Raw genomic sequence first — 126,755 nt, 5'->3', positions numbered from 1 at the left:
CACGTGTGCGTGCGTGTATGTGGGAGTTGCTGTGTAAACGTATGCATGTGGGTACGAACATGTGTGGCTGTGTACATGTGGGCAGGGTGTGTGTGTGTGTGTGTGTGTGTGTGTGTAGGGCAGGCCAGCAATACCCAGTAAGCAGGTTGGAGTCAGCATGGGCTGAGTGGTCGGACCGAGGTCCCTTGGAGAGGGGTTTATGGCAGGTCACCGGGAACTATCCATGCTCAGGAGTCACCTCCCCTCACATTCCCAGATGTGAATTTGTAACAGCCCCCGAGACCTAGACACACACTGAGCCTCCCAGACCGCAGCCCATTGGGGCATCCACACAGCACAGACCCAGGACAGCATCAGTTGGACCAAATGGCCCCTCCCCCAGCTGGAGCCGCCTCAGGTCTGGATCGCCAGCCTCGACCACCTCGGAGGCACAGAGTCCTCCCTCACCAGGTCCAGAGGAATAGTCACCCCCATCCCCCCAGCACCCTCTAAGGGGAGGTGGGACTGGCTAGCACCCTGAGGCTGCATGATCTGCCTGAGTGGGCATTTATTGTTCAGAGAGAAAAAAGCCTGGAAGGAAACACACCAAAATGTTTATGTGATTGTCCCTGAAAAGTGCAAAAATTGGTAAAAATTTTTTTTTTCTTCCCACTTTTTGTTATTTTACAAACAAAATGTCATATAGTAGACATATAATAGATGTATAATCAAAGTTAAAATTTTGTTAATTAAGGTTCAAAATTAAATTGTGTGTACTTGGCCCTCCATCTAACATTTTTTTGGACAACTATTTACTCAGCATCAGTCCATCCCATGTCATTGCATGCCAGGCACTGAGCAAGCACAGAGGAATGGTGACCTGCAAAATGGACCAGCTCCCCAGGGCTGGGGAGAGTTGGGGTGTATGGGGCATAACCACTGATGGGTATGGGCTTATTTTGAGGGGATGAAAAGTCAATCCTCGTTATTTGCAGATTCTGTGTTTCCAAATTCACACACATGATAAAACTTATTTGTAACCCCAAAATCAACACCTACTTTCCTGGTCATTCTCAGACACGCAAACAACGGTGAAAAAAATTTGAGTTGCCAGACGTGCCCATCCCCAGCTGAGGCTTAACTAGGTGAGGCTTGGCCCCAGAGACTCCGAGAACATGGAAACAGTAGGGGGCAGTGCAGAGTAAAGCAAGAAAGCCAATGGGAATTAACATCATTCTGGAATTAGATTATGGTGATGGTTACACAATTCTGTGAATGTAATAAAAAAACTAGTGAATTATACACTTCAAAACTGTACATTTTTTGATGTGTGAGTGATGTCTCAATAAAGATGTTATTTTAAAAGTGGCCAAGATGAAATTAAAAATTGAAATAGCCCTATATTTATTACATAATTTGAATTGAACAAAAAATTCCCATAAAGAAATCTCCAGGATCAGATGGTTTCATTGGTGAATTCTATCAAACATGTAGGGAAGGAATAACATCAATCTTACACACAGTCTTCCAGAAAATAGATGAGGACATTTCCCAATTCGTTTTATGAGGCCAGCATTACTCTGGTACCAAAGTCAGACAAACACATTACCAAAAAAACTGACCAGCTGAATCTAAACTTTACATGGAAATGCTAAACACATAGAATATAAAAAGCAACCTTGAAAAAGAACAAAGTTGAAGGACTTACACAGCCTGACTTCAAGACCTACTATGAAGTGCCAAAAAATTAATCTGTAGGGACTTCCCTAGTGTGCAGTGGTTAAGAACCCGCCTGCCAGTGCAGGGGACACGGATTCGAGCCCTGGTCCAGGGAAATCCCACGTGCCACGGAGCAACCAAGCCCGTGCACCGAAACTACTGAGCCTGCGCTCTAGAGCCCAAGAGCCACAACTACTGAGCCCTTGTGCCACAACTACTGAAGCCCGCACGCCTAGAGCCCCTGCTCCACAGCAAGAGAAGCCAGTGCAAGGAGAAGCCCGCACATCACAGCAAAGAGTAGTCCCCGCTCGCCACAACTAGAGAAAGCCCGTGTGCAGCAACGAAGACCCAAGGCAGCCAAAAATATTTTTAAATATTAAAAAATATATATATATTAATCTGTCGATCTAAGAAAGAAATGGAAATTTTTATTTGAGCCAAATTTGAGGATTATAACCCAGGAAGAGCATCTCAGAAAGCTCTGAGAACTGTTCCACCCATTAGAAGTCAAGGCACAGTTATGTAAGTTTTTTGAGACAGAAGGCTGCACATCAAATGACATATTATAGACAATTTACATGATCCAAATCTAAGTGTCATCCTGGTGGGTCACGTGACCCCATACAAGATGAGGAAGAAATGCTATCCCTGGGCTTCCCTGGTGGCACAGTGGTTAAGAATCCGCCTGCCAATGCAGGGGACACAGGTTCGAGCCCTGGTCCGGGAAGATCCCAGATGCCACGGAGCAACTAAGCCTGTGAGCCACAACTACTGAGCCTGCACTCTAGAGCTCATAAACCACAACTACTGAAGCCCACGCACCTAGAGCCCATGCTCCGCGACAAGAGAAGCCACTGCAATGAGAAGCCTGCACATTGCAACGAATAGTAACCCCCACTCGCCACAACTAGAGAAAGCCCGCGTGCAGTAACGAAGACCCAACACAGCCAAAAATAAATAAATTAAATTAAATTAATTTTAAAAAACATTAAAAAAAAAAAAAGAAATACTATCCCTTAAGGAGTTGTCTTGTTGATGCTGGGAGAATGTTAGTCTTTACAGTTGAGCAGGTATTCCTGCTGATGGGGGAGGTTTGGTTGATGCCTAATGCAGATACACGATGCACAGTGAGGGGAGAAGGGAGGTCGAAGAGCAGAGAAGATTTTTTGTTTGAATACCTCTTGTCTTGCCATAAAAATATGACTTTCATTTCACAAAACTACAGTATGGAGACTGTGACGCTGGCACTGGGACCAACAGATGGATCCGTGGGACACACAGCAGAGCCCAGCCACAGATACGCGCTTCTACTATCATAGAGTTCCCAACAGAGTCACCAGAGCAATTCAAGGGGGGAAAGTCTTTTCAACAAATGATGCCAGAATTAGTTTACTAATTAATTTTTTATACTTAAAAAAAAAAATGAAGCCAACCTAGAGAATGTATGTCAGGATGCGCCAGGCTGTGCTGCAGAAACCACTAAGCCCTGGAAGTGTATTTGTTCACATCACACTGTTGACATGCATGGGTGGTGAGTCAGGAACTCAGGCTGCTTATATCCTTGGGGCCCAGCATCCTTGGATCGTCTAGGTGAAATGGAGGAGAAAGCGGGATGAAGGCATACTAGATACACACCATCTGAGCCCAGTAGGGATGTTAATTTCCCATATGTCACTGGCTTGAAGAAGTCACATGGCCACCATAACAGCCAGGGAAGCTGGAACCGGTAAAGAGTGCTGTGGCATTGATGTTACTGAAAGCAAATTCATGTGCCCGATGAGTGAGGCCAAACATGCCGAAACATCGGAGTTTGGAGCAGAGAAAGGTTGATTGCAGGGTCAAGCAAGGAGAACAAGAAAGGGTTACTCATGCTCAAAAAACCTGAACTCCCGGATGGTTTTCCAGGAGAAGATTTTAATAGGTGAAATTTGGGGTGAAGGCTGCAGGGTGTGACTTTCTTCTGATTGGTTGGTGGTGAGGTAGCAGGGCAGTATTCCAGGAATCTTGGCTCAGCCTGAGGTTACAATCCTCTACCTCGGTGGGGGCCTTAGTTCCTGCAGAAGAGCTCAAAGATATTGTTACGTATATTCCTTGAGGAGGAACCAGGACCCTGCCCCAAGGCTGCACTATTGTTTCTTGACTGCTCCTCCTTTGTTTCTGCATTGCCTCCCTTCCCTGATTAGCAACTCTTTGAATCTGCCCTTTGGAACTCAGGGAAGGCCAAGGAAGCTGAACGAAACCTATTTCCTACAAACAAGAAACAGGGGACAGGGAAAGGATTTGTACTCGGGAGGGCCCTCAGGGTCCTGGCTCCGTCTCACCGAGTGGACAGAGGGAAAGATCCTGGGTCTCTGATGTTGCTGGTGCCACGTTCTCATCATGCATTTGTTATTATGAGAGAAACATTTCAGCCAGTGTTAATCACCTTGTTTGCAGCTAGAAGCACTCCTAACTCATATGGAATGTGAAGCAAGGTCCATAAGTACAAATCGTTTTTGGAAGGAGTAGTAAGGGGAAGAAAAATGAAATAAAAGAGGTGTTGGGCTGCACCCCACAGGCCTACAAGGCCTGTGCTTGCCCAGCTTCAAGATCAAAGAAAGAGCCCGGAGTCAGCAACAGAGACATCAGTGGTTTAATGGGTGGGGGAACTTACGTGTCCAAGACAACGTCCTAGAACGACACCGCACCATGTGCAGCGGGGCGGCAAGCAGGACATGGCAGCAGCCTTCGCTCCCAGGCCGGGGTGTGTGTGTGTGGGGTGGTGATGGGACAGGGCGGGGAGATTGCCAGTTATAGGGGGAATTGACATCAGGTGGGCTCATTAGTTACCAGGGAAACCAGTAGAGGGGCACGCCCCTCACCACCCCTTTGGTAAGAATGATCTCTAGCTGGGGCCTAGCGCAAGTATGTAAGAAGGTCAGTCATGTGAGTAGGGTGTAAGTGAAGCAGGCACTGGTCCTGCGGGGGATGTACAGAGAGCAAGAGGACAGCCATCTTGAGTGTCCTGACCACACAGGAGGAATATAAAAAATAGAGGAGATATGGAAGGAAGGCCCCTCATGTTGAGAGGGCGGCTCTGTTACCAAGTCCAAGCTCGAACTGCTCACTGCACGAAAGGCCAATAAATTGAGAGACGAGGTGTTGGGGCAAAGGAACAGCAACTATTCAGAAAGCCAGCAGATCAAGAAGATGGTGGACTAGTGTCCCAAAGAACCATCTTCCCCGAGTTAGAATTCAGGCTTCTTATACTAAAAGGGGAGGGGGGAAAGTTCTGGTTCTGCCAGACTCTGGAAGGGATGTGTTAATTTCTTCCTTCCTTCAGCCATTCACAGGTGGGCCTGGTTGGGATATTTCATGTCAGCTAAACAAAGGTATTTTAGCTTCACGCTCTTTACCTGGGAGGCAGGGTTCCCAGTGATGGGCCATTATGTGTAATTTAAGCTAATAGGCAACATCCCTTTAGTAATTACCTTGTCAGAATACAAGGCTCTTCCCTATTACAGCTCCTGGGTGCTGCACACAGTTATAAGGGAAAGTCATCATTCTTTTTTTATAAATTTATTTATTATTTTTGGCTGTGCTGGGTCTTCGTTGCTGTGCGGGTTCTCTCTAGTTGCGGCGAGCGGGGGCTACTCTTCCTTGCGGTGCACGGATTTCTCATTGCGGTGGCTTCTCTTTGTTGCCGAGCACAGGCTCTAGGCACACGGGCTTCAGTAGTTGTGGCATGCAGGCTCAGTAGTTGTGGCACACGGGCTTAGTTGCTCCACGGCATGTGGGATCTTCCCGGACCAGGGATCGAACCCGTGTCCCCTGCACTGGCAGGCGGATTCTTAACCACTGCACCATCAGAGAAGTCCCAATTCCACACACTTAATCCCCAAAGACAACTTGGTCACACTTGCCACAATGGTAGCAGATTCAAAGCAGGAATCAAAATGTGTACCCTCAGAGATCTGACTCCACCTGGCAGTGGAGGACAAGAGAATATGGGCAGTGTAAGGAGATAAGCAGTAGTTATGGCCATGTGACCATGTGACCAGTTGCAGAAAAGAGAACTATAATAATTTCATCCTCATTTTTACACAAGTATATTTGTGTACATATTAACCGATTTTTCTTCTCTTCTCTTGTCCCTCTCATTCACCATCTATCATAATATGTGTTAATAGTGGTTATCTTTCTACATCAGCATATAAGTTGCAGGATATATAAGGGGGGTGCGACTCAGTTGGAAGAGGAATGAACATCACCCAGAGATGGATAAAGGGACTTTACGTCACCTTCTGGGGAGAGGGTAGCATGTATTTGGTTGTGTGTTGTTGGTTGAATTATGTCAGGCCGACTTTGCTATTGGCTTTACTTGGAAGTGAAGTTAGACGGACTGGGGTGGATTTGTATTGGTCAATGTAAATTGTGCAAGGCTGAACCTAGGGTTCCAGACTCCTTTCCCCGCACAGTTCCGAGTTGGTGTGGAACACAGGGGACATTTCGTCCAGGATTTGCAGCCGTGTTCTTTTTGCACCTGGAAGGGCGATGCAGTGATTGAAGTGGTGTCCTAGTGATGTCCGCTTCCATCCCATGATCAGAGTTAACATCACCAGTGATGGGACCGATCAAAATGGTGCCAGCTGATGGGATGCTGTGAGGACGTAGTGTCACTTCCATGGTGCTCAAGACAGAGATGCACAGCCTGCATCTAATTACAAGGAAACACTGGGAAAGCCGAATTGAGGGACTTTCTACAAAATAACTGATCTATATTCTTCAAAAGTATCAAGGTCATAAGGGTCAAGGAAAGACTAAGGAGTGTTCCAGAGTGAGGGAGACAGAGAGACGGGACCTCCAAAGACAACATGTGACCCTGGACTGGACCCTTTGGCCATAAAGAACAGGAGTGGAAGTCTCAGCTATGCCAGACAAGCAGGTTGTAGAGACCTGTAGTTCACAGTTGGTACTGAGCACTGGGATTCTGTGAGAGGTGCCCTCACCACAAACACAAAACCAATGGGTATGAGGAAACTTGGGGGTGATGGATATGCTCATGACCTTGACTATGGTGATGGTTTCACAGGTGTTTGCATATGTCTAAACTCATCAAACTGTATACATTAAATATGCATAGTCATATATATCAATTAAACCTTGATATAGCTTTTTCTTTTTTTTTTTTTTAAAGAACATCATTGCGACAACTTATGAAAGTTGAATGGGAGCTAAGGATCACGTGGTAGGGACGCATGGTGTTACTCTTCTGACTCTGACAGTTGTGCTGTGTTGTGATGGTGTGTGTTATGTTGTGGTTGTGTTGCATGTATTGTGTGTTTTTGTGGTTGCGTAGGACAATGTCTTTATTCCAAGGAAATGGACACTAAGCTATTTAGGGGTGATGGAGTGTTAGTTTTGCAAATTACTCTCAAATCGCTCAGGGGAAAAGAATTCTTACTATCCTTGCAACTGTGAAACTTTTATTTCAAAATAAAAATTATCTTTGGCATTTGAAAATGTGTCTGGAGTGTAGTGATGGCCTTGGCTGAGTGAAGCAAGTGCTGCTGGGTTTTGATCTGGGTGAGGGTTGATGGAGGTAGGGAGATTTTTTAAGCTGTGGGTGTTTGGGAGAACACTCCCCAGAGGGACCTCTGTGCGGCCTCGGCCATCACCCAGGGGCATCAGGCCCAGGGCTTGCAGGGACCAGTTCCAGGGCACCTGTCCCCAGCCAGCCAGGAAGGGGCATGTTCCCCACCCCAGGGTTTATTTTTAGTTTCTTTTCCAAAACCCAGGATGGCGCTTCTGGCTGGCACCTTTGGGTTGTGGGTGAGGACGGTGGCCCCTTCTAAGGAGACAGGTTTCTGCGAACAAGGAAGCAGAAGCTGCACTGATGCCTGGCCCCGCCTAGTGCCCCCAGTCTTCCCTCCTCCAGCCAGCCCCCCACACCCCCATCACACACAAACCTGCCTGGCCACCCAGCCTGCCCCAGCCTGGGCTTATAAACCCCCCACGCCCTCGCCTCCTGTTGTACAGAGGCTGGGAGTTGGCACCATGCTGCTGAATTTCAGTGGCCTTCGGGCCCTGCTGACGGGGAAGGGAAAGATGGGTGTGAGCGAGGCAGGTGGGGGTGTGTGAGGGGCCGAGGTTAGAGAGCAAGGTGGCCAGACCCAGAGCCTCACAGGCCCATGCTGGGGCCTGCAAGTCCCTTTGTGCCTGAGCCAGCTGATCTGGGCCTGGACTGCTCCCTACCACCCAGCAGGCCCCATTGGGACATGATGCTAGCCTCTCCCTGGTCAATGCAAGAGCCCTCCTGCGAGGGAGGCCCTCAGAATCACTCTGGGCAGATGGGGGGATCCAGCCAAGGCCTCTTCCCTCGGCCCAGCAGGAAGGGGCTGCCCTCTGGGCCTCCTTTGGCCGGATCCTGGCTGGCCGGACCCCTGACCCCCGGGCCACCACCCTCTGGCCAGCACTGTCTCACCGCTCTTTCCTGAGCAGCAAATCTGCTGCCCCCACCCGCAGCCTTGGCCCAGACATATTGCACCATCTGGCTGCCCCGTGCACCCCTGCAGGGATCGGGTGGGACACCGTGAAGGCCCTGCACGCCTCAGGAGCCCGAGTGGTGGCTGTGAGCAGTACCATGCCGACCTGGTCAGCCTCTCCAAGGAGGTGAGGTGTGCAGCCCCATCATGGCCCAGGCCTGTGACCCTCTGGGATGCCTCACCAGCCTGCCAGGACGCTCCCTTTGGTCACTGGCCAATGCCTTCCCACAGGGCCCCGGGGTAGAGCCCGTGTGCGTGGACCTGGGTGACTGGGAGGTCATGGAGCGGGCACTGGGCAGCATGGGCCCTGTGGACGTGCTGGTGAACAATGCCGCCGTGGCGCTGCTGCAGCCCTTCCTGCAGACCACCAAGGAGGCCTTCGACAGGTGAGGAGTAGGAGAGGAGGTGGACTGGGGAGAGGGCTGCTGAGGAAGTGGACGGGCGTGGCCATGGTCTGTCTGACTGTCCCCTCTCCCCCCAGGTCCTTCATTGTGAAACTGCGCTGTTCCAGGTGTCTCAGGTGAGCCAGTGGGAGGATGTGGCCCAGTGCAGACATGGCCCAAGAGGGGGTGCGGTGGGGTCAGGCTGCCCCCTCTCTTGGCTTCCAGATTGTGGCCCGGGGCATGATCAGCCACGCCACGGAGTGCCTGGCTCCAGCGAGAACATCTCCAGCATGGCGGCCCATGTCACCCTTCCCAACCTAGCTGCCTACAGTGAGTCCCTCTGCCCAACCTTGAGCCCCCATTCCGTGCAGGAGCAGCTGGGCCTCATGCAAAGTGGGCTGAATCCTTAAGGGTCCTCGGTGCTGCCCTCTTCCCACAGGCTCCACCAAGGGTGAAATGACCATCCTGACCAAAGCCATGGCCATGGAGCTGGGGCCGCACAAGGTAGGCATGGGGGAGCTGTGGGTGCCAGGGGCCCCGGCCTGGGAAGGCACGAGGTAGGCGCAGCGTGGGGGTGAGGTGGGGGCTGGGGATGAAAACGGGGGTAGGGGGCGCCAGGGGGTGAGTAAGCAAGCTCAGTGGGGTCTGTGAGGGCTGGGTTCGTGCGCCGCCTGAGACCGCCCCTCCGGCCCCTCGGCCCCAGATCCGGGTGAACTCGGTAAACCCCACGGTGGTGCTGACCGCCATGGGCCAGCAAGCCTTGTCTGACCCCGAGTTCGCCCGGAAGCTGAAGGAGCGCCACCCGCTGAGGCAGTTTGCAGGTCAGCTGGGCTTCGTGGAGTGGTGGGCGCAGCTGGGGCAGCCGGGCCCAGACAGCCGGGCCGAGCCGTGCTGACCCCGCCCGCCACCCGCCGCAGAGGTGGAAGACGTGGTCAACAGCATCCTCTTCCTGCTCAGCGACCGCAGCGCCCCCACCAGCGGCTCGGGAATCTTTGTGGATGCCGGGTACCTGGCCTCCTAAGAGGGCGGTGCTCTGGGCGGCCAGAGGGATGTTGCTCGGCCCCGCCCGGCCCCGCTTCCGCGCCCCACCGCCCCGCCCCCAGACCGCCAAGGCCACCAGCCCACCACACCCCTGGCCCCATCCACGCCCACGCCCTGACCCTCCCCGCATCTCCCACTGCCCGGCCTGCTGCCCCCGCCCCGCGGCTTGGCCCCACCTCCACGACACACCGCGGCTCCGCCCCACCAGCCCATCCCGCATCCACACCCACGTGCCAGGAGACCCGCCCCTGTCGTCCCCACCCACTGTGTCCTCAGCTGTGCTGGAGTGGATTTGCCTAATTAAATGGAGGCCATTTTCTTGCAGCTAGCCGTGCCAGGGCTCTGGCTGGGCACGCCGCGAGGCTGGGGAGGGGAGGATCAGGGACTGGGGGGCACCGGTTAACCTTCGAAGAAGTAAAGAGAGGGCAGATCCGAAGCCCTCCGGATTCCACCGCTGACCCTGCCCTTGAGCTGAAGGGCCGAGATTCCTCCTTGCAAGAAGATTCCTCGCAAGAAGATTCCTCGTGTCCACGCCCTAACCGCAGCACCCAACCTTCTCCGGGCCGAGGGCAGAAGGCAGCCTGCAGCCACCTTTCCTCCCCTGAGGCTCTGGCTCCGCCCTTCAGCGCAGCATGCCCCCCCCCACCCGCCCCCACTACCGCCGGCCGGAGAGGGTAGAGGGTCTGAGGAGCTGCGGGGAGATGCTCTGGACCATAGGCTATCCCTAGGGAAGATGGGGCTGAGCGCTCAGCCCCCAGCCCCCGGCATGAGGGGTGGGGTGCTGGACCATTATGGCTTATCCAACCCTGAGCAATCAGCTCCGCCTTGGGGCACACCTTCCCCCACAAGACCACCCATGAGAGGGCAGCCCCAGCTGGGGAAGGGTCCACAGCTGCTGCTCTACCTACTGTCCCTGGCCTGACTCCAGACACAACAGCCTTGCAGCTGAGGCAGATAGAGGGTTTTGCAGACCCTGCTGGGATTCAGCTGTGCTTGCCTCCTGGGTCAGGTTCCACATGACCCTTGCCTTCTGAGTGTGGGTGTGATGAGGCCTGAGGTGGTCAGTCAGCTGGACTGGTGCAGTGTCCAACTCTGGGCAAGGGGGCAAGGGATGAGGGGCTGGGGTGGGGCCCTCCAGGCAATGGTACCACTGGGCTGAGAGAGCGAAGGGCACGTTGCAGGAATGGGGAGTGCTGAGGGCACTTCTAGCCAGCCTCAGGGCCTCCCAGAGTAAGGTTTGTGCCAAAGCTGGCTTGGCTCAGTCCAGCTGGTCCACCGAGGATCACAGGGCAAGTGAAAGGATTTGGACACCATTCTGGGGGCCAGGTAAAGCCAGTGAAGGGACCTAAGCAGATGTGCCTTTCAGGAAGGACAGGCTGGGGGCTGTTCCCCCCCTCCCCTTGGCTTCTGGCAGGCAGAGGGCAGGGTCCAAGGTTAGGAGCAGAAGGCAGGGTTTGCCCAGTGCCTAGAGGGTGTCGGCTGCACCACAGGGGCAGGTCTGGTAGGGAGGACTCACTTGGCTATCCTCCAGGGGCTTCTCAAACCTGTGCCTCCGGCTGTCCCTGGCCACCCTCTCCTCCAGACTGTCCACCTCTCTGGGCCTAAAGCCACAGTGACCCAGAGGCCCTGCAATCACCACTTCCTTACTCCTGTCCACAGAAGGTCCTCAAGGGCAGTGTTTCTAGACTTTCCCACCATGACCCACAGAACAAAGTAGCTTTTACAGGAGGAGCCAATGCACACGTGGACACATGAGCACACATATATCTCTGACCCTAAAGCTGCAGGAAGCAATGTTTGCCCTTGCTGGCCACTGGGTACCCCATGACACCAAGCCTATCCCTTCCCATCCTATCCAAGTTTTTAAAGTCCTGGTGGCCTTCTGTGGGTTGGTCGGGTGAGTCAGCGTTTCAACTCCCTTTGAGGCTAAAGCGCACCTTTGTTAGTCTTGGCCTCTTCTTCAGGCTTATTGGGTTGTCCAAACCCTTTCCCTCTAAGCACAAGTGAGCCTGCGTGAGCTACTCCCAGGTCTGGGTGAGGGGAGCATGTGATCCTTTTTGCCAAACTTTTCTTCTCAGAAACAAAAGAAAAAAATGTTAGCCCTGAGATGTCTTTCACGTACAGCTACGTATAATTACGTATTAATTACCACGTAATAATTTCACGTATTAATTACCACATCTGTTTTTTTGTAATAATCATCTTGGCAGGGGAAATATGCTAGCGGGGCCCGCTAAACCTATTTCACGCCGGGTCTAAGGGTCACCACAGGGCAGTTTGAAAAACCCCGCCCAAGAGTCCTGCGGGGACCCCCGCCTGCCCCGCCCCGGCCGCGCCCACTCCTTTCGGCCAATCGCCCCCGTGGGGAAGCCTCTATTTGAATATTCCCTCCCTCCCCAGGACACCGCCCTGCGATTGGCCCGCCGCGTCCCGCCCCGCCCCGCGCCCTCCCGGACGGTCGCGCGCTGCTGAACCCAGACACGCAGTTGGGCCTCAGCAGTGCGCAGGGCTGGTCTGAATCTCATGGAGTTGAGCTTCGCGGGGCGTCGGGCGCTCGTCACTGGGGCGGGCAAAGGTGGGCCCGGGGCGGCGGCCAAAGGTGGGCCTGGGAGGGGGCGGCCGGGGAGGGGCGCCCGCACTAAGCCGCGCTCCTCGCAGGCATCGGGCGCAGCACTGTCCAGGCGCTGCACGCGGCGGGTGCACAAGTGGTGGCTGTGAGCCGGACCCAGGCCGACCTGGACAGCCTGGTCCGCGAGGTAGGCGTCGCCCTGTCCCAGCCCAGCGGGCGGCGGGCGAGGCTGAGGGCGGGCCGGGACACGCGGGCGCCGGGCGCTAGGGTTCGCCAAGGACTCTTGCACACCCTCCCCCACGCCGGGCGCACGGCCTCTGTTGGGGACCGACGGGTCGGGAGAACGACGACTCCCCCTGGGCTTAGGAGGAGGCAGAAATGGCTGCCTTGCAGGCCCGGGGCCAGAGGCGTTCGGGCGCTGGGAGGAAGTAGACTGGCCGGAGGCGGGGCCAGACTCCCGTTCCCGAAGCCCCGAGTTGCCCAGTGGCCCAGAGGCCGAGTTAACTACCCTCCCCCTGCAGCAGCCTGGGATTCTGAGCCCCAGGAAGGTGACTGGCTCCTGTGGAACCCCTAACCCCTCCCCCTGTCGAACTGAAAGGCCATGCAAACCCAGCCCTTCTCCCTCGCGCGGCAGAGGCCCAGCTGTACCCATTCTTGGGCATGAATCCTCTGGTAGATGTGCCCCCTTACCACCTAATACACACAGTGCCCTGGGGTAGAGCCCGTGTGTGTGGACCTGGGTGACTGGGAGGCCACGGAGCGAGCGCTGGGCGGCGTGGGCCCTGTGGATCTGCTGGTGAACAATGCTGCCGTGGCGCTGCTGCAGCCCTTCCTGGAGGTCACCAAGGAGGCGTGTGACACGTGAGCCAGGGTGGGGTGGAGGAACTCCCAGGGGGAAGGGCTGTCTCCTGCTGCAGCAGTCCCAGTCCCTGACCAGGGTCTATACATCTGCTTCCAGGTCTTTCGACGTGAACCTTCGGGCTGTCATCCAGGTGTCCCAGGTGAGCTGCCTTCAGGGCAGGAGTGGGAACTGGGGGGTGACACCAGTTCTGCCTCATGCTTCCTCTGCAATTACAGATCGTGGCCCGAGGCTTAATAGCTCGGGGAGCCCCGGGGTCCATCGTGAATGTCTCTAGCCAGGCCTCCCAGCGCGCAGTGACTAACCACAGCGTCTACTGTGAGCAAGCCCCGGCTGTGCCCTGCCCCCCCACCCCCCCAGCCTGAGCAGCCAGCTCAGGCTCCACACAGGCTGTCTCTCCTCACAGGCTCCACCAAGGGTGCCTTGGACATGCTGACCAAGGTGATGGCTCTGGAGCTTGGGCCACACCAGGTGAGCCCTACTGGGATGCCTCCCATCACCCAGCCCACGTGCCCAGAGAGCCTCAGCCCACCCAGCTGACCCCCTGCCTGTCCCAGTGCAGATCCGTGTGAATGCACTCAACCCCACAGTGGTGATGACACCCATGGGCCAGGCCAACTGGAGCGACCCCCAGAAGGCCAAGACCATGCTGGATCGCATCCCGCTTGGCAGGTTTGCCGGTGAGTCGGGTGGGAGCCCAGCTGGGAGTTGAATCAGTGGCTTGCTCAGGTGAGGGGTGGGAGGGAAGGATGAAGGGCAGCTCCTTTCAACCACGTCCTGAACCCCACCCCGCCCACAGAGGTGGAGAACGTGGTAGACACCATCCTCTTCCTGCTGAGTGACCGCAGCAGCATGACCACGGGCTCCACTGTGCCGGTGGATGGAGGCTTCCTGGCTACCTGAGCCCCTCCACCCACACACACCCGTGTTCCATGCTGAGCCCACTTTTACCCCCACCCCCCTTCCCCATCCCTCCAATAAACATGATTCTTCTGCCCAGCCTGCACACTCATTCCTAGGCTGCAGTCAAGTGGCCGGAAGATGTAGCGCTCAGGGCTGGGTGTGGGGATGAGTCCCAGGTAGAGACAACCATTCAACTCACATCCTGGGCCAGTGGCAGCCTGTCCCTCCTGCGAGAGATTTTCAGGCCTGGCTAAGTCCCTGACAGGACTGGGAGGTAGGACCTTCCAGAAGCCCAGCTCCTAATGAGGGTGGTGAATTTGACCGAGGATGGCCTTTGGCTCTGTCCAGAGGTCTCTGGTGTGGAAGCAGTGGTGTTTTTAACATGAATGTTGGCTGGCATTCCTGAAGTCCATGCATAAGACAAAAGTGAACTGAGGATGCTGTGTGTTGGGACTTCATTACTTTGTTGATGACTTGAGTGACTTCTTTGCTGAATCAGATGATGGTTTTCAATTTTCATTCCCTCAACTTTGTGAGTTATTCACCACGTACTGAGCACAAGCTCCAGCTGTAGAATTTGCCAACTTCCATGGTAAAATACTCCCGCCTGTTTACTGTCCTTGAGGTGGAGCTGGGGAGAGATGTGTGTCCCTCACCTTTGTGTGGTGTCCCCACCACACAGATACAAAAGCCTTACACCCGATAGCACAGATAATAGTAATATGTACAAAAATATTTAGGAAGTGATGTGTTTTGTGTATTTGTTAATTTCATTTTTTTAAATACAACTAATATAAATTTATATAATTATTAACAATAGCTGTTTAAAAACTGACTAGCAAAGTTCCTGAAATTCAGCAGTCCACCCTCTGCACACCATTGCGGGGCAGCAGTGTGGCTTCTCATCACGCCAGAGTAGTGCCTTGTGGCCTCAGGGGTGAAGTCCTAGCTCCAGGCCAGGCCCGCCCCTCACCTCCCGCCGTTGTCTGCCCAGCGATGCCAGGCTGTTGGCCCACCTGCAGCCCCTCCTGTCCTCTCCACACCACGTTTGTTCTACCTCCATGGCTGCAGGGTCCCTCTGCCTGGACGTCCTTCCTCTTGACGGCCTGTCTTCCTGAACACTCAGCTGAGTGTCCCCTGGCCTTGCCCTGGGCTCCACAGGGCCCCATGGGGCCTGACTTGCAGACCATCCTGCCCCTCGCTCCCCTGGTTGTGCCCTCCCAGAGGCCTGAAGTCAGCATGAGAAGGGCTTTCTTCATCCAGAAGGGGCCAAATGCACTTGCCCCCACTTTGATCTGGGTCCCTCCTTTGGAGACTGAGAGGGCTCAGCAAGCTTTTCCTCCTCTCCTCTGGCCTGTGTGTGTGTGTGTGTCTGAAGCTCACCCGCTCTGGCTCTGTACCCGTGGATGGTGGGGGTTAGGGGCCTGGCACCCTGAGGGTGCAGGAGCAGGGCAGGTAGCAAGACAGCAGGAGATGATGAAGAACGTTTATTGTATAAAATAAAAAGGGGCTGCCCCATCCTGGGGCACAAGGACAGAACCCACCCCACAAACTCCCCCATCAGGGAAGCCCATCCTGGGGCTGCCCTGGACCTGCCCCTGCAGCCTGAGGGAGACCCTGCTCCCTTCCGGACTCCCTGGGGGCCAGGGAAGGCTGGAGCTGTACCCCCAGGTAGAGGAGGCAGAGTGGACAGGACCCCATGGCCCCAGCACCACCCCGGGAGCAGCAGCCTCGTCCCCATGATTCTTCCCCCTCCCCACCCACACGACTTCCCCACAGCAGACTCAGGGACACCAGACATCTCAACACAACAGATACAGGTGCGGGGGGCTGGGGGCTGCTCCTCCAGAAGTGAGGGCTCTAGAAGACCGTGCACTTCTTCCCTGGCTTCTTCACAGGAGGCGGGCAGAGCACAGCCCGGATGGCCTCATCAAACACAGTCTTCAGGCCCCGCTGGGTCAGGGCTGAGCACTCCAGGTACTTGACAGAGCCTGAGGGCAGCAAAGAAAGGGAACAGTGAAGGTGGGGGGCAGCAGGGGGCAGCACTGTGCCCCCCAGAGCGAACCTCTCCTCCCTGCACCGGCAGGCCTGTCCGTGCCCACTCACCGATCTCCCGGGCCATGGCCAGGCCCTGGGGGTAAGTGATGGGCGCTAGCTTCTTATCCCGTAGCCGCTCAATGGTGTCCTTATCGTCACGAAGGTCCAGCTTGGTGCCCACCAGGAGGATGGGCGTGTGGGGGCAGTGGTGCCGAACCTCTGGGTACCACTGTGGGGATGGGAGGCTCTGATCTCTACCCCTTGGGAGCTTTACCCTCAGCCTGGCCCAGAGCAGGCCATGGCTCCCAAGGGCCCCTTCCTTGTGCTAAGACACACACTTAGCCCTTCTTGTTTCATGGGGTGACCACTGGGTCTGGTAGGGAAATGACCAAGAACAAAAATACCTAGCCAAGACGCTTCCAGGCCCGTCAGGTCCTCTCAGTCAGGGCCCTTCCTTCTCTGAGAGCCTCACTCACCACCCCTGCCCAAGCCCTGGCCCCTCATCACCCCCTGGGCCACCTTAAGACCTCACACCCGGCAATCTCCAAAGGACAATTTGTCTCTGTAAGGCCCTCAAGCAAGAGACCCCTGCCCTCTAAGGGCAAATCCTCTGGGCAGCTTCCTCCCCTCCCAGGAAGACAACTCCGCTTCTGGCCCTGTCCTACCTTGGCTCGAACATTCTCAAAGGAGGCTGGGCTCACCAGGGAGAAGCAGATCAGAAAAACGTCCTTGGGAGAAAGGGAGGGAAGAAGGGAAGGTACCATGTAGGAATAGTCAAAGAGGCTCCAAATGGCCTCTGCTCACTCCCCCAACACACACACACATGCACGCACGCGCGCACACCAGGCCCTCTGGGCCTCCACCCGAGCCACCCAGCCCCTGCAGGCTGCCCTGTGGTCCCCTACAGTTTGGGGGTAGGAGAGTGGCCGAAGCCGGTCGTAGTCCTCCTGCCCAGCGGTGTCCCACAGCCCCAGGTTGACAGGCTTCCCGTCCACCATCACATTCGCAGAATAGTTGTCAAAACTAGAAAACAGAGTGAGAGAGATCCCCCCAGTGTCTGGGTTCTCAGGCCTGCACAAACCTGGAGCTCTGTCAGCACCTTGCCCCACCCCGGAGCCCAGACCAGGGCCACTTGGGCCCGACCTCGAAGCCCAGGGGAGCCCCGCGCACAGGCGCCCATACCCTCCCCTTGCCAGCTCTGGACCCGCCCGCCTGCTCACACGGTGGGGATGTACTCTCCAGGGAAGGCGTTGGTCGTGTAACTGATCAGCAAGCAGGTCTTCCCCACGGCGCTGCAGAGAGAGGGCAAGCCCACGCTGCTCCCAGGCCCACCTCAGCCCTCTGCCCAGCAAGGGCAGCCCCCTCCCACGGTGCCCAGTGTGGGAACAGGGGTGCCTGCCCAGCAGATCCGCAGCGATAGAGGACCAGGGCAGGAGGGCCTCCGCGGGGGCAGAGTGGTGGGTGAGGGCTGGGGTGAGCTGCCTCAGAGCCCCAGGCAGGTACCGCGAAGGTGGCACCGGCTGAGGGTTCAGCCCAGGTGAGAGGCCTGGCCCCACCCACCGGGAGGCCAGGCGGGGCCGCTGGCTGCCGGCAGCATCAGGTGGGCCTGGGCTGGAGGCCTGTGCCCCGCGACCAGCCGGGACCCCGCCCCACCGCGTCCTTCCGCCCCTGCCGGGTTCCCCGACGCCCACGGGCAGATCGGGGCCGCCCCGCCTGGACCCCAAGCCGGGATCCCCGGACCGAGCGCCGCCCCCTCCGTCCCGGCCGCGCCCCGGAGCCCCGCGCCCTGCCCAGCAAGGTCCCCGGGGCCAACCCCTCCCGGCGCGCCTGGCGCGCCAGGCCGAGCGGCCTCCGCCTCGCGCACTCACCCGTCGCCGACCACCACGCACTTGATGGCCTGCATGGGCGCGGGCCGGGCGGGCGCGGCCGCGAGCCGAGCTGCGGAGAAATGCCCGGCGCCGCAGCGGCCGCGGACCCGAGCCGAACGCCGAGCCGAGCGGCCGGAGACAGCCGAGCGCCGCCGAGCGCCGGGCGCGGAGACAGCCGAACGCGGCCGGCATGGAGGGCGGGGGGCGCGGACCCGCCCCGAACGCGGGCTGACGCGCCTTCCAGAGAAATCTGGTGGGGGGCGGGGTCACAGGGCAACCCGTAACCCGTGTCGAGCTTGGGTAGACCCTCCCCAGAGCCCCCGTGACCCACGCCAAGGGGCGAGGTAAGCGCAGACAGGCTGCTCCCACCCACCTGAACAGGTTGTGGTCGGTGCACACAGGTTTCTTCTAGGGAGAGGATTCCCAGGGCCCACCGAGGGAGGGGCTGAGGCCCACCCACCCTCTAACCACGAGATAGTTGGTGAAAACACAGGTGTTCGCAGTCACTAGAGATCCCCGAGGCAGGCAGGCCCCTGGTAGCAGTTAGAAGGGGTGACCCAGCCACACCTGGAGGGCCTTTCCTGAAGGGCCCTACCTGGTAGCAGTTAGAAGGGGTGACCCAGCAACACCTGGAGGGCCTTTCCTGAAGGGCCCAAGCTTGGAGAAAAGACTGATACTGGAGAAAGGCACTGGGGCCAAAATATATCACAAATTGCAAAAGTCTGTATTTCAGAATACCCTGGAGTGAGCGCTGGGGCCTGCGGAGCTCATGGTGGTGAAAGGTGACTGAACTGTGGTGGGTGGGGCCAGGAGAGCTCAGGCCTGCTCCCCCAGATCTCCTTCCAACATGGGTCTGTGTTTTCAGGTGCATCATTCCCTGTGATTGGGATGAAGGAGTGGGGATGGGGCTGGGGCCCTCTCCAGCCCTCTTGGCCAGCCAGGTTCTAGACCCCCCGCAGGCAGGCACTCTGGTCGTAAGCTGCAGCCGTCCTGCTCTCACATCCATTCCAGCACTGATTTTCCAAGTCACCAGCTGTAGACCCTGCCTAAAGAGCCCGGACCTACCGATGGCCTGTCCCTTGTAAGGAAGGGAGGAGCAGGCATGAGACAAAGATGTCCAACAGATGCCACCTTCCTGCCACTTTCAGACTTTCCCTGCCTCCCCTCACTTTTGGGGGCTCAAGGTCCTCAGGGGGGACCCCTGCACATAAGCCAGAACAGCATTTTGCAGGAAGCTGGCCCTTTGGGCCTCCTCATCCCGGATCCGGGCAATCTCGGCCTGCTTAAGGCGAAGCTTTTCACGGAGAGAGGCATTCTCGCTCTCCCTGTCCAGCAGTGCCTCCCGGTGGTCACTTGCCATCACTGCAAGGGAGGAAGCTCAGTGAGGAAGGGGCTCTGGGGACTGCCTGGGCTCCCGCCAATCCAGAGGTCCGCAGGGGGCCGGCAGGGTGGGGTTTGCTCGGGGTCCCCTGGGTGCACACATACCCAGCCTCCCCTACCAGCACCTCCTGGAGCTGAGACCTAGGCCAAGCTCAGCTCTCCAGGCCAGCCTCCTCCTTCTCCTGTGGGATGACCCAGTAAGAAAGGCCCTGCAGAGAAGCCACAGGGGGGCGGGGGTGGGGCTCAGCTCGCCTTTCAGCTGGCGTTCCAGGGCCGCTGCCTTCTCCTTAAGCGCTTCCTGGGCTGTCAGCTCTGCTTGCAGGCGGCCGTTCTGCTCCTGCAGCTCCAGCCGCACCCTTGTCACCTCAGCCGCCTTTTCTTGGTCCTTGTTGCTCAGCTCCTGCCAGGCAAGGGGGTGGGGGGGTGAGGTGGCAGCTGGGGGCACCACGGGCACCCCTGGGAGCCCTCGACGTCCCGGCTACCTGCTGCAGCTCCTCCAGGCGCCGCCTCAGACCCTCCACCTGCCGGTCAAGCTGGCTGGCCCGCGCCTGGGCATCAGCTACTGCCTGCTTCTGCTGCAGGCAGGCGCTTTGAGCCTCGTCCCGAGCCTGCGCCAGCAGCCGCAGCTTCTCCTCCAGGTGAGCCAGGCGCTGTTGCTGCGGGCCCGGGAGAGGGGCTGGTGAGCTGCTTTCTGGCCTGTGGACCTGAGCTCACGGGAGGAGTGAACCCCCCAGCCCCACCTTCAGACAGAGAGGAGCGTATATTTGCAATGTGGAAACGGCCTTGTCACTACAGTTATTGCATATGTTGCTCTGAATGGGCTCAACTTGAATGAGGAGCCTCCCCCATGTCCCAGGCTGACACCATCCTGCCCTCTGGCCTCTGGTCCCCTACTTCCACCATGTGGTCACAGGCTGCACATTTGGGCCAAACCCCTTCCCCACCTTGGGGCTGGAGGACATTGGCTCTTTGCGTGGGCAGGGGGGGCTGGATGTGGTGCTGATGGGATGAGTGTCCTCGTCTAAGTTTTCTGCACCCCTGGACCTCCTGTTCCCTTGTCCCTCCCTACAGAGCCAGAAGACAGCCTTGGTCTGGCCCACTTAAGCCCAAAGGGTTGTGCAACCCAGGCAGCTCATGCCAACCCCTCAGACCTCTCTCCCCAGTGGGCGCTGCAAGCAGCAGACCGTGGCCCTGGGCTCACCTCCTCCAGACGGACTTGGTTCTTGGCCTTGATGAGCTCCTCCTCAGCTTGGCTGCGCTCACTGAGTGCCGCAGCCTTCGCCCGGCTCAGCTCCTACACCGCAGACAGTGACCGCTGGGCCTGTCCTCTGCCCCTTCCCAGGGACCCCTTCTGGCCACAGCCAGCCTCCCTAGGGGAGGGCAGAGCCTGGCGCCCAGCTCACCTCCTCCAGGGACAGCCGCGCAGCCTCCAGCCTCTGCACCCTCTCCTGCATGGCCCTCTCGCTCTCCTCCAGGTGGCGAGTCATGTGCTCCACCTGCCCAGGTGTGGGGTGGGGACAGGGCTGGCACGCTGGCTCCCCAGCCTTCCCCTCATGGGATCCCCACCCTGGGGGGCAGGTGAATCTTGGGGACCCTGTTACTTCCGAGTGAGGGCTGCCCCAAGTGGCCTCACAGGAGGTGAGGATGGAGGGCACGTCCCAGTGCTGCACCCCAGGTGGCACAGAGCACATGGCAGTCTGTGCTGTGGCCCCAGCAGTCAGGGTCCCTTCTAGAAACTGGTGGGGAGGTTCTGGGTCTGACATCTGCCAGGGCTGTCGGAGAAATGCCACCAGCACCCCAAGGTTGTCGAGGGAAGCCCGGCCAGGAGTGCGCCTTGGGGACACCATGCCACAACGAGGTGTCTGCAGGCCCCGATGAAGCGGGGAGAGCAAAGGCCAGACGATACAACTAATGAGGCACCTCCTTGAAGCGCAGGTGTTCCGCGTCCTCCAAGCTCTTCCGGGACCTCTTCTTCTCCAGTTCCAGGCGTTCTGGAAGCACAGGGGAAGAGCGTGGGTAGGACTCCTCTGGGGGCCCTTGGTTCTCAGCACCCAGTGGCAGGCCTGTTGTGCCCACCTTCAGCCTGGACAGCCCGCATCTTCAGCTCAGCTGCCGTGTTGGTCAGCTCCTGCCTGGTCAGGAATAGCTGATCTTGCTGAGATTTCACCTTCCGCTCCAACTCGTCCACCTGGAAAACCAGCACCGAGGGAGGGAAGCTTTGGCCCCTTCCCTGAAGCCCTGCCCCAGGCCTTCCAGGGACCTGCCCCCACACCCTGCCCCCATACCTGATTTTGCAAAAGCAAGTTCTTTTCATTGGCAGCAGACAAGTCTCTGAGGAGCTTAGACTCCCGCTCTGCAGCTTCCTGGGGGTCAGATGGGGAAAGGGCGCCACTGGACACCTGCCACCATGCACCGCCTGCCCACCCCACGCCCAACCACCTGCCCATCCAGCCCTCCCTGCCCACCTGCTGCTCCAGCCTGTGCTCCTTTGCCTGCCTCTGGGCCAGGCTCCGCTGTTCCTGCTCTGCGGTTGCCAGGAGCTCCCCCAAGTCCTGGGCCTTCTGCTCTGACAGAGCGAGGGCGGCCTCAGCCATCTGCAGCCTGCAAGGAGGGAAGGGCCAGCCCCACCCCATCCCACCTCTAGCCTCTGCTAAGGCCTTGCTGTTCTCACTCTTGCCAGACTATTACCCCGGCTAGCGCCCACCTCCTCCAAGAAGCGTTCCCAGGTTACCACCCCAGCGGTCCCTCCACCTTCTTTGTACCCTGGGGACTCGAGTCCTTGTCTGGACCGTCCTCCTCTGCCCCGTGGGCAGGTCTCTAAAGTGTTTTGAAGCCTCCTCACAACCCCGTCCTACCCTCTGCTCCTCCTTACTTGGCCTTGAGAGCATTGATGATGGAGTGCCTCTCGTTCAGGGCTTCCTGAAGCTGCCCCACGCGTGCTGCCGATGCCCTGTGGGCAGAGAGGAGGGTTCAAGAAACCCAAACCCTGGAGCCCTCTGGGCCCCTCCCTGCAGCAGCTGCTGCTCCTCAGGCTCACGCCACCTCCAGGTGTGGGCTGAGGAAGTCTCGGTGCAGCCACTAACCCTCCAGCCAACCCCCTCGGTAAACACACCCCACAACCTTGTCCGTGGGCAGGCGATGAGGCTCACGTTAGGTCACTCCAAGGCCAGAGCGAGGACCCGAACCCCGGGTACCCCCACCGCACCACCGCCCTGCCCCCTGGCCCTGGGGCCACACTCACTTGCTGCTTCTGACCATCTCTTCTCTCTGTCTGTCGATCGTCTCCATCAAGTCCAGAAACTGGGGACAGAGGCAGCCAGAGCCCTGTCAGGGCCCAGAGCCTGCCCACTCCCCACAGTCAGCAGAAAGGAGGGCAGACATCCACTGAGGTGACAGGACACGAAAGGGCTCGGCCTCATCCAAAGGGAGAGTGGCTCCCACGCAGGGAGGCCCAGAGGGAAAGCCCACCTACCCGCCCACCCAGCCAGAGGGCATCAGAACAAGAGGTTGCCTCCCAGGCCTGGGTACTGGCTGCTTGGAGAGGCTCCAGGGCCCAGAAGGAAGGAACAAGGCCATGGCACGGGGGCTGAGGGGGGCCCTTTGTCCAGACAGTCAGGGCGGGGCTGGGGATGGGGCGAGGTCCTGCAGTCAGAGGCAGCACTGTCCTCACCTGTTTGGACTTCTCTTCCCGGAGGTGCCGCACCTCCTTGCTGAGCACGTGGGCGCGGGCCTGGCTTTCCCGGAAGGCGGTCTGCCGGTCCTGGTTGTGATCCATGGCTTGCTCTGTTGGGAAAAGCCAAGTTGTCTACCGGGAGGCCGAGCCCCAGGAGTGGCCAATGGCCAGCCCAGCCCCATGCCCAGAAGACACTGCGCAAGGTGGTATCTCACCCCACAAATCAGACCCCTCAATGCATTAGCAGGTGAGGGGCTCAGAGGGGGTGGGGGTAGGGACAACAGTGAAGCCAGGAGCCTGGGAGGGGGAACAGGCACACGGGGAGAGGTGGGGAGGCTGCTCAACCGCCAAAAAAGGTGGGCATTTGGGCTCCGCCCCAAAGGCCAAAGGCCAGTGTGTGACTTTTAAGAGGTGAATGGTGTGCTCAGCTCCCATGCTCTGGAAAGATCCAGGCAGCATTTGGAGAGAGGCCAGCCAGAAGCGGCCATGGTGCCAACTGGGGTGACTCGGAGGCAGGTCCAAGAACCAAGAAGTGGGAGAGGACACGCGTTGGGCAGACCCAGCAGGTGGTGACGCCACACTAGATTCCAACCCAGGCTCGGGCCCTCAGGTGGCTGGCGCTGCCGGTGGGACGACGAGCCATGGGGAGTGGCAGCGTGCTCAGTGGGCTTGGGGCTGAGGAGTCAGGGTCATGACAGGCGGAGACCGTGGTGTGAGGAGGGTGAGGAGCAGTACGGGCAGTCAGCGCTCTGCAGGCTCCTGCCGCTGCCGTTTCTTCCCTGGCGCCTGCTCTCACTTCCTCTGTTCTTAACATGCTACCGTCGTGATGCCGTGTTTACTTGTTCTGGCCCAAGCCACCCCCCCCTCAGTGGCTGAGTCTCTGTCACAGGGAATCAGCTCTATGCCCTGCTCCAAACAGTGCAAGCCACCAGCGGCCCCACGTGCCCGTACCCACGGCTCTGAGGATGTCGCCGGGGATGCTGTTCCCAGCCAGCTCCAGCTTCCACAGGGTTCTGTTGCTGGGGAGACAGTTTACCAGGGCGCGGCCGCCCAGGAGGCCGATGTGATTCCAGCGCAGGTCTGGAAGGAAAGCTGGTGTTGCCAGATGGAAAGCATGGGGCGGGGGTGGGAGGGCTGGCCCAGCCTGGAACACTGGTACTCCCTGTGATCGGCCACAGATCAGGAGCCCAGCTCAGCGTGCCCCTCCTCTCCCACCCCCACCCTTCTGGGAGAGGACAAAGGGAGCAGTGGGAGGGCTGAGGAAGCGATGAGATGCAACCCCTCCCCCCTCCCCCCAGACCAACACCTCCTGGCCTGGTCTGAGGACGAGGAGGGCCAGTGCTGGTGGCCTCACCAAGCTGCTGGAGGCTGGTGTTGCTCTTCAGGGCCAGAGCCAGCTCCTCGGCACCCTTGTGGCTGATCTGGTTGTTGCGGAGGTCCAGCTGCCGCAGGGTGCCATTGGCCGCCAGGGCCCCGCAGAAGGCAGCGAAGGCTTCTTCCCACGTGCCCAGGCTGTTCCACTCCAGGGTGAGGCTGCAGGAAGGGTGGACATGACGTGCGTGGCCCCAAAGGGCATCCTGCTCCCATGGGGTCCAGCGGTCTTGAGGAGGGGCACAGGCTTGGGGGTCTCTGGCAGAAAGGCTGGAGGCGCGTGAGTAACTCATACCCGCCTACTCCCCACCATGGAAGACCGACATGAAGGCGTGAACTCTCATGTTGCAGAACCGTGTCCTCTGGAGCCAACCCAGAACCACGCAGAGAGAGAGCGGGGGCTCAGGGGAGAGCAGGGGCTGGGACTGCCACCCTACCTCTGAATGGACTTGTTCTGTCGGAGGAGTTTTGCCAGTGCCTCGGCCCCTGCGGCTCGAAGGTTATTGCCCTAGGACAGGAAGAGGCCAGCCAGTCACTCCCCAGCATCCTGAGCTGGGCTCTGAATACCCTGGTCAGGTGGTGGGCGAGGCCATGGCGAACAGAAGGTGTGGCTCCTTTCAGATTCTGCTTTCCCTGCCCGCAGTGGCCTTCTAATGCAGGCTATTTCAGTTTGCTTGTCAGAACGTTCTGGAACTCACGTTCCTGCCCTCAGAACACCGACACGCGTGCGTGAGACCATGAGCAAATGGGGCGGAGCCTGTGTGCCAAGAGCGCTTACAGACACGGTCTTCGGCCACCATGCAGACCCCTGGTCGCCAGGACACCTGCATCTTCTCTACTCCTGCTCTCAGGTGGCACGCCCCTGAGTGCAGATCCACCCACCTTGAGATCCAGAAACCGCACGATGGTGTTGACACACAGCCCCTGCAGCAGCAGCACGGCCCCTGTAAGAGAGCAGGGCAGTCACTCTCCACCCCTGGTGGCTCCATCTTGGGTCAGCTCCCCACACATAGGGGAGGGACGGCTGTCCCAGTGACCCCCACCAGCCAAGGTTCATGACAAAAAAGAGTCACCCCACTCCTGTGTCAGGTTTGAAAAATCTGCCAGGTGTGGAGTCAGGCGGCTCACCAGCACAGCGGGACTCTCCTAAGCCAGGGGACACTAAGGCTTTCCCATTACAAAGAGAAATTGCCTCCTGCTCCTGGGTTTCCAGAGAGGATGCTGCTGCTTGCTTTATGACAGTAAAAGGGAGTAACCTCACAAAGAAGAAATCAGGTGGGACAGAGTTCTCTGCTAGAGATGTCAAGCACCAAGGACTGCGGCATGTGCAGCTAATGAGCAGCAGAGCAAAAGAAACCAGGGGAGCCCGGCCCCAACTCTGAAGTTGCAAGGGCTGCCCTGGGCCGCCGGCCCTTGGTGCCCACCTTCCTCACTCAGCATGCAGTCGCTCAGGACGAGCTCCGTCAGCAGTGCCTCCTTCTGTAGCAGCTTGCTCAGAGCCCTGCAGGTATCCACTGTCAGGCTCTGTGTGGCCAGGTCCAGCCGGCCCTGCGGCAGCTGGTGCATTTGCTGCAGAACAGTCTCCTGGGGCTCGGCCCCACTCTCCTTGCACAGCCGGCTGTAGGTGCGCCGGAACTCCTCCATGTCCCTGGGGTGCAGGAAGGGCTTCCCGGAAAGCGCCTAGACAGGCCTCACCAGGAGCCAGACCGGGAAGCCGGGGAAGGGCAGTACAGCAGGGCCTCTCCTCTGGGGGCCTTCAGAGAGCCCCCGGCAGCTCAGTGGGGACACAAAGACTCTTAAGTCTTCAGCAGCCAAGGAACGAGGCGCAAACTGAGTTGGTCCAACAGGCGGGAGGCCCCAGGATGGCAGGGGCGGGTGATTCTCAGCGGACCGCTGAAGCCTGGGACCGAGGAGGTGGGCGTCCTCGGGGGCGGGGCCTCCAGCAGCGGGGCCGGTCCGTCCGGACGTCGCCCGTACCCCTGGGCTCCGGGCCCGATGCCCCAGTCCTCGCGCCGCTGACCCCGGCTCGATTGTCGCGGCCGCCGCGCGCCTCAGTATCCAGGAAGAGCAGGGAGCGCCGGGAAGACCTGGCGGAAACTACGACTCCCAGGAGGCTTTGCGGAGGAGGGGCGCTCACCGCGGGCCAGTGAAGGCGAAGGAGCGGGCGCGCGCGGAGGGTCCATTGGCTGGAGGCGCGGGGCGGGGCTCCAGAAGGCGCGCTCTTTGTCGATTGGCTGGAGTCGAGAGGGAGGGTCTCCGGAGGGCGCGCTCAGGGTTCATTGGCTGGGGACGCGGGGGCGGGGCTCCGGAGGGCGCGCACCTTGGTGGCGGTCATGGAGGAAATCGGCGCCGGCTTCCGGAAAGTGAGAGAGGGCCTGCTGGCGGGGCGGGCTGGGGGCGCGGGGCGAGGCCGCCGGGGCGGGGGGCGCGCGCGGGGCCGGCGGGGACGCTGCGGCCCGGTACCCTGAGTGACCCACGTGCGGATCCTGAGCCAGCCCCCGCGCTGCCGTCGGGTGGCTTATAGGGTGAGCGCATTCCCAGAATCCGGCAATGACCCTCGTCCCGCACACCTTTCGTTCTCCATGGATGGAATCCCGCGGCCGGGTAGCGGAAGGTTGGGTAGGCAGCCTGGTCTGCGGCAAGAGGGAGAGGGTCTGCAGAAATCGGGCAGGGGTAAGTGCCAGCACAAATGAAGGGAGGCTCAGAGAGGAGCCTGGGCTCCCGCCCCGCGGCTCCGGGATCTGCAGGACTCACCCTAAGGAGTTTAGCGTAGAGCACAGTGCGGCCCAGCTCGCGGGTAGTCTCGGCGCCTGCGTATTCTAAAGCTTCCTTTTGGCCTGTTCCCTATCAAGCCAGCCCTGTGCTTTGCGTCTCACTTGATCCAGGCTGGCTCCGTTGCCTGGTGTGTACGTGGCTCTACAAGTGCTTTTCTTAGCAGCACACCCAGAAGTCAGGCACTGTTACATGCACTTGAAATGGATTAGCCCGTGTAATGCTCAACACCATAGGAGATGGGTACTGGTACTACCCCCACTTGCCAGTGGGAAACAGGCAGAACTAGGGTCAAACCCAGGCCATCCGCCTCCAGAGTCAGCCCCTTTGCTCTGCACCTGGCGAATGGGGCTCTGGGTGGGTGGGTGGGTAGTGAGGTCTGCTGCCTCCCACACCCCGCAGGCTGTAAGTGGTCTGAGTCTCGCATTGTTGCTCTGCCTTAGGGTTAGGTGACATTGAGCCCTTGATATCAGGCCTTTGTGGGCAGGAGGGAGAGTCTCAGCCCCTCATGAGTACTTGTCCAGCCAGTCCCCAGTGGGTGTTCTCTCTCTTTATCACCCAGAATCGTCACTCTGCCCTGGCCTACAAGGGGTAAATGGTGTCAAAGGGAAAACAACCGAGGCAGGGGGTTGTAATAGCTGTAATAGCTGCAGAGGGGAGCACTGTAATAGCTGCAGAGGGGAGCACTGGGCTGGGCCTCCTTCATGCGGTCCTGGGCAGCTCTGGAGTCCTCGCCCTCAGAGGGCTCTGGCCAGAGCTGGGGTTATGGTCATTACCCATGAGCAGGGCTGCCCCCGGGGAGGGAGAGAGGGAGGGGTCGTGGTCGTGGTGCCTCCACACAGTGGGGCAAAGGCTGACCACATCCCAGGTCCCATCCTACCCTCTGCAAGTTTAGGGAACCTCCGCTCCCAGCTGGTGCTGACTAGTTATCACGGCAACCCCATGCAGCTGCCCCCCAGCAGCAGCCTGGCTGATTTAGCTCTTCCCCAGGGTCTGGGAGCTGGCAGAGCAGTAGAGCCTTCTGTGCCTTTCCTGGTACCTTTCAGGTACACAGCAAGAAGGGCCAGCAGGTGGCGCCAAGCTCACGTGGTCACTGCTGGGAGGATGAGGCTGCTTCTTTGGTGCTGCCCCAAGTGACTGGTGGCGAGCTCTTACCCTCTTGAGCCAGGGCTCCGGCAGGGTCCGCTTCCTCCACTCTGCTCTTCAGCTTTGCTGAGCTGCACTGGGCGAGGCAGTGCCATCTCCGTGGCTAAGGCTGGAGGCCTGGTGGGTCCCCAGCTCACCTTCCCTGCACGACACCCAGTTTCTGGGCTCCTGGGCACCCACTGCTGCTGTCCTCCTGCCTCCCCTGGCGCTCTGCTGGCTCCTCATTTGCAGCCTCTTCCGGCTGGTCCCTGCCCTCAGCAACCTCCCTTGGTCCACCCACGTGCTACCACCTCCCAGATCATCGCCAGCTTCAACCGTCTCTGAGTTCCAGCCACCCACTGGCTGCTCTGCTTGGGCACCTCATGCGTGTCCCTCATGCAACATGTTCCAAGCTGAGCTCCTGACTTGCTGATCCCCAGAATCTATCTCCGCTTAGTGGTGCCATACTTTGGGGCTCAAGCCTCTCCCTTGAGGAGTCTTGGCCTGGACCCGCCCTTGTCCCATCCTCATTGGTCAGGAAGTCCTGCAGATAGTCTGGGCTCTGTCCCCTACCTTGACTGCCCATTGACCGAGGAGCCTGGCCCCTGCCCAGCTCTGCGGTTCCCACAATGCCCTTCCCCATTACAGGAAGATCCCTTTCCACGTGTCGTGTCGTAGGCTCCAGGGAGGGACCTGGAATGGAGCTGACCCAGTGCCCAGAGCAGGGTCTGGCAAAGCCGGGCAGTGTTGGTGGTGTGGACAGGCCTGTAAAGGGGCCCAGTGTGGGGAGGGCACCTCGTCCCTGGGGGCAGGAGCACAGGACTGCTCTGCGTTCCATGAGGACGGGAGCCCCAGAGCGCGGCAGGCAGGCACCTGGGCTGCTCCCACCAGTCTGCCACTTGCGTCTAATTTCTGGCCCTCTGGAGGCACTCACAGGGAGGTTTCTCCCCACTGCCTAATCCCCCACCCTGGGAGAGCCCCACAGACAGCATTTCCAGCCAGCAATTACAACCGCATCACATCCAGAACTAAATGCCTAAGGGGTCTGCAGCAGAGGGGCAGGGGCGGTGACTCACTGACGCCCCCTTCGTCCCTCAGGAGCTGGTGAGCAAGCTGCTGCACTTGCATTTTAAAGACGACAAGACCAAAGGTGTGTGAACGGGGGGGGGGGGGGGGGGGGGCGGGGGGTGGTGGCCGGGGCCTGCTGGGCACCTGGGACCCTGCACTGCACCTCTGCAGGGGCCAGGGCCTCAGGGAGGACTGGGCCAGACGGAGGGCTGAGGTCACCGGCGCGAGTGTGAGTGAGGTCAGAAGCAGTGAGGGCAGAGTGGGGCGGCAGGGAGAGGGTGTGTGTCTGTAACCTTCTCCCTTCACCTTGCAGTCAGCGGGGATGCGCTGCAGCTCACGGCCGAGCTGCTCAAGATCTTCGTTGTGGGTGAGCAGAGGGACCCAGCGGTGTTCTCTAGTATCCCACCCAGGCCCGTCCAGACCATTCACGATCCCTTTGCATTTTATTTTTCAGTGGGGTAACCAAGACACATTTTTCCTGTTTTTCCACAAGCACCTAAGCTCTCTGTCCCTGAAAAGCTCCATGTTTCAGAGGCCGCAACCTCAGCCTTCTGAGCTGTCGGCTGACACAAGGGTGGGCCAGCAGCCAGGGCTGAGGCCCCCCAAGCCTTCTCTGCCTCACTTCCCTCCTGCATCACGGCAGAAGCGGCCATCCGCAGCGTCCGGCAGGCCCAGGCAGAGGACCTGGCCCAAGTGGACGTGGAGCAGCTGGAGAAGGTGCTGCCTCAGCTGGTAGGTGGGCCTCCAGGAACAGGGCCTGGCCCAGGAGACGGGGGTGGGGGGCGGGGGGGGCTACACCCACGAGGCTCTGAGCGCTCCTCTCCCCCACAGCTTCTGGACTTCTAGCGGTTTCCACCCTCACTGTGGCCACTGGTCCAAGTCACGGCCTCTGGCTTCAGACAGGACAGGAGCTGCTGATCCCCAAGGTTCTCCTCCAGCTCCCAGGACTGGCCAGGTGCCAGCAAACCACCGCTCTCTTGCCCCTGTCGTCCCCTCTGCCTGCTGCTAATGGCCAGGATGCAGCAGATAGAGGGGTCGCTGACAGGATGAGGGTCCTGGCACCCGGGTTGGTGCCCTCCCCTCATGCCCCCCGCCCTCAGGACAGCCGAGCACCCACCGGTGTGGGAGAAGCACTTGGTCATTGGGAAGCAGGTGCAGGAGACCCGCCCGCCTGAGCAGGTAGCCCGTGTGTCCTCCACAAACAAGCAGAACGGTGTGGTTCTGCCACCGACATCAAAGCTTGTGTGTCACCTTCTAGCCATCTGATATTCTCCTCAAAAGATGCTTGCCTGAGCTATATATTTGTTCTCACAAAGCAATGTCAGTAAATCAGAGCCACCTCCCCAGGCACAGCCTCCTGTTGCCATTAATCACCCAAAGTCAAGTTGCTTCAAAGCTGGGAGAGGACAGAATAACAAACAGCATGTGTGAGTGCCCTGCTGTGGGCCAGGCTCAAGAGGCTGTGAAATCGGAGCCCTCGCACGTGTGGCTGCTCGCCTGGGACGGTGCCTCTGCCACAGGGCTGCCGTGAGTGTGGTGTGCCACCGGCCAGCAGGGGTGCTGGTGGGGCGGGGGGAGTCACGCCAGTGGGAAGGACCACCGGTCCCAGGGCCAGGGCCAGGGCGCTCAGAGCTGCTTGGGAACCGCGAGAAGCCCAGGTGGGAAGTCTGGCTGCCCTCTGGGGCCCAGCCACCCTCCCCCGCAACACAGCACCCACCTCCCATCAGTTCTGAAAGCTGCTGGGACTCATCAGCCCAGGACAGAAACACCCAGAGGGCCCTGGGCCCAGTGACCATGGGGTCAGGACTCTCACAGTGCTGGAGGACCTAGTCCGCTGGGGAGGGACGTCTGCCCCTGCTGCCACGGGCACCCAGGAACCCCGCCCCCACGCCCAAGGATGGCATGGGTGGGGGGCCAGCCCTCCCTCCCCAGTTTAGCCCCGCTGGCCCCTTCTTGCACCCGTTCCCCGCCTCTGCCCCCCACTTCCCTCTCCCCCCTCCTGCAGGGAGTCTCAGGGCTTCAAAGCTCTGGGCGCATGTGGAAGTCATTAGACCTGAGGGGAGAGGCTGGCGACAAGTGCCAGAGCCCGTGCCCCACAGCCACTTTGAAGTGCGCTCAGATGGTGGGGCGGGCGGGGCACCGGGAAACCCCAGGCCAGCCCTGCCCGGTCCCACCGCAGGGTGGGGGCTGCGTCCGCCCCTCTCCTGCCAAGGGCTGGGGGCCCAGCCTGAGATGCAGCCAGGCAAGCGATGCCTGGAGGTCCTTCTCCCCGAACTCGTGTCCTCCCTAGAGAAGGAGTCATTAACAACGTCAGTGAAGTAAAAACCAAGGGGCAGGCGGTTCAGGGAAGACACCTGTGCCCTCGTTAACGAGAACAAGCCCCAGCAAGCAGCCTCCCAGGCCCACATCACCGGCCAGCCAGGCTGGAGGCCCGTTGCTGGGAGCTTGGTGCAGGGGCGGCAGCGGGTCAGAGGACCGAGGGCCCCTGCCCTGGAAAGGACGACAGGAGGGTCTCAAGAGAGGTTCACGTGTTTATTCCCGCTCAGGGTGGGCAGGGGTCCTGTGGTGGCAGAGTGGCACCTCTGGGCTGGCGGCTCTCACCTCTTGCTGGCTGCAGCGCAAACACACGGGATGACCTCTGGGCCCTGGGCTCCTGCCCAGCAGCCCCTCCCCGCCCGGCCACCCCCCACAGTACCTGGCAGCTTCAGCCACTTGGGCACCTTGCCCAGACCCCTCCTCACCGGCTGGGCCGTCCCAGGGCTGGGCTCAGGGGGGCCCACTGCCCCTTCCTCAGCAGTTGGCTCCAACTCAACGAGCGCAGGGTCAGGGGCTGGCGGCGGGGGTGGGGTTCCAGCGGCCCTGGACATGGACCTGAGAACGAAGGCCGAGGTGCCAGATGGTGGGCACTGCGGCAGCGGGCTCTCCCCACCCTCTGTGGAAACTCACCTGGCCACCAGCACGTCAGCTGCAGACGGGGAAACGGTGTGTTCCAGCAGCGTGGGCTCCAGGTAGATGCCTGCAGGAGGCCCAGCCTACCCTCAGGCCACAGAGAAGGGGGTGCCCCTGCCTACTGCTTCTCTGCTCTGGGAGGGGGCGTGGCCCAGCCTGAAGCCCCTAGGAGAAGGGTATGGGGGTATCGGGGCCACAGGTCTCCCTCCCAGACCTGAAGTCCCCTGCTCTGGGGCATCTGATGAGCTGGGATGCGGGGCCCAGGGCTGGTCAGCAGTGGGCAGAGGGGGGCCCCACCCACCTGTTGGCTCCTCAGGTCCGAAGTGCACAAGGGCAGCAGGGAAGAGGTTTGCCTGCAGGGAGGGCAGAGGAGAGCTCAGGGACCAAGTGGGCACCATGGAGGATGGCAGAGAGGAGGGCTGCACTGCACTTCCGTGCTGGCCTCATGGGTGCTGCACCCATCAGGCCCAGGGCTCCGCTGAGGAGGGCTACGGCCCTACCAAGCCCCTCCCACCGCACAGTCCGCTGCCCAGCTTTACCTAGTCCTCCTCTGGCACCAACCCCAGTGCAAGCCAGCCCAGGGCATCAGACCATAGAATCCTAGGGCCAGCCCCAAGCACCAGCTAAACAGGAAGTTCTCGGGGTGTGTGTGCTCTGGCATTTTTAACTACCTCCCCTTCCTGCCCAGTTCCCAGGGTGAACAGTTGACATTCTGAAGGTGGGAACTAAGCTTGGAAGTCCCCGCCCTCAGCAGAGACTGCAGGAGGTCAAGAGATCAGAGGAGATGCAGACGCACACAGAACTGCACCACACAGAACTACACGGGTGGGGGCACGGGGCACAGCCCACCATGCCCCCCACTCCCCTCCCTCACCTGTGCTGCCCAGAGTGCGGGAGTGGGGGGCACTCCATAGGGACTGACATATGAGCCCAGATCCACTGGGAGCAGCTGGATGGGAGACATGAGCGCCATGGGAGGGACCCTCAGTGGGCCCCGGCACATGGGGAAGGGGGGGGGTCTCGGAGCCAAGTTGCCTTGGGAGTCCCAGGCTGAGAGGTGCCTCCAGGCCTACTGCCTTGACCGAAAAGCCCACAGGTGGGTTCCCTGACTCGCTTGATAAGGAAAAGCCAGTGCCAGCCAGCGTCAAGCCTGTCCTGCAGGGTGGGTGTTGCACTGGGGTCCCCACACCCCTCCTGGAGGCCTGTCCTGGAGGCCACCTGTCCTGGAGGTGGTGGTGCAAGATTTCTGCTCAGGACCGGCTCCACCTGCACAGGTGTGGGACAAGGACACATCACGTGGCCCCCGAAACGCCCCCGGAGGCCTCCCAGGCAGGGGGCTGGACTGTGGTGCAGAGTTAGGGTTGTTGCAGAGGATACCGAAGCCCTCCAGTGTCATAACCTGCCTCTATACCCGCCTCTGCACCCGAGGAGAACCATGGCTGTAAGCCCCAAAGCTGGCCTAAGGCAGCAGGGAGGCCACCGCCCAAGGCTCTGTGTCCTTAGCCCTGGCGGAAGGGCCGCTGCTGCCAGCTGAGCGCATACTCTCTGCCCAGCTCTGAGCTCTTGGGGTCTGGGTGGGGGGTATTAATAAGAGGAAGCTTCAAAGGCGAGGCCTAGGAACGCTGAGATTGCAGTTGAAGCCGAGGGACAGAGAAGGGCCGTGAACGCTCTGAAACCCCACTGTGATGCCTGGGATCATAGCCTGGTGCGGAGAGATGGGCTGCAGCAGGGTGCACGAGGGCAGCCCCAGTGCCCTGGAGGCACCGGAAGCTGGGGGGGTGGGGGGAGAAACACAGGTAGGACAGTGCCTCAACCTTTCTAGGGTAGCCCAGTGAAGCCAGACCCTGACCCGGCCAACCCGCCAGGCACTGGGGCCACCCACCCAGCTGGGCCGTCTGGGGTCTGCAGAGCTTGAAGCCTTGAAGGACCCATTTGGGCCCCTCGAGACAGCTCCTCTTGAACCTGGCCTCCCTGCCTTTCCTCAGCACCTGCTGGAAGCCCCCTACCTGCCAGCTTGTGTCTCAGGGAATCCCACTGGAAAAGGGGTGAGTGGACAGCACAGAAGACCACCATGACCGCCACGAGGGAGGGTGTACCCCTCTGCTCAGGCTGACGAGGTCTACGTGGATTGTGGTGGTCTTCAGGGCCCACTAAGGGCATCCCTAAGGGGGATGGAGGGGTTCTGGGTGAGGCAGTGGTGGGGGCTTGGCTGAGATGGGAGCCAAGTGAGGTCCCTGAGGCTTGGGGCAGCACCAGCACTAAGGGGGCTCAGTCCCAGGAAGCAGGTATGACGTGGGGTGTTGGGGACCTTTGTGTCCACGGACTGGGTCCTCTGCCTCCTCCCATCCTTGGCCTCTCCCAACAAATAGTCACTCTCCTGATCCAGTGGCCAAAAAGGGCACTGGGCTGCCATCCCCCACACCCACCCTGAGCTGTCACTTTCTGGGGCGCAGGACCGGCCCCTGGGCAGCCTCCAGGGCAGCCGGCAGCCAGAACGCGGCCCTGCCAGGGACATGAAAGCCAGCAGCTTCCGCACCCGCGCCTGCTCACCCGCAGGAGGGAGGAAGGCTTCCTTCCCTGAGCCCTGCCAGCTCTCTGATCGCGGGCGGGCAGGGACGCCACTCCGAGCAGAGGCCCCACGGCTCCAGGGCGAGCTGACGGATGAAAGGAGACGGCTGCTGGTAGCGGGGGCAGAGTGTCACCAGGAATCAGGCCACGTGGGCGGGACAGGCAGCACCCCAGGGTTCCTAATTGGAGGGGGGTGCCTGGACGCTGGCCCCTCTCCATCCCAAAGCATCTTCCAAATTCAATGTTTATCAACAGGCTGGCCAGCGAGGGAGAGTGGGGAGGGGGGGAGGGAGGGAGGGAGGGAGGGCGGGTGGGGATAGAGGAAGGAGGCCCAGTGCGCCTCTGGGGCTCCCGGGGGGCTGCAGAAGGGGGCTGAGAAGGGGGAGGGGGGGCGGGGGACGCACCCTGCTCCCACCAACCTTGACTCCTTTCCTTGGTGGGCTTCCAGCCTCTCTGTTGGTCTGGCCCCATCCCCCCATGACGGTGGCAGCCCTGAGCAGCAAGCAGACCCCCTTGCCCCAACTCAGACCTCTGCAGGGCCTGCTGGCCACTTAACAAAGGCCAGCCTCTGTTACTAATTAAAATATCTGAAGACACTTTAAGAGGAAACCATTAGGCTAGAGGGCTGGGGAGGCCTCAGGCTGCTCTCCTGGGGTGAAGGGACAGGACATTCCTTCTTGCTCTGGACTGAGGCCCAGCAGGGCACCGGATCAACGCTCCTCACCCTGGGAGCTCTAGGGGCCTCCAGCTAGCAGGGAGGGCCCACCACGGCATTCCCAGAGGAGGCCACAGGGTCCAGGGGAAAGGCAGGGTTAAGGCAGCAGGCCTGGCAGCAGCCCCTCCAGTCTGGGCAGCCAGCCACCTGCAGCCGAGGCCTCTGACCCTTGGCCCTTAAGGGGTTCCCCTAAGCAGCCCCACCTGCCAGTCCCTTCTCACCCAGACCCAGGGGCAGTCCTGGCTCAGGACGGTGGCAGCCAGCCGGGCAGGCCCATCCCCACTGGGGCAGGAGGCAGAGGAGGCTGCAAAGCCCCAAAACTGACTCCAGAGGCACTCTGCTCCCTCCGAGTCCACCCCTCTAAAAGGCCTTATCATACTCCCGACTATGGCCTCACGCTCCCTCCTGGGCAGGTGCCCCTCCCGGGCCAGCCCTAGCAGCACCCACCAGCCAGGCAGGCAGGCAGGCAGGCAGGCAGGCAGGCAGGCAGTACCTGAAAGAGGGTCAGCGTGTGGTCGTCCAGGATGGTTTTTGGAGGAGCGATGACTGCGGAAAGATGGTTGTCTGCACCAGGAAACGCCTCGCCCCCCCCATCACCCCCCCATCCCTTGCCCATGCACCCCCCACCCCAGGACAGGCCTGAGAGTGACCAGCAGGCCTGGGCCATAGGCCTCAGCTGAGGGATTTCTGAAGTACCCCTCAGCTCACATCCCCCTGTCCATCACTCTACTGCTGCAAAAACCCAGCAAGAAGCTGGGGAGAGGGCCTCGGGCAGACTCACCTGCAAGGGGACACCTGCCCTGCACAGTTCCCTGTGCAGCCCTGCGGCCTGACCCTTCACTACCCAGACGCCCTCCAAAAGAGGCCAGCAGCTCACCCCTGTGCCCCCAGCCCCTACAGCTCCTGGCCAGGTGGGAAGCAAAGGGCACAGGGATGCTGAGCAGGGTCAACCTCCCTCCCCAACTTGCCCAGTCCCGGACTCATGCTCGGACACCAGCACAGGACCCGCCTGCCCCATGATGCTGTTTCTGTGGGAAAAGTTGCTTCAAGCCCCAACTGGGAGGTGCCAGGGCTGCTGAGCAGGAGGTCCCAGAAAAGCACTTACACAGGTAGAACGGCAGCTTGGGGTTGCCCAGGTGGCTCCTCACGAAGTCCCGCAAATCCCCCACTGCAGGAGGAAGGGTGGGGTGAGCAGGGATCCCACACTCAGACCCACTCCAGGGCCGGGCCCCCTCTGCAATGGGACGAGCCAGGTCCAACCTGTGTGCAGACCCGCTCCCCAAGGTCACCAAGAACCCCACTCAGAACTGGTGGCATTGCTGCCTTCCTTCCAGGTGAGCTGCAGCCCCAGGCCAAAGACCCCACTACTGGGTGTGGGGGAGCCCTGGGTCTACCTTTCTCTGGGTGCCCCTCTGTCCCACCCACGCCCAGAACAGATGGGTGCATGGGGCCAGCCAGTCCCACGGGTACTGCCCAGCTGGTCTGCGAGCCTCCAATGTGAGCTGGCCCCCAGCCCTGCACCTGCTGCCTGCCCCACGGCCCAGAGGGAAGGAGCCTGGAGGAGCTCATAGGGCCCCCCGCCCTCCCAGACGGGGCTGCTCACCGGTCTCGCTGGGGCGGAAGAAGCCCTGCAGGATGTAGCGGTCAGGAAACAGGACCCTCAAGACCACCTAGGCCAGGACAAGCCAGCTTGTCAACAGGACAGCTAGAGTCCAATCCAGGCGTCCGCACCCCTGGGCCCACAATGGCTAGGTCCCCCGGCCACGCCGGGCCAGCACCCCCTCACCTTGGCTGCCCCCTGACGCTCCTGGCTCCATGGGCTGGACACAAGGACCAGTCAAGTACCCACGTGCACTTGTGAAAACACACTGATGTTTTTCATCTTAGAACGGGGCTGCCTGGCTCATTAACGAACCGCGGCCGTGTAGGCCCGGGCTGAAGTACACGAGACCACGGCCAGTGGCTTGTGGGAGGCCCCAGTGCAGAGCCATGTGCAGACCACCTCCCGCCCCAGGGTACCTTAGGGTAGCGCTGCAGCTTCTCCTTCATCTGAGCATCTCTGAAGGCCTTGGTCACCAAGGGGGCTTCTTCCAGGCGCTTCCTGGGGCAGGGGGGGTGGGGTGGGGGGTGGCAGTGGTGAAGGTCCCAGGTCTCCCCAACCAGAGCGAGGCCCCACACCAGCTGGACTCTGGGTTTCTCCCTCGTCCCCTTGGACTTCGTGAGCTGCTCCCCAACAGAGGGCCAGACAGGACTAGGAGCCCCCCGCCTGGGCCCCCTCACCCTCCGAGGTGCTGCCGAGGGCACGGGTGTCTCTGAAGGGGCCAGGTGCACACCCACCGTTCACTCTTGAGCTGGGCCAAGCGTCTTCTGACGTCATCCACGGTCACTTCGAAGAACTCGTCAGGCAGCTCCGCGGGCCAGGCCTGGAGCAGCACCTCCAGGTCAGGGTGGCACACCACGGGGTCTCGGTCCACTGGCTGGGCAGGCAGAGGGCTCGGCTGATGCGGGTCCCAGGAAGGGCCCAGGCTCCCGACCCCAGGGGGCTGGGGTGGCCGTGCAGACCCCGGCTGAGCCACGTGCTGCCGGCCCCGCCTGTCAGCCCATGGCCAGGGCCGGGGCTCCAGGATGGGGCATGGGACAGCTGAGCCTGTCCAGGACTGGAGGCCCCTCCCTCCATGCCTGCCTGCTTAGCAACACTGACGCTGAGACCCTCACTCACCAACAGGGCACATGGCCCTGGGGTCTTGGCTCAGCCGGGTCAGCTGGCACCCTGACTGCTGGGTGGGGGGGGGGGGCGGTACTTGGGCAGTGGGTGAGCAGCAGCATCTCTGTTCACTTCCTGTCTCCGTGGGGGCTCCCCACGAGCCCCAGGGAGCTACGTGTTATCAGGGTCTCCCAAGTGGGGAACAAACTTGGGGAGCAGTGCCCTGGTCACGGCCATGTCAGCGGTTCCACGGGAGGGGCAGGAGAAGCGACAGCCCCCAAATTAGCGATTTGGCAAAAACCTGCCAGCTGCTGGCTCCATGGCCAGGCTGACCCCTCCTCCCCTCTCTGGGGGAGCAGCCAGCCCCACCCTCTGCCCACCATGGGGACACAGGAAGGGACAGCATCTCTCCTAATTGGCAGCAATGGAGACGGAAATTACAAGGCAGGGCCTGCTCTGCTCGCAGTGCCTCCGGGTGAGTAATTGTAGCGAGTGTAGCCCAAGTGACTATGTGGGGAGACACCTTCGCGGCGCTGAGGCCACCCATGGAGCCGGGCCTGACAGAGGTGTCCAGCTGGGCCGGCAGGGCCCATGCCAGGTCCTGCCCTCCCTCGCACAGAATATCCACAAGCCGTCTGGGGTGAGGTCACTTCTCTGCCTTCTGCTCCCGCCTGCCCCCTCCTCCCCGCCCCAGCCTGGCACCGAAATCCCACCTCCTGCCTTCAACACTCAGAGCCGGGCTCAGCAGGCTTCTCCGATCAACCCTTCCTGCGCTCCGGCCTGACCACAGCCCCACCCACTCTAGAGGTCAGACTCACCAACCTGGGGCTGGTCGAGGGCTGAAGCTGCCCAGTGCACCTGCCAGGTGTCCCAGGGCTGCTCCCCCAGCCACACCCGAGGCCTTGACTGCCCAGGCCAGCAGGTCTCTGCCACTCCTGAGTGCACAGCTGCGTCACTCCTTGTAATGAAGGGAGGTGGGTTCTCGCCAGGAAGCCCCACTGATCTCAAGGCACTGTGGCAGGGTGGACAGGAGGGGCTGGCTGAGGCCCGGGCAGTGGGGTCCGTAGGTGGCTGACCGAGGCCCCTGGGGGCTGCCCCCTCAAAGCCACAACCCTCCTGCAGCCCACAGGCAGTCCACGCCAGAGCTTTTTATAACAAGATGCCGGCGCCAGGCTGCCCCCCATAGCCACGGCGCCTGCATTCCAGAAGGGCCGAGCACTCGCCTGGGCTCCTGGGGGAGGGCGAGGGCAGATGTGGATGTGCCTGAGCTGGGCACTGCTGTGTCCATGAGTGCCAGGCCCCCTGGCGCTCGAGCACAAAGCCCACAAGCCAACGAGCAAGCTCTGGGACCTCCCTGTCCCGGTCCCGCCCTCCGAGGACCCAGATCTGGGCACACGAGTCACCCCGAGAATCCAGCAATTGGGTGACTTGTGATCCATGACCTGGAGCTGAGCCTATCAGACAGGCCCCCTGATCCCCGGGGGGCACGGCTGGGGAAGCCCGACCCTGAGTGCACGGGGCCACTCCGGCCTCCTTGTCCTCCTGGGTACTTCCAGTGCACAGCCCAGGGGTAACCTGGAGGACTGCAGACTGCTAGCACTTCCCACAACCCTCCCACAACTTCCAGAACAGGGACGCAGGTGACACCAGCTGCTGGCTTCATGCTGCTCAGGGGCCACTGACTTTCAGTCAGAAAGTGAGCAGACAAAAATTTCTCTCCGCGTTGGATCTACCCTCGATTCACACCCCTCCTCCTATGCCTCAGCTCTGCTCCAGAAGCCCGTTTGTCCAAGAGCAGCCAGGAGCCGGGGTCCCACACGGGAACCAGAGCACTGGGAGAGAGCCACCTCGAGATCACACTCTCTCATTCTCCTGCACCGCCCTGCGTCTTGGGGGCCTCCCTGCTCCTGGGCAGAGGAGCCAGGGTTCCGAGCAGCCTCTGCTGCCCATCAGAGCCCAGGGGCCAGACCACCCAAGTCCCAGAGCTGCCGCCACGACCGGACCCCAGGCGGTCCCTGTCCCATGAGAACAGTGGATGTCCATGGCTGGGCTGGTAGGACGGACCACCCTGTCCTACCAAATGACCGAGGGAGAAGCCAGGGGGCTTCAAACACCTCCACGTAGCCTGCCCAGCAGGTATTTCCACCACAAAGAGGAGAGAGACCAGGAAAGGAGGAGTGGGTCTGACCGCTCCACGTGGGAGGAAGCAGGGCAGACACGGCGCCAGCGGAGGCCAAGCCCTGGCCCTGCTCACTTCCAATGCTTTGCCGGCAATCTGGCCCTCATTTGCTGTTCCTTTACCCGCCGCTCCTTGGTCATGGGCAGTTATTATGCACAGCTCCCATCCTAGGTGGATTTATGAAGATGTTTTTGGATGGAGAATAGAGATCTAGGATGAGACACCATTAAGAAAAAAAAAAAAAACAACGCATACAGTGGCCACTGTCAGAGGGCCTCAGCGCCCTCACCATGGGGACTGGGTTCCTGTGTGCTGGCCGAGGGACACAGCCCCAGGGTCCAGGATGGGCCTCCAAGATGAACCTCCCAGTTGGTGCCCGAGGATGCTGGTGGGGTGGCAGGCCTAGAACCTTCTCAGCGCACCTGACAGCTGGCCCTCACAGCCCAAATCTCCAGGTCTGCTCCTCCAGATCCTACCAGGGAGCCACTTGGAGGACACGCCTCCACTAAGAACTCAATGTCACCAGGCTTGGGTCATCCTGCCAAAGTCGCAGGTTTTCCATCATCAGCTCAAGGTCCAGCTCCTGAACGCTGTCAGTCTCCAGAGCACAGCCCCGGCCCCGTCTCCCCCCGCCCCCACCCCTTAACCCCAGGAAAGCCAGAGGAGCCGGTCCCTCCCCCGGTGGCCCCGACGCTGTAGGCATCTCACTGTCGGCTAGAAGATGGGCAGAACGATGAGGAGGCAGCCAGAGCCTGGGGTCTGAGCCCATGGGGTGGGGGGGGTCTACATGACAGCGCATGACAGATGAGGAAACAGGCACGGGCATAATCCTGAGGGGAGGAACGGCAGGTGTCTGCAGGCTCCAAGGGCGTGGCCACAAGAGACCCGATCCTTCTGGTGGAACGCCCAGCAGGGGTTTCTCATTTCCTGCAAGCACACGACCCTAGCAAAGACTCCCCTGTCCCAGCCTCCACCGAGGGTATTAAGACAAGAGAACACCCAGAAGACCAGAAAGGAGGGAGGTGGACGGAGAGAGCAGACAAGTCAGGCTGTCTGCGAACTGGAGGATACTGGCGAGGGGCCCAGAGGGCACTTGGGAGGGAAAGGAGCCTCCAGAGGGGGGGGAACAGGAGCACCCTCTGCGGGTGATGTTCAGAGGAGGCCCTGGGTGACGGCCTGAGGCTGCAAAGACACTGGACTGACACCTGGGCCACTCAGCCATGGGGACTTGGGGACCAGCCACCAGCTGTGGATGGCCACCAGTGCCTTCAGAAAGAGGCTCTGTCACACCGGGATGGACCCTTCGACGGAGACCCGAGGGGAGGAAGGTGTGAGGGCACTGCCTACCCTCAGCCCCATGCCACAGGCAGTCAGAGGCCAGGCCTGGAGGGGACAAGGGGACGCGGCTCTGGGCTGAGACGTGGGCCCACAGCTTCCCCCAACAGCCAGTGGACATGCTCCAGTGGCTGCCACACCAGTGGCTGAGAACCCACTTGGGCACACAGGGGTCTCCCCATGTCAAAAGCAGCCGCACTGCCTGCTGAGGTTTCATTTTCTTGACAGTAATTTTCCAGGACATGATGACACAGGGAGAAAAAATGTAAAAACTATTTGGAGGTGACCTCAACCCCAGATTTTCCAGCTTCCCTGTGAGGGCTCTTGTTTTCCTCCCGCCCTCCCGCCTCCCTCTTACCCAGACTGTCCTCTGACAATGGTTTTTGGTAACAGGGAATGTGAAGCGTTTCCCTTTGAGGCTTGGAGCTGAAATGAAACACTACGCGGGAGGAACACGGGCCAAGCCTCCGTCACTCTCAGAGCCGGCCGCCCTCTGGAGGGAGCAACGTGCCAGCACGAGGCCGGGCCTGACCGGCAAGGCTGCACTGAACTCCAGCCCCTCATCCGCTGGGCCTGCCAGCGGCACAGGCGGAGGCCGCGCCTGCCCCAGCCCTGGGCCAACGTCCACACCTGGGCCTGCCCGCCTTCCAAGCAGGAAAAACGAGAGCATCTTTAAGAAGAGAAATGCTGGGCTGCGACAGTGACGCAGGCACACTTTGAAACCCGGTGGCTCCAGTGCCCTGGCGTGGCCCCACCTGTCTGTGCACGCAGTGCATGAACCCCCAAAGGACTGAAATAAGCAAATGTAAGGTGTGGGGTGGCTCTCCTCATGCACGGGGGAAGACGCCTGCTCCAGGCCAGCAAACCCAGGGGCGGATGCACACAGCAGACCAAAGGGCCAGGAGAAACCCCGCAGAGGGAGCCCCTTGAGCCCGATCAGGATGGGGGCCTGCAAATGAGGCTGCCTGGCCCTGCGGGCAGCTCTGGAGTTCCAGGGGGTACTCTGGCAGCCGGGGCACCTTGCCCACCGGTTCTCCATGGGCCCACACACGGGGGGACAGCGGGCTGTGCTCTTGGGGGCATGTCATGGACAGGCACCCCAGGCCAAGAGGAGGAGGGTGGCAGGGCAGCAAGGGGCACTGCTCTCGGTCCACCCCAGGCCCCAGGTCCTGGCCAGGCTCCCCCCAGCCCTGAGTGTTCTAAACCTTCCCGTAAACTGGGGACAGCCAGAGGCGAAGCTGACGCCTGCTCTGAGACATGAGTGCAAGGTGCGTAGTAAGCCCCCGGGGCCACGTCTTCAGGAGATGAGACCATCCCCTGGAGGGTGAGGGGCAGGCAGGGGAGACTGCAGTCAGCCCGCCCTTCCCAGGGGGTTGGGGCCTTTGATCACGAACCCCTGTGCCAGCTGCGTGGGGGGACGCCGGCTGGGAGCACGGCCCAGCAGCACAAAGAGCTGCAGGGCAGCCTCCTGGGCCAGCGGAAGGACTTCAAAGGACAGGCCAGGGGCCGCCGGGCAGCCCCAGCCTCTCTCCACACTCGGTTCTGACGGCCAGTAAAACTACCTTCTAATAATTAATGTTCTGACATCAAAGGCAGGAGCCGCCCGGGTCTGTAAACCATCCTGGGCCTCAGCCGAGGACCTGCCTGTATTTCATCCTGTCTCTTCTGACTCTTCATTCAAATCCAAAACCACACACAAGCAAAACATTAATGGGAAACTTGGAAACTCTTTTTGATTACTAAAGTGTACCTTTGAAGTTCCCCCAAAAGTTCTGATTTGTTCCCTTCTCCCCTCCCCCAGGACTCGAGGGGACACAAAGCAGACAGCATGTGGCCAGCCAGGCCTCCGGGTGCACGGCTGTCAGTGTGACAGGAGGCTCGAGGCAGGCGGGCGGGGGACGCTCCACAATCAACCAGCTGCTGGGGCTCCCAGATCAAAGACACGCACTGCTGGCGGCCAGGCGGACCCTCCCCGGGACTCCTCCTTCCTGGGGCCCCTGGGGTCAGCGCTCGGGGATGCACTGGGATCCTGCGCCTGACAGCAACCACCTATCAGGCTGGCACCAGACCAGGCCACTCCCCACACAGCCCTGGGGAGTCAGCAGGTTCCCAAGAGATGCAGAGAGCCACAGCCTTTAGGGTGGGAGAAGGAGACAGCCAGCCCCGGTACTAGTTTTCTGGTCCCCAAACCTAGGGGTCCCCAGAAAGAGCAGGCCCGAAGGGAGTCGGGCCCCCGGCCCTGGCTCACCCCAACCACAAGGCTCTGCTTTCGAAAGCTGATTCTGGGCCCAGGTGACGAGCCTGTGAGACTGGGGGCTTCGTACTAGTGTCTAATGCAGCCCAGACATCAGCGTAGAAGCCAGTGGGGTCCCTGAACAGCCAGGGCACCACCACCACCTCCCCAGGATGGACATTCACGGGGCTTGGGACTGGCTCAGTTCCCCTCCCCTCCCCTCCCCCATCCATTCAGCAAGGACACACAAAGCGTGGTTCAGGAAGCAGGAGGAAGCCCCTGCCGCCTGCCCCTCTGCAGGAACTTGGGCTCTGTCCCACCGCTGAGCCTCCCCACGGCCCGCCCCACGCAGGCACAGGTGCCCCTGCCCCTCCACCCTCCCCTTCAGGTGTATGACCTGAAAGCAAGAGTGAGGAGGGTGCTCTAGAAGAGACAAGATGCAGGCTCCAGCACTAAAATATTAGTTAACTGCAACTCAGAGTGTAGCTAAACACATCACTGAAACTGGACTGACCCCTGGAATGCAAGGATAGCTTCATGGGGGAAATCTACCCAAAACCTCAGCATGCAAACGAACTAAACGAGAGCGAAGGCATGGAATCACCTCAATGCGGCAAAAGCAGTTCATAAAGCACCACTCTTACTTTTGATAAAGAAAAATTCTCAGAGAATTAGGAATAGAAACTCTTGATTTGATAAAGACTTTTCACAGCCCGCAGCATCTTTCACAGATAAACTAAGATTACTCCGTGTGAGATCAAGGTCAAGACAAGGATGCCCGCTAAATTTGCTGCTATTCAACAGATACCAGAGACCCAATCACTGCAATACGACAAGAAAAAAAAATGAGAGAAGTAAGGACATCAAGGAAAAAGATAAACTGACATTATTTGCAGACTCCAACTGAAAATGAGAAACTGCTGGAACCAGTAAAGCAAGTGAGCAAGGCTGCTGGGTATAAAAACCAGCAGCATCCACTGCCCGGGTGGAGCCTCACCATCCTCACTCCACAAGCTCCTGCTCCAGGCAGGGAATCCTGCAATGGCTCTCCATCGTCTGGAAAGGTGATTTGTAAAAACGAATTCATTTCAGCAGTGTCATCCTTCTCACCACATAAAACCTCAAGTGGACCCTGAGTGTTGGCACATGGAGCCGCTCTGGCTGGAAGGAAGGGCAGAAGAGAGCGGAGAACTTGGAGCCCTCACTGAGAAGGCGCAGCGGCGTCTCGAATAACGCCCACATGCACCTGTGCAGCCTCAAGGGCTCCACAGGTGACAATGTGCAGCCCAGGCTGGAAACCCAGGCTGGCCCCACCGTAAGGTCTCTTTATTAGGAAAGACCCTCTCCAGTCACCAGCCAGAGACCTAAGCTGGACGCCTGAGCCTCCCCAGGGGCCAACCCCAGGAGGCAGGGGGCCTGGCACAGCCCAGGAGCCCAAGATGTTGGGAAATCTACAACACGCCTTTCCTGAAAACAGTCTGTGAGCGCTGCTGAGGGAGCAGTCACACAGAGGGACACAAAGAAGCCTATGGAAGCTCTGCCGTACGACTCATGAAAGCCCTTCAGGAGAAAGTCTTGTCCTGGCGCCGAGCTTGAGCACCAACCCGACAGGGGCCACGCCTGTCCTCCCTCTTAGGAGCTCCAACACGGCTGCAACTGCCCAGGGCGAGGCTGGCCTGACCCACAGAAGACCAGAGATGGCCTCCATCAGACAGCGGGGAGGCAGACACTGGCCACATGCCTGACTTCTGCAGAGGTGCCGCCCAGCTGGGGGTCCCCTTGTTCAGCGTGATCCAAGATGCAAGGTCCCTTCCACTCCTCATGTCTGTGTGTGGTCAGAGCAGGGGACGGGGGCGGGCATCACTGTGGGGGAGGATGTGAGACTAGGGCACAGCTCAAAGGTGCCCAAAGACAGATTCAACATCGAGAAGACAAAAAGCCCAACACTGCCCTGATGGTAGGTGTCTATATAGTAAGTCGTACCTCGATAGAGCTGATCAGATAAGAAGACAGCGTCACAGAGGCAACCCAAGGCCTGGGCCGTTTCATCACAGCTCCGTGAGGGCTGCATGCCCTCCTCCCAGCCGTGGCTCAGATGGCCGCCAGGAACTTCCAAGAAGTCCCCACCAGAGATGCCCGAGGCCCCACCCACAAGGTTGTGAAGAGTGAGCAAACTCACCCTCTTCTACCTGCTTGGTGCGTGCCCCACACGCCCACTGGCCAGCGGTGGGATGTAGCGGGTGAGCTGCGGCAGCCTGGCTCAGGAGTCAATGTGGCGTGGGACAATCAAGGCCAAACCATCTTCACGTCAAAAGCCAGTCAAACCCACCAGCCCAGGAGAAGATGGGGGCGCTGGGTCCAAGGCTCTGGGAAGGATGGCTCTCTTGGCTGTGACATGGCCAGCCAGGACACACAGGTTTGTCAAAACCCATCAACTGTACATCTAAAATGGTGCCTCAAGAAAGCTGATTTCAGGCAAAGCAAAACCAAAAAATCGCTTCCCTGGGAAGATGAAACCGCACCCAGCGACCCTGCTGCACCCTGGGCTGACCAGCCACGATGTCAGGTGCAGTCAAGAGAAAGGACCCCAGCGCCCAGCTCGCCCCTTACCAGCTCCGGCTCCGGCTGGGGCTCCTGGCCAGGCCTCGACTTCTTTGGCTGGGAGGGGCCTGCAGGGCTGGAGAAGGACTTTGGCAGTTTGGCTGAAGATGACATCAGAGGCCTCACGGACCCGGAGGGGCCCCCCAGTCGCTGTCCCCCACCCGAGAAAGGAACAAAGGGGGCTGGTGTGGGCTCCTTCGAGATCTGCTTCGCCTGAGCATCCACCGGCTTCGGGCCCAGGCCATCCACGCGACCGGCCCCCGGGCGCGCTGCCTCATCCTGATGGCTCACATCACCCTGGCTGAGCCCCGCTGAATTCAGTGGAAACAGAGGGCTGCTGGCTGCCTGGTCGGCCAACAAGGAAGGGGTCGGGCTTCCTGGGCTTTTGCTCCAGGAGACCCCAGGCTCCTGCTTGCCAGTGGAATCGTGTGGCTTCATGGAAAACCTGAGTGGGTAGGCCCGGAAAGCAAATGAAATTCCATACACGGAGCCCCGGGTCTCACAGTGCCAGCATCGTATCTTCTGGTGACTACCAAACCAAATCCAATCCCCTGAAAGCACCCCACAGCCCTTCCCGACCCACCTCACCTCACGGGGGAAGGAGCGTGCATGGGGCCGCCACGCCCGCCCGGCTGAGGGCAGATCCCCCACCTGACGCTGCGCCCCATGGTGCCCAGCCCCCCCAGACTGCAGACGGGAGAAGCGACTGGCAAGGGTCTGGGCTTCCCCGCGTTTCCTGTTTCCTTTCCCTTGAGACCACAGTTTTCTTCACTAAACCAGACTCAGAGACCCCCCACCTGATGATGGCACTGCCCCCGGTGAGGCCCAGTGACTGCAGCGTCGTGCTCTGCAAGGCGGCTCTGCCGGTCACCTGTAAGGAGGGAACAGGACATCCTGCTGACCCCTCGCTGCCTCCCCCAGCCTGGGCGCTGTGTCACCAGCACCGTGGGGTCCCCCAGCCAGCCACAGCTCCCAAAAGGCCTGGGTCCAGCCCCCTGCACCCCAATCTACACCCGAGCATTTGTTCTCTGGTCCATGTCTGTCTCCCCAACCCCACCCCATCCGAGGTCTGGGTGGGCATGGCTCAGGCCTGGGTTAGGCACATCTGGCCAGCTGACCAGCCCTCTGAGGGCTGGAGCTGATCCAGGCCCAGGTGCCTGAGGCCCCGTGGTCTGTCTCCTCCAGGGGAGGACCCATCCCCCCAGGTCCCTCCCGCTCACAGCCCTGGAACCCCTGCCCCGCTGAGCCCTGGGTCAGGAACCTCAAACTGGGATAAATAGGTGGGTGTGCCCCGTCTACACCAGGGGCCCCTCGGGGACAGTGGCCACCCCAGGCCAGGAAAGGGCGCTTGGCCAGGGTTGAAACAAAAAGCCCCTGTGAGCCAGGGGACTAAGCGCCAAGAGGGTCCCCCGTCACGGGCAGGCGGGCGGGGACAGGCAGGGCCTCAGTGCCAGGCCAAGCCTGCACCACGCCACACTCAGTTTTGAAAAAGATCAAAACTTTGAGCAAAGCAAATATTTATTAAAATGAAACCACTTTTGTGACTCTTGGGCTTTGAGAGAAGCTGAGAAAACAAACAGGGCTCTGAGGGAGGTTTGGGAGCAGCCCGGGCGGCCCGCAGTTGGTTCCAGCGGAGCCGGCGTCCTGCCTTTTTTCCATGAAACACATCATGCTTTCAGGGCCCAAGTTTGCCCATCGCTGCTTTGAAAGGTCTAAAGGAGTGAATTTTCCAGATTGGAAAGTGGGGCTGGGCCCGTGTGGCGGCTGGGAGTGGGCGGCAGGGCGCGGGCCAGGCGGGTGGGCCCACAGCTCACCTACCTCATCTCTCATGTACACGCAGACGGGGCTGGCCTCACGCGGCCGGTCCAGACACTCCCTGAGAGGGGAGGGAAGAAAGCATCACAGGTAGCCACTGCCTGGGGGCACTGCTGCCCTGGGGATGGCACCCTGGCCAGCCACTGTGGGGGACCCACCCACCCTGGCCACCCCACGGCTGGCCATCAGCCCATGGCCTGGGGGTGTCTCCCACCTGCCCACGGCCTCCCGGCTCAGAGCAAAGGGAGGACACAGAACACGGGGACGGGCAGCACCAGCCACCTCCTGGACGTGCCTTGGGTTGCTGTCAACTGTGCCCAGGGTCGGCGATGAGAAAGTCCTGGGAGGGCATGATCTGGGCTTTTATCTGAAGCTGTCCCCTGAGAAGGCTGCTGCCCACAGAAGCACCAGGAGCACTTGGCACGGATCTATCTCACAGACTCCGAGGAGAGAGTGGGGCAATGCCAGGACAAACAGGGAGGTGGGCAGCAGGCCCAGCCACCAACGCCCCTCCCCTATAAACCAGACCCTGAGATGGGAGGGAAGGGCCCCCAGGAAGCACAGCTGGGCAGGCTGGAGGATGGCGGGCATGCAGGCGCACAATCGCGCACACACCCTCAGGACGGCCGACACCACTCACACAGGCCTGTACCTCGACAGCTGTACCACACAGGCCTGTGACAACCAAGCGAAGTTCATTTCTGCATTTCCTGACACATACCCATAGAACTAGCCCCCAAATAAACGCGTGTCCCAGACCTATCGGCAGTGCCCCAGGCCTGACCCTCTCCTCTGGGAAGGGTGACAGGGAAGGGTGACACAAGGCGTTGCGCCTGCCAGAGTAGGAGACCTGGAGCGCCCTCAGGCCGTGCAGTGCTGCCCTGCCGAGCCCAGGGCTCAGACAAGGAGGTGGCTGGGATGGGAGACACAGAGGCTGAGCTGGGGACTGTACACAGACACTCGGACACTCGGCTGCCTGGGGCCGTCCCCGAGACCCGTGACACTGTCCTCTGCTCAGGTTCAGCATGTTTTCTCCCATCTCTCTTGTTTGCTTTCAGTTTATGCTTTTGCATATTCCCCAGGGCTGAGACACTCAAGCTAATCCAGAGCTTGCCGTGGGGGCCCCTGGAAGAGGTCCCTGACCACCTCCCACAGGCTGCCGGTCCCCATGGAGCTCACCCCGGGCTCTCCCCAAGGCTGTGCTCACAAAGAAACTGCTCCCCAGGGAAGGCTTCCAGCCCTCGACCAGAGCCACATGGGGGCCGGCCATGGCGGGTGTGACCCCGCACACACAGCGTGGCCAGGCCTCAGGAAAACACAAGACCCCAAAGTGCCAGAGAGACAACCCTGACCAGGCCTACACGCTCTTCATCCTGAAGCCAAAACAGAGAAAGAGTGAGGGAAGATACTCCAGCAAACAAGATCCCAGGGCAAGAGAGGAGGAAGGCGGTGGGGAGACACAGGGGTCCTGCTCCTTTCAATGGCAACAGAGACAGCAGCTGCCTGGGCTCAGAAAGCAAGCTGACTGCCCACCACGAGACAGGCAGAGTCCCCTCTGCTCTCAGGGGCTCTAGCCAGGCGTCCTCCCTCGAAATCCTTGCCCAGGGCACCCGATGCCAGTGTGGGGACCACAAATCACAAACAGGGACGAGAGCACAGCAGCACCCGGGAAGGCCTGCCTGCCTGCTGCCCTCGGAGGCCCCTGGACATCAAACAGCAGCTCAGCTTTGATGTCGGCTCCTCCAGAGGGATCGGATTCCCGCGTGTGGGATCTGAGGAGAGGCCTGTAAACACGCCGAGGGGAGGGGCAGCCGAGATCACTTCCAGACTTTCCTGGCCAATTAACAGCGCTCTCCCATCCGGCCGAGGACAGTGGACCAGGAGGTTCCAGCTCAACGGAGAGCCGAAGCCACCACTCCCTGCAACAGACACTGCTAAGGTTCCACATGTCTCAGAGGGAGCCTAGAGGGGACCTCCTGGGGACCCTTGTGCCCCTGGACCTGCTCCCACCCCCCAGCCCAGGCAGAGCCACCGGACGCCACTTGGCCCAAAGGGATGGTGCTGGGGAGGAGTGGCAGGACCTCACTCTGTCTAAGGCTGGCACACCTGCCCTCGGGGCCAGGCCTGGGGCCAGCAGGGTCAGCCAGGCAGGGCAAAGGCGCTGCTGCTGCTGTGTTCTTCAACCACCATGGAGAGTGTCACCCCACAGACATGGGCCATCCACCCACCCAGATGGCTCCTGGCAGGGCTCGCGGGGAGGTGATGCTGTGAACTGGGGGCAAGGCAGGCATCTGGAGCCCCTTCTGTTTTTGTCACTTGCTTGGGCCTGACCAAGTTGGGCTGGTACAAACTCAGGCGCCACCGACACAAGCCTGACACCACAGCGCTCCCACACAAGAACAACCAAAACTGACAAAAACCAACTGAAACTAACAGAGTTGTGACTTCAGGCTCAGAGGGGTCCCTGCTGCCACAAGGAAGCCCAGAGTGGGTGAGGCCACATCCCAAGGGGCCAGGTGACTCACATCCACCACCACCCAGCAGCCCAGCCCACAAAGAGATGAGGTTGTGGCCGGAGGGAGCAAGGAGGCCGAGGCTTGGCCAAATCACAGAGACTCCTCCTCCAGAGCAGACGGAGTGGGGAGTTGCAGGGGGAAGGCAGCCTCTGGCCTTCCCAAACAAGACGGGGGGTGGGGAGGTGCTGCGCGAGAGCCCTGAACGGATACCCGGCATCTAGGCCTCCAGCTGCCCACCCACAAGGCTCTGGGTCTGGGCACAGCGTGATCACAGGCCAACCCCCACCCTCACGGGCAGCCCCTCCCTGCAGCCCGCTGTGCCCTGGGGGCCCTACAACCCTGAGAGAACAGGCAGACACCTGCCTTTCCCAGGGACGCTCGAATCCCTGCTTTTACTATCCACGGGATGAACACCGCTGAGATGGACCAGCGGGCTCGGCTGTGAAATCAGGCCAGGTGTAGAGGGGCAACGGGCTTCAGGGAAGAATCCAGCCTGGCATGGCATGCCTGGAACCCTCCCTGCAGCAGATGCCCGAGAAGCAGAGAGGAGGCCCACATGGAGCCAGTGCCATCCGTGGCGGCTACCCGTCCACACGGGTGCTGAGCACGCGCAGGGCAGCTGGCCCAGAAGGAGGCCAGCTCCAAGTGTGAGACACACCGGATTTCAAAGACCTCCTACCAAAAAAGAATGTAAAATATCTCCTTTTTCCTGTTGATTACATGTTCAGAAAATATTTTGGATATATTGAGTCAAGTTAATTATATTCCTAAAATTAATTACACCTGTTTTTACTTTCCTTTGATGTGGCTACCAGAAAATTCTGAATTACCTCCGTGTCCCGCACATGTGGCCCACATGGCATGTCCAGTGGACAGTTCGTTGCTCTAGATGCTAGGGTCAGGGCCGGGCCACCATCCACCCTGATCCCCACACAAAGGACCTGCTACCTGACCAACAGTGGACCCAGGGTGCTGTGCTCATCTCCCACAGCTCCTGGCCATGCACGGCACCAGTTGCTCTGGGACGCTTACCACTCCCCAAAGCATCAAGTGAGAAAAACCAGCTTCCTACTTGTCCCACTCTGTGGGGACTTGGACACTTGGAATTCCCAGAGCTTCCCGCCACCGGCCAGCAAGGGAGCTGCTGTGAGCCAGCCGGAGCTCCCTTGCTTCATCGGACCTGTCAGGCGGCTGCCCCCCACGTTGGCAGGGCCCTGCAGTGGTGGGCAGCTGACTGCAGCCCCTGCACAGCCCCAGCATGGCTTCGCCAGCTCACTGGGCATCTGGCTACGACTTTGGGGCTGAAGACGCTGCCCTCCCTCCCTCATCTGAACCTTGCTTCACGGTTAGGAAGTGCCAGCTTCCAAGGAAAGGCCCGGATTTGCACTTCTGGAGATGAAGCCTAGGCAAGCCCCCATTTGCTGGGAGAGCAATTCTTCCTCCAGAGTAAACTCTCAGGGTGGAGTGGGGCACAGACCTCCAGCTGTCCACAGGATGGGCTGGGCACGCATGCGGACGCGCGCACACACACACAGGACAGGACTGCACAGCCATGGAAACGGTGTTGAGGGCATTTCCAAGAAAACACGAAATAGTCACAGCAAGAAAGAGAGGGTGCGTGCCATGCCGTGCTCAACGCTGCATGAGAGTCAAGAACTCGTCCCTGCGTGATGACCCCTCCCAGGGCCCACCTCCTCCTGATGTCACCTCGTTTCTTATGCCGCTGTCCCCACTGCCCCCACATTCTGTTTCTTGTATCTTAAACCCAGGTTACCGAGTCAGTCAGTCCTGAGAGGCTCGTGTGAACCAGTGTTCCCAGCACCTCGGCCCCTCCACAGAGGCGGCCCCCAGACCGCCCAGCCAACAACTCGAGGGCCAGACGGGAGCATCAGGCTTCATCATGACAGGGCAACCCTGGCTCCCCAGGCCAGCAGCTGAGGAACCACCCAGTCTTCCCGGGGGGATGGACCCCGTACCATGGAGCCCCGTCTCCTCCCTCTGGGTTACTCCTCCTTTTGGTGGTCACAGCCTAAGCGGGGGGCCTGGCAACATGGGCTCCCACCGCGCCTGTGTCTGGGGCCCACTGCCACTCAGCAGGCTCTCGTCAGCTCCCCACGCCCCTCGTCTGCCTGCTCCTGGGTGGACTTGCCTGCCTGCCCTTTGGTGGAGCAGTTAGCAGCTTGCTCACAGGGTGTGTGCGGTAAATGGGTGACCTTTGTGTCTAAAAATGGCTTTGTTTCATCCTCACCCCTCAACAATCTAGCAAACTAGAGAATTCTAGAACAAATGAATTTCCTACAGTATTCTGAAGGCACTGCTTGGTCACCTTCCTGGTGGTGCCACGGGGAGCCTGAGGCCTTTGTGCAGGCCTGCTGTCCCTCTCTGAGCGTGGGAAACCATCCCATCATCTCCAGCTCCTGACGAGTTACAGCGATGCCACCAGATGAGGCCCCACTGGTACAGGCATAGCAGGCCTGTCACTCTGGAAACACATGCCCTTCAGTTCCAGGACGGTTTCCCACCATCTTCACCAGCTTCCTCCTGTGCTTCTGTTTTCTTTCTAGAGATGCAGTATCAGGAGCCAGCGGCCTGGCCTGTCCCGAGTCCTCTTCCTCTGGCCTCCATCCTTGTGCTTGGCCGCCTGGCTCTGTGGCTCCTCCCAGGAGGAGGGATGGCAGGGACCCTGCGCCCCAGATCCAAGCATCGGCTCCCAAGCCTCGAGTGGCCGACCCCATGTGCCCTCAGGCATTTGCCACCTCGGAAAGAATGTGCTCAGTCAGGCCGAAGACCAGCCAGTCACACCGGCTAACCCTCAGGTGCATGAGTAGAACGGCATATCCTCAGGCCACCGGCCACTCCCAGACACACAGCACCTTGTCTTGTGTGACAGGGATTGTGCCGTTTGATCCATAGCTGTGGCTGACCCCTGCACCTTCAACTGCAGCTTTCTGATCCGCTTCCAAGGGCTCTTCCTTATCTTTGTATGTTCCTTTTTAATAGCAACCAGCTCCAGTTCCAACAGCCTCTCCATCCTCGGAGAACAGGAACAAATGCTGTCACCCGTCCTGACAGCTGCCATCTCTTCCTGTCTGTCTGCATTGGCCTCTCACGTCAGCCTTGCTCAAATGTCTGGGCACCCTTGGCTGTGGGCTCCTGTTTACGCCCAGGGCTCTGGCCGCAGTGCAGCTGGCTATCACTATCCAGGTGGTGATCTGGGGAGCCACCCATGCCCCCAACATTGGGAGCTTCCACCATTTTGGGAGCCACATGGGGGGCTCACGCTCACCTACCCCGGTTCTTGGGACAGCAAGGGCATCCCCAGTCCAGAGAGCCCCACCCTACCCAGGGAACCACCTCCAGCACCAGCACCATGGAGTGCGAGGGGATATAGGACCCCACATCATCCAGCGCCTGCCCTGGCCAACCCCCCCGCCACCCCCCGGCCCCTTGTCACCCTCCCCACCCACGTCCAGGTGCTGTCACTGCCTCAGCTCCTGCTCTCTCCATCCTCCAGGCTGTATCTCTGTAAAGTCCTTTAATGGCGTTTTAGTTGCCTTTTGGGAGGGAGAAGAATCACACGCTGTGTTCCATGTGTTTCTCCTCTCCTTATTTCTGCCCCAGGGCCTTTGCACTTGCTGCCCCTTTGGCCCAGATGGCTCCTTCTCAGATCCTAGTGCAGCTGGCTCCTCCACGACCTTCCCCACCACCTCCCAAGGCATCTTCCCTTCTTCTTTGTGATAGCTTCTGATAGTTTCTTCTGGTAGCTCTGTATACCTGCCTATTAGCTCTGGGAGACCAGGACCAACTTCCTACTAGAGCCCCAGCCCAGCCTGTGCTGAATAAATGAAAGAACGAAGTAGAAACAGAGGCAGAGGCCCCATCTTTTCAGCATCTGAGAAGGCAGGTGCTGGCATCCCAGGTCCTGGGCTTTGAGGAGCCCCCTCCTCCCCTGGGTCTCTGTTTCTTCTTCTGAAAACAAGGGTAACAGCAGCCTGACCCCCCCCAGCTGACAGAGGAACCAGTCAGACAACAGGTGCCAAGAGCAGTAGAGTGAGGTGGCAGCCTGTGTACTCATCTTAGAAGCGCTAATACTGTCAGAGGCCACCTGAGTGGGGGCACAGAGTTCTCTCAGGAGAGCATCCAGGTAGGAAATAGAAGCTGGCTGCAGGGGCTGCATCCCCGGCTGCCCAGGACCAGGCTCGTAGGAGGGGGAGGGGCCAGCCGGTCTTGGCACAGTAGCCCACCGTGGCCTCGTCATAGAAAGAACTGGCAACAGGGGGACACCAGCACATCAGATACGGGGAGAGGAGTTCCATGGGAGCGGCTGAGGTGGGGGAGCAGGAATCTGGATGCTGGGACAGCAGGGGCAGCGGGTGCCACATCAGATCAGAGCAGGCTTTCCTAGAGCGAGGCCCTGTCACCGTGATGGCCCTACCCAGAGTCCCCTCTTCTGCACAGACAAACCGTGGGCCAGGTCCTGTTCTCAGCACTTGAGACACATTAACTCATCTCATCCTCACATCACCCCTGGGAGGCCCAGAGAGGGCAAGCAACTTGCCCACGGCCACACAGCAACCAGTACACCCTGCCACGGTCCCTTCCATTCTGTTGGTTGAGACCTTTAAAAGTGGACAAAGTCTTCCATCCCACAATGAAAAACCAAAACTTAGAAGACTACCATTTTGACACACTCAGAAATAAAGTTTAAACCATTAATCACCAGATAGAAACTGACACATGTCAACTGTCATCAAGATATTTTCTTTAAATACAGCCCATTCTCATGACAAGGAAGTTTTACACCTGCAGTATTTGTCAGCTGAGAAGCCCGGCATCCCACTTCTCCCCTCACTGCTCACCACACAGGTGGGGACCTCTTGGGTTCCCCACAAGCTCTTCCAGGAGGGCATGGCCTGGCTGTCATACCAGGACATCGAGTAAAAAAGATGAGCTACTGGTGACCAGCACCTGCTGGTATGAGGCCAAAGCAAAGCTCAGGCTTGTGGCTCTGGACCAGCCCCAGTGACCATGGCAGCATCCCCAGGGCAGAGGGAGGCAGAGCCCCAAACCTGCTCACTGACACTTACCTGATCTGAGCAAAATGGCAGAGAAGCTCCCAGAGTGTCTGGCCTGAGCAGAAAGTGTCTTGCAACCTGGAGCCATCATCCAGCTGCAGAGCGATGCGTACCTGAGGGGCGAGATACAGGAACCAAGTCAGGAAGAGGAGCAGCTATCCCAGCTGGAGCCCAGACCAGGTCTGATCCTTAGGGCACAGGCGGAGGGCACTGTGTTTGCTGAATTTTAGTAAGTGAGCACACTGCTTTACAGGATAATTTTAACAATTATCTCTCTAAACAGTGACAAAAGTCTATAACCCACAAGGGGGGAAATTCTCCTCTGGTCCCTCTGTTGAACAACAGACACACTAAAGCACGAGTGCAGAGACCCTAGGTAAGGACCTTACACAGCCCCACCTGTCACAGCCCAGCGCGTGACTCTCTAGGTCATTGCTACTCCTGCCCTTCTGGCCAAGGGACTCCTCAAGGGCACGTTTATTTACATGAAATCCCAATAACAAACAAAGGAGGAACTGTTCTGTGGGAAACTGCGAGGGGGTCTCCAGCACACCCAAGGAACCCACAAGGGAAGTCAGGGTGTTTCCATGTGAAAGGCTGAGAACCACAACTGTAATGGAAAAAGAGGTGTATTAATAAGCTCAGCCCCAGGCGCCTGACTCCTGGTGGGCTCTGGACAGAGAACTAACACCCCAGGGCCTGAGCCTCCTTGCCTCTCGACACGGATGAAAACCACTTCCCTGCAGTGCTGGGAGAATTTGCAGTTTCGTATGTAAAGGACCCGCTTGTGCACAAGAGAGCAGCTATCACCGTGATTCTTGTCTCTGTCCACAGTAACCCTAGTGTCATTCGCTAAATCCCTAGGACATAAAAGTTACTGATTTGGTAGAAAGCAGTGGGCTGCAGTCAGAAGACTCAGGCTGTGGTCTAGCCGAGACTGGTCAGAGGAAAGCCTGCGCCCCTGAGCTGGGTGCCCTTGTCCCAGAAGTGAGGCTGCACTGGACACCACACAGAGTCCTGCGGGCTCTAAGACTCTTGGTGATTTTCTGACCAGAAACATCGTCGTATGGCGGATGCTGCCAGCACGCTGATACGGACACAGCACAATTAACCGCCTCTCCACCCCCCACTCCCAAAAAACATTCAGCACAAAGAATGAAAAGTCTCATTTCCAATCATCAGCTTTTGGAGTAGAAAAGTGGCTCTGGCCTAACCTAGAGAAGGCAGTCTCACCTGAGGACGAAAACAAGTGCCTCGCCTGCACAGCCCTCTGAAACAGCCCACGCTCCCCACCCCGTCTGCTTGGCCTGCTGATACATCCTGCAGCCCAAATGGTCTGAATGGAAGAGCCGGGAGGAGCAGTGCCGCCGGTCCCCCCTTGAGAGCCACCTACCATGTTCTCAGGCCCCTCGCGGCTCCGGGAGATGGGCACCATCTCCAGCTTGGCGTTATTGGGCAGATTGGCGAATCTCCACTGGAGAGAGAGGTCAAGCACATTCCTCTGAAACCTGCAAAACAGACCAAAGCCACAGGCTGCCGGCTGACCCGAACACAGCCCAGCCCTGCCGGGAGCACGGTACAAGCAGAGTGACGCCCACGTCTGGCTAGCAATTCCGCAGCCCATGGCGCCAAGGCTGCAGGAACAGAGTGACGGCCGGCAAGCCTGCAGACAGGGTGACTCCAGCAGTGGGTCTTCCAAAGGAAAGAGAGAGTGAGCATTGATACAGTTCGGGCAAGAACAGAGAGAACACAGACAGATCACCCCTGGGGCAAACCGAGGGCCTGCTCTTTCAGACTGTGAAGCAGCAACCAGCCCAAGTACAAACTCAGAAGATAAAAGCACACGTGGGCATAACTAAGGGCTGTGCACCATGCTCTGCGCAGAAAAGTTCTAACAGAACGATGCCCTGTCGCCACTGCTCGGAGCTGCAGCCGTCTGGCCACTGCGGCCACTCTCCCTGTGCTGCTGGCCATCAGCCAAAATGACCCGCTCCTGCTATCCTTGGAAGCAGGGCCACAACCCCAAAGACCAGTGACAGAGGCAAAAGTTCCAGAGAACCACAAATGGAATGACCGGGCCTAAAGTCTCCATGGAGAGCCAGGCCCTCACGGTGGCTGAGATTCACAGATGAAGGGCTGAGACCGCCACTCCTAGCTCACAAAGCCAGGTCCTCCAACCCTGGAGCAGCCCTTCAGTCTCTCTGCCTGTGTCCTGCATGTTTTAGCCACTGCACAGGGACCTGGCAGCTTAGAGCTTCCAACAGATGAGGAAGAGGCCCACATGGGCCTGCAGCCTCCTCTGACCCTCATGCATAGAGCTCCTGGATCCAAGGAGGGATGGCTGTTGGAAGGAACTGAGGGGAGCAAAGTGAACTGGTGAGTCAGGGCGGAAATATCCACAGCCAGGAGAGGAGGGCAGGTGGAGAATCCAGGGACCTCCGAGACGCCTGCTGCTCTCTATTGACAGCCTGCCCTCCCAGGAAGCACAGTCAGGGTCGTGGTCAGCTTACTTCACAAACAGGAAACTCAGATGAGAAGTGCCAGTAGGTAGCCCAGGCCACCCAAAGGCAGTGCTGGAACCACAATCTGCAGCTCCTGACATCCAGCTCAGATCATACCTCTTTGGTGGACTGACAGGGAGTCAGATACCCACTCCTGAGAGGAGGAGAGAGAGGAAGGGGCGTGGGCCTTGGAGGCCTGGACACTGCCTCACCCGTGGGCAGGGAGGGTGGCGGCCAGGTGGCCCTGGAGCCTGAGTGACCCTGGGCCCTCTCCTCCTGACCCCCTTAGCTCCCAGGAACCCTACAGGAAGGGGAACCACCACTGTTAACCCTATAGATCACTTGGGTCTCAGAAAAGCTCCTGCCCACAGCAGAAAATAGTTCTGCCGTGTGGCCTTGATTTTACAAGAGACAGACAGCGGCCAGAATAAATCACCAGGAGAGTGAAAAAGAGAACTTATTTATGCCTCTCAGAAATCAGACTGTGAGCTCTATTTTCAATGAAAGTTTAGGGGGAAAACTACAGCACTAGTGAGAGAACGTGAGCTTTGAATACACACAAAGTGGTCACCCGATGGCATGAATGCCAAGATGCCTTTGGAAACAATGGTTTCCTGAACATGAACGGGGCGTTTAGAAGACTTGGGAAAGAAACAACTTTGATACCCATCTTCAACACTGGCTGGAAATTACCTTATAACAACCTCAACGTCAACTGCAAGACAGGACAGAAGACCTAAGGAAAACCCGGTAAGTGAGGGGAAGGGGTCTCACACACGTGCACACACATGCGTGTGCAAAACACTGCCTTCGGTGGCAGTGGCAGCAGTTTTTAAAAACAAATTACACAGTCGGTGGATACAAAGGAGACAAGAGAAAAATCAATACATGTTGTAAAAGTCCAACCAGGCACCACGTGGAGGTCTCAGGCAGGTTCAGGGAGAGCAAAGAAAGGGCACACAGCTCTGTGACAAGATGCCAGGGGACAGCCCAGCACTGGCCCTGGGATTCTCGGTGGCAAGAGGCAGAGATCTGGGATGACGTGAGGGCATCTCCGCTCACACCTCCTCTGCAGAGCCCTACATGAGAGGCAGCACGGGCCAGGTCTAGCAGAGCAGGCTCCCATCCCTTGGGCTCCTCTCTACCCCTGAATGTGAGGACAGCCAAACCGTGAAGGACACGCCGCTGCTAAGATGGGAAGCTCCCCATCCGGGATAGAAATCCATACCCACCGGTGCAGGGTTTTGACCCTTTCATTGCCTTAGACCCCACAAGAATCTGGTAAAAGCCCTCTCTTTGGAAAAATGCCTGCACACAAAGACCCATGCACGCAACTCCAGGGGCTGTGAGGCCACCAGAACCCACCTACAGTTTGCAGGTTTCTTCCCATTTCTCCATGACCACCTCCCCTTGCTCTCAGAGCTCCACCAGGAACTTACACAACCAAATGCACAAAAGCCCTCTGCAGTGGGTAGAATGGTGGCCCCTAAAGAGATATATCCACATCCTAACACCCAGAACTCATGAATGTGCCTTATTTGGAAACAAGGCCTTTGCAGATGTAATTAAGGATCTTGAGATGAGGTCATCCTGGATTATACGGTAGGTCCTAAATTCAAAGACAAGTAGCCTTATAAGAGACAAAAGAGGAGAGACACAAACACACAGGAAGCAGGGAGGCAGAGACTGGAGGGAGGCGGCCACAAGCCCAGGGACGCCTGGAGCCCCCAAAAGCTGGAAGAGGCAAGACAGGTTCCTCCCCTAGACCTCTGGAGGGAGTGCGACCCCACCAACACCATCACTAGGGGCTTCTAGCCTCCAGAGGGTGAGAGAATAAACCTTGTGGGTTTAAGCCTCAGCAGGGCCCTGCGGGAAGGGTGGATGGATTTGGAGACCAAGGCCCGGCCAAAGCAAACTCACTTCAGGTCGTACTCGTTGGGGTTGAAGTCCTGCCGACGGCACGTGTCCTCCAGGACCTAGGGGTGAGATGAGGGCATGAGCCACTGTATCTGGCCTGGTGGGCCCCGGCGGGGGTAGGCAAGTGCCACTGAGGCAGCCAAGGGCACAGAGTGCACCTCCTGGAGAGCCGGTTGGCTCTGTAGGACTAAGCCTAATACAAGCCAGGTGATGGACCGTCTACTCAACAGCTCCACACGCCTCACCTGCAAATCCTGCTCACTCTCCTCCTCACTGGGTCTGCTTTGTCAACCCAGCTCTGTGGGACCCAAAAAACCAGGTCCCCAACAAACCCGTCACCACAGACATCTTCCTACACTCGGGGACCCCCCCACACACACACAGAGAATAAAGTTCAAACTCCACAGAGAGCCAGCTCGAGTGGGTCCTAGGTGCCCCCCCTGGGCAGGAGCCCCAGTCCCTACCCTGCACACACTGAGTTACCATTCATCGTCTCAACCCCCTGCACCACCGTGTGTGCACCGTCCCCTACACATCAGGGCCCAACAAGCATTTCCAACGTAATGCAATCGACGTCCGCCAGCTGCCCGGTAAAGTGCTGCGAGTGACTCAGCACACCCGGCCACAGCACACCGAGCCGAAGGGCGACCCCGGGGTGGGGACAAGGTTCGGGGGCCCTCGGAGGCGGGCTTGGAGCACCGCGGGCTCGGGTGGGGGTGGCAGAGGCCGCGACCCCCGCCAGCCCCTGAGTGCGGCGCCCCCGCCCCCATGGACCCGGGGCCCGACGCGGAAGTGGGCGGGCCCGCCGCGCCAGGAGGTCGCTCATTGGCCGTCGCAGACCCCGCCCGGCCCCGCCCCGCCCCCACGGCCCTCGCCGCAACCTCAGGAGCGGCCGGCGCCGAGTCGCCGCCGCCGCGTCCCAGCTTGCCGCCCGCCGCCCGCCCGCGGTCGCACCTGCAGTAGCACTGTGCTCGGCGTCACCTTCACCGTGTGGCGCCGCCCGTTCGGGGCCAGCACCGACACCGCAGAGCCCCCGCTGCCCGCCGGGGCCGCCATCTTCCGCTCACGTGACCCGCCACCGCCCGCCCAGCGTCAAACTTTATCCGCAACAGCCGGACGCACAGCCTCGCGGCCTCGGGGGCGGGACCTGGGGAGGGGCGGGGCCAGCGCGCCTCCGGGCCCGCCCCTGCCTGGCCACGCCCCCGGTGCTTTCGCTGGGCCCGCGAGCGCGCGCCCGACGTTAGATAGGCGCTGTCACTCCAGCGCGGCCACGTGGCCCGGGTTCTCGGCCGGCGGTGCGGGCAGCGAGTGCGCCGAGGCCTCGGCTCCCTGTCCCCGCCGGCCAGTCCTGGGTCCCACTGCCCCCCTACCTGCCCCCTCTGGTCCCGAGGGGTAGGGTCAGGCCCGGTACCCCTGCGGAGTGAATGCCTGCCGGCCGTGGGGTGGTGTCAAGGTCAGGGAGCAGCTGCCAGGAAAGGCCGGCCAGAAACTCCAAACCAGAGAGCAGATCCAATGAAAGTCTGCGACGAGCATTCTGCCTGTCCGTGCTCTCACTCTGTCAGCAGCTAAACCCTGTGACAGAACTTGTCCCCCAATTCCACCCGCCCAAGTCAGTGGAAGGGCCGGGAGGAGGGGCGTGTGGGATCCTGCCACCCCTCTGGTGTGGGTGCTGTCACGCCTTGGTGTAGCTGACACATCTGTCTCACAAGCAGCTTCATACTGACAAACAGACGACTGCATGCTTATGCGAGAAAACGGGAAAGCCTCAGGGTAGCCACAGCTCCACGGCCACCCCTCACAGTTTGCCTCACAGTCCAGAGGGCCTGTCTAGCACTCTATGCAACCTCAGTGCCTCACCGAGCCCCACACACTGCCTGGTCACCATCGGCCAGTCCCCTCTCCTGAGGCCGGGGAACACCACAGGACACAGGACAGAGAAGTTTTCTGGCTCAGAGACAGCTTCTGCTGACCTGCCCCATCCCCTCCTACCTGCTCACATGGGTCTCATCATCCATGTGTAGCCGAGTACACGAGGCCTTGGAGCAGACACCTGTGGGGCATTTGTGACTACTGCCTGCAAGCTCTCAAACCCACCCTTCAGCCCAGCAGGGCCCCACATGCAGTTCTGCGGCAGCCAGGCCCCAAGTTGCCCCCAACCTGGCCTCTTCAGCACTGTGGGGTTTCCTCAGAGCCTCATCTGCACTGGGACAGGCCTTTCGTGCCTGCTCACTTGTTTACTGGCTGTCACAGGGCAGCCCCATCTGTCTGGCCCTCCGCCGGCAGGCACGCAGAGCAGAGCCTGGCACGGGGTGGGTGCTCTGCAAACATCTGTGAGAGGAATGACTATCGATGGGGGGACAAACGAATGCACAGTCCCCCCACGTGTGCCTTCTGCTGCCACTCACCTGGCAGGGGCAGGGTGCCCCAGGCTCAATGGGGTCTGTGTCCTGGCACTGGCACTAGGAGGTGGGAGGGGCAGAGCAGACCCGCCTCCCTTAGTGGCCTGGCTGGGCCAGACCTGGTGAAGACCAAGCAGGACAGACCAGACCCCATGAAGCTCCCATGAAGCAAGCCCCGGAGCCAACCCCTGGATGCTGGACCTCAGCTTGAGAAGCCTCCAGAGGCTGGAAATGCCCAGCAGAGGCTCCCCTGGTACAGGGGATTATTTCAGGCTGGAGGCAAAAATTCCAGGTTAACACACCAGCTCCACACCACAGCAGGAAGGACCCTCACCTGCCCCATGGCAAGTTTGCCATAGATTAGGACCCACACGCCTGGCCCTCCATTTGCTCTGTGGGGAGGCTGCCTCCTTGTGCTTACCTTCCTCAGTTCCTCACTGCAACTTGGCACCTTCCCTCAAGGCCCCATCACCTCCTGCGGATGGTCCAGGCACAGCCTTAAGGACGTGATCACAGCAGAGGTCACAGAGATGACTGTAGGGTCAAAGATCATCTTTGGGGGACTTCCCTGGTGGCCCAGTGGTAAAGAATCCGCCTTACAGTGCAGGGGATGCGGGTTCGATCCCTGGTCAGGGAACTAAGATCCCACATGCTGCGGGGCAACTAAGTCTGCGCGCCACAACGACTGAGCTCGTGAGCCTCAACTAGAGCCCACGCGCCCTGGAGCCCTCACACCACAACTAGAGAAGAGAAAACCTGAACACCACAACTAGAGAGAAGCCCGTGTGCTGCAATGAAAGATCCCACATGCTGCAACTAAGACCCGATGCAGCCAATAAATAAATAAATAAATAAATAATAAATCTTTAGGGAAAAAAAATCATCTCTGGGAGGCATTCAAGGCCCCAAAGGGGAGCCTCTTCTTCGTGCTCATAGTTCAGCCTCTCTCTGCAGCTCATATTTTTCTTTCCAAATTTGCCATTTTAAAAAATGACAGACCTGTACATTAACTTTCACAGCAGCTTTATCTAATAGTCAAAAGCTGGAATGAACCCGGATGGCCTTCAACAGGTTGAGCAGTTAAACAATGTGGCACATCCACACATGGAACACTGCTCAGCAATCAAGAGAATGAACTACTGACACCGCAGCCTGGGTGAGTCTCCAGGGAAACACGCTGAGTGAAAAGAGCTGGTCCCCAAAGACTGCATACTGTACCATTCCATTTATATAGCATTATGGAAATGACAGCATTTGCCTTTTCTCTCTGCATTAATATATGCATATGTATTTATATTTGAAAGTAAGTTGATGACATCCAGGCACTTTCCCCCCAAATAATGTGGCAGCTCCTCCTAAGAGCCAGGACCTTCTCCTTTTTAATCATAACCCATCACCACACCCAACAACCGTGGATATAATGATATTATCTAATACACAGCCCACTTTAGACTTTCCCTTGTTGTCTCCAAATGGTCCTTTATAGCTGGTTGTCACATTGCATTTGGTTGTTGGGTCTGTTTACACTCCTTTAATCTACCACAGTCCTGGGAATTCCCTGGCGGTCCAGTAGTTAGGACTCTGCACTTCCACTGCTGAGGGCATGGGCTCGATTCCTGGTCAGGGAACGAAGATCCTGCAAGCTGTGTGGTGAGGCCAGAAAAAAAAAAAAAAAAAAAAAAAAACCCTACCACAGTCCCTCTATTTTTTGTTTCGTTTTAATTTTTCATGACATTTGCATTTTTTAGAGCCCAAGCCTGGATCTGCCTGATCTTTTCCTGGAGTTAAACATTCAGCGCAGTGAGGCAGCATAGATGACAGCCCCTCAGGAGGTCCAGGATATCAGTTTGTCCCATTAGTGGGGACATGCAGACTGGACCTCCATGTTCCAGGTCCCGTGTAGACTGAATAAGCTATGTGTGGGGTAATTCTTTGAGAGCACAAATATGATGTTTTTCTAAGAACCATTTATCCAGTGGTTTTAACATCAGTTGATGGTCCTTGCCTGAATCCATCATTACATTTACGGTGCAAAATCACAACCTTCCAACTTTATCATTCCCTCTACATTTAATAGGCATTTTTTGGTCAAGGATTTTTTTAAATTCCTAAATATTAATATGAACTCATGGATTCTTCTTCTTCATTCAGTTATTCTTTTTGATGCTCAAATTTGATCCAAATTTGGCCAGTGACACACACACCCCTCCCCTTTAAGCTGGCTCCTGTGCTCCCTTGGGTGGGGGGACAGTGACTTTTTATTTTCATATTATTTCAAATGTAGAAGTTGCAAGAACAGTAAAAGGAACTCCTGCATACCTCTAAGACAGACTCTCCAGTTGTTTACATGTCACCCATTTGCTTCATCATCATTATCTCTCTCTCTCTCTCCATATATATATATATATATATATATATATATATATATATATATATATGTTCTGAACCATCTGAAAGTAAGTGGAGACATTGTACACCTCTGCCACTAAATACTTCAGTGTGTATTTCTCAAGAGCAAGGCCACTCTCTTACTTCACCACCAAACTGTGATACAACATTGGGAGATCTGTCATTGATACCACACTCCGAGCTACTCTACAGTCACCTGTAGCACTCACATCTTTCCTGCATCTTTTCGATGTTTGTGTTGTTCTCCGAGCACTTCATCACTTCAGCCACAAGAAAGTGTCTTAGGCTCACCCAGGATGTCCCTGCCCCAGCCCTGAATGCCATTTCTCAAGGAAGCCCTAGTCCCTTTTTGAGGGGAATGAGATTTAGAAACCGAGGTCTGGAGCTGAGCATGTTCATTGCTACTGGTGTGCCTCTGCTTTGTAGGTCCTCTCAGGACAGAGCTAGCATCCTGAATTCACCACCCCTCAGTCTTCTTTTTCTTCCCTCCTTCCATATTTATATTTGGTTGAATTGTGTGAAATTGCCAATATTCAACCATTTTCAATCTACAAAAAAAGGCACAACCAAATATCCCTTTATCCACAGTGAGAACCCTTGTTTTCAGCAGCATCAATATATTTATTAATTTGCTCTGTTCCAAAATACCCTTCAGGGGCTTCCCTGGTGGTCCAGTGGTTAAGACTCCGCACTCCCAATAGAGGGGGCCCGGGTCTGATCCCTGGTCAGGGAACTAGCTCCCGCATGCATGCTGCTAAAAGATCCCACATGCTGCAACGAAGATTCCCGCATGCTGCAACTAAGACCCGGCGCAGCCAAATAAATAAATAAATATTAAAAAAACAACAACCCTCCAAATAGCTTTGGAATTACTACAACAATCCTGCTAGTAACCAGACCTACTAAGGAAATCTCAAGATTTCTTTGTAGTTATTTTTGTCCTCAGAATATATCGCACTAAAGAAATACAGAGTATTGTGTTCAAAATTATTTGAATTAACTCTTTTTTTTTCTGTGTGGTTATGTTAATTGGATACACATGTTCATTTATCACTGAATTTTAGGGTCTTTTTCACTCTTTTTTGATTTAATGTTATATTTTGATTATGCAAAAATATTTATTTATTATTTGATTTGAATTTTTTTTTTTAATTTTATTTTTTTTGGCTGTGTTGGGTCTTCGTTTCTATGCGAGGGCTTTCTCTAGTTGTGGCAAGCAGGGGCCACTCTTCATCGCGGTGCGCGGGCCTTTCACTGTCGCGGCCTCTCTTATCGCGGGGCACAGGCTCCAGACGCGCAGGCTCAGTAGTTGTGGCTCACGGGCCTAGTTGCTCCGCGGCATGTGGGATCCTCCCAGACCAGGGCTCGAACCCGTGTCCCCTGCATTGGCAGGCAGATTCTCAACCACTGCGCCACCAGGGAAGCCCCTGAATATTATTCGATTCAAAAGTTATAAGTATAAAATGACACATAGCCAGAAAAGGGTCCTCCTTCTTCATCCACTCCCACTCACCCCCATAAGAACTAATCTTCTTCCGGTTCTGAGGTAGCTTTCTTGCCTTTTGCAAAGATGAGCACACGTGAGTATCAGAGGCTAAGTGGACACAGATGCAGATTCTTCCTCTCCTTCCTTCTTACACAGCAGGTGACGCAGAACATACCCTCATTTGTTCTTTTCTCTGCAGCCTACATGACCCACTCTGGGACCACGTCTAACTCCACTCCCCTCCACAGTGCAGTACATCCAGAGCACAAAGTCCTGGACATCATATAGGCTGTCACAGCATCCAGGCAGCCTAGGGAGTGGTCAGGGCATGGGGTCCAGGCTCCCCTACCTGCACCAAGCAGAGCTTTGACACCTCCTGGCTGCCTGGGCCTCCGTTCTTCATCTGTAAAGCTCGACCCAGGGAGGTGGAGGCCAGCGCAGGTGAGCCAGACAGAACATCGCAGGCAGCAGTTCCCCCCAGTAGCTGTGGGAAGCCCTGAGCCCAGTCAGAAGGTGAGGCTGGGGTCCTCACCCCAGGCTGCACAGAATCCTTTCAAGGTTGGCCTGGGTCCCACCTGAATGCTGGGGTGGGGTGCCCCTGGTGGGACCAAGGCTGTATTTTCCAAAGAAACAATGTCCCAAACTGTGGTTCTAGGACTTCAGGTCATAGGTTAAGGTTAAAAAGCCCCTGGCTGGGCTGACCTGGGAACCGAAGCGCCTCGAACCTGTCTCTTTGGGAAAGTTGTGGCTCATTCTCAGAGCAAGTGGCTTCTGAGGCTCTTCTGAGCTGGGCCCACGGAGGCACAGCTCTGCCCCACACTGTGCTTACAGTCCAGCCGAATGCATTTAAAAAGATGTATGTAAAGATATATATAATTGTGGTAAAATTGCAGTTTAAATTTAATCAGCTTAAAATCTATTTTTAAAAATAAATTTATTTATTTTATTTACTTTTGGCTGTGTTGGGTCTTCATTGCTGTGTGCGGGCTTTCTTTAGTTGCTGCGAGCAGGGGCTACTCTTCGTTGTGGTGCGCGGGCTTCTCATTGCAGTGGCTTCTCTTGTTGTGCAGCGCGGGCTCTAGGCGCGCTGGCTTCAGTAGTTGTGCTCGCGGGCTCTAGAGCACAGGCTCAGTAGTTGTGGCACACGGGCTTAGTTGCTCCGCGGCATGTGGGATGTTCCCGGACCAGGCTTGAACCTGTGTCCCCTGCATTGGCAGGCAGATTCTTAACCACTGTGCCAGCAGGGAAGTCCCTTAAAAATCTACTTTCCAGCATAGATCCTTTGGGCGTTTATCTGTATTATCAATAAGGCAGTGGCTTTCCACCGCCAAAGAAAAAAATGTAACTTCCTGGTAGCTGCCTGCTGTTCACTCTCACCACTCTCCACCTCACAGCCTCACTCAGCCCATTCCCCAAGCCTTTCCTCAGCTCCCTCACGTCATGAGGGCTATGCCCACATGTCACCTTCTGGGGAGGGCTTCCCTGACCGCATCCCACCTGCCACCCTCTGCCTGGTTTTCTCGTTTTCTCTCCCCTCCTGACATCACATTGTGGAGCCCCTTGGGCAGCTGTTTTCCATCATCTGCCCCCTCACCCCCAGCAGGCAAGCCTGGGCCAGGGCTCCGGTGAGTGACTGTGAGATTGTCAGGGACCCTTCCCCCGTGCATGGAGCTGCCCTACATCTGGTCTCAGTCGGTGGCCTCCAGGCAGGGCAGACACCTGGACAGGTAAGAACCTCGGCTCGTTCTCACACATGCAAGAGAGATCACACTATCGATTTCATGAAATGAGCTGCGTTTCTACGTTGCCACCCTACCCGCTGGCAGAATAATCAATGCCCTTGACTCAGGAGCTTTCTGGGCCCTCAGCGTTCTCCTCTGAGAAATGGATCCTGACTCCTAGGTGGAGGGTGGTGGTGCTTCTGCAAGATGGTACAAGGAGAGCACTCAGCATAGTCCCCACAGCCCTCTAACCAGGTCTGTAAGCAAACACACTGGGGTCTGGAGAGGACAGGGAAGGCCACCTTCCTGCTCCTCCTCACCTCGTCGTCCTCCCTCCCAGGCAGCGGCTTGACAGCTGTTCCCAAGCTCTGCTTTGAATTAAAAAGTGGTGTGGCCCTTTAAGAGAAGCATCCGCCACCCCCGCTGCCCTGCTGCCCCCTTTGAAGTCCCTGGCGCTGAAAGGTTCCCAGTGGCAGATCTGAGGGTTTGTTTCTGCCTCCCCAGAGGCCACGTGCGGATCACAGGGTGGGAGGGAGGGAGGGCCGAAGGTCACAAGGCCTGGCCAGGCCTCCCTGGCCTGCAGCCGCTATTGCAGCAGGCACTGAGGACCAGCAGGCTGCATGGATGGGGACCAGGCGGCTGGAGCTCATTAGCGCTCAGCAGAGCCAGCAGCTGGGAGAGCTAAGGAGGAGCTGTCTCCCGCCCTCCCCATGGGCCTGGGGCAGCCTGACTTCCCCAACGCCCTCTCACCTATACAGTGCGGAGCATGCGCTGGCACTTTGGAGACGCTCTGGTGACACCCCAAGAAGCCCCATCTCCACAGATGTGTAGGAAGCCCCTGCCATCCCCACAACCTTCCTCCCCTCAGCTTTGGAATAGGGCTGGTTCCAGGTGGACCCAGGTGGACCCTGACACTCCACAGTTAGCTGAGGTCAGCTGTGGGTTGGCATCCAGGAGGGTTCTTCAGCCAGGACTGCCCACAAGCCAGGTGTGGCTGTGTGAGGTGGGTGGGCTGGGGCAGGGGCTCTCAGAAGCTGGCTCTCAGGGGTCAAGCCTGGGGCCAGAAAACGCTACTTGTCCTCTGTTCACCAGGCACCAGAGGGTGGGGTTTGCAGCAGAGTGACAGGAGCATCTGGGACTCAGCTTCCTCCCGCTCTCACCCGTGATCAAAGGGGGCTCTGACTCCCACATGCTCCCAGTCCTAGGGTGAGGGCTGTGTGGGTCTCTTCTGCAGGTGACCCCAAGGCTGCTGAGGCCAGGCCTGCAAATGGCCACCGATTCCCAGGAGAGGGCTTCTTCTGGCATCATGCCTGGGAGCTGTCTATTAAAGCCTGTAACTGACCAGGTGGTCCCAGCCCCACCTTCCCCTGCCCCTGCACCAGATGGCTCCAATGGACTTTTCTCATCAAGGCCCCAGGATGTGCGGCAAGGGGGGTTCCTGCTGATGGATGGGGGGGCTCGGGGAAACCAAAAGGGTTCAAGCTCTGTAATTGCATGGCCTAAGCTTTAGGCCCCTCCCCCAGCTCAGAGCCGGCGGTGGGCTCTTGCCTGGCTATGGAGCGGGGTCTCCATTCAGGGCAAGCCACTGGGGGGAGTGCAGTGGTCTGCCCCACTTCCCTGCCCTCTTGGGCCTCAGAGGCCAGCAGCTGGGATGCAGAGCTGCCCAGGTGGTTGTGTGAGGCGGGGCGGCTGAGGCCCGCAGGCAACAGCTGGGCCCCAGACGGCGGGCAGCAGCTGCAGCACAGAACAGCCTTGTGCTCTTGGAGCCCTGGGCTCAGGGCCCTCGGGGATCCCCAGGAGGGAGCTGGCTGTGTGATATGGGGCCGTCCCAAGTCCAGGCAAGGGCACTGGGTCTGGAGCTCCTGGACATCCTGAGGACCTGAAGGCCCAGTCCCAGGTGGGATCCCCTGCACCACTGACTGTCCCCACCATACCTTCCTCCCCAGGGCCTGCCTGCCAGCCTGGGCCCCAAGCCTGCCTCAACTCGGGCCCTAGCTCCTGTTTCCTGAAATGTGCCATCTCTGACGCACCTTTCCCAGGAATTGGGCACATATCCATGTATGGACCACAAGTCTCATTGGCCCCCTCTGTGCTCCCTCCCTTATATCTTCCTCCCCAAGGGACCAGCCCCTGAACCCCCATCCTATACCTGGGGATGCCGCTCCGAAATAGGCAGAGGCCCCCCTCTGGGCTCGCATTTTCCCAGGCCTCCTTGCACCTGGGCATGCATGAGATCTAAGCTTGACCAGAAGCACCTGTAGCCCACCTGAATGGGAGCCAGGAAGCCAAGAGGCAGGAACGATACAGAACCCACCCTGGACATGGCAATGGGGGGGGCTGGTAAGCAGAAGGGTGGGTCCCATGTCCAGCATATGTGGTGTCCATGGCCCATGGGACCACTGCAACAAGGCAGTTTGGGACGTTGTTCCTGCTTCTCCTCCTCAAGCTTGAGTGTTGGGCCTGCAGACATTCCATGAGCCCCCTGTGCCCAGGACCTCAGTCTACCTTGGTCCCTGAAGGATGGCCAGCGTCCACCAGGGAGCAATAACTATCAAACAAGTCCTGCCTCATTTCATGCTCTCATGACCCTGGAAGGCAGGTACTATTCTCGTCTCCCCCTTACACATAACAAGCCTGAGGTTCAGAGAGCCAGCTGCAGGCCCAACAGCAGCAGAGCCAGGCCCTGAATGCAGAGATAGGCTCTCAGCCCCACAGCTACATCCCTCAGTGTGTGGGCCCCATAGACATCTGTCTAATGAGTGAATGGGGGCATGCACATCCCATGTCCCAGCAGGATCTCCAGGGTGGGACCAGCCCACCACGTTCATTCACCTGCCCCGCATCCCTGCCAGTCACCTGGTGCCTCAGGCCCAGCCTGCTGACCATCATTGGTTAGACACATTGGTGTTTGGGGTTTTTTAGGTAAAATTCATAACATAAAACCACTTTAAGGTGTACAATTCCATGGCATTTAGTACATTCACAATGTTATGCAACCATCAACATGGTCAATTCTAGAACATTTTCGTCACCCCAAAAAGAAACCCTGTACCCATTAGCAGTCACTCCCTGTTCCTCCCTGTCCCCTGGCAACCAAAATCTGCTTTTCTATCTCTATAGATTTGCCTATTCTGCATATTTCATGTAAATGGAATCGTAAGATATGTGGCCTTTTGTTTCTGGCTTATTTCACTTACCTTAATGTTTTTAAGGTTCGTCTGTGTCATAGCATGTGTCAGTACTTTGTTCCTTTTTATGGCTGAATAATAGTCCATTGTACGAATGGACCACATTTTATTTACCCATTTTATTCATTATGGACGTTTGGGTTGTTTCCCCCTTTTGGCTATAGTGAGTACTGCTGCTGTGAACATTGATGGTCAAGTTTTTGTTTGAACACCTGCTTTCATCTCTTTTGGGATTATACCTAGGAGTGGAATTGCTGAGTCATGTGATAATTATACACGTAATTTATTGAGCAGCCACCAAACTGTTTCCATAGTGGCTGTACCATTTTATGTTCCCACCAGCAATGCACAGGCTCCAGTTTCTCCACATCCTCACCAATGCTTGCTGTTTTCCATTTGTTTTTGTTTTTGTTTTTGGCCACACCACATGGCTTGCAGGATCTTAGTTCCCTGACCAGGGATTGAACCCGGGCCCTCGGCAGTGAAAGCGCCGAGTCCTAACCACTGGACCGCCAGGGAATTCCCTGTTTTCCATGTTTTTGATCACAGCCATCCTAGTGGATGTGAGGTGTTATCTGAACTGCTGCTGTGTCAAGGCCACAGTGGCCTCTGGGTTGAGTGCAGGCAGCCTGGAAGCAGAGGCCTGGAGCTGAGCTGAGTGTCTCCCAAAACCTGCTGTCCTAGGAACCCCCTCCCAGATTTTGGGAGCTGAAAACTCTGAGTTGGGGGAGTCTGAGATGCAGAAGGTAAAGCTGGCCCTTGAGGGGAGGGAGCCCAAGGACAGAGCCAGTCTGTCTGAGTCGAGAGGAGGATGCAGTATGAACAGCCAGGGAAGGCTCTCTCAGGGGCTGTCACCACCAAGAGTCTGAGTTGGGGGTCTAAAGCTTAAAGGAGAGGGTGTGGGGAAGGCAGAGACACAGAAGGACAGGGAAGTTCTGGGGAAGACTCTTCACTTCTGCTAGTAGTGTTGAATAAATCAAACGAATTCATTTCGGTCAAAGTGCAGGCTAAATCTCATTACAGCAATACTAGCGAGTCCAGCATGCATGCTCCCGCCTCGCGCCGGAATTTCATTGGCAATTGTAACTGCCATTCCCACAGCACCGAGCACTTTCATGCATGGGCTCCCGTAATCCCACAACAGCCCTCTGATGGAGGTACGGTCATTGCCCCGCTTTAAAGAAGAGGAAACAGAGGCACACAGAGAGGTCACGGGCCTTGCCCAGGATCTCCTGCCAGGAAATGGCTCAGAGCCAGGTCCGTGTGAAGTACAACCCTACGCGGTCTTGCCATCCGGCTGGAAGCAGCATTTCCCTGCCTGGGACTTGGAATAACAGGCTCCTAGACGTAGAGGGTTCCTGGGGCATGTTCTCCCCCATGCCTAGGAACACCTTCATGTGGGGGACCTGTGTTTGAAATGCCTGCCTCTGGCCAGTCCCACGCAGGGCCTATATACTGACCTGAAGACAGGAGGGTGGCAAGTGTGGATTTCCAAATGAACAGAGCTCACTCTCAGCTCTTCTGCTAGCATGTCTGAGTCTCAGTTCCCCTCATCAGGAAAATGGGTGCCCAGCTGCACCACAGGTGCGTGTGGGGAGGACCTCTTTTTGTCACAGCCTGCCCTCTCCTTCACTGAGTGACCCCAGCCAAGGCCGACGTCTGGGGCACCTCAGCCTGCTGTTAGGCTTCGAGGTTTAAGTTACGCTTAAACTTCACACAGCAGCTCTCAAGGACCCTGTCTGGTCTCCCACTTTGTCTTCTGAGAGCCTGGCCCGGGCAGCCTGCTGTGTGTGTGCACGGGGTGGGTGTTGTAACTTTTTAACCCTCAGCTCATTACTCAGCCCAGGGACTGGTGAGGAGGACAGCTCAGGAGGCAAAGGCAGGGGCAGGGTCTCCGGTGCTGCCAGAGGCTCTGGCAACCTCTATTCTCCTGCCCCAGAGGGGCTGCAGGTGCCTGCCAGGGGACACAGCTTCCCCACTGCCCCGAATTAGGAGGGAGCTCAGGAAGCTCTGCCCCAGCTCTAGACCCAAAAGGCAAGGTCTGTTTCCTGTCTTTACAATGGCATAATGACATCCACGGAGCTGTGGCTGGGAGGGGAATGAGAGGTCTACCAAAGCTGTCTATGGCACTTTGTGTGTGTGTGTGGAGGGCAAATAAATGCCCTTTTCTTTCTTTTGTCTGCCCACCTAGCCGGAAGGAAGCCTCCTAAGTAAACAGCTGACCCCTCACCCCATTTTGATTTCTGAGGAGGAATCTCCTTCTGTCCCCAGTGAGATGCGCTGGGAAGGTGAGGTGATGGGGCAGATGCACTACGTTGCTTGGAGGTCACTGAACAGAAACCAAGCCGGCAGTTCTTCCATCCTCGACCACCCCAGGGGCGGCTGGGACTGCGGGAGAGGTTCTTGGGGGTCCTTGGCATGGGGCGCAAAGCGAGGGCGCACGCGGGGAGGATCCAGGACCCCGCCCCGAGGCCCACCGACCTCGCTAAGTGGCAGCGCTCCCTCTGCCCCCACTGCCCTCCGAGGGCCGCCCAGAATCTGTCCACCCAGGCGCGGGACAGGGCGACTCCCCCGTGGCGCCGTGCCGCGGCGCCCAGTCCCTCCCGCAGGTCGCTGAGGGCGCCGAGGCCTCGCACCACACCTGTCCGCTCCTCCGGGAGGCCCCGGCGCCTCTGCTGCCGGCCCCTCGGCGCGGAGCCCTGTGTCCGCCGTCGCTTTGATCCCGGGGGCCCCGCTGGATAAAAGTCCCGGGAGGCTCCGCGCCAGCGCCAGAGGGGAGGCAGCCGAGCCGGGCGTACCAGCAGGCTGGCGCTGGGCGAGCGACGCCGAGGAGCCGGGGCCGCGGGGCCGCCCTCGCCGGCCGCGGTGAGCGCGGGGCTCCGGGCCGGTTCGGTGTGGGGGTTGCGGAGAGGGGTCCTGGTCGCCCGTGGGTTGCTGTGGGCCTGGGCGGCGGGGGCGAGGGGACCCTGGCGGCTCAGGTGAGCGCTCCCCCTGTGCCCCCAGCCCGTCGGGCCGACCCGCCGCGTGGCGGACGGAGCTCCCCCCGCGCGGAAAAGCCCCGCTCCTTCCCCACCGGCCCCCGCCCCCGCCGCCCCTTCCAGTCGCCCGAGAGCGGGGGCGGCGGCGCCGGGCTGGCCGCGATGAATGAGCCGCCGGGGCCGCCGGGCCGCGCTGCCCCACACGGAGCCGGGCCGGGAGCGCCTCCGGCGGCCGCGGCGGGATAGTCCAGGCCCCTCCGTCAGGCTTGCGGTTTGGGAAGAAAAGGCGATGCCTCCGCCAAGAAAAGAGCTAGCGCGGCCCCCTCCCCCTCCGCCGAGCCCGGGCGGCGGCGGCGGCGGCACATCTAACGCGCGGGCACCCGGGCCGCCGCGGCCCCCGCAAACTACGCCCAGGCTCGGCCCCCGCCGCTCATTGGCGCGGGCCGGAGCCAGCGCACCCAGACCCTGCGCTGCCCTCGGCCGGCCGCGCGCGGAGCCCCAGCTGCCCAGGCCGACGGCGCCCGGCCCGAGAGCCTCGACGCCGAGCCGCCCTCGTCTCCTCTGCCGGCCCCAACGCGGGGAGCGGGGCGAACGAGCAGGCGCGGCTGGCGCCCCGCGGCCCGGGCGCCCCCGGCCCGGCGCCCTCGCCGCCGCGCCGCCTCAAGGCCGCCCGCTCTCCGCAGGTGGCCGCGGGCCCGAGCAGCGCGGCCATGGGCCGAGGGGTGCGCGTGCTGCTGCTGCTGGGCCTGCTGCACTGGGCCGGGGGCGGCGAGGGCAGGAAGACCTGGCGGCGCCGCGGCCAGCAGCCACCCCCGCCGCCGCCCCCGCCGCGGGCCGAGGCGGCGACGGCGGCCGGGCAGCCGGTGGAGAGCTTCCCGCTGGACTTCACGGCCGTGGAAGGCAACATGGACAGCTTCATGGCGCAGGTCAAGAGCCTGGCGCAGTCCCTGTACCCCTGCTCGGCGCAGCAGCTCAACGAGGACCTGCGCCTGCACCTCCTGCTCAACACGTCGGTGACTTGCAACGACGGCAGCTCGGCCGGGTAAGGCCCGCACCCGCCCGCCGCGACCGGCGCGCCCCCGCCGCTGGCCTCGGGGCCGCGGGCCGCCTCATCGCCGGCGGGTTCGCACCACCCGCCTCCCTGTCCCCGCTCAGACGCACGGAGTCTCTGCACTGGACCCTCCCTGCTGGCCGCAGCGGTCTCGCCCACAGGGGAAAGGGCTCCCGTCGGGTCTCGGAGGCGCTGGTCCCGGGGAGGGCCCTGCTCAGAGGCTCGCCGCGAGGGGGGTGGGGCAGCGCTGGCAGCGCTGGTCGCGGGCCAGCCCGGGCACTGACCCCTCGGCCACCGTGCCCAGCCCCTGTGCTCGCGTCCTTCGTTCCCTGGGCGGGGAGATGGCAGTCCGCGAGTGGCCCTGGCTCCAGCAGGAGGAGGCGACACAGGGGGGCGGGGAGAGTCCTGCCGTACCCCCACCCCCACCCCAGCTCGACTCGCCCCGTCTGCTCCTTGCTGCTGCCGGGACTGCCAGGGAGCCCAGCCAGCCAGAGGGACAGGCAGGGGGCGCAGGTGGGACAGAAGGACCTGGGGTGCAGCCTTCACCCCTCTCCAGACGGAAGCAGATAAAAAAGGATGCGAGACTGAGGGTTGGGGAGGAGTTGGGGGCGCCCATGCCCTCAGCGACTCCACAGCCCGAGGAACTGGACATTAGGTCGGGCCTCGGAAGGGAGGCTGCGACCCTGCCTCGGTGGCGCCCTCGCCCCTCCACGCGCGCCTGTCCTACCCCAGTGCCCCTGCCCCACACACACTCCTCCAGCGAGAGCGCTTTTCACTCTCCAAGCGCCACTGCGCGTCCCAGGAGGATCCCGAGCCCCAGCGAAGACCCCCCCACCCCCGCCCAGCCGCCGGCGCCGAGGTTACAGCGGGTCCCTCGCGGGGCGGGCCGTGGGGATTTTCCACGGACCACACAACCCCTCGCCGCCCTTCCCCGCCCCGCGAGCGCCACCTCCCGGGACTGGCTGGCCGGGCCGGGCGCGCTCTGCAAGGGCCTGGCCGCTGGCGCCCCCGTGCGGTCCGCGCGCGCCCGGCGACAGGTGGAATGACCCCTTCCTCCCTGGAGCTGGACCCTGCAGCCCCAGCTGACCTCCCGCTCCGCCCACTTCCCTTGCAGCTACTACCTGAAGGAATCCAAGGGCAGCCGGCGATGGCTACTGTTTCTGGAAGGTGCGTCCTAGGTGCGGAGGTGGCGGGGTGGGCGGGGGTCCACTCGGCACTGGACCCTGAGGTGGTGGCTGTGCCCGCAGGAGGCTGGTACTGCTTCAACCGGGAGAACTGCGACTCCCGATATGACACCATGCGGCGCCTCATGAGCTCCAAGGACTGGCCGCTCACTCGAACAGGTCAGCGTGCCAGGGACTGACCAGGAGCCCCCACGGGGCAGGGGGTGGGGGGGGTGGTGCGGGAAGGGGCTCACAATTGGAAGTCCTGGAAGAAGCTCCTCCTCCGTCACTCCCTAGAGGCCCAGAGAGGCCCCACCCCATCCATCCCCCCCCCCCAAAGTTAGGAATCATTCATTCTCAGCTTTCGTTCTTCTTCCACAGGTTAACTTCCCAGGGCTCACCCTGGCTGTGCAGTACACAGCTGGTCCCTAGATCAAAGTATCTGGTGGAAGGGGGGAGGTTGAGAGCCATGTCCAGATGTCACAGCCTGGCTGGTCATCCTGGCCATGGGGACTCCGTGGAGTAACTAAACCCATCCATTCATTCCCCACTTCCCCAGCCACCTTGGTTCAGGTGGGTGTCACCACCCACCTCCTTGCTGTGGCCGAGTAGGATGCCTCCACAGCCCCACACCTTCCTGTAGTCCTCACCCCTGCATGCTCCCCTCCCACCAGAAAGACCCACTGCCTCTGTCCTCCCCTGCCACAGGCACGGGGATCCTGTCCTCCCAGCCAGAGGAGAATCCCCACTGGTGGAACGCCAACATGGTGTAAGAGGGAGCCGGAAGGTCTTTCCTTGGGGGTCCTGTCCTTGGGGGTCCTTCCTGGAGGATCCTTCCTAAGAGGTTCTTAGGGGGGAGTCCATCCTTGGGGATCCCATCCTTGAGGGGGTCTGGTCCTGGGAGAGGTCTTCCTAGGGGGTTCCTGTCCTCAGGAGTCCTTCCTGAGGAGGGTGGTCCTTCCTGGGGTCCTCGGGCAACAGAGAAGCATGGCGGGCTCACACCATCCCTGTGTCACAGCTTCATCCCCTACTGCTCCAGCGATGTCTGGAGTGGGGCTTCATCCAAGTCTGAGAAGAGTGAGTCCCCTGCCTTCCCCCAACTCCCCCCCACCTCCGACAGAGGCAGGGCAGGGAGGACGGAGCTTCTGGAGAAATATGGACTTCCAGCCTTGTAACTCTCTCTAACCCTTTGATAGTGTGTCCCAGGGTGCCTGCCCCCAGCACCCATTGCCTGGCTTGTCCATGGCTGGCCTGGCCCCGGGGGGTCCTCACTCCTGGGTGTTCCCTGCGGGAGGGCCCCCAGCACAGCCTTGTGCACCTAACCCACCTCCCTCTAGTCTACCCAGCCCCTGTTCCCATCCCTTCTAAGACCCTCCAGACCCCCAGCTATACCCCTCCTTCTGCCAACCTGGGGGTGGGAGGCCTTGCTCTGTGTCCAGGCCGCCACTTGAAGCCACCCTCCTTCTCTGTGCAGACGAGTACGCCTTCATGGGCGCCCTCATCATCCAGGAGGTTGTGCGAGAGCTCCTGGGCAAAGGGTTGAGCGGGGCCAAGGTGCTGCTGCTGGCAGGGAGCAGGTGGGCTGGGCAGGGGCTGGGGTGGGAGTGTGGATGGAAGGGAGAAGATGGGGCTGAGCCAGGGCAGGTGCATGACCGGGAGGCTCAGCATCACGGGGCATCTCAGAGGTTCGGCTCCCAGGTGCCATGTAGCTAGAAGCTGTCCAGAGGATGCTTCTGGGTCCATGGTTGTTGGGTGTGAGGGAAGCCTTGGACTGCACTGACCTAGGCAATTGGTTAGGGGTTAGCTGTGAACCCATGTACCACCAGGGCTGGGGTCCCTGTAGGCAGGATCACACCTGCTGGTCACTGTATCCCAGCAGGGCATGTAGGGGACCCAGGGGACATCCAAGGAATGGACAGAGGGGCCTGGGCCACCTAGTTCATCTTAATTTTCAGATAAGGAAACTGAGTCAGAGAGTGAGAGAGAGGAAGGGAAGGAGGGGTGGGAGGAAGTGGGATGACCTGACACTTAGCGCTGGGTCAGTGCCGGGAGCTCTGCCAGCCCTTCTCTGCCTCCAAGACCTCGAAGGGCCCAGGGGACTTACACATGAACACAGAACGTGTTGGCAGCCCAGAATGCTCTCAGATCCCTGCCTGCTCGGGAATGGGCTTGGGGATGGGCCTGGGGCTGGGCGGGCCCTGGTGGGTGAGCGTCCTCCTCATCTGCCTGGCCTGACATCCCGCCTTCCCTGCAGCGCGGGAGGCACAGGAGTGCTGCTGAACGTGGACCGCGTGGCCGAGCAGCTGGAGGAGCTGGGCTATCCAGCCATCCAGGTGCGGGGCCTGGCTGACTCTGGCTGGTTCCTGGACAACAAGCAGTACCGCCGCACAGACTGCATTGACACCATCACCTGCGCGCCCACGGAGGCCATCCGCCGGGGCATCAGGTGCCCTGGGAGGGAGGGCCCATCCTGTGCAGCGGGCCTGGGGTGTGGTGGCATCTGTGGGTGGAGAAGCTCATGGGGGGCCAGGGGCAGCCTAACCTGCAGCATGTGGCCTAGGTACTGGAATGGGGTGGTCCCGGAGCGCTGTAGGCGCCAGTTCAAGGAGGGCGAGGAGTGGAACTGCTTCTTTGGCTACAAAGTCTACCCAACCCTGCGCTGTGAGTGGGCATATGGGGCGGCGGGGGGTGTTTAGACTATCTGCGCCTACTGGAAACCCAGCCTGGAGTCCAGCCCTCAGAGGCTAGGCCCAGAGACCACTGTCCCACCTAGGATGGGTGACAAAGTCATCTGGGCTTGGCTGGGACTTTCCTGGTCTTAGCACTAGAAGTCCACTTGGTTCGAGGCAAACCAGGATGGTTAGTCATGCTTTCCACATCCACGATGAGGAACGTGCTTTGGAGCTGGATCCCAGTGCTGCCCCTGTGTGGGGCCTTGGCTGTCCCCCCCAGCCCCACACTTGAAGGGACATCATCACCATGTTTTGGTCAAAGTGGAGTCCCTGGGAGTCAGGCCAAGGTGCGGGGAGGGAACAAGGCATCTCTTCAAGGAAGGGTGCTGGGGATGCTGGCGGCCGGCACCCTGCACAGAGAGCCCGGTTGGCCTGTGAGCCTGCTATGGAGCTGACTGCGGCCTCGGGCCCCTGAGCCTGGGGTGGGGGACAGAGCACCGAGGCGAGGCCCATCTGAGCCGTCCCCCCAGGCCCGGTGTTCGTGGTACAGTGGCTGTTTGACGAGGCCCAGCTGACTGTGGACAATGTGCACCTCACGGGGCAGCCGGTGCAGGAGGGCCAGTGGCTGTACATCCAAAACCTGGGCCGTGAGCTGCGGAACACACTCAAGGACGTGCCGTGAGTGTGTTGGGGACCCCACTCAGCCCCCACCCCAAATATACAGTAAACCACTTGACTTAAAAAGAGAGGCCTCAAAGATGGAAAACAGGAAGCAGCCAAGGGGTCCTTGAGTACATGATAAACTGTGGTCCATGTAGACAAGGGGATTTTACCCAGCGCTAGAAAGAAGTGAGCGATCAAGCTGCAAAAAGACAGGAGGAACCTTAAAGGCGTGTTACCAAGTGAAAGAAGCCAATCTAAAAAGGCTACATGCTGTGTGATTCCAACTCTATGTCATCCTGGAAAAGGCAAAACTACAGACACAGTAAAAAGATCAGTGGTTGCCAGGGGTTGGGGGAGAGAGGTATGAATAGGTGGGGAACAGGATTTTTAGGCCTGAGGAACTACTCTGTATGGTACCACAATGGTGGATACATGGCATTACACATTTGTCCAAACTCATAGAACGTACAACACCAAGAGTGAACCCTGATGTAAGAGTGAACCCTGATGTGAACCCTGATGTACAGACTCTGGGTGGTAATGATGTGTCAGTGTAGGTTCATTGATTGTAACAAATGTACCAACTGGTGGGGGTTGTTGATGATGGGGGAGGCTGTGCGTGTATAAGAGCAGAGGATAAATGGGAGCTCTCTATGCCTTCCATTCAATTTTGATGTGAACCTAAAACTTCGATTAAAAGCTAAAGTATATTAAGAAAAAAAAGAAAGAAAAACAAAATATTCACTTGTCCAGGGGAGCCCCGACTCCGAGCAGGATTTGGAGGCTGAAAGGGACCGGGGTTAGTAGGCAGCATGTGTGCTGGGGGGAACAAGGCCTGGGGGAGCTGCTGGCTGGCACAGCGGCAGGAGGGAAGTAGGAGCCAGGCAGGGGACAGCCTCCCAGGAGAGGGGGCTGAAGCTGCTGTGACCTGTGGGCTTTGGGGGTGGGGAAGGGCTGAGGTGGGACATGGGTGCTCACAGGTCGTCTTCTCCCCAACAGGGCCAGCTTTGCCCCTGCCTGCCTCTCCCACGAGATCATCATCCGAAGGTCAGTGTCGCCAAGCCCCAGGACAGCTCGTATCCATGGCTCTCACTCCAAGCATCTGCAGTGCCCCCATCCCCAGCAGGCCTGCCCACCCGCCTCCCCGGCTCTGGCTTCTTTTGGGGGCTTTCAAAATCACTTAGACAACCCGCTGTGTGGCAAGAATTCAGTGGTAGCAATGCCATCCTCTGCTTTGGCCACACCTGAGTGACCCCCACCTGCGTTTCTGTCTGCAGCCACTGGACAGACGTCCAGGTAAAGGGGACCTCACTGCCCCGGGCACTGCACTGCTGGGACAGAAGCCTCCACGACAGCCACAAGGCCAGCAAAGCGCCCCTGAAGGGCTGCCCCATCCACCTGGTGGACAGCTGCCCCTGGCCCCACTGCAACCCCTCTTGCCCCACCATCCGGGACCAGTTCACAGGGCAGGAGATGAACGTGGCCCAGTTCCTGATGCACATGGGCTTCGATGTGCAGACAGTGGCACAGCAGCAGGGCCTGGAGCCCAGTAAACTGCTGGGGATGCTGAGTAGCGGGAGCTAGGGCCCCGCCCAGGCCACCTCCCCTCCAGGCCCTCCTGCCCTCCTAGGGCAGCAGGGCCCCGGCCATCCCCATCCTGGGTCTGGATGCCCTCCCCTGGCAGCCTTCACTGCCTCTTTCCCACTGCCTCTGGGAGGCCCAGCCTGAGATGGACCCACCGTCAGCCCAGCTGTGGCCCTGGGCCCCCTCCCATCCCTCCCTCCTGACCCCCGCCTCCAGCCCACAGTGGGGAGTCAGAAGCACTGGATTCCTCAGCCCCTAGCCCAGAAAGGCCCCCCCCAGCCCAGCCCCCAGCCTCTCCTGCCCTTTTGTATTATTTTATAAAGTGACTTTTTTTATTACTTTAATTTTTTAAAAAAGAAAAATAAGCAAGAAATATATAGTGAATGATATTGTTTTGTAACATATTTTTTTTAAATAATGAAGAAAAAAGATAACAAAAGAGCCTCACCCTGTAGATGTGTTTATTTGAGGGGCCACTTTGCCCACTTCACACCCCTCCCCCAACCCCGACTCCCCCAAACCCAGGGCGGCAGAGAGACTGGAGGCGACCATGGGGCCTCTTGCCCTTCAACCCCTGCTCCTTCTGTTCATCGTTTCAGCAAACAGCAGTAATGGGCTTGTTTCAGGCGAGCCCCCAGCAAGGTTTTAAGCTCCCTTTCCTCTTCATTTTGTTCTTGGGGTGACATTCACGCCGCAACCCCGCCATTTCTAAGTGCATGATTCAGCATTTGTACATCCACAATGTTTGTCTCCACCAGCAACCTCCACTTTGAAAACTTTATCACAAAACACTCCCTACCCAGCTAACACTTTCTTAGAAGTTTGTATTGTATTTATTTTCACTACGTCACACATGCACATGGTCCAGAATTTGAAAGAAGCAAAGCTTTGGAGGGTGAAAATTCTCCCTCTGGCCAGCCCTTGGCTCTGCATCTGTGGCTAGTCCCAGAGGACCTGGCTTCCCATAAACACGTACATACACACACACACACACACACACTTTTCCTTCCACATGTGACTGCATGCCATACACTTGTCGCCTGGTTTCTACTTCCCGTTGCATCTTGGGGCCGCGGAGAGCTCCATGCTGGCGGGACATTCCCAGTGAGCAGTGAGCTCTGTGCTTCACACCCTCTTCAGGTACGAAGGGTGCAGCGTGGCCAGCCTGTGTCAGCATCACTGCACGCGGCCGTCGCCTCTGTGGGATGCGCCCAGAAGTGGCATGTGGGTCAAAGACAGTAAGCAAGCACCTGTGGTTTCAGTGACACACTGATAAGGTCCCCCAACAGGTGGCCAGGTCATGACCCTCCAACAGACGTGGCTTCCTCAGCACTCCCTGCATTAAGTGCCCCACGCACATGGCACCCTGACTCCTCCAGGCGCCGGGCAAGTAGGTCTTATTATAAAACCCCAATTTACGGATAAAGAAACTGAGGCCCAAAGAGGCTATGTGAAGGGTTGAAGGGACAGAGGGAGGATTCATGCCTGGGCTCTGCTCCCAGCCTCTGACCACCCAGCCTCTCTCAGGGAGTCTGCAGCCCCAGTCCCAGAGTGGGGAGAATCACGGAAACCCCATCCTCTCACCCACGCCAAGACTGGGGGTATCCCCTGAGGTCTTATTAGCTCTGGGCCCACCTGCGGCCCACTCATCACCAATGTCAGCTTCCCCAGGGGGAGCTAATTGGCCCAATCATGGTTTCCTCTGTGGACCACTCTTGTGGGAAGCCACGGAGTCCCAGTGGCCAAGGGAAACAGGTCAGGGAGGGGGGTGGCAAAAGGCTGGAGATGAAAGAAGGGGTACCCAGGGGCAACTGCTGGTTTGGGGGAGCAGCCCCATCCTTGGCCTCCCTGGAGGGCCATGGACAGGTCTCCCCATGCAACAGTGGGCTCCCAGTGGGAGAGGCGGCTGGGAGGACCTGAAAGGGACCTGGCCTTCACCTACCTGGGGAGACTTGTTTGGAGGGAGGGGCCCATGCTTCGGTCAGAGCTGGGTGGGGGGGACCCCAGAGGTGCTGGTGCAAGACCAGTTCCTTGTGTGGAGAAGGGCGGCAGGCAGTGACATCAGCACAGACAGATGTCTTGCTCTGTTTGAGGTGGGCTGAAGAGTCAGAGGGTAGCTTTGTGTGTCTCAGGCATGTCAGGCCCACTGAATGTTATACTTGTGGGTTAGGCCCAATGGGATTTCACCAAATGAATAAATTCCTTCTTCCCATGTTCCTGACAAAGAAGGAACATGGGGAGAAAGGCCTACCTCCGACCTCTGTGCTTTACCGTGGGAACTAGTGGCAAAATGAGCCCAGGACCCGTAAGGACAGTGGGTGACGCCAAACCTGCAGTGCTTAGCGAGCCATCGATGTGACACACTGACTTCCCGACTTTTCTTTTTCTATTTTTTGTCCGTGCCACGCGGCATGCGGGATCTAAGTTCCCTGACCAGGGATCGAACTTGTGCCCCCTGCAGTGGAAGCTCGAATTCTTAACCACTGGACTGCCAGGGAAGTCCCCAACTTTTCTAGAAATGTTGCTGCTTTACATTTTCCACATCACAGGCTTCCCGTAGCAGCAAAAATGCTCAGGACAGAAGCAACCAAGATTTCTTTTCAGTAGATGATCGGGTAAATAAACTGCAGTCCATCCAGACAATGGACTGTTACTCAGCGCTAAGAAGAAATGAGCTATCAAGCCATGAAAAGACGGGAGGAACCTTAAATGCATATTATTAAGTGAAGGAAGCCATTCAGAAAAGGCTACATATGGTGTGATTCCAACTCTATGACATTCTAGAAAAGGCAAAACTATGGGGACAGTAAAAAGATCACTCGTTGCCAGGGGTGAGGATGGGGATGAATAGGTGGAGCACAGAGGATTCTTAGGGCAGAGAAACAACTCTGTATGGTCCCACAATATGGTGGGTACATGTCATTACACATTTGTCCAAACTCATAGAAGGTACAAAACCGGGAGTGAATCCTGATGTAAACTGTAGACTCTGGGTGATGATGACAGATCAGTGTAGGTTCATCGATGGTAAAAAATCAATGGTACATCACTCTGGTGGGGATGTAGATAATGAGGAGGCTGTGCCTGGTTAAGGGCAGGGAGTATATGGGACTCTCGGTGCTTTCTGCTCGGTTTTGATATGAGCCATGTTGAGAGCACAGACCCTTGACATGACGTGGTGAAAACAGCAGCTCCAAGAGGACAAAGACTCTGGTCTCCCTTGTTCGTTGCTGTTTCTCAGTGCCTAGAACGAGGCCTGGCACTCAGCAGCTACTGCAGAAGAACTTGTTTAGTGAATGAAAACATTAATCAGAAGGAATAGAAAAAAATAATAATAACACACTCCTGGAAATTTTAAAGCCACAGGGAGACGTGAAGAGAAGAAACCCAGAGGTTTTGGTAAAACCTGATATATGTGTACTACCTAGTTTTAATGACCTTTGCAGGCCCTTTTAGGAAAATTCTTTAAATATATTTTGAATAACATTGTTTTATTTGTACATACAAATACTTGTTACAATGTGTGAAAGTTCACTCCAGCAGCAATGAGCACACCTGGCACCCAGATCTTAGTCTCTTACACCATCTCCAATAACAGGAACCAGGGCTCCTTGGAAAACACGTAGCGGGAAGCGTGCAGGATGAGCCCCGGGCATCTTGCAGTGCCTGCAGCGAGGAGGTGCCGAAAAACAAACCCCACCCCCATTGATGGGGGTATGTAAGGGGACACATGGAAGGCTTTGAGCAACAGAATAAAAAAATGTAGTTTTGGACTATAACCCAAAGTATAAAATAAATGTCAGGCTTCCCTGGTGGCGCAGTGGTTAAGAATCCGCCTGCCAATGCAGGGGACACGGGTTCAAGCCCTGGTCCGGGAAGATCCCACATGCCACGGAGCAACTAAGCCCGTGCGCCACAACTACTGAGCCTGCGCTCTAGAGCCCGTGAGCCGCAACTACTGAGCCCGTGTGCTACAACTACTGAAGCCCGCGCGCCTAGAGCCCGTGTTCTGCAACAAGAGAAGCCACCGCAATGAGAAGCCCACGCACCGCAACAAAGGGTAGCCCCCGCTCGCCACAACTAGAGAAAGCCTGGGCGCAGCAACGAAGACCCAACACAGCCAAAAATAAATAAATTAATTAAAAAATAATAATAAAAATAAAATAAATATCCTCAAGTCCATACTGATATAACTAAATAATTGAAGAAATTAAGTGGGGGAGAAAAAAACAATCTCTTTGCAGATTTCCAAATAATTTATTTCGATACTGTCCCCTCAAGGAGGGGAAGCATACACCCCCCTTAAGTGTGGGCCATGCATGGTGACATCCCGCCCCCAGAGAGAACAGGATGGAAAGGGGGAGAAAGAAGAACTCCCCAGTGGAGACACCTGACAGACATACCTCAGCCAAGTGACCAAGGGCACAGCCACGGTGAGGAGTCATGTTGAGAGCACAGGCCCTGAAGGGATGTAATGAGAAGGGCACTTTTCCTCTGTGGTCTTCCTCCCCCAAACCCACAAGCCCAGATTAATAATGAGAAAGACATCAGACAAACTAGCAGAGGGACAGTCTGCGCCTCCTTGCCCAGCCCTCCTTCAAACCGTCGGGGTCGTTCAAACCAGGAAAGTCTGAGAGACCGTCCCGGCCAAGAGCAGCCAGAGGAGAACGTGATGACTGAATGTCCCACGTGGGGTCCGAGACAGGTCCTGGAGCAGCAGGAGGGCATGACGTTAAAACTGAGGAAACCTGAATAAAGCATTCACTTTGCTTAATAATAGTGTATTAATAATGATTTATCAACATTGGCTCATTAATTGTAACAAATGTCCCATAAGATGTTCCCAATAGGGGAATTCCCTGGCGGTCCAGCGGTTAAGACTCCACGCTTCCACTGCAGGGGGCCCAGATTCAATCCCTGGTCGGGGAACTAAGATCCTGCAGTCTGCGTGGCGCAGCCAAATAAAATAATACAGAGAATTAAAAAAAAAAAAAAAAAAAGGTGTTCCCAATAGAACACACTGGATATGAGGTATATGGGAGCTCTATCAGTGCAGTTTCTTTTTGCATCTACAGCTGTTCTAGAAAATAAAGTCTATTTAAAAATTTTGTAAAAGGAAGGTTTTTTTTTTTAATCTTTTTTATTTTTTTGGCCGCACTGTGCAGCATGCGGGATTTTAGTTCCCTGACCAGGGACTGAACCCGTGTCCCCTGCAGCGGAAACTCAGAGTCTTAACCACTGGACCGCCAGAGAAGTCCTTTTTTCAATTTTTATTTTTATTATTTTTTTTATTTTTTAAAGCAAGTTTTTTATTCATACAAGAATATAAACCTATTTATACTTCATTTATTTTTAATTAATTAATTAATTTATTTAAAAATTATTTCTTTTATTTATTTATTTTTGGCTGGGTTGGGTCTTTGTTGCTGCGCGGGGGCGTTCTCTAGTTACCGCGAGCCAGGGCTACTCTTTGTTGTGGTGCATGGGCTTCTCACTACGGTGGCTTCTCTTGTTGTGGAGCAAGGGCTCTAGGCGCGCAGGCTTCAGTAGTTGTGGCTCTCCAGCTCTAGAGCGCAGGCTCAGTAGTTGTGGCGCACAGGCTTAGCTGCTCCACGGCATGCGGGATCTTCCCGGACCAGGGCTCGAACCCGTGTCCCCTGCATTGGCAGGCGGATTCTTAACCACTGAGCCACCAGGGAAGCCCTACTTCATTTATTTTTAAAATTATTCTTTTTTTCTGGTTTAGGAAGTAGTACATATTTATTTTAAAACTGGAAAACACTGAAAACCCAAAGGAGAGCCAAAGCACCTGCTGCCCCGCGCCTCGGACGTGACAGTGGGGCATCTCAGGCTTTTACTCGGCCTTTCTCTCTCTTCAGAGGCACATGTGCCCACAGGTCCTTTTGTCTTCACACAGATCGCTGCCCTTGTGATCTCCCACCACGTTACCTGCTCTTCTATGAGGCGACTTCAGGGCGTCCTAAGTGTCCCTCATGCGGATGTGCTCAAGTTTACTCACCAATCCCTACTGATGAACTTTAAGTGATTTCCAGCCACATTTACTTTGTTGATATTTTCACACTGTGGGAAGCTGTCAATTTAGAATCGCTCTGTTTCTGTAATTGTAACATGTTAGCAAAAGCTCACAAGCAGAAAACATTGTCACCAAGTAGCCCAGTGGCCAAGCAGCTGGGAGTTGGTGTCTAGAATTGGGAGCATGGCCTATGGCAGGGTCCAGGGAGCCTCGCCATGGTCCAGCCATGAAGCAGCCGCCCAGACCGTGGTGGGGACCCCGAGCTACCCCGGGCCCTGTGGGCGGGCAGAGCCAGAATGGCAAAGCAAGGAAAGATGATTTTGTTGTGATTTGTTCTCAGATTCTCAAGGCCTCTTTCAGAGAAGGAGCTGATAATTTTTAAATTATTTATTATTATTATTTTTTAAAGAATCAATTTTATTTAGTTATTTATTTTTGGTTGCGTTGGGTCTTTGTTGCTGTGCGTGGGCTTTCTCTAGCTGCGGAGAGCGGAGGCTCCTCTTCGTTGCGGTGCGCGGGCTTCTCATTGCAGTGGCTTCTCTTGTTTTTTTTTTTTTTTCACACACACACACTGTATTTTATTTTTACAAGGGATAAATAGACTGACACCAAGCATTGTACATGGATGACCACTACAAAAGCAACAATGATTGCAATTACCAAACATGAAACACACTCATACTATGTCATAATATTGACATTCAGTCCAGTAATCCTCCGCAGTGGCTTCTCTTGTTGCATAGCACGGGCTCTAGGTGAGCGGGCTTCAGTAGCTGTGGCACACGGGCTCAGTAGTTGTGGCTCGCGGGCTCTAGAGGCCGCTGGCTGGGACACTTCAAAAAAATCAGTGTTATGAAATATTAAAAAAGCAGAGACTATTCCAGAAAAAAGGAAAATGAGAGACATGACAGCCAAATGCAATGTATAATTCCAATCAGATCCTGGTGCAAAAATTAAAAATGCTATAAAGTGTAGTTTGGGGGCAGGTGGGGGAAACTGCAGGACTGTGTATTAGGTGATCATTCTTCAATTTCCCAAGTGTGGTCACTGTGTTCAGGTTCTGTAGGAAAACGGCCTTGCTCTTAGGAGGTGTCCATGGAAGTATCTAGGGGAGAATTGTCATATCTCCAGAATTAATTAATGTTATTATTAATTATTAATGGGGGGGAGAGAGAGCACAAACAGGGCAAAGTATTAATAATTCTTTTTTTTTTGGCTGCAGCCCGCGGCATGCGGAACTCCCCTGACCAGGGATTGAACCCTGTGCCCCCTGCAGTGGAAGCACAGAGTCTTAACCACTGGACCACCAGGAAAGTCCCAAAATATTAATAATTCTTGAATCTGGGTGAAAGATATATGAGTGTTCATTGTGCTATTTTGCAACTCTTCTGTAAATTTGAAATTTTCCTAAATGAGAAGTTGGGGGAAATACACATAAGGCTGTATATATAGTGTCAGAGGGGATTGGTTCCAGGACCCCCCAGGATACCAAAATCCACTGATGCCCAAGTCCTTTGTATAAAATGGCATAGTATTTGTGTATAACTTATGCACATCCTCCTGTACACTTTATTTTGTTTTTATTTATTTATTGGTCGAATTTCTCGGCTTGCGGGATCTTAGTCACCCAACCAGGGATTGAACCTAGGGACACGGCAGTGAAAGTCCCAAGTCCTAACCACTGGACCACCAGGGAATTCCCCTCCCATATACTTTAACTTATCTCTAGATGACTTATAATACCTAATAGAAAGTCAATGCTATGTAAATAGTTGCTGGCTCATGCCAAATTCAAGTTTTGGTTTTTGGAAATTTCTGGAATTTTTTCCCCCAATATTTTCAATCTGCTGTTGGTTGAATCCGTGGATAGGGAACCTGTGGATACAGAGGGCCAACTGTATACACGGGATGTTCATAGGGGTTGAATCTAGGAGATAGAATTACAGGCAAATTAATTACAGGCAGATTAATTACTGGCAATCTTTCCTTCTCTTTTTCTGTGCTGATTACAGTCAGAAAATTTTCTTTTCCTTTTCAAAAACATTTCATATATTTTTAACATTTTAGACTAAAAATGGGAGAGTTGAGTTTTTCCTAGGTGTTTACATGTCTAGGAGGGACAAGTAAAGTGCTTACTCCATTATGATCCCCCCAAATAATAACTAAAACTTAACTCCCCCAGGTCAGGCTGGCGGCTGTGAGAACAATGAGGGTGGGCACCTTTGGGAGTGGGGCACAGGATCTCCACTCCCCTTTCCCACCACCTCCCAGGAATCAGAGCTGAGTGTGGGCCAAGGGAAAATGACAATGCGGTCCTGAAACCATCCCAGCTGTGAACCGAGCCCTGCAGGCCTCCCAGATCCCCCACTGCCGCCCTCTCCTCCCTGTGCCCCTCCCCCAGCAAGGCCAGCCTTGAAGCTGCTGGAGCTGGGGTGCCTGATCCTCTCTGCTCTTCTCCCTCCCCCTCCCCCATGGGCAGTGGCGCCGACTGACCGACAGAAGCAGGTGCTTTGGAGGTGGGGGCGGTGCCAGCAGCCAAGGGGTTAATGGTCCTGGCAGGGGCTCGGTGGATCGCAAGGGTCAGATGTCCCTCCTGGATAGGGACAGGCACAGGCACGCAAGCTGCTATTCCGGGGCTCTGATCACGGTCACCTATTTATAGAGCTGGGGGGGCCTCAGCCCTCCCCACACAGGCGGTGGAGAGGCTGCTCTGCTGCAATGTCACCAGCGTCACTGCCACTGCAGCCTGCTGGCATCTGCCGCTGCTGCAGGCTCTGGGGCCACCAGGCACTGTGTGAAGCAGAGACGCGGCCGGCCACATGGGCAGCACCATGGAGCCCCCCGGGGGTGGGTACCTGCACCTGGGCGCTGTGACATCGCCAGTGGGCACAGCCCGTGTGCTGCAGCTGGCCTTTGGCTGCACCACCTTCAGCCTGGTGGCCCACCGAGGCGGCTTCGATGGCGTCCAGGGCACCTTCTGCATGGCCGCCTGGGGCTTCTGCTTCGCGCTCTCGGTCCTGGTGGTGGCTTGTGAGTTCACCCGGCTGCACAGCTGCCTGCGCCTGTCCTGGGGAAACTTCACAGCAGCCTTTGCCATGCTGGCCACGCTGCTGTCCGCCACAGCTGCGGTCATCTACCCACTGTACTTCACCCAGCTGGAGTGCCCACCCGAGCCCACGGGCTGCACAGCCAGGGACTTCCGCCTAGCAGCCAGCATCTTCGCCGGGCTCCTCTTCCTGGCCTATGCCACGGAGGTGGCCCTGACCCGGGCCCGGCCAGGCCAGGTGGCCAGCTACATGGCCACAGTGTCGGGACTCCTCAAGATCGTCCAGGCCTTTGTGGCCTGCATCATATTTGGGGCGCTGGTCCATGACAGCCGCTACGGGCGCTACGTGGCCACCCAGTGGTGTGTGGCCGTCTACAGCCTGTGCTTCCTGGCCACAGTGGCCGTGGTGGCCCTGAGCGTGATGGGCCACACGGGGGGCCTGGGCTGCCCCTTCGACCGTGTAGTGGTGGTGTACACCTTCCTGGCTGTGCTCCTCTACCTCAGCGCTGCAGTGATCTGGCCCGTCTTCTGCTTCGACCCCAAGTACGGTGAGCCTGGGCGCCCCCCCGACTGCCTGAGGGGCAGCTGCCCCTGGGACAGCCAGCTGGTGGTGGCCACCTTCACCTATGTCAACCTGCTCCTCTACGTCGCCGACCTGGCCTACTCCCAGAGGATCCGCTTCGTGCCTACCTTGTAGCCCGACAGGCAGCGGCCCACCCACCTCTGCTCTCCACGGGCTCAGGCACCATGAGGGGACCCAGGTGAACCCAGACCTCCAGGGACAAGCCAGAGGGAGGCAGCCAGTAGAGCCATGGCTGGGCTTCTGGCCGTGCTCAGCAGCTCAGCTCAGGGAGGGGCGGAGGGGGGACAGAACAGGTCTCGGAGCCCTGAACAGGTCACGGGGAAGGAGTCTCTGCCAGGCAACTCCCAGCCCCTCTCTCTCCCTCTCTGTCTATCTCTCTGTCTTTGTCTCTGTCTGTCTCTCTTCATTTGCTGGCACACCCTGCCTCAGTGCTGGCCACTGTAACACATGAGAAGACTTTGAAGCAGGCGCTGTTGTGACCCAATTTGCAGATGGGGACCCTGAGGCTAGGGTTAAGAAGTTGGCTCCAAGCGTCCATAAATGTCTGGAGACCACATTTGGGCTGAGTAAACTAAGTAGTGTGGAAAAGGAGCGTGGTGAGCCTGCACTTCCTCTAGCCTTGAAGGGGCAGTTCCTGGAACCCTGGAAGGACAGCTATCCAAGCAGGGCCCTGCTGGGGCATCTGTGCCAACTCGAGGAGGAGCTGGGAATCAGGACCCCGCCTTGCCACCTCTGAGTGGCCACAGCTTTGGAAGCTGAGCAAGGACTCTGGTGTGGTCACACAGGGCAGCCTCAGCAAGCTGGAGACAGTGCAGGCTTGGAGGGACCCATGGGGCCGGCAACACTGACAAGAGCAGAGCATGCTAAGGAGAAGCTGGGTTCCCACCCAGGCAGGGAGCCACCACTGGGCCCCCGCTGTCTGCCTCGACGCCGCAGCTTCTGCAGTGCCTGCCATGGGCCCCGGGGGGCTGGCCTAGGGCAGCCCTGACCCAGGGGAGGACCAGTCTGGGGCAGCCACTGGGCACCAGGCATCACCCTGGTGCTCACAGGCCCACCACCTCTGTTCAAGTGTTCATTTGCCTGGCTGCCAACCACGAGGGCCTGCTGGGGCCATTGCCCTCCACACTCCAGGCAGCTTCTTCCACTCAAGAACCCAGACTGGGCCAGCCCAGAGCAGCCCACTAGCTGCTGAAGCACAACAGCCGCTCAGCCCATAGACTGGCCCCTGGCCTTGAGCAGAAAATAAACACCAACGCTGATTTGCATGGAGAAGTTTCTGCTTAGGGGGTGGTAGCCAGAGGGGGTGGTGGCCAGCTGTACCTCCTGGGCCATCCACCAGCATGTTCCCAGAGAAGAGCCTAGACTGGGCTTGGCTGAGGAAGGAGGCAGCTGTGGGAGGGCTGGGGCACTCTGGGGGTAAGAGTGGTCTCCTGAGGAAGTAGTGTCCTCTCCCCAGGTGGGTGACAGCAAGGGGAGGATGGGGGTGGGGAGCTCTCGGCACTCACCACCACCGCCAGGGTTTCCAAGGGCCCTGGGCATAGCAGTGGGCAGAAGGGCTGCTATACCCGTGGCAGCAAAGCCCAAGCAGCTGTTAGGCACGGGGTCCAAGGGCTCCCTGTGCTGGCGCCATGCACAGTGTGAGAGAAGTGGCCCGCCTGCCCACTGGGGAGGGCACACGCACAGGGGTCCTTTACCTGGAGAGGCCTGTCTTCAGCAGCAGATCCCTGAGGGGGCAGGGACCCCTGTGTCCTGAGGTGTCCTGAGGGCCCTGCTGGCTGAGGGGGGGGGGGGGGTTGGGAGTGTGTTACCAGGAGACAAAGGAGCATATAGGCCACACCCTTCCCAGCTCACTGGGAGGCCTAGACAGTCTTCCTTTTCTAATCAAATTTCTGAAATGAGTTATCTGTCACCAACTCCCAATTTCCTCACTGTCCTATGGCCTTCTGCCCCCAGAGCTCCACACACCCTAAGTTTCAAAGATCCTGAGGGGGAGAGAGAGGAGGGAAGGGGTTCCAGGGCTCAAGATACGCAGGGCAGATGTTGTCCGGCCTCCGGGAGGCTGCCCTGGGAATTGTCTTCATGCTATTCTCTCCCTGGATCAGATGACTCTTGCTTTTTGGAGGAAGGAGTTATTTGTTGTTGTCACTTGAGAAACAATACTTTTTAAAGGATGGACTCTGTTCTCTGATTATATACAGTCAGTTAAAATGGAGTGGGACCCCCAGGTTTGCGTCTATGGGTTTGAGTCTGGGCCACTCCCTGAACAGTCCACTTTGAACCAGATCTTACTATAGATCCTCCCTCAGAGGGTGAGGACTGAACACCAGAATAAACATACAAGGAGGCCTGGACATTTGCCGTGTACACATGCTCACTACACAGTGGTCTGGTGGTGTTGATGTTGGTGATTATTATGTCAAGGAGAACTCACAGCCCTGCTTCTGGGGCACAATCATCCAAGTAACACTGAAATTACATTTCAGAACAGTTTGTCATCATTTAAGATACAGAACCCAAAAAATAAAGCAGCTCACTCCCTCCCCTGGTGGGGGGATGGGTTGTCAATGATGACGCTTCTTACTTTGCTCTTAACCCTGCTGCTGACTGGGACCCCAGACTATCCTGAAACCCAAATGCAGACTCAGCTCAGATGAGCCCTGAGCACGTCCTCAGGGGGAGATGACTAGAGCTTTGTTCTTCGGAAAACCCAGGGTCAAAAAATTCCACGGACCCTGCAGATGAGATGTCAGGAGACACGGGTGCTCCGTGGGAACTGGGGGCACTAGGGGGATCATCTTCCTCTATCTACTGGTTGACCACCACCCACCCTGAGAGCCTGTTTGAGGAGGTTCACGTGGTAACAGGCCAGTGGCCCCCAGTGTCATGCAGTTTTCAAAGGGCACCTGAGCCTTAGAAGAGACTTGGAGAGCAGAAACCCCAGGTGGGAAGGAGGGGGTCCAGATCTCAGGGGGACCGACCTAGACCTCCCAGGTGCCTCTCCGTTTTGAGATTCTGAGAAAGTCCGGGCTATCTCTCCAGTTTCCAAACCCGAGTGAGGGCCACGCCGTCAGGGATGCCAGCCTGACGTGTCCGTGTCTGTGTCCAACGACAGGGCCCCGAGAGAGGAGCCCTAGCCCAGGGCCGCTCTTTGAGGGCCCGGCTCCTGCCTCCCTCCCCCGGCGCCCTCAGTCCTCAGGCGCGGTCACGGTGGGGGCGGGGGGGGGGGGGGCGGCGGCGAGGGTTTTGGTGCGCTGGGGCCGGGACTGAAGGCGCAGGTTCGGGAGCGCGGGGGCGACTGGGCCCAGCTGGAGGGGGCGGGGGGTGAGCGGATGATGCAACTGCCCCTCGGCACCTCCCGCGCCTCCGGATTGGCCGGCTCCAGGGCGGCCGCGCCGCGGATTGGCTGGGGCGGGGGGGGGGCCCGGCGCTGGGTGCCGCGTGGCGGGCGCGCAGCTGCGGACAGGGGGCGACCCGCGCCGAGTAACTGGGTAATTGGGAGCCAAGCTGGGGGTCGGGGTTCGGCTCGGGCGGGCGGTGGTGCCGCCGGGCAGAGGGAAATGCGCGTCCGCGCCCTCGCCTCCGGCGTCGGGGGGGCTCGGACCTGGGGGAGCGTGGGCGTGGCGAGGGGACTCGGGCGTGGGGTTGTCCCCCTTACCCCATGCCTCTTCCAGACCCTTTCCGGAGGCTGGCTCGCCCCTCCCTGCCCCCTGTCTGGGACCCTCGGGAGCAGGTCGGGACGCCGCGGTGGGCGGGGGCACCGGAGCAGGGTAGAGTTAGACCCGCTGGGATGGGGGTCACCGGTCGGCGGTGGAGTGGCCAGGCCTGGCACTGCCCGCCTAACTTCTTGTTCCGGATTCTGCCCCATCTTACCGCAGCTGCTCCTGCGGAGACGGTGCCAGCTGTGAGGGCAGTGGGCGCAGGCCTCCAGACACCATGAGCGTGGGCTTCATTGGGGCTGGCCAGCTGGCCTTTGCCCTGGCCAAGGGCTTCACAGCAGCAGGTAGGCTCTGCGGCCAGGAAGGGGCCAGGCCAGGAAGGGGCCAAGCGTGAGAGGGTGGGCCAGTTGCCCTTCCCCAGGCTGGGAGGTGAGGGTGGAGTCTGCATTAACGTGCCTCATTTGAGTGCTGTGGGAAACGGTAGCCTTGGAAGGTTTGGGGTAGGGCAGGGGTTGCTGTCTTACCCTGGTTGGTGCGATTTCTGTTCTTCCTGAGGATGTGGTGGAGGGACGCCAAGACTGGCCTTGAAGGAGGAACTCTGTCTCTCACAGGTGTCCTGGCTGCCCACAAGATAATGGCCAGCTCCCCAGACATGGACCTGGCCACTGTTTCTGCCCTCAGGGTAGGTGCAGGGTGGAGGGTGACCAGTCAGTGTTTCTAGAGGCCAGTGTGTGACAGCCTTGACCCTGGAAGGCCAGGAGTAGGGGCCCCAGAGGGAGGCACCATGCCACAGTCCCCCATGCCAATGAGAAGAGGGTCTTTGGGCTGGAGTATCTAAAAGACCCTGCCTCCTGGCCTGCAGATGGGTCCCCTCCCTAAGCCCTTGGGAACTTGGTGACTGGCACATGCACAGCTGGTGGTCAGGAATGGGGTTCCCCAAGTGGAGCCACCGCAGGGGATCACAGTATGGGGGCTAGGAGAGACCACCTGGGGGCTGAATACAGTTTCAGTTTGCCATAGCTGAGTGAGGGCTCCATGTCCAAGGGTGGGGGGCAGGCTACCAGCTTGAGACCACTATCCACACCACCACTCGCACTTGACGAGGTGGTCAGGGGTTTGGGGGCTGCAGCCCTAGGTGGGGTGGGCCGGGACTGTGGTTCGAATGCAGTTTCCCTTGTCCGCCCACAAAAAAAATACCTTCCAGAGTAGGATGCTTCCTCCACTTTTGGGTGGGAAAGGCAGTTAGAGGGTGTCAGAGCCTCGTGCCTTGAGCCCCCAGCCCTGCCATGCCCACATTCCCATCATCCTCTGTGCTGTTCTACACGAGGGGCTCTCGGCCTGCGGGGATACTAAGGGGGCCAGCCAGCCACAAAACGGCAGGCTGAGCTCGCCTTGGCGCTCCCTGCAGAAGATGGGGGTGAACCTGACGCCCCACAACAAGGAGACCGTGCAGCACAGTGACGTGCTCTTCCTGGCGGTGAAACCACACATTATCCCCTTCATCCTGGATGAGATTGCTGCCGACATTGAGGATCGGCACATCGTGGTATCCTGTGCAGCTGGTGTTACCATCAGCTCCATCGAGAAGGTGGGCACTGCGGGTCGGGGTCCGGCGGGGTCTGGAGATGGGGTGGAAGCGTGCACTGCAGAGGGCTCAGGAGCCCTGGCGTGCTCCACACCTGGTTCTCCCATCTGTGGAATGGGTGTGTTTGCATAGCTCACAGAACTCAGGAAGCGTTCAGTTGGGTAAGCATGTTCACACCCTCACCCAGCACAGCATGCTGGGCAAGGGGCTGGGACGGACACACAGCAGTTTCTCCCCCAGAAGCTGACAGCGTTCCAGCCGGCCCCCAAAGTCATCCGCTGCATGACCAACACGCCAGTCGTGGTGCGGGAAGGAGCCACTGTGTACGCCACGGGCACCCACGCCCAGGTGGAGGATGGCAGGCTCCTGGAGCAGCTCATGGGCAGTGTGGGCTTCTGCACGGAGGTGGAGGAGGACCTGATTGATGCTGTTACGGGACTCAGCGGCAGCGGCCCAGCTTATGTGAGGATTGAGGAGGGGCGGGGGCAGTAGGCAGTCCCCAGGACCTCAGGGCATGTCTGCCCATCTTCCACCCTCCTCCTTGCTCTGGGTCCCTGCGGGCAGAGCTGCTGGACTAACCACTGCCTAGAGGAAATGGAGAAAAGGCCTGGGACAGCAGCTTAGGTGCTTTCTCTCTGCAGGCATTCACAGCCCTGGATGCACTGGCTGATGGGGGCGTGAAGATGGGGCTTCCAAGGCGCCTGGCAGTCCGCCTCGGGGCCCAGGCTTTGCTGGTTAGTGTTCTTCCTGACCCTCTGGTGGGGGCCACTCCTTACCAGAACCAAGACTGGTGCTCTGGGGTGGATGGGTGGAGAGTCAGTGGGTGCTGCGTTGGTTGGGGCTGGGAGCAGTACCCTCACAACCTTCAGCCCTTCTCTCTGGCTTCAGGGGGCCGCCAAGATGCTACTGGACTCCGAACAGCACCCAGGCCAGCTCAAGGACAACGTCTCCTCTCCCGGCGGGGCCACCATCCACGCCTTGCACGTGCTGGAGAGCGGGGGCTTTCGCTCCCTGCTTATCAATGCTGTGGAGGCCTCTTGCATCCGCACACGGTGGGCCCCCGCTGCTGCCCGCCCACTCAGTCATTCACTCACCAGATGTTTATCAAGCTCTGGCCTAGCAGCGGGTAGGGCGCGGGGAGCCCTGAGGTTCCCTGGGGTGGCAGTGTGCAGCATCCCTCACCACTCTCCATCATCCTGTGAAGAGGGGCTGCCCTCTGGGCCCACGCTGGGCTCCGCACGTGATTTCATCACTTGTGGCCTTCAGACTGGGGTGGTCATCCAAGCCAGGGAGGCAGACCAGGGGGAACCTCTGTGGGGCTGATGATAACACCTTCCTCTTGGCCTTGCCGGGGAGACTGAGAGAGTTAGAAGCACAGGATGCGCTGGCACAGCAACAGCACATGAGAGCTGAAAGAAATCCAAAGAGCAGGGGACGGACAGGCCTCCAGGATGGACAGGGCTCTTTCTCACCACACTGCCTGCCCTCCAGTCCAAGCCCACAGGCTTCTCTGCCACTGCCTGACAGTGAGGCTAGAACGCAGTGCTGTTCTCCTGGCACCAACCTGCAGGGGAGACAGATGAAGCATGTGTCCTGTGCTCAGGGCTATGAGGGCTCAGTGTCTGGGGGGCTGCTGGTAGATTTGGTGACCCTGAGCTGGCTTGAATGAGGTGAGAGGCAGCTGAACGGCAGTCTAGGGGAGGGGTAGCTGGTAGCAGGAACTGCAGGGGCAAAGGCCCTGAGGTGGGAGTCACAGCACAGCAGCACCCTAGGCTGGCAGGTGCTGGGAGCCGTGGGCTTCTTCCCACTTCCCACTTGGACCCCTGGGCTCGGAAGGAGGCGGAGCCCTGGACACAGCCCTCCTCGCTGTCTCCCCAGAGAGCTGCAGTCCATGGCCGACCGGGAGAAGGTCTCACCAGCTGCCATCAAGAAGACCATCCTGGACAAGGTGAAGCTGAACTCCCCTTCTGGCACCTCACTGGCCCCTTCTGGCCACTCCAAGCTGCTGCCCCGCAGCATGGCCCCGGCAGGCAAGAAGGACTGAGGTGTCCAACCTGCCCGCAGGCCACTCTCTGCCTTTTCCTCCTGGGCTCGGAGCTCCATGCTGGGAGTGTCTAGCCCCAGGCCTCACAGGATGTCCTCACATTGGCCCACTGCCCGTGGCTCTGGTCCATTTGGGTCAGTGGAGTTGTAGCCAGGGAGGGGGCACATCACTTCCCAGTGGGAACTTCCATGGTCCCCAAGTATGTCCTGGTCCAGAACAAGGAAGGATTCTCTGACCTCAGCCTCCCCCTTCCTCTGCCCCCAAACCAGGTCAGGACCACCTTCCTCCAGAGCTCAGGAGGCTTGGGGGGCTTCAGCACCCAGTGTCAGCTGGCTTGGGCTTGAGTACAAAGGTCAAGGTCCCCCCCACCCCCCGGCCCCAACCATGAAGGCCCAGCCAAGGAGAGAGCCTGATCCCACTCGTGCCCTTTCTCCACTCTCCACTCCTTCCTCAGTGTGGGAAGGGCCAGAGGGTCCCTGGAATCCAGCAGAAGGGCCCATGGTTCTTGGCCAGCGTGACATTTGAGAAAAGGGCTCCTCAGATGGTTGAACTCCCGAGGCCCCAATAACACTCAGGCCATCATCTCCCATTCCTGGCCCGACCAACAGACGCTGCCATTTCTGTCTCTGACTTTCTAGGTTAAATAAATTGGTTTCCAGCCCCAGTGTCCTGACTTCTAATTTTGTCACCACCTGTGGAGGGAGGCCCAGACCTGTGCCAGAGGGTCGTTGCTGTCCGATGTAACATTGAAGGCTGAGCCAGCAGCCCACAGGCCCAGAGCCCTGCATTCCAAGGCAGTCAGTCTGGCTGGTGGGGCTGAGTCTCCAATGAGCAGAGGGGGAGGGGGCTTCTGGGGCCTCAGACACTAGAGGCATGACTGGAAGCTGGCACTGTAGGCTGGGCTTGGCAGGCCCTGCTGTGGGAGGGGCATCAGCCTCAGCACCCTCTGTGCCTCCTGGTTTGGTGGGGGCAGATGTCTCCCCACCTCACCCAGGTGAGGCCAAGGGCAGGTGAGGAAGAAGCTTCCTAGGAAGGTGTATTAGGGTTCTTCAGAGAAACAACCAGTAGGAGATGGCTTATATACATAAAACAGGGAATATAGAAACAGATTTTTTATAAGGAGCTGGCTCACACAATTAATGGAGGCTAGCAGGCAGGCTGGAGACCTGGAGAGAGCCAGTATTTCGATTCAAAGGCCATCAGGCAGGGAGAGCTGATGTTGCAGGTGATGTCTGAAGACAGACTGATGGAGAATTCTGTCTTACTCTGCAGAGGGTTGGTCTTTTGTTCTATTCAGGCCTTCAACTGCTTGAGTGATGCCCACCCACATGTGGAGGGCAATCTGCTTTATCGGTTAAAATGTTAATTTGGTCTAATGTTGAAGTCTACTGATTTACATGTTAATTTCATGCAAAAACACCCTCACAGAAACAGAATAATATCTGGTCACCCCATGGCCCAGTCAGGTTGATGTAAAATTAACCATCACAGGAGGCCCACAAGATCAAAGGAGCTGCTGAGGGTCAGAACCCTTTATGGGGCCAGGAGGGCTCACATTTGTTTGATCAACAGTTACTGAACATAGAAACAGTAAGACACACACACACACCCGGGTGAGTATATCAGAGGAGCGGGGCTGGGTGTCTGTAGGGTGTTGGCAGGGGGCACCCAGGTGAAGCGATGGGTCCCAGGAGGGGCAGGGGAGGGGACCAGGAGAGCCCCTGGGCAGAGGTTTTCCAGGAACTACATTGCAAGGTCTCAACTCCAGTTCATTTCCTTCCCCTGGGCCCACTTAGAACCAAGGCCTGATGCAAGTGGGGTAGGTGGAGGGAGCACTCTGCGGACAAGGACCCGGCCTTCCAAATCTACAGGAGACGAAAAACAGAGCAAGTGAGGGGCAAGACCACATACCCTTGTCCCTGCCAGGGTGGCCTCCAGAGTCCAGGTCACACCCCATGTACGGACTGCCCAAGGCCCTCACGGGGCCTAGAGTCCCTACAGGGCCCTCCTAAGGCATAAGCCCCTGGCACAGGCCACCATGCTGGTGGGTAGAAGCTGCATGAGGTGGGCTGTGGGCCTCCCCTGGCAAAGTACTTGGCAGTGCAGGGAGACCCTGGCACCCTCCCTCTGGGGAAAAGATGTCCCAGAAGAGATTGTCCCAAAGGCCACACATCTGCCCAGGACCAAAGCTTCCCCGACTGTTCCCTTAAGTCAAGGCCAGTCTCACTGTTTGAGTGCCTGCTGTGTGTGGCAGGTGTTGACCAATAAGACAAGGGGGGCATGCTGCTCCCACATGTGCCCTGGGTCTGGGGTCTGGAGGAAGCCAGCAGGTGGCTCTAAAGTGAAGAATCACACGTCACAGCCTGGGAGGAGGCACAGGAGTCCAGACGAGCTTTGCGGCGGGCTTTGCGCCACCCCGTGAAAAACACACTGGGTTTCAGCAGGCAGGAATGTGAGCCTTGGTCCCAACCACCAAAGGCCAGATGTGGGGAAGTGGGGCAGAGCCACATGGGCCTGAGAAGGGGTGTGATGCGGGGAGAAAGCTATGAGGGGTCTCTGGTGTTCTGCAGGGACTGACACCTGGGGAAACCCCTGCAAGTGTGAGCACAGACCTGAGCAGAGCAGGCCAGAAGGAGCCGGCAGCTGGTGGTGAGGATGCTAGAGGTCCAAAAGGACCTCTTTCTTGGCCTCAGGGGCAGGTCTTTGTGATTTAGTACATTAAAAGTTGAGGGCTTTAGAAGTCTTGCCCTGGGCATATTAAGGCCCTATAGTCTGCGAGACTCGGGCTTCACCCAGTGCAGCGGGACATGCCCTGCACTTAAAGAGCATAGGATGATAAGACAACCACATGCAACCCTGCAAAGCAGAAGGTGACAAGGTGCTGTGGGGTTCAGAGGGAAGCTACTGGAGTCTGGCAGGGAGAGCTGCTGACACCTTGATGTCCCCTGGCTCTGGGGGCCTCCTGGGTTGGCCTCCATCATTCATTCAGTGGCACTGAATCCCTTTGAGGACCCAGCAGCCTGTCCCTCACTCATCCCTCTTTCAGCTCACCTGATTTCTACTGACCTGCCTGGCAGGGTAGGTCACCCTTCCTGGCTTTACACTTGAGAAGGTAAGTCAAAGTAGAAATTGGATCCTTTCAATGTCCCTTCTTCCTTTCGTCACCTCTTTCTCTGGGAATTTTGAACAGCAGTGAGAACTCCTTACAGAAAGTGCAGGAGCAGACATGGACCAGTGACCTGAGTTCCAGGCAGATGCTGATGAAACAGGGAAGGAAAGGTGCAATTCCTACATCAACTATTAATTCAACAGATGTTTACCCCACACCCACCCTTAGCCGGACTCGTTCCAGGAACCGCCTGAGTCCTTGTCACTCATGTGAGCTCTCGGGATGTTGCGTGAAGACAGACCACACTACACAGAGGATCTTGGAGGCGGCCTTGAGCAGACCTAAGTTTTGAATCCTGGACAAGCCCTTCACCTCCGGGAGCATATGGGTCTCCTATGTGCCAGGCCACTGTTCCTGGCAGGGATGAGACCCGCTCCAGTTACGGAGGCAGTGCATGCAGTCTGACAGGCGGCATCAGAAACACCATGAGAATCTTCTCCATAATGCGTGGGGACGTCGGGTCCGCACCTGCACCCTGGACACGTGGCCTTTGAAACGTCTACACAGAAAGCTCAGGAGAGCATTTGGGCAGATCACCAGGCCCCGCCTCGAAGGGGGCGTGGCCGGTCGGGAGCGCGCGCCCGGGCCAGTCCCGCGAGACCTCACCCACCGGGCGCGGCTTGCGTTGCCCGGGCGACGGCGCCCGGGCGCGCAGGCGCAGTGCGGGCGTGCCCCGCCCCCGCCGCCGCCGCTGCCGCGCCTTCCCCTTTAAGCCCCAGCCGGTCGCGTCGCCGCTTCATGAATGGAGCCCACGTGACCAAACATCATGTGACGTCTGTGGAGCGGCGGCGGCGGCGGCGGCGGCGGAGGAGGAGGATCCGGAGCCCCGAGCTTGGTCCGGCCCGGCCTTCTCAGCGCGCTCGGCCCGGCCCGCGCAGGCGGCGAGCCCCCACTCTGGGCCCGGAGCCCCCGCGCGGCCAGCCCCGCGCGGCCTCGGAGCGCCCGCCCCGCCCCGCCCCGGCCTCGGCCCGCCGGGCCCGCAGTGTGGTGGGTGAGTGCGGCGGCGGCCGGGCCGGGGCCGGGGCCGGGGGCCGGGGGCCGGGGCCGAGAAGGGGGCGGGTGGGTGCTCCGGTCCGGGGGCGGGTGCTCGCGGGGCCGCTGCTCCTTCCGGCGGCCTGTGGTGGCGTGGTCCGGGTGCTCCGGGCTTTGGGTCTGCCCTGTGCCCTGCTGGCGGCCCATGCCTCGATTTCCCCACCGGTCCGGAGCGGCTCCTGGTCCCTCCGCCGGGGGTGCTGGGGTGGGCGCGCGGTCCCGCAGGGGCGGGGCGGGGCGTGCGCTGGTCTTGCTCGGTGAAGCCGGGGAGTCCTGGAGGGAGGGACGGCCGGGGTGGCGGGAGGAAAGGGTGGGGTCGAGCGGGGCGCCCAGGGCTCCGTGGAAGAGCTCGGCGGCCCCAGCCTGAGCTGCTGATTCATCAGGTGTCTGTGTCAACGCCTCCCAGGCGCGGGGTCCTCGGCTGGCTAGGGGAAGGAAGCGGCACGTGGGGGGGGGGGCTGGGAAGACCCTGCCCGCTCCGGCTTCGCTCCGTCACACGCTTGCCAGAGCCCAGAAGGAGACTTGCTGAGTCATCAGCATGAGGTCACTCGATGCTCGTCCTGATGCCTGGGGGGATTAGAGCTAGGGGCCTGAGAGGCCGGGAAACAGGGGTAAGAGGGAAACCGTGGGGAGTGAGAAGGGGCCAGGCCCCGGGCTGGGGCGCCTGGTTAAGTTTGGGCTGATATGGGAGTTTAGGGTAGGGTGGGTGAGGAGTAAATGGAGAGGTCACGGTGCAGGTTATCCCGGGGTAGAGGGTGAAGCCTCTGGCCTGTCCATCCCCTCCCAGGCAGGCTCTTCTCAGGCTGCTGGTCCCTGACCCGCCTCTGGGACAGCTCCCCAAACTGGGAAATAGTTCTGAGTGAGAAGAGGGGAGGAGCTTAGGGGGGCCGTGCTTGCGGGCTGGGAAGTAGGCTTTCCCTATGACTGGTCTGGTTGGCCAGGCTGGGAAGTCTCCCGGTGGGAAGAGGCTGAGGCAGTGGGAGAAGGAGGGGTGCCTGTACTAGAGTCCTGGGTGACAGTGGACAGCGCAGAGGGCGAGTAGGCGCAGCTCTACCAGGCAATTGCAAATGAGAGGAGGCAGCAGGACTTAGACTCTGATCAGGGGAGCGAGGTGTCTGGTGAGCAGGCTGTGGCTCTCTTCGCAACCTGGCCTTGGGGTCCGGGTTGAGGCTGCGGGTGGTGGTAACTTTGAGGGTGCCCAGCAGGTGGCCTGGTGTGGATAGCATGGGTTGAAGAATCCCAATCACCCCAAAGTTGTTCCACTTGAGGTTGGGGCGCAATATTGTGCAGGTTAGCAAAGAACGTGGCCCTGATGGGTGTCAGGCCAGGTGGTAGGGAATCCTGGGGAGTGACAGCCTCAGGGTGGTGTGGCTTGAGCCACTTTTCCTGGGTGTGTGAATGGTTCCTGGTCTTCAGGGGTGGGGGAGTGTTTCGTCTAGACCAGGCTGACCCTTCTTGCTCATGCGTTCATGGCTAGGTAAGGCTGACCTTGTAGTTTGTCCTCAGGCATTCCCTTCCCTCTCCCCCATTCCTGAGCTTATAGATGCTAGATGTTTTAACACTTCAGCTGATGTTTTGGCTGGAATTTTATGCCCCAGGAAAATGCAGATTCCTGGAGGGATGTTTCTTCAAATCTTCTCAGCTACTTATGCTTTGGTGGAAATTAAGTTTTAGACTTTTTTCAGAGGGCTTCTGGAGGAGGTGGGTCTAAAGGGCAGGGTGGGAGTGTAGCGGGCTAGGTGGGGGTGCCAGAGTGACCAAGGCCACATCTGCCTTGGCTTGGGAGGTTTGGCCACTGGGGTTTGCAGGACAGGAGAAGGAGCAGGGGCGGGCTGGGCTCTTGTCTACTGTCCATGCCCTGGAGTTTGGGCCCAGGGGAAGAGGATGGAGTTCTTTCCCCTTTCCGGCTGGCTCTCACCTTGAGTGGGTGGCCCTGGGTACCTTGGTGGATCGGTGCCCTTGGAACCACCCATGCCTTCTCCACAAAATGTGCTCAGCCTCAGGGGGAGCAGAGGCGGGAGGAGGGCTGAGGGTTCTCCTTGATCCGGTCTCTGGGATCCCCTCCCTCTGGTTTCTAGAGGTGCCCTGAGCCATCAATCCCAGCCCATGCCGAAAAGCTGTCTCTGTCCCATCAGTGTGTGTCCCCAGGTAGTGGAGACAAGGCCAGGAAGCTGGAAGCATGGGCTTTGCTGAGACCCACCCCTCCCCCACCTGAGCACAAGCACACCTTTGATTAGGAGGCGATTGGCTTCACTTGTGATGTGCTGAGTTCAGGGCTTCTGTGGAGGGTGAAATCTGCCGAGGAGGCACTTTTCAGCTCCTGGCCACCATGCTCGGCACTTTTCTGTGTGATCTCTTCAGGAAGTCACCGTGTGCTCAGCATTCGTGGGGTGGAGGGAGGATGGCGGGTGGGAAAGGCTGGTGCCAGGGCTTTTCCTTTGGACTGACAGTGGCAGGACCAGTGCAGTGACACTGTACCTGGACCTGAGGTTGGGGGAGCTCCTCCAGCTCTGCCTTGAGGACTTGACTCCCGGGGTAGGCGTGGGGCCCTGAGGACCTTCTGGCCTCCAGCTCCTCTGCCCCATCCTCTGCTCTGGAAGAACAGTAGGGCCGGAGCCTCGGGGCATGGCTGTGGGGAGGCGTCTCTGGCCCCCTTGCCTGCAGCCTCGCATCCTGGTACAGGGCTGGGTGAGGAGGGGTTTCTACCCTGAGTGAGTGTTTGCCTCCACCTCCCCAGCCATACTTGAGTGACCTGATAGGGCTGAGAAGACCCCGCAGCCCTAAATTGCCTGAGTGCTTGTAGCTTCTCCAGGAGCGCACCACGGTGCTTGTTAGGCCTCCGTTTACCTCCCTGCATCTAACCTGGAAGGTCATGGAGGGAGTGGGGGGGGCAGAGGGGGTCCAGCTGAGCCAGGAATCCCAGGACTAGGTGGGTAAAAATGTCCTTGGCAGGGCTGCGGAAAAGATGACCAAGTGGGTGGGAGGGGGGCCTCTGGTTTTTGTTCCTTGCCCTGTGGGTGCGGACCCTGAGCAGGGAGCCAGAGAGTAGTCAGTGGCCAGAGAGGGCTGAGCAGGCCGCTGGGGGGTCGATTGTGGGCACTCTTGTGCAATACCCTGGATGGGGTGGGGCAGAGTACAAAAGGCTGCAACCCAAAGCCACAGGATGGTTACTCCATCAGCAGCAGAGGTGGACAGAGAGGGCGAAGGGGCCCAGGGCCCGGCTTCTCCGGCTGGAGTGTCTGCCACCAGTAGGTCTGGGGAACTCCCACCAGTGTTAAAGACAGAGTCAGAGCTGGTTGGACAGCTCCGTTTGCTGCTCTTCAAAGTGAGCAGTCTGGGAGAATTGGCACTCCCCTGCATCCTCCCCTCTGCCCGAGTCCCCAGTGGGGACGCCCAGTGAGCCTTCATGGGAGCAGGGCTTTGCCCCAGGCCAGCTTAGGGGAGGTAGAGCCCTAGAGTACGCACTCACAGGGGCGCTGGCCCCGGGCCTCACCTGCTGTCGGCCAGGCTGGCCTTCGTTGCCCCAGCAGCTTGCTGCTGCCAGTCCCCGGGAGCTGTGTTGGCGGGCGGCCTTGGGGAGTGCCAGGCTGGTGAGAGAGCGGGAGCGATGTGCTGAGTCAGCATGACTCGCCGGGAACAGCCATGCTCTGGGGCGCACTGGGGTTATTTTTAAAGCTCCTGGCTTCCTTCTAGGCTGGCCCCTCCCTCATCCTTCTAATCTCTCCCCTGGCCCCTCTTCTTGCCTCTGCCTCCCTAATAGTCCTTCAGTTCCCCTTCCCCCATCAGACCCTCCTGGCCTCCCCCCTGGTTCCCTAGGGGCAGGGCGGACAGGGAGCAGCCCAGCTTGGGAGAGGCGAGGCTGAAGGGCGGTCCTTGAGGCCAGGTATCAGGGGAATGGGCAGGCAAGGGGTGAGGCTGGGGACTGGGTGCCTTCCCCTGAGCGGGCAGAGGGTGTAAGGGGGCTCAGGGCTCTGTGTGGACTGGGGAGGGGAAAGGTCTCCAGGGTCCTGACCTGCGCTCCCTGTCTCACAGAGTGCCTGCTTGCTGTGCCCTCGGGTTATGACGACCCCCAATAAAGGAAACAAGGCCTTGAAGGTGAGCAGATAGGGTGGGCAGTGTCTCAGGGCTGGGGTGGCACAGGGGCAGACTGCCCCCACTTGGCCTGTGACCTCGTGCGCTATGCCCTCCCCAGGTGAAGCGGGAGCCGGGAGAGAATGGCACCAGCCTGACAGATGAGGAGCTGGTGACCATGTCAGTGCGGGAGCTGAACCAGCACCTGCGGGGCCTGTCCAAGGAGGAGATCATCCAGCTGAAGCAGCGCCGGCGCACGCTCAAGAACCGCGGCTATGCCGCCAGCTGCCGCGTGAAGCGGGTGACCCAGAAGGAGGAGCTGGAGAAGCAGAAGGCAGAGCTGCAGCAGGAGGTGGAGAAGCTGGCCTCGGAGAACGCCAGCATGAAGCTGGAGCTCGATGCCCTGCGCTCCAAGTACGAGGCCCTGCAGAACTTCGCCAGGACCGTGGCCCGAAGCCCTGTGGCGCCAGCTCGGGGTCCCCTTGCTGCTGGCTTGGGGCCCCTCGTCCCCGGCAAGGTGGCCGCCACCAGCGTCATCACGATAGTAAAGTCCAAGACGGACGCCCGGTCGTAGGGACGCGCTTGCCCAGGCGGGTCTGCAAGGGGCCAGTAGGCGCATGGCAAATTCAGCAGCCCTGTCCCCCTCTCCCTCCCTCCTCTTCCTCCTCTTCTCTTCCTCTCCTACCTCCTCCCTTCCCTGCAAAGCACAACCTGCACCCCAGGGGCACCGGGCTGAGCCCCTTTGATCTCGTCGTTGTCATCGTGTGTTTTGTACGTTGGGATTGGTCAGTTTGGTGGTGACGTGGGGTCGCCCCCGCCCCCTTTGTACCACGGGCAGGTGGGCTTGGAGTCCAGAGTCGGCCTGTGGGAGTGGACAGAGAGAAAGATTGACTGGGTGCTCTGGGGCACATGTGTCCCTGAGCAGGGAGGGCTGCAGGGCAGGAGAGAGGCTGTTCTCGCTGCAGAATGGCCCACAGGCTCTGGCAGCCACCAGGCTAGCGGGGGGCCGGGCAATTCACTCTCAGCTCGACCTGCAGGCATAGACGGGCACTGCTCTGCAGATTAGGCTGTCCCTGAGGGCCCTGGACAGGGGAGCCACCAGTCTGGCGCTGGGGGGATGGGGTGTCGTGTGGCTGTGGGCCGGGGGCCTTGGCACTCACACCTGACGTGTTGCACTGAACAAGACCAAATCACTGGTTGTGAGCGTACGTGAAGGGTGTGTCCAGTGTCCTGCGATGGGTCCCGTGTCACTGTTTACATGACCTATTTGTGTGGTTACATAGCCCTTTATTTAAAAGAGAGAAGTTCCTTTTACGAAGTTATTAAATTATATGTTTAAAAGCTAAAGAAAAAAAAAGCTGCAGAGTATTTATAAAACTGTCTTTTTAAAAAAAAAAAAAAGCGAGAACATTTGACCGTATAAACAGAAAAGGGAAGAAAGTATAATAGAAACTTTGCTAGTTTAAAAAAAGAAAAAAAAAATCCTTTCTTGTAAACTTACAGACAAGTCTTTGTGGCTGTTGGAGTTTAGTTTTTATATACACAGAGTTACCAGACGTTATTTATAAAACTTAGTTAAAAAAAAGACAAAAAAAAAGCCAAGCCGTGAGCGACCAGAAGGCGCGTCCTGACGTCCTCTTTGCTATCTCTTTTGCAATTGTACCGAAAGTGACTTACTCCTTTGCCCTTCCTGCTTCCGTCTCTTGCCGGTGCGGTGGTGTTGTCTGTGCCTGGTGAGGTCTTGTGCAGCGTCACGTGCTGGTGCTTCTGGTGACCTTTGACCTGTGGGTGTCACTTCTTGTGTCTGTTCTCCCGTGTTTGTTTTTTGGATTTGGTTGTGGTTTTGCTTCTGCTGGCTTGTCAGGCCTGGGCTGTAGTGCCAGGCTGCGCCTGCTCCAGTGGAGCTTGGGGTGTCTGTGCCTCCAGCCCAGCCTCTTCTGCTTTGGCGCCCACCCCGAGCCCCGGGGAGGTCAGATGCAGGGCTCTGCCACACCCCTCTGCTGACCCTTGGCTTCGCATGTGTGTCTCAGGCTTGGGCTGATCCAGTGGCAGGGTAGCTGAAACTGGGGGTCATCCTGGGCCCCTGTCCCGCCCCCTCACTACTTCCTTGCCCACCGTCTCTGGCCCTGGGTGGGGGCTTGCAGGGACCAAGGAGTCACTGTGGGTGCCCGCCAGGCCAGGGCCAAGCTGCCCCCGACTGTCTTCCTTCTGGCCTCCAGTCAATGTGTTTGGGCTCCAGCCACAAATCTGGGGTTTGTTCCGGTGGGTTTTGTGTAGGCCTCAGCAGGGGAACCCCAGGGGCCCGCGGCTCACTCATCCCAGAACTGTTTCCATGCTGCGGGACGGTGCTTCCCAGGCAGAACCAGGTGGTTTCGGGGCCCACCTGGGGCAGCCCCTTCTCCTTGCCTGAGGGCCTGGGGGTCTCCACCAGTGCCAGACAAGGGCTACGGTCTCCAGGGCCAGGTCCTGTCCCCCATCTCCCCCTGAACATGCTGGCAGCTCTTCGCTATGGGCCTTCTTTCAAATCCCTTTGGGGTCTGTGTCTTCCAGGGATCCACTGCTCGGCTTGTGGAGGTGCTTCCCCGGGGCTGAGCCCACCTCCCCGTCCTGGCCACTCGGTGAGGCAGCCAAGTCTCCCAGACTTGGCTCAGGCAGCTGCTCGTAGGCATGTGATGAGGCTGCCTGTGGTGCCTGCCCCCCAAGAGGCTACTGCCCTGGCTCTGGCCGTGTGGGGCTTGGCTACTCCTTGGGGTTGCTGGTTGGCTTCTCTGGGGGCCCTGAACCCCTGAAAAAGCACAGACAAGTGGGCTAATGAAAAGAAAAAACAGTGCGGCCAGGCAGGGTTTAACCTTGTGGACAGCAGAATCTTCATCCCAGAGTTTACAGTGTGCCTGTGGGATAGGAGGGGGGATGTGCTGTCAACTTCTGTTGTCTTGATGGGCTGATCTTGGCCCTAGATATTCAGAGACATTCCTGGCTGTACCCAGGTTGGCCTGCAATGGAGATTTTGACCATTGACTCTGAATCACTTAGTGGCTTCCTTTGCCTCCCTGCAGTCTGGCTCTGTCTACCTAAGGTCCAGACGAGAGTAGTTGATGTTTCTTGTAGCAGCAAGTTAGAACACATCATAAGAATCCCTAAAGAGAGATCATGCCCTGTCCTGGACAGGGGGAGGGACAGGCTCCCCATGTCCAAGTACGGTCCCCACTTTTATCCTGGCTGGGAGGTGGTCCTCCATCTCTGTGCACCCCTGCCATGCTGTAGACCTAGAGAGAGGAGGGTTTGAGGGTGGGCATGTGCTGAACAGAAATTGCAGGTCTTTGGTTTGGTTTACAGACGCTTCTGGAGTTAGTGAAGCTATACTTCTTTTCGAGGTTTTTGGATTTGGAGCAACTGTTCCTCGGGTCTGGGGGAGCATCCTGCTCCCATCAAGCCAGTCTCTCGGAGCTGCTCTGCCCCTTCTCCCCTTCTCTTTCGTTATTGACAGTAGATCCTGTGTCCACATGTGACTGTTTGGCGTCTTTCTGATTCTCGTTAATTCGTTTTCCCTACTGTGAGCGTGTTGTGTTCTCTCTCCTCAACTTTTTGACACAGCGAATTGAGGGCTTTGGCTGAGGCCAAGTCTCCCAAACTTGTTCGCTAAGTAAACCATAATGTGCACCTTCCTTCACACCTTGCCCTTGCCCAACTCCTCCCTATCCCAACATGGACACTCAGATTTCAGAGGAGAACCCTTTGAGAACAGGTCAGCTCCTGCCCAGAGTATGGCCCCAGGGAGCCCACCCCATGGCTCTTGGCTGCTGCTCCAGGTGGCACTGCGTTTGTGCAGGTGAGAAGTTGTGGCTGCTGTGTGGTGTGCTGGTTTCTGCCGGGTGCCAGGCCTCCCTGGAGGCTTTTCTACTCTTGGTCCAGGCTTCAGGTCTGGGCACAACCCTGATCAGCAGCAGCAGCCTTGATGGTCGGTGGCTGGGCCCACGGCTCTGATCAGCTGCAGCCTGCTTTGGGATGGGTGGTCGAGCCCCATCTTGTCCCTGCGACTTCCCTCTCTGGGGTGGCCGGTTGGCCAAAGCTTCCGTCCACAGCTGGGAAGCCACAGCCTGCAACACTGTTTCCGCTCTAGGATCTTTTAAGTTACTTTTTTAGGCTGTGGTTTGGTGAAAGGAACCAACACATTAACGATTTTTTTCCCCCAGAAGCCACTGAATAATTCTTGCTGGCCGGTTTTCGCCTTCCTTTTGGCTGCCTGGTTTTGAAGCAGATGGGAAGAGGCAGGGGTGTGCCCTCGAGACTGATGGCTTGTCCTGCTCTGGCCTGTGTGTCCTGAGCATGTGCTGTACCTGTTGGACCAGTCGCACACATTTCCACCCCACTCTGCAGCAGCAGCCTTGGTACGTGGGTGTCCCTTCAGTCTGAGCTGGAGTGTAGGAGAGCTCGTCCCCGATGACCTGTGAAGGGGGGACCCCTCTAACAGCCTCATGTCCCAGCCCCACCCTTCCCCACATCCCCTCAATCTGAAGCCTTTAACCAAACGGGAGTGGGTACAGAAAGCCTTCTCCTGGCATCTTAGGGCAGCAGGACAAGGGCTGTCCAGTGTGTCCAGCTCTGCTGCTCTCCTGGCGCTGAGAGGTGGGCGGAGCAGAGTTGATCAGACCCTGCCTGCCCTGCCTAGGGCTGAAGACAGGAGGTGGGGTGGGTACGCTGGGATCTGCCGGGGTGGGCGGGGGGTTGTTGAAGATCCAGGTGGGGAGGGGCCCTACTGGAGCACTCTGGCTGACCTGGGTGGCGGCGGCCTCGCGCCCTCCCTGCCCTGTGCAGTATTTATTGATAAATTATTGTCCAGGAGGGGCGGCACTGGGCCGGGCCCCGGGTATTTATTGCTGTACATAGTGTATGTTTGTGATATATAAGGTTTTCTTTATTTTGTATATGATCAATAAACACCTTTTAAAGAGACTGGCAGGTGCTTCCTTGGGGCGACGCAAGGGCGGGGCGGAAGGGCGGGGCGGGCCTCGTGCGCATGTGTCGGCGCGCGGCCTGCCGGGAGGCGGAAGCGGAAGCGCGAGTCTCCCCGGGAGTGATGGCCGCCGGGGGTCTGAGCCGGTCGGAGCGCAAGGCGGCGGAGCGGGTCCGGAGGCTGCGGGAGGAGCAGCAGAGGGAGCGCCTCCGCCAGGTACGGCGTTGCCCGCCCCGCGCCGCGCCCCCAGTCCGCGCCGCCCTCACCGCCCACCCCGCGCCCGCAGGTGTCGCGCATCCTGAGGAAGGCGGCGGCCGAGCGCAGCGCGGAGGAGGGCCGGCTTCTGGCCGAGAGCGAGGACCTGGTGACCGAGCTGCAGGGCCGGAGCAGGCGGCGCGAGGGCCTGAAGCGGCGGCAGGAGGAGGCGAGTCCGGGGTGCGGGCGGGCCGGGCGGGGGCCGGGGCGCGGGCGGGCCGGGGCCGGCTCACGACCGGCCTCGGCGTCTGGGCAGGTGTGCGACGACCCGGAGGAGCTGCGGAGGAAAGTCCGGGAGCTGGCTAGCGCCGTCCGCAACGCCAAGCACCTGGTCGTCTACACGGGCGCGGGGATCAGCACGGTAAGGAGACGAGGCGGGGACGGCCGCGCCCCGGGTCGGCTCCCAGGTTGTGCGAAACACGGACCGCCGGGGGCGGGCGGGGGGCGCCCCCTTCTGGGTGTCGGACCCCAGCACCAAACACCGTATTCTGTTAAGCAACAGTACCGATTCGCAAACGCTCGCCTTAAAAGCACCTCTTGAGGGTCTTTCTTTTTTTAGAGAAACTCAGAATGAGTCTATTTGGAATTTCGCTACATAGATAAACATTCTTAAATGCTTGAATTTTCTATTGTACCCAGTTAGAGACAGTAAAGGAAGAGAGATAAAAACGGGGTGTAATAGTTTGGTGCTTGTCCCAAGGTTATATGGGCAGAGCTAAGCCCTAAACTACCTTCTGATTCCCCATTCATTGTGTGTCCTGAATATTGAAGTAAGGTAAGTGGAATACAAGGCAGTATGCATTAGAGTGCACCAGGTAAGGAAGAGAAATGTTTTGGCTTTTGATAAGTTTTATCAGGAAGCTACCTGGGTGGTAGAACGTGACTAGCTTTGACAGTGTGGATAGCACGTTGTTTAATTGCTGGGTGCAAGTTGAGTGTGATCTACATGTAGGCCCAGCAGAGGTGAATAGCAAGGATTTCTGTGGAGAGGTCCGTAGGTGATGATAATAAACCATATAAACGAATGACTGTAATGTGAAGCTGGCTGTGCTAGGCTGCTAGAATAGAAATCCAGATATGCTCTCTGTGGTCTCTGAGAGCTGGGAAACCCATCTGGTTGTTTTTCTGTGAGAAGTGGCATTGAGTCTGGGCCTTGAAGGGTGAGTAAGATTTTACAGACACGAAGTAAGACACTCCATACAGGGATGACTGAAGAAGCCCAGTAGCGAGAATGTGTGAGGTATGTTAACTGCTTTAACTTATCAACACCTGGAGCCCTGGCACACGTGAATTCTGGTCATTAGATTATGTAAAAGCAGTAATACCACCTTTTAAAGAACTGTAAGCAGTTACTAAAGCCACATGCTGTTCATTAATTTGCTCTGAGTGTTACTATTTAAGGTTCCCTTTTTCCATGTGAGTCAGACCCACTGGTCAGGTGGGCAATTTTCTGAGCTTTAGCAGCAGGGAAGAGACAGGGCTCCCTATGAGGGAGGTCACTCACACCTCAGGAAGCACAGGGCACCTTGATCCTGGCACACTCTCTGTTTTCATTTCTCGGGGTGGCTCTGTTTCACTGGATTGGGAACTTGGGAAATTCAGTAATGTTTATCTCATTGAAGAGGTTGGTCTGTGTGAAGGTAGGCCAGGAAACACTTACAGCATCAGGATGTGAGAACGTGGAGGGAGGCGTGCAGTGAGCCTAACCAGTCCTCGCTCTCAGTATGAGGACAGACATGGCCACAGAGTCCAGACATGCTAGAGAGGCTCCCAGGACGGGCAGGGCTCCTTGGAGCCTAGAAGGATGAGCTGGACCAGGTTTGGGTGCAGGGGTCCTGGCAGAGGGAAGAAGCCACAGGGGGTGCACTCCATCTGGGAGGACAGGTTAGACTAGGAAATGCTCAGCCTGAGGAACGAATTGAGGCCAGTCTGTGGGCCAGCACTTCTCAAAGTGCTGGGAGAAATTATTGGGAATTCTGCCAGTGCCTACAGTGATGTCTTTTCACTGGGCTTATCTCCTTTCTGAACCTGCAGGCAGCTTCTATCCCAGATTACCGGGGTCCTAATGGAGTGTGGACGCTGCTTCAGAAAGGAAGAAGCATTAGGTAAGCAGCCTAGCACAGCCTTCCCACCTAGTTGAGCAGGGACCTGACCTTGAAGCTCTCCTCACCTTCATTTCCCTTCTACCTGGCAGTGCTGCTGACCTGAGTGAGGCCGAGCCGACCCTCACCCACATGAGCATCGCCTGCTTACACGAGCAGAAGCTGGTAAGAGCCCAGGGTGGCTGGTGTACAGCCATCCTTCGGTATCCCCCTTGGATACCAAAAGCTGAGGGTGCTCAAGTCCCTTGTATAAAATGGCGTAGTGTTTGTATATAACCTGCACACCTCCCCCCCATACTTTATTATTTACTTATTTATTTATTTTTAAAATAAATTTATTTTATTTATTTTATTTTTGGCTGCGTTGGGTCTTCGTTGCTGCGAGCGGGCTTTTCTCTAGTTGCGACGACCAGGGGCTACTCTTCATTGCGGTGCGCGGGCTTCTCACTGCGGTGGCTTCTCTTGTTGCGGGGTTCAGGCTCTAGGCGCGCAGGCTCAGAAGTTGTGGCGCACAGGCTTAGTGGCTCTGCGGCATGTGGGATCTTCCCGGACCAGGGCTCGAACCCACGTCCCCTGCATTGGCAGGCGGATTCTTAACCACTCGCCACCAGGGAAGTCCTCCCCACCCGCATACTTTAAATCATCTCTGAATTACTTGTAATACCTAATAAAATGCCAGTGCTACTTAAACGAGTATAAATACGATGTAAATGCTACACAGATACTTGCCAGTGTGTGGCAAATTCAAGTTTTGCTTTTTGGAACTTTCTGGATTTTTTTTTCCCCAAATATTTTTGATCTTTGGTTGGTTGAATCTGCGGATATAGAACCATCGGATATGGAGGGCTGATTGTACTCACTGGGTCCATGGCGAGGACCAGGAGGGCCACCTTGGTGCCCAGGTGACAACTGCATCCTACTTCTATCAGCCAGTGGACCCTGTGATGAGTGCCCACCAAGCAGTTTAGATTCCTGGTTTGAGCCTACCTCTACTCCTCCTGTGTTTCCTCTCCAAGAGTAGAGGGCCGCCTCTCCGCTGAATCGTCACATAGAGGGTCCACACAGGCCCAGAGCTCGTGAGGGTAGCCCCTTCCCCTTGTGTTTCTCTTGCATTTTTCCCACAGACCTCAGGAGCCACCTAGATACAGGGGAGGCTAGTAGGAAACCTCTGGAGATCCTCTGCTAAGCACCTGCAACCGAGTGGGGAAGGGGTCGAGCCTCCTGGGCCTTCAAGGACCTGAAGCATGATGACCCAAGAGAGCATCAGTTTGGGCCCCAAGCTCCTTTCCAGCCAAGAGGGGGCAGTGCAAACATTTGCCCTCCTGGGGGCTCCTAGGGCTTCTGAGTCGTTGGGGGCGGGCCCAGTGCCCTCCCCACCGGAGCCTCCTGAGTCCTGCTGGGACCAGCCTGCTGCCCTGGGTTTGCCTTCGATGCTTTGTGCAGTGTCGGAGTTGCTGCTGGTTTGGGGGCTCTGGGGCGGGCAGGGCTCGGTATGGTTTCACTCCTGAGTGCTGCTTCCCCCCTTCCTCCTGCTGACTGCCGCTGTCGCCCTTCCAGGTGCAGCACGTGGTGTCTCAGAACTGTGACGGGCTCCACCTGCGGAGCGGGCTGCCTCGCACAGCCATGTCGGAGCTCCACGGGAACATGTATATCGAAGTGAGCGGTCCCTCTGGGACTCGGGGGCCTGGGCAGGCCAGTGGCTCCTGCTCACAGGGCCCTACTCTCTTCAGGTCTGCACAGCCTGCACTCCCAACAGGGAGTATGTGCGGGTGTTTGATGTGACGGAGCGCACCGCCTTGCACCGACACCAGACCGGCCGCACCTGCCACAAGTGCGGGGCCCAGCTCCGGGACACCATCGTGCACTTTGGGGAGAGGGGGACACTGGGACAGCCTCTGAACTGGGAGGCGGCCACCCAGGCTGCCAGCAGAGCAGACACAATCCTGTGCTTAGGCTCCAGCTTAAAGGTATGCGAATGGCACCGTGGATGGGAACAGGGGTGAGCCTGCCCACAGCTGGCCAGCTCAGCCTTAGACCCCAGCTTCCTGTAGCCTCCTTCCCTGGTGTGTGTGTGTGTGTGGTCTGTCTGTCCATCCGTCCATTCCCGCAGGTTCTAAAGAAGTATCCACACCTCTGGTGCATGACCAAGCCCCCCAGCCGGCGGCCCAAGCTCTACATTGTGAACTTGCAGGTAACTCAGGTGCTCCGAGGTGCCTCCTTAGACCCGGGCCTTAGGAGAGCCAGCAATCCCTGGGACATTTATGTCCCACACTAATGCACCACGGAGGTCTGGCTGAGTAGGGGCCAAGGCCAGCAGGCCATTGGGAAGGAGTGAGATGCTGTCCTCACTTACCTTCTCCTGTCCCCAGTGGACCCCGAAGGATGACTGGGCTGCCCTGAAGCTGCACGGAAAGTGTGATGACGTCATGCGGCTCCTCATGGATGAGCTGGGCCTGGAGATCCCCCGCTACAGCAGGTGAGGGGGCACAGGCATATCCCCCGCTTCCCTGCCCCTGTGTGGATGGGTTGTGTCTGTTGTCTTTCGTGAGCTGAGTGTAGAGAAAGCTCTGAGCTGTGGCAGATGGCATCTGAGGTGTGACTGCAGTGTGGTGGCCTCTGCAGGGACCAGCCCCAGCATTGGCTGAGGTGTCCTGGCTGGCGTGATTCCTGCGGGGAGAGGGAATCTGCCAGGGTGCGCCTGGATGTCCCCCTTCACCTCAGGCAGCCTGGACGGGAAGGTGCCTTGAAGGGATGTGCTCTCAGCAACTCTGCTCATCAGGATCTGGGTGCACTTGGCTTGGGGAGCTGGAATACTTTGGGGAAGCTTAAACAAATTGTGCCTTGATACAGAATTTGTGATAATTTAGACGTGGTGTGTGTATTGAGTGAAAAGTTTACACTTTCTTTCTCTGTGAATTTTCAGGGTCTTATAGGGGAAATCAATAACTTCTTTTAATCAAAGGGTTCGAGAATTAAGGATCCCTTCACCTTCTGGGCCTGGCAATTCTTGTATGTTATGTTCGTGGTGTTCTGTAATGTGGGCCTATTGTGTACTGTACTTTTTTTTTTTTTTTTTCACATTAACTTAGCTCATTTTCTTTATCAGTGCTTATCTGTATATTAAGTTTATGATATGTGGTTCTACATCTCAGTCAGACACATGATCTCTTCACGGTGTAGTGTTTAGGCCGCGTCTCCCTAGTCAGCTTCCCTCCCGTCAAGTCCTGCAGTCTGGGAAGGGGAAGAGGGTCTGGTCTACCTGTCCCTGGCCATACAAGTGAAAGGTGGGGCCCAGAGTTGGCTAGTGACTCACCCTTCCTGGGGCTACTGCCGCCCTACCCCATGTGTGCACAGCCCCCTCAATCACCGACGAGGACTGAGTTCTGCAGAGGCTGGGCTAGTCTGGGTGCTGGCCTTTGAGTTACTCGCGGAGCTTACCCCTCTCGCAGATGTTCTGGAGCTACCACTGAGCAAAGCCCAGCCATGGTTAAGACGTGGGAGGGACGCAGGGTAACCTCAGTCAGCTTTCCCGTCCTGGGGCGGGTTGTGATTGTGAGGGGCTCCCAGGCACGCCTGACCCAGCTTTCCCTTTGCGTAGGTGGCAGGATCCCATCTTCTCGCTGGCCACTCCCCTGCGTGCGGGTGAAGAAGGCAGCCACAGTCGCAAGCCGCTGTGCAGAAGTCGAGAAGAACCTGGGCCTGGGGACCGGGGTGCACCACTTAGCTCAGCCCCTGTCCTGGGCGGCTGGTTTGGCAGGGGCTGCACCAAACGCACAAAAAGGAAGAAAGCAACGTAACCTGGTGCTTGACCGAGAACAATGATGGCACTTTGCAAATGGCCGGGACTCTTGTTCAGGGGCAAGTGGCACTGTTAAGGCCAGGACTGCCCCTGGAATTCTCTGGGGGTGACATTTTCACCCTGACGTGTTTAGCCATTTGTCCTTGTGGAAAGCTCCCTTGCACTGCTGTGGTTGCCCCCCGCATGGGCCTAATGATGGAAGACACCTCGCCCAAGCAGCCTCTTCTAAAGAGGTGGCAGCCACACCCTCTGTGAAAACAGGACTCGGGTTATTTCACACCTGGCCAGCTAAGACGAAGCACACGGCTGCCTTACCTCATTCACTAGGCTAGTCTCAGGGGCCTCAACTCTATTTCTACCACTTCTTACTAAAAATGTTAAATTTATAGAAGCCTTTTTCTGTATTGGGTATGCTGCAAAGGAGTGGTTTTTGAGCCTTGGCTCTCAGCAGGCCTTTTTATTGTCATTAAATATCTCTGCACTGTCTTCCTCGTGTCACCGAGTGACTGTCTTTCTGAAGCGGTGGGTGGCAGCGGGCGCCTGGCGAGGCTCTTGGAGGGGCGGATGCGCCCCACGTGGTCCTGCCCCAACCGCTGCTCCAGGTGGGAGCTGAAGGCTGGTGGGCGCAGGCCATTGGCCGGGAGCGGAGGGGCGGGGCCCGGCCCGGGCGGGGCTCGCCATTGGCCGCGCGGGGGAGGTGAGGGGGCGGTGCTCCGCGCGTGGGGCGGGGCGGCGCTCGCCATTGGCCGTGAGAGGCGGGTGAGGCCAGCGTGACGGCGCGTGCGTGCGCGAGCTGCGGCGGCTGGGAGTGGAGAGCCGGCCGTGTCGCGCCGCCGGTTCGGGGCCATGATCCGGAACGGGCACGGGGAGGCAGGCGGCGCCGAGCGGCCGGGTCCAGGGGGCAGGCGCGCCGTGCGGGTGTGGTGCGACGGCTGGTGAGCGCGGCGGGGGGCGGGGGGCGCGGGCGGGGCCGCGGTGACAGCTGTGGCCGCCTTCGCCGGGGTCGGGCGGCCGGCTAGCGCGGGTCGGGCGGCGCCTCGGCCGCGTAGGACGCCTCGAACCCGGGCCACCGCGTCGCCGCGGGCAGCGCGGTTGAGGGTTGCTGGAGTCTTTCTGCGGATCCCTAAATGAGCGCCTTCCCCGGACGCTCCTTCTCTCACGTTTGCCTTTAAGCCGGAGACCCAGCCAGGCGGTCCCACCTGCCTAACTCGTGCACGATAGTGGCCAAAGTTGCGTGTCTTACCTTGATGACTTTAATCATTTCGGTGCCCTAGGAGCTCTCTTTTTCCGAAGGAGCCGTGCACCCAAAATGTCTTCCCAGAGTTCTCCCTGTCCGGCTCGCAGCTTGCCGGCACAAAACCAGGAAGGTTCTCCTAGGTATCTGGGCAAGCGTCAGCGTAGGCATTGCCTGATCTGCGTAAGACCCTAGTGAAGCCCCCAGGCTCCTGGGTCCATCTGAGGAGGGCTACAATGCCCAACTGTCCTCTCTTCTGGCAAGCCAGACAGCTGAAGTGGTGTTGAGATAGGTTTGAGACTGTCAGCAGACAGGAGGAACGTGAACCTCTAGTGATAACTTGACGTCTTGGTTGCTTCCTCAGACCTTATTTGATGGAAGCAGAGAAAGAAAAACATCTGGGCTAGCCGAGGGCTTCAGCGGCCAGCAAGTGGGGCTGCCATACTCCTGGGCCTGCACCTGAGTCACCTTGTGGAGGGGGCGTGGCTTCCTGTCCATTGACTCTGACCTTGACCCTGACCAGGCCTGGCCCCTGCTCCAGCAGGCCACAGCCACAGGCCACAGTGACTGGGGTACAGCCTGGACCCAGGTCCACCCTGCATTCTGTGCCGTGCACCCTCCTTCTGCCCAGCCTGTCCAGTGGGCACAAGGGCCTGCCAGGCTCCTGAATTTGGACTTCCCTCTTCCCTTAGCCCAGGACCAGAGCCCTGTGCCCCACTGGCTTGTCTGCTGGGGCCTGATGTGCTGGGGTGGGGCTAGCAGGTGGCGCTGAGTAGAATGGTTTTGTACACCTGGGTCATCTGGAGAAGCAGGGACAGCTCCACCTACTCAGAGGGCAATACAAGGCTGGGAAGAAGCAGTGTGAGCATGAGGGCCCACCTCAGGGCCCACAGAGAAGTGGAGGTCTCTCCCGCCACACATGGCAACCCGAGTGGAGCTGTGGTGCTGTGTGTGGCCTTCAGCTGAGAGTTCACTCTTAACCAGGCCTGGATTTGAGGATGAAAGCTCTAGAACCAGGCGATAGGGAGGTGGTTGTTGGCCCCAGAGAGCAAAGCCTCACTGAGTTACCAGAGGCCCTGGGGAGCAGGCAGGATTTCTAAAGCCAGCAACTGCCCTTGTTCATTGGCTGGACTTTGTTTCGTGCTGGTCCCCGGGACTGTCTGGCTGTTTCACGGTAGTACAGAGCCCAGTCCACCCCTGAACTAACATTGGTTTCTATTACGTCTCAAAGGGACTGCCCGTGACAGTTTGCATTTGGGAAGGGGAGGGGCTGAGGGCAGAGTGCTGTCCCAGGTGTGGGGAGCAGGGGCTGTTCTGTGCACTCACCAGCCCTCAGGTCCGCCAGGCCTTGTCCCTGGGCACAGCCGTGCTCGCTCAGTCTGACCTTGAGCCCAGGGATCAGTAATGTGGAGAGCTGAGCACCCCGCCCCTCTGAAAGCCCAGGCCCAGCCGGACCCTGGGAGCAGTTCCCCATGGTGGCTTCTCAGAGGGCTTCCTAAGGACACTGCAGAGGAGCAAGACTGCACCCCCAACACTGGGATGACGGTCCTGCCCTCTTCACAGCTATGACATGGTACATTATGGCCACTCCAACCAGCTGCGCCAGGCACGGGCCATGGGTGACCACCTCATCGTGGGTGTACACACTGACGGTAAGCCGGGCTGCCAGGCCCACCCTCCTCCCCCATGCCCGTGACAGGCGCCATAGGTCCCCGTGGTGGGTAGGGCCAGGCCCAGCCGTCCTCCCCAGAAGTGCAGCTCCACAGGCTCGCCCCAGCCCCAGCCCAGGCCAAGCCATCCAGAGCTTTCCCATCTTGCATCCTGTCATGAGCTTGGGGGGCAGGGGTGGTCCAGTGGATCAGTCCAGGTATGCCGCCCACTTCCTACCCCCTTCCTGGTTCCCAAGGCTTTTGAGGACAGAGCACCCAGCCATGAAAGGGAACCCCGGACCATACCTGGAACTCTGGTTGGCTGGGGGTGAGGGGCATGCAGTTACCCAGCAAGTGCGTCCGCAGCACCTGTACTGGCTCACAGAGGACAGAGCAGGGCTGCTCCTTGTGGTCCTGCCTCATGGGCTGAGGGCCCGATGAGAGACAGCCTCCCACCGTGAGCCCTCATGTGGCCGCAGACCCTGCTCAATTCTGGGAGGGGACTTCTGAGGAGGGGCCAGTGGTCCTGTGGCCAGCCTTCCAGGGGTCACCCACCTTGTCCTTTGCCCTCTTCTCTCTCCCTAGAGGAGATCGCCAAGCACAAGGGGCCCCCGGTGTTCACTCAGGAGGAAAGGTACAAGATGGTGCAGGCCATCAAGTGGGTGGACGAAGTGGTGCCAGCAGCCCCCTATGTCACCACGCTGGAGACGCTGGACAAGTACAGCTGCGACTTCTGCGTCCACGGGAGTGAGTGGGCAGAGCAGAGCCCCCGGGGCAGGGGACTTGGGCAGCTCCAGACCTGACCATCAGAGGGCGTCCGGAGGTGCTGGCCTCCTCACACTTTGGGGAGCGCAGAGCCCTTTGAGGGTCTGAGGAAGCTCTGGGTTCTTCCCCAGAAAGGAGCACACTCACACCAGGGCAGGCCTGGAGTGGAGGTGTGGGCCTGGAGGTTTTCATGGCTTTGGGTTAAGATCCTTGTTCTCGTGTGCGTGTCACCCCTTAGATGACATCACGCTGACTGTAGATGGCCGGGACACCTACGAGGAAGTGAAGCAGGCTGGGAGGTACAGGTAAGCTCTACTTGCTGAGTGCCCCGCTTTTCGAGGAGCGGGGCACCCAGCTCCCATCGAGCTCCTTCTGCCTGTGAGGGCAGCGTCCAGGCCACGGCCTGTTTCTCGTGGCCTGGACTGGAGCTGGGGGTGCCATACATCTGCACCGCCCAGTATGGTAGCCACTGGCCACGGGCGGCTGCTAAGCAGGGGAAACGTGGGGCATGACTGGGGAGCTGGCTTATATTTGAGTCACTTTAATTGAAAAGGCCAGTGTGGCCAGCGGCTTGAGTGAGGCAGTGAAGCCTGGGGTTCCCTTGGCAGGGAGTGTGTAGTGAGGCAGGACCTGGGCGTCAGTGGACAGAACAGGACCAGAGCCACCCCTGTATGGCCTGCTCACCCTGACACTGCAAACTTGGGGCTTGGTGACAGCGTTCTTCTGTCCAGTCATTTCCTTTGGTTGATAAAATTTCAGTGGTCCCTCCACTCTCCTGGTCTTGGTTTTTTGTTGTGGCTGAGAGTAGCAAGGAGACGCCCGGGTCTGTGCACAGCATGGCTGGGGGCTGGACCACGGTAGACTCAGCCACAAGCAGAGTTGCCCTTTAGGTGGGGCAAATTAGGTGTCCGTAGGAGGTGCAGCCTTGCAGGTGTATCCCAGGATGAGAGCCCCAACCCCACCTCTTTTCCCAGAGAATGCAAGCGCACCCAGGGGGTGTCCACCACAGACCTCGTTGGCCGCATGCTGCTCGTGACCAAGGCCCATCACAGCAGCCAGGTGAGTCTTTGGGGGCCAGAGCGGAATCCCCGAGGTCTCAGGGCTGGGAGGGAGGGATAGCCTACCCCACCCTTGCCCCTCAGTGGGCACTAGGACAGCAAGCTTCGGTGTCCTGGGGTTGGTTGCGTCTGGAGGGCAAGGCCCCTCAACCCCCTGCCCTTCCGTGCAGGAGATGTCCTCCGAGTACCGGGAGTACGCAGACAGCTTTGGCAAGGTGAGTGTCGCCTGTGCTGTCCGGGCCGCTGCCCAACCCCCAGCCCACCCCTGGGGAAAGGCTGGCCTGGAGCCTTGCTCTCTACCCTGCTCCCTGCTTTCTGGACACTGACCGGGTACTGACCGCCAGTCTTGCCGGCTGGCCGGTCGCAGCGGCCACTGCGTGGAGGAGGAGTGAGGACTGCCCGCGAACGAGGGGTCTCTAACCAGGTGGCCTGGTCCTCTCTCCCTCTGTAGCTCTCTCACCCGACACCCTCCAGGGAGACACTTTCCTCAGGAGGCTCCTCCCGGGTGACCAGACGGTGGCCTCAGGGTGCCAGGTCCCCACGAGGGCCGTGTCCGCTGGCCGCTTCCTAGCGGGTTCGTTGCCAGGCCAAGGTGGTGTTGGCTGCAGCGCCTGCTGTGGCCGTGGGGCAGAACCCCAGTCCCACCGGCCATAGCAGCCCCGCCCAGCCTGGTCGTGGTGTGAACCAGGCACCTGCCAACCAGGCATCTCTGCCTGAGATGTCTGCCTGGAAACAACGGCAGAGCGACAAGCGAGTGGCAGGCTGTGGCTAGGGGTTTGGAGTCCCGGCCTATAGCCCCCATACCTGCCCCCGCCATCTCACACCTGTGCCTCCCAGAGCAGACTGACAGGCGGATGTGGGCAGGCCCAAGGATGGGCACAGGCAAGAGACGTGCCTGCGAGGCCTCTGTCGCTGACCAGGTTGTTCTCGGCTTACAGTGTCCTGGGGGGCGGAACCCTTGGACGGGGGTGTCCCAGTTTTTACAGACATCTCAGAAGATCATCCAGTTTGCTTCGGGGAAGGAGCCCCAGCCAGGGGAGACGGTCATTTACGTGGCTGGTGCTTTTGACCTGTTCCGTATCCTCTGGGACTTGGGGAGGGGGGGGGGTTGTCCCTGCCCCAGGCCTTTTCTGTGCGCTTCCACATCTGCCCCAGTGGGCTGTGGGGCCTAGAGGGGCCTCCCTGACTCTCGAAGGCCCAGGATTGGGGTGGGGTGCAGGGGCACCGCTATCAGCATGGAGAGGCATGAGCAGGTGGGTGGGAAGGTACCTGTCCGAGCCCCTGCTTCTGTGGGTGGCCGCTCCTCGTTGGTTCCTCGATCCTTAACCTGGGCGCAGACATCGGGCACGTGGACTTCCTGGAGAAGGTACATGGCCTGGTGGAGAGGCCCTACGTCATCGCCGGCTTGCACTTTGACCAGGTCTCACCCCGGGCAGCCGGTAGCGTGGGGGCTCTGGAGAGGCTCCTAGGGTTGGGGTTGGGCACAGGCGAGGCAGAGGTGGCAAGCTTGGGCCTCTTCCCAGGGAGAAGCCCAGGGAGAGCCTCCCATCCAGGGCTTCCCCACACTGGCAGACGCCCCACGAGGGATTGTTGGGAGGGAGCACGGCCTCACTCCCACCCCAGCCCACCCCCGAGGTCACCAGCTGACCCAACCTTGCTCTGGCTCTAGGAGGTCAACCACTACAAGGGGAAGAACTACCCTATCATGAACCTGCATGAGCGGACCCTGAGTGTGCTGGCCTGCCGGGTGAGTGCAGGCGGGCAGGTGGGCAGGCCCAGTGGCGTCTCCTTCCCAGGCTGGAGCTGCTCCTCCCCAGGACCCTCCCCGGGGTACAGGAGCCTGGGGCTTCACCATGCTGCCTCTCAGCCCCTACCCTGCAGCCTAGTGAGGCCCATCTAACCAGCTGTGCTCTCTTTCCGCCCAGTACGTGTCCGAAGTGGTGATTGGGGCCCCGTACTCGGTCACAGCAGAGCTCCTGGATCACTTCAAGGTGAGGACGGGGCTCCTGGCGGGCGGCTTCCAGGGAGGGTCTTGACTGAGTGGGGCCAGGCCAGCTCTCTGAGCCCAGGCTGCTTCCCTGGAGAGGGCCTTCTGGGGGCAGGGGACCATGGGGGGAGATGCTGGGAGGGCTCCGTGACCCCTGCCTCCTCCCCAGGTGGACCTGGTGTGTCATGGGAAGACGGAAATCGTGCCTGACAAGGATGGCTCTGACCCATATGAGGTGGGTCATGCTGGGCCCTCGAGAGACATGAGGTGGCCACTGTCTGATGCTTCCCAGCCACCTAACGCCCCCGCACCTCATCATGCCTGTCTGGGAAATGGGCGGGGTGACAGCTGCCACGCTGATGGCCTCACGGCTTAAGGAGGCAGGTTGCTAACGGGTGGGAATAACTGCCCCCACCATAGTGGGGTGGGAACTCTCTGAGCCAGGGCAGCAGGGCAGTCTCCTTGGGGTCCAAAGGAGGGCTCTCACCTCCTCCTCCTCCTGGCCTCCAGGAGCCCAAAAGAAGGGGTATTTTCTGTCAGATCGACAGTGGGAATGACCTCACCACGGATCTCATTGTCCAGCGCATCATCAAGAACAGGTGAGTGTCAGCCAGGCTGCTGGGGGCACGGGGAGCCGCTGAGGCCTGGGTCTGGGTGCACCACTCACCCCCACCTGGCCCCCAGGCTGGAGTACGAGGCCCGGAACCAGAAGAAGGAGGCCAAGGAGCTGGCCTTCCTGGAGGCCATGAGTCAGCAGGAGGCACGGCCCGAGAGGGAGAGTGACTGTGACTTCTGACCAGAGGGGAGAGGTCGCCAAGGGCCCTCCGAGTGCTGGCCCTGTCCCAGCCCTGCCTCGGGAGCTTGGCTCGGTTTTTAACGAAGCTGCGGTGCCCTCCTTTCCAACCACCCGGCCGTGGAAGGGCTGGTGTGGAGGACACTGCCTTTCACCCTGCCCGTGAGGTGTCCGTCTTGCAGCAGGCCCTCCTGCCCTTCCTGCCGAGCTGCACAGTGAGGGGATCCAGCACAGTGGAGCAGCCCAACAGGCAGGATGAGCAGGGGGCACCTTCAACAGAGGGGTGCCACCCTGCATGCCCGGGAAGGCCCAGTTTCCATCCTTCCGGCTCCGCTGCTGCTCTCCATTCTGCCCCCAGGAAGCTCCTGCAGACCCTGGATGTCCCCCACTGCCCAGCTCGAGGCGGTGGCCTTCCTGCCCGCCCGGCCTCCGTGGGAGCCAGCTTCAGCGAGCAGGGACCCAGGGGTTCGCCCCCTTTCCTCCTCAGAGTGCAGACCATGCAGCCTCCCACGTGAGCGGCCTCTGCCCTGCAGTGTGTCCCTGACGCCCGGACGCTGCGCCCCCTGCTTCCCGGGCCAGCCTCCCCACAGACTGTTCTCGGTTTTGTACCTGACCAGCTGGTGTGCAACCGAATAAACCTGCTGGGAGGTGCTCTGCCTCAGGCTCTCCGCCCTGCAGGGCAGGACCAGGAAACCCACCACCTTGGCCCTGCTCCCCACTGCCCACCCAGCAAGGAGGGGGGCAGCAGGCAGCATGATGGCAGCAAGGAACCCCCCAGATCTGGGCCCCCAGGCACCTCCAGCTGCCTCCCACATGGCAGGCAACAAAAAAAGAGGGGAGGGAGGCAAGGACCAACAGAGTACCTTTGGCCCCAGGATCTGTCATGGGGAAAATGAGAGGCTGACACCCCGCGGCCCACATGATGTCGCCTGGGCTACCCTGGGCTACCTGATCCAGGAAGGAATTAGGGGCTGCTTCCTGGCCAGGTCTACAGAATCTCAGGGTCATCTGCACCCAAGTCAGGGTACACTTGGAGTAGTGCAGTGGCTGCAGGGTGCTGACCCCGGTCACCTCTTGATGGGGTGGGGGGGGAACAGTGGCAGTGGTTTGTGGCTCTGTGGTGTTCAAGAGTGAGGACTGTGATGTTTTTTCAGTCCTCTGCCAGTTCCTTCCAGGATGGCCTCTGCCCTGCAGCTGCTGAGCCAGATGGGGCTGGAGTACCCTGTGGCCTGGCCCCATGGGAGCC

At 58.7% G+C, this 126,755-nt stretch overlaps 12 protein-coding genes across 32 annotated transcripts; 9 read left to right on the top strand and 3 right to left on the bottom strand.

Moving 5' to 3' along the window:
- The first annotated feature begins 7,734 nt into the window (after window positions 1-7,734).
- On the top strand, window positions 7,735-9,626 carry LOC137754857 (carbonyl reductase [NADPH] 2-like). The gene is given in 11 exon segments (XM_068530781.1): window positions 7,735-7,789; window positions 8,253-8,318; window positions 8,321-8,349; window positions 8,454-8,608; window positions 8,704-8,723; window positions 8,726-8,742; window positions 8,831-8,857; window positions 8,860-8,935; window positions 9,045-9,109; window positions 9,309-9,426; window positions 9,523-9,626. Coding segments are annotated over 11 exon segments (732 nt in total).
- Window positions 9,627-12,113: 2,487 nt separating this feature from the next.
- DCXR (dicarbonyl and L-xylulose reductase) lies at window positions 12,114-14,073 on the top strand. Its single transcript, XM_068530067.1, has 8 exons — window positions 12,114-12,221; window positions 12,305-12,402; window positions 12,922-13,076; window positions 13,174-13,216; window positions 13,293-13,392; window positions 13,481-13,545; window positions 13,637-13,754; window positions 13,874-14,073. The coding sequence occupies exons 1-8, from the start codon at window positions 12,170-12,172 to the stop codon at window positions 13,975-13,977; spliced, it is 735 nt and encodes a 244-aa protein (XP_068386168.1). The 5' UTR covers window positions 12,114-12,169; the 3' UTR covers window positions 13,978-14,073.
- A 1,376-nt stretch (window positions 14,074-15,449) lies between these two features.
- Window positions 15,450-17,994, bottom strand: RAC3 (Rac family small GTPase 3). Of its 2 annotated transcripts, none has more exons than XM_068530129.1 (6): window positions 17,883-17,994; window positions 17,235-17,306; window positions 16,920-17,037; window positions 16,680-16,742; window positions 16,080-16,243; window positions 15,450-15,968 (listed from the first exon to the last, which is right to left on the bottom strand). In XM_068530129.1, exons 1-6 carry the CDS (start codon window positions 17,915-17,917, stop codon window positions 15,908-15,910), a joined length of 513 nt encoding a protein of 170 aa, XP_068386230.1. In that variant the 5' UTR covers window positions 17,918-17,994; the 3' UTR covers window positions 15,450-15,907. The 2 variants fall into 2 exon arrangements, with proteins under 2 accessions (XP_068386230.1, XP_068386229.1); XM_068530128.1 differs by having other exon boundaries at window positions 16,084-16,243.
- Window positions 17,995-18,583: 589 nt separating this feature from the next.
- On the bottom strand, window positions 18,584-26,370 carry LRRC45 (leucine rich repeat containing 45). The gene is made up of 17 exons (XM_068530127.1): window positions 25,731-26,370; window positions 25,189-25,250; window positions 24,744-24,814; window positions 24,290-24,468; window positions 23,887-24,015; window positions 22,933-23,045; window positions 22,504-22,562; window positions 22,135-22,212; window positions 21,728-21,863; window positions 21,548-21,625; window positions 21,339-21,450; window positions 21,183-21,253; window positions 20,666-20,758; window positions 20,464-20,556; window positions 19,745-19,918; window positions 19,515-19,662; window positions 18,584-19,244 (listed from the first exon to the last, which is right to left on the bottom strand). Exons 1-17 carry the CDS (start codon window positions 25,948-25,950, stop codon window positions 19,048-19,050), a joined length of 2,013 nt encoding a protein of 670 aa, XP_068386228.1. The 5' UTR covers window positions 25,951-26,370; the 3' UTR covers window positions 18,584-19,047.
- A 229-nt stretch (window positions 26,371-26,599) lies between these two features.
- Window positions 26,600-30,277, top strand: CENPX (centromere protein X). 3 transcript variants are annotated; one of them, XM_068530446.1, is made up of 5 exons: window positions 26,600-26,669; window positions 29,302-29,353; window positions 29,585-29,638; window positions 29,915-30,003; window positions 30,103-30,277. In XM_068530446.1, the coding sequence occupies exons 1-5, from the start codon at window positions 26,640-26,642 to the stop codon at window positions 30,115-30,117; spliced, it is 240 nt and encodes a 79-aa protein (XP_068386547.1). In that variant the 5' UTR covers window positions 26,600-26,639; the 3' UTR covers window positions 30,118-30,277. The 3 variants fall into 3 exon arrangements, with proteins under 3 accessions (XP_068386547.1, XP_068386545.1, XP_068386546.1); XM_068530444.1 differs by lacking the exon at window positions 26,600-26,669 and adding an exon at window positions 26,857-26,979; XM_068530445.1 differs by lacking the exon at window positions 26,600-26,669 and adding an exon at window positions 26,867-26,979 and having other exon boundaries at window positions 29,918-30,003.
- Window positions 30,278-31,789: 1,512 nt separating this feature from the next.
- On the bottom strand, window positions 31,790-61,489 carry ASPSCR1 (ASPSCR1 tether for SLC2A4, UBX domain containing). Of its 7 annotated transcripts, none has more exons than XM_068529987.1 (17): window positions 61,334-61,489; window positions 60,383-60,438; window positions 57,355-57,469; window positions 55,974-56,074; window positions 48,374-48,431; window positions 47,353-47,426; window positions 46,565-47,000; window positions 37,841-37,980; window positions 37,523-37,604; window positions 37,107-37,173; window positions 36,609-36,671; window positions 35,997-36,049; window positions 34,771-34,895; window positions 32,522-32,573; window positions 32,218-32,287; window positions 31,967-32,142; window positions 31,790-31,882 (listed from the first exon to the last, which is right to left on the bottom strand). In XM_068529987.1, the coding sequence occupies exons 1-16, from the start codon at window positions 61,433-61,435 to the stop codon at window positions 32,009-32,011; spliced, it is 1,728 nt and encodes a 575-aa protein (XP_068386088.1). In that variant the 5' UTR covers window positions 61,436-61,489; the 3' UTR covers window positions 31,790-31,882; window positions 31,967-32,008. The 7 variants fall into 7 exon arrangements, with proteins under 7 accessions (XP_068386088.1, XP_068386086.1, XP_068386087.1 ...); XM_068529985.1 differs by having other exon boundaries at window positions 32,013-32,142; XM_068529986.1 differs by having other exon boundaries at window positions 32,013-32,142; window positions 34,771-34,874.
- Window positions 61,490-75,270: 13,781 nt separating this feature from the next.
- NOTUM (notum, palmitoleoyl-protein carboxylesterase) lies at window positions 75,271-82,073 on the top strand. Of its 2 annotated transcripts, XM_068530505.1 has the most exons (11): window positions 75,271-75,602; window positions 76,726-76,778; window positions 76,859-76,954; window positions 77,483-77,543; window positions 77,793-77,851; window positions 78,249-78,351; window positions 79,029-79,220; window positions 79,335-79,435; window positions 79,977-80,124; window positions 81,109-81,156; window positions 81,387-82,073. In XM_068530505.1, the coding sequence occupies exons 1-11, from the start codon at window positions 75,271-75,273 to the stop codon at window positions 81,691-81,693; spliced, it is 1,500 nt and encodes a 499-aa protein (XP_068386606.1). In that variant the 3' UTR covers window positions 81,694-82,073. The 2 variants fall into 2 exon arrangements, with proteins under 2 accessions (XP_068386606.1, XP_068386605.1); XM_068530504.1 differs by having other exon boundaries at window positions 79,029-79,435.
- An 8,473-nt stretch (window positions 82,074-90,546) lies between these two features.
- MYADML2 (myeloid associated differentiation marker like 2) lies at window positions 90,547-91,470 on the top strand. Its single transcript, XM_068531606.1, has one exon. It carries the CDS (start codon window positions 90,547-90,549, stop codon window positions 91,468-91,470), a length of 924 nt encoding a protein of 307 aa, XP_068387707.1.
- A 3,422-nt stretch (window positions 91,471-94,892) lies between these two features.
- Window positions 94,893-99,305, top strand: PYCR1 (pyrroline-5-carboxylate reductase 1). Of its 4 annotated transcripts, XM_068530976.1 has the most exons (9): window positions 94,896-95,086; window positions 95,232-95,356; window positions 95,624-95,694; window positions 96,421-96,600; window positions 96,838-97,059; window positions 97,239-97,331; window positions 97,486-97,649; window positions 98,476-98,545; window positions 98,911-99,305. In XM_068530976.1, the coding sequence occupies exons 1-9, from the start codon at window positions 94,914-94,916 to the stop codon at window positions 98,983-98,985; spliced, it is 1,173 nt and encodes a 390-aa protein (XP_068387077.1). In that variant the 5' UTR covers window positions 94,896-94,913; the 3' UTR covers window positions 98,986-99,305. The 4 variants fall into 4 exon arrangements, with proteins under 4 accessions (XP_068387076.1, XP_068387077.1, XP_068387075.1 ...); XM_068530975.1 differs by having other exon boundaries at window positions 94,893-95,086; window positions 96,841-97,059; window positions 98,476-99,305; XM_068530974.1 differs by having other exon boundaries at window positions 94,901-95,086; window positions 98,476-99,305.
- A 3,267-nt stretch (window positions 99,306-102,572) lies between these two features.
- On the top strand, window positions 102,573-111,619 carry MAFG (MAF bZIP transcription factor G). Of its 6 annotated transcripts, none has more exons than XM_068530935.1 (3): window positions 102,573-102,801; window positions 106,875-106,937; window positions 107,035-111,619. In XM_068530935.1, the coding sequence occupies exons 2-3, from the start codon at window positions 106,902-106,904 to the stop codon at window positions 107,485-107,487; spliced, it is 489 nt and encodes a 162-aa protein (XP_068387036.1). In that variant the 5' UTR covers window positions 102,573-102,801; window positions 106,875-106,901; the 3' UTR covers window positions 107,488-111,619. The 6 variants fall into 6 exon arrangements, with proteins under 6 accessions (XP_068387036.1, XP_068387039.1, XP_068387035.1 ...); XM_068530938.1 differs by having other exon boundaries at window positions 102,779-102,797; XM_068530934.1 differs by lacking the exon at window positions 102,573-102,801 and adding an exon at window positions 103,433-103,453.
- Window positions 111,620-111,959: 340 nt separating this feature from the next.
- SIRT7 (sirtuin 7) lies at window positions 111,960-118,509 on the top strand. 2 transcript variants are annotated; one of them, XR_011071962.1, is made up of 11 exons: window positions 111,960-112,083; window positions 112,154-112,291; window positions 112,379-112,483; window positions 114,157-114,227; window positions 114,317-114,389; window positions 115,782-115,880; window positions 115,955-116,191; window positions 116,335-116,415; window positions 116,594-116,700; window positions 117,148-117,233; window positions 117,823-117,895. XR_011071962.1 is itself a non-coding variant. In XM_068531003.1 (10 exons), exons 1-10 carry the CDS (start codon window positions 111,991-111,993, stop codon window positions 118,019-118,021), a joined length of 1,203 nt encoding a protein of 400 aa, XP_068387104.1. In that variant the 5' UTR covers window positions 111,960-111,990; the 3' UTR covers window positions 118,022-118,509. The 2 variants fall into 2 exon arrangements, 1 of the variants encoding a protein (XP_068387104.1); XM_068531003.1 differs by lacking the exon at window positions 117,148-117,233 and having other exon boundaries at window positions 117,823-118,509.
- Window positions 118,510-118,809: 300 nt separating this feature from the next.
- PCYT2 (phosphate cytidylyltransferase 2, ethanolamine) lies at window positions 118,810-126,167 on the top strand. Of its 2 annotated transcripts, XM_068530872.1 has the most exons (14): window positions 118,810-118,958; window positions 120,821-120,909; window positions 121,492-121,653; window positions 121,910-121,976; window positions 122,646-122,730; window positions 122,900-122,944; window positions 123,181-123,234; window positions 123,668-123,806; window positions 124,067-124,149; window positions 124,399-124,476; window positions 124,655-124,720; window positions 124,886-124,951; window positions 125,227-125,315; window positions 125,401-126,167. In XM_068530872.1, exons 1-14 carry the CDS (start codon window positions 118,870-118,872, stop codon window positions 125,510-125,512), a joined length of 1,224 nt encoding a protein of 407 aa, XP_068386973.1. In that variant the 5' UTR covers window positions 118,810-118,869; the 3' UTR covers window positions 125,513-126,167. The 2 variants fall into 2 exon arrangements, with proteins under 2 accessions (XP_068386973.1, XP_068386972.1); XM_068530871.1 differs by lacking the exon at window positions 123,181-123,234 and having other exon boundaries at window positions 118,818-118,958.
- Window positions 126,168-126,755: the final 588 nt, after the last annotated feature.

Source organism: Eschrichtius robustus, chromosome 20 (assembly GCF_028021215.1).
Source record: "Eschrichtius robustus isolate mEscRob2 chromosome 20, mEscRob2.pri, whole genome shotgun sequence".
NCBI classification, from domain to species: Eukaryota; Metazoa; Chordata; class Mammalia; order Artiodactyla; family Eschrichtiidae; genus Eschrichtius; species Eschrichtius robustus.
Note: the sequence above shows the minus strand (reverse complement) of the source record. Positions and strands in the feature narration are given on the sequence as shown.

What these genes read in the sequence shown, in the direction of transcription:
- CENPX (XM_068530444.1), top strand. Translation starts at nt 26,857, where the DNA reads ATGACCCTCGTCCCGCACACCTTTCGTTCTCCATGGATGGAATCCCGC. An exon ending in TCTGCAGAAATCGGGCAGGG is followed by an intron (nt 26,980 to 29,301) that starts GTAAGTGCCAGC and finishes TTCGTCCCTCAG; the next exon opens with GAGCTGGTGAGCAAGCTGCT. An exon ending in GCTCAAGATCTTCGTTGTGG is followed by an intron (nt 29,639 to 29,914) that starts GTGAGCAGAGGG and finishes GCATCACGGCAG; the next exon opens with AAGCGGCCATCCGCAGCGTC.
- PCYT2 (XM_068530872.1), top strand. Translation starts at nt 118,870, where the DNA reads ATGATCCGGAACGGGCACGGGGAGGCAGGCGGCGCCGAGCGGCCGGGT. An exon ending in AAGCAGGCTGGGAGGTACAG is followed by an intron (nt 121,977 to 122,645) that starts GTAAGCTCTACT and finishes CTCTTTTCCCAG; the next exon opens with AGAATGCAAGCGCACCCAGG. An exon ending in CCGGCTTGCACTTTGACCAG is followed by an intron (nt 124,150 to 124,398) that starts GTCTCACCCCGG and finishes CTCTGGCTCTAG; the next exon opens with GAGGTCAACCACTACAAGGG.
- RAC3 (XM_068530128.1), bottom strand. Translation starts at nt 17,917, where the DNA reads ATGCAGGCCATCAAGTGCGTGGTGGTCGGCGACGG. An exon ending in GGAGAGTACATCCCCACCGT is followed by an intron (nt 17,038 to 17,234) that starts GTGAGCAGGCGG and finishes TCTGTTTTCTAG; the next exon opens with TTTTGACAACTATTCTGCGA. An exon ending in CACTCTCCTACCCCCAAACT is followed by an intron (nt 16,743 to 16,919) that starts GTAGGGGACCAC and finishes CTTTCTCCCAAG; the next exon opens with GACGTTTTTCTGATCTGCTT.
- NOTUM (XM_068530504.1), top strand. Translation starts at nt 75,271, where the DNA reads ATGGGCCGAGGGGTGCGCGTGCTGCTGCTGCTGGGCCTGCTGCACTGG. An exon ending in AACGACGGCAGCTCGGCCGG is followed by an intron (nt 75,603 to 76,725) that starts GTAAGGCCCGCA and finishes CTTCCCTTGCAG; the next exon opens with CTACTACCTGAAGGAATCCA. An exon ending in ATGGCTACTGTTTCTGGAAG is followed by an intron (nt 76,779 to 76,858) that starts GTGCGTCCTAGG and finishes CTGTGCCCGCAG; the next exon opens with GAGGCTGGTACTGCTTCAAC.
- ASPSCR1 (XM_068529985.1), bottom strand. Translation starts at nt 61,435, where the DNA reads ATGGCGGCCCCGGCGGGCAGCGGGGGCTCTGCGGTGTCGGTGCTGGCC. An exon ending in AGCTGCAGCGCTACCCTAAG is followed by an intron (nt 37,174 to 37,522) that starts GTACCCTGGGGC and finishes GTCCTGGCCTAG; the next exon opens with GTGGTCTTGAGGGTCCTGTT. An exon ending in GCCCTGGGACGGCCCAGCCG is followed by an intron (nt 31,883 to 32,012) that starts GTGAGGAGGGGT and finishes TTTGCGCTGCAG; the next exon opens with CCAGCAAGAGGTGAGAGCCG.
- LRRC45 (XM_068530127.1), bottom strand. Translation starts at nt 25,950, where the DNA reads ATGGAGGAGTTCCGGCGCACCTACAGCCGGCTGTGCAAGGAGAGTGGG. An exon ending in TGCGGTTTCTGGATCTCAAG is followed by an intron (nt 24,815 to 25,188) that starts GTGGGTGGATCT and finishes TTCCTGTCCTAG; the next exon opens with GGCAATAACCTTCGAGCCGC. An exon ending in CACCAGCCTCCAGCAGCTTG is followed by an intron (nt 24,016 to 24,289) that starts GTGAGGCCACCA and finishes CTTTCCTTCCAG; the next exon opens with ACCTGCGCTGGAATCACATC.
- PYCR1 (XM_068530974.1), top strand. Translation starts at nt 94,914, where the DNA reads ATGCGCGTCCGCGCCCTCGCCTCCGGCGTCGGGGGGGCTCGGACCTGG. An exon ending in CCACTGTTTCTGCCCTCAGG is followed by an intron (nt 95,695 to 96,420) that starts GTAGGTGCAGGG and finishes CGCTCCCTGCAG; the next exon opens with AAGATGGGGGTGAACCTGAC. An exon ending in TCGGGGCCCAGGCTTTGCTG is followed by an intron (nt 97,332 to 97,485) that starts GTTAGTGTTCTT and finishes CTCTGGCTTCAG; the next exon opens with GGGGCCGCCAAGATGCTACT.
- SIRT7 (XM_068531003.1), top strand. Translation starts at nt 111,991, where the DNA reads ATGGCCGCCGGGGGTCTGAGCCGGTCGGAGCGCAAGGCGGCGGAGCGG. An exon ending in GCTTAGGCTCCAGCTTAAAG is followed by an intron (nt 116,192 to 116,334) that starts GTATGCGAATGG and finishes CCATTCCCGCAG; the next exon opens with GTTCTAAAGAAGTATCCACA. An exon ending in TCTACATTGTGAACTTGCAG is followed by an intron (nt 116,416 to 116,593) that starts GTAACTCAGGTG and finishes TCCTGTCCCCAG; the next exon opens with TGGACCCCGAAGGATGACTG.
- DCXR (XM_068530067.1), top strand. Translation starts at nt 12,170, where the DNA reads ATGGAGTTGAGCTTCGCGGGGCGTCGGGCGCTCGTCACTGGGGCGGGC. An exon ending in ACCAAGGAGGCGTGTGACAC is followed by an intron (nt 13,077 to 13,173) that starts GTGAGCCAGGGT and finishes ATCTGCTTCCAG; the next exon opens with GTCTTTCGACGTGAACCTTC. An exon ending in GACTAACCACAGCGTCTACT is followed by an intron (nt 13,393 to 13,480) that starts GTGAGCAAGCCC and finishes CTCTCCTCACAG; the next exon opens with GCTCCACCAAGGGTGCCTTG.
- MYADML2 (XM_068531606.1), top strand. Translation starts at nt 90,547, where the DNA reads ATGGGCAGCACCATGGAGCCCCCCGGGGGTGGGTACCTGCACCTGGGC.
- MAFG (XM_068530935.1), top strand. Translation starts at nt 106,902, where the DNA reads ATGACGACCCCCAATAAAGGAAACAAGGCCTTGAAG. An exon ending in AAGGAAACAAGGCCTTGAAG is followed by an intron (nt 106,938 to 107,034) that starts GTGAGCAGATAG and finishes TGCCCTCCCCAG; the next exon opens with GTGAAGCGGGAGCCGGGAGA.